The sequence below is a fragment of the Salmo trutta genome, chromosome 14 (genome assembly GCF_901001165.1).
Source record: "Salmo trutta chromosome 14, fSalTru1.1, whole genome shotgun sequence".
Taxonomy (NCBI): domain Eukaryota; kingdom Metazoa; phylum Chordata; class Actinopteri; order Salmoniformes; family Salmonidae; genus Salmo; species Salmo trutta.
The window spans coordinates 14536857-14665710 of record NC_042970.1 but is presented as its reverse complement, the minus strand read 5'-3'; the positions used below and the strand labels follow the sequence as shown (position 1 = coordinate 14665710).

The 128854-nt window shown below is 42.9% G+C and overlaps 2 protein-coding genes across 10 annotated transcripts; both read right to left on the bottom strand.

Moving 5' to 3' along the window:
• Window positions 1–55952: 55952 nt before the first annotated feature.
• Window positions 55953–69387, bottom strand: LOC115207459 (RNA-binding protein 5). 4 transcript variants are annotated; one of them, XM_029774536.1, is made up of 21 exons: window positions 69299–69387; window positions 68494–68562; window positions 66613–68326; window positions 66351–66440; window positions 66104–66173; window positions 64962–65035; window positions 62345–62419; window positions 61796–62111; window positions 61231–61388; window positions 60987–61087; window positions 60824–60893; window positions 60668–60734; window positions 60383–60462; window positions 60121–60250; window positions 59865–59962; window positions 59370–59750; window positions 59129–59284; window positions 58965–59027; window positions 58492–58794; window positions 58182–58316; window positions 55953–56998 (listed from the first exon to the last, which is right to left on the bottom strand). In XM_029774536.1, the coding sequence occupies exons 2-21, from the start codon at window positions 68541–68543 to the stop codon at window positions 56906–56908; spliced, it is 4224 nt and encodes a 1407-aa protein (XP_029630396.1). In that variant the 5' UTR covers window positions 68544–68562; window positions 69299–69387; the 3' UTR covers window positions 55953–56905. The 4 variants fall into 4 exon arrangements, with proteins under 4 accessions (XP_029630396.1, XP_029630397.1, XP_029630398.1 ...); XM_029774537.1 differs by having other exon boundaries at window positions 58492–58791; XM_029774538.1 differs by having other exon boundaries at window positions 60824–60887.
• Window positions 69388–74136: 4749 nt separating this feature from the next.
• LOC115207458 (caM kinase-like vesicle-associated protein) lies at window positions 74137–115024 on the bottom strand. Of its 6 annotated transcripts, none has more exons than XM_029774531.1 (11): window positions 114672–115024; window positions 78511–78646; window positions 78231–78362; window positions 76927–77001; window positions 76480–76618; window positions 76106–76226; window positions 75865–75940; window positions 75613–75749; window positions 75159–75237; window positions 74964–75051; window positions 74137–74786 (listed from the first exon to the last, which is right to left on the bottom strand). In XM_029774531.1, exons 2-11 carry the CDS (start codon window positions 78603–78605, stop codon window positions 74475–74477), a joined length of 1254 nt encoding a protein of 417 aa, XP_029630391.1. In that variant the 5' UTR covers window positions 78606–78646; window positions 114672–115024; the 3' UTR covers window positions 74137–74474. The 6 variants fall into 6 exon arrangements, with proteins under 6 accessions (XP_029630391.1, XP_029630390.1, XP_029630392.1 ...); XM_029774530.1 differs by lacking the exon at window positions 114672–115024 and adding an exon at window positions 103510–103751; XM_029774532.1 differs by lacking the exon at window positions 114672–115024 and adding an exon at window positions 101859–101897.
• Between the last annotated feature and the right edge of the window lie 13830 nt (window positions 115025–128854).

Here is a 128854-nt window from a genome sequence, read left to right as displayed (position 1 = left end):
TTTGGCCAAACATAGATATAAGTCAGCTAGAACGTTTTGACTACGCAGCTATCAAGGCAATTTTCATTTCATTTAGGAAAGATGTGCCAAGATTGCAAGTGATTAACATTGCACAAAGTCACACAAATTTAGAATTATGATATAGAACATTGACGAATGGTTTCCCAGAATCAGATCAAACCTATCCCTGGACTAAAAGGCACTTTCAATGAAGAATCTCCATTGAGCATACTTTTTTGGTCCAGGAGTATACTGGGTCTGAGAAACTGTCCCCCAGAGAATCGACATATGGTGTATATTCTGGCTACTACTCATGCGAAACAATGACTAGAGAGCAGATAGATTATGAAAATAGACCAGCATCTCTATGTGAACCGGAAGACTATGTAAAAAATCCTATGATGAATCATCACATGTTAGGGATGGACCGAAATGTACAGAATGGTTACCTGGAGGAAAATGGGGGAGTGTCATGCTTTTTCAATTTGTCACGTCCTGACCAGCAGATGGAGCTGTGGTAGTAGTTTGGGGGTCAGGACGTGGCAGTCTTGTGTGTGTCTTGTGACTCCTAATCAGGAACAGCTGTGAATCGTTGTTCCTGATTGGGAGTCATATATGTAGGAGTTGTTTGTCACTGGGGTTTGTGGGTGGTTGTTTTGCACTGCGTTTTCAAGCCTGCAAACTGTTGTTGTTGTTGTTGTTGTTGTTGTTGTTGTTGTTGTTGTTGTTGTTGTTGTTGTTGTTGTTGTTGTTGTTGATGATGTTGTTGTTGTTGTTGTTGTTGTTGTTGCTGCTGTCGTGTTTTTTTGGTTTCCTGTGGATGCTTTACTCCTTTTGTTGGATAATTAAAGATGAGTATTCACATACCTGCTGCGCCTTGGTCCATTTATGAAGACAGCTGTGACAGAACCACCCACCTACACAGGACCAAGCAGCGGAAGAAGGCTGGCGAGGACTGGGAGACCGAGAGGCACCCCCAAAAAATTTTTAGGGGGGGGCACAAGAGCTGTGTGACGGGGCAGGAGCTGCCCGCCAGTCAACAGTCGCCAGAGCTGCCCACCAGTCAACAGTCGTCGGAGCTGCCCGCCAGTCAACAGTCGTCGGAGCTGTCCGCCAGTCAACAGTCGTCGGAGCTGCCCGCCAGTCAACTGTCGCCAGAGCTGCCCGCCAGTCAACAGTCGCCAGAGCTGCCCGCCAGTCAACAGTCGCCAGAGCTGCCCGCCAGTCAACAGTCACCAGAGCTGCCCGCCAGTCAACAGTCGCCGGAGCGGCCAGACTGCGCTGAACTGCCGGAGCGGCCAGACTGCGCTGAACTGCCCGGAGCGGCCAGACTGCGCTGAACTGCCCGGAGCGGCCAGACTGCGCTGAACTGCCCGGAGCGGCCAGACTGCCCTGAACTGCCCCGAGCTGCCAGACTGCCCAGACTGCCCCGAGCTGCCAGACTGCCCAGACTGCCCCGAGCTGCCCAGACTGCCCCGAGCTGCCAGACTGCCCCGAGCTGCCAGACTGCCCAGACTGCCCCGAGCTGCCAGACTGCCCTGAACTGCCCCGAGCTGCCAGACTGCCCTGAACTGCCCCGAGCTGCCAGACTGCCCTGAACTGCCCCGAGCTGCCAGACTGCCCTGAACTGCCCCGAGCTGCCAGACTGCCCTGAACTGCCCCGAGCTGCCAGACTGCCCTGAACTGCCCCGAGCTGCCAGACTGCCCTGAACTGCCCCGAGCTGCCAGACTGCCCTGAACTGCCCCGAGCTGCCAGACTGCCCCGAGCTGCCAGACTGCCCCGAGCTGCCAGACTGCCCCGAGCTGCCAGACTGCCCCACTGCCCCGAGCTGCCCCACTGCCCCGAGCTGCCCGACTGCCCCGAGCTGCCCCGACTGCCCCGAGCTGCCAGACTGCCCCGAGCTGCCAGACTGCCCAGACTGCCCCGAGCTGCCAGACTGCCCCGACAGCCAGGAACGGCCTGCACCTGAGCCACCTCCAGGATAGGTGAGTTGGGGAGGGAGGGTGTAGCACAGTGCCATCGGTGATGGCAGCCTCCCTCCCTTCCCTCCCTTATTGTTTAGGGTTAGTGTTTATGGGTTTTGTTGGGGATTTTTGTTTGGTGGTTTTTTTTGTGGTTAGGTGCATTCCGGGGTCTGCACCTTGAGGGGGGGGTACTGTCACGTCCTGACCAGCAGATGGAGCTGTGGTAGTAGTTTGGGGGTCAGGACGTGGCAGTCTTGTGTGTCTTGTGACTCCTAATCAGGAACAGCTGGGAATCGTTGTTCCTGATTGGGAGTCATATATGTAGGAGTTGTTTGTCACTGGGGTTTGTGGGTGGTTGTTTTGCACTGCGTTTTCAAGCCTGCAAACTGTTGCTGCTGCTGTCGTGTTTTTTTGTTTCCTGTGGATGCTTTACTCCTTTTGTTGGATAATTAAAGATGAGTATTCACATACCTGCTGCGCCTTGGTCCATTTATGAAGACAGCTGTGACACAATTTCAGTCAAGGGGAGGGTTTATTATATTTTTTGATCTAGTCCAGGGGAGGGTCATATAATTTGTAATTGATGAAATTGAAATATTTCTCAGGGTTTTAGAATGAGTTGATTGTAAGGCTATATATCAATGTGTGCCCGATGCCGCCCCTCATCTCTGATTCTCCGCTGGGCGTGCAATATCAAGTGCACCTATAGGCTATTTAGTGTGGTCTCAATCAAATGTTCTATAGGCTACGAAGTGCAAGTTATACAGTACTTCTAAGATATATATATATATATATGTATATATATGTGTGTGTGTTTTCTTTGTAGCTGCTGGGATGGTGTAAATAAAACTAGGCTGTATTACACACTGCAGTGGATATTCCAGCCCCTGCCTGCTTTGCTCTTGCTCAGCTACCACCTTACTAACACTTTACTTGACACCCAGTGTCATAACCTGTCATAATATGGTCATAACTCTGTCATGACCTATATATTTACACCTGTTGTGACATATATTGCTTTCTTTATGGCTGGGTATGACACCTACATAAGTGTCAACCCACATTTATTCAAATAATTTTTTTCCCTGCTAAGAAGTTTCCTTTTGTTTGAAAGTTTGTTTCTTAAATCCTTTGTAGTTGTTGTAATGAATTCTTTATATTATTTTTCATCATATTTTAAATAACTAGTAGAAAACACACTTTATGACACTGTCATGAAGCATTATGACTATCTTTTGTCACTTTACTTGGACTAAGAAAATACACTTTTGACACTGTCAAGAAGCATTAAGACCATCCTGTGTCACTTTACTTGGACTAAGAAAATACAGTTTTGACACTGTCAAGAAGCATTAAGACCATCCTGTGTCACTTTACTTGGACTAAGAAAATACACTTTCGACACTGTCAAGAAGCATTATGACCACCATAATCATGATAGGCCTATCACATGCACGCTCTTATATCAGTTATCAGTAAAAAAAGTGTCTGGTCCTGCTCCTGAAATGTGCTACTTCATTCATCCCAGTCATCAGCAACAGAGCATTGGAGTAGGTGCATGTCTGACATCAATTTGTGCACAATTACAATGATAATTTAATATGGTCAATAAAAAAAAAACATACTGTTGACATGTAGGCTATGGTGTAATGGAATGTTTTACCTTGTGTAGGCTTTGTGGGTTTTGACACGCTTATGTAGGTGTCATAACCAGCCATAAAATAATGCAATATATGTCACAACAGGTCTAAATATATGTCATGACAGTGTTATGACAGGTTATAACAGGTTACGATACGTTGGCAGCTGTTATGACATATTATGACATGATTATGACCGTGTCATAACGTGTTATGAAGCTGGGTGTCAAGTAATGTGTTACCAAATGTTTTTGTTGTGCTGTGTAGAGCTACAATGGCAGCTCAGGAGGAGAGTCAACGGTTTCTTCAGAATTTTTTTTTTGGGGGGGGATTAGGCCTAGTCCAAAAAAATGCACTATCTTGCACGTGGACTAGCCTATGTTCTGTTCAGTCTGAGAAGGAGAGTGTGAAGATTGAAAGGGGGACCGGAGGTCAACTTTGATAGCTTGCTACTACTATAATTGATTTTATGAAAAACAATATGTTACATGATGTATTTATCAGCGTTATTACCTCACAATAAGCCAGATTCAAATAACTTACATTGTGGTAGTGAAACTTGAAGCAGCAGCTGCAACACAATCAATTGGAAATGGACAGCTCATGGTGCTGAAAGTAGGCAAGTTCAAGTAGGCATAATTCGTTTCAACCATCTTCATTTTAATTATACTTTACTAACAACAAGAGGGCTTAGTGTTGGAGCTTATTTCTAACTATTTAAAGGGGAATTTCACCGTGGGTGAATCTGGGCATGTTTTCATCATGTCTGACGCATTTCTAGGACAGTGAGATGTATTTCACACATATTTGCCCAGGAGGAAGGCAGGTCAGGGCTTCGCGCGCTAAATGATACACCCTCTGACGGCTTCCGGTGTATTTATGGGGGGGGGCAAAATCAGTCACAAGCAGACACATTTCTAGTCTCTAAAAGACTACAACTTGCTCTAGCCCCCGTCCCTCCCTCCAGGCAGGCTTTTTTGAAAAGGAGTTTGGACACTAACAACAATCCTTTGGGCAAAACTGAAAGAACTGACCAAACGCAATGGATTCAAGTGATTCCTGTCATCAACACGAATTTCACGATGGAGCATCTATTAGCTACATGGTGACATTCAACCATACGTTTCAACAGGAATATAGCGAAGAGGATTCTAAACAAAAAGTTGGATTTAGCTAATGTTAGAAGCTCAGCTACAGCCAATGCCTACACCAAGAGGGCAGACAACACATACGGTGGTGCCTAGCTAAGTAAGTTATTTTTCCTGAAAGCCACCTAGCTAACTTTAGTTTTATACTGAAACCCATATGGTATATTGTTGGCTAACATACTACTGTGTTACAGTGGGGGAAAATCCCCCAAAAATCTGTTTGCTAATTTATCAAATTAAGTAATCATTAAAATAATTGGCAACATCAAATGGTTTTGTGATTAATAATTTTGTCAATTTATCAAGTGCAGCGTCTAGAGGCTCCATACTAATCACATCAGACCAACAAATATTTGTAACATTATCCACATAAGAGTCACAGCTAAATCTTTTGTACTGTCTCTTACACGCTATTTTAGGCCCACTATATTGTGCTCACTGCATACGATGGATACAGATATTTAGAACAGTTATACAGTATTAGTAAAAATGTGATCAGTACATGTGGATGATCTTGTTCCTGTAGTGTTTGTAAACACGCTGGTAGGTTGATTAATAACCTGAACCAGATTACAGCCACTGGTTACAGTGAGAAGCTTCCTCTTGAGCGGACAGCTTGATGAACACTAGTCAATATTCAGGTCCCCAAGAATGGACCTCTCTTTTTACATCACATACACTATCAAGTATTTCACACATATTATTTAGATACTGACTGTTAGCACTTGGTGGCCTATAGCAACACCTCAAAAGAAAAGGCGAACGTCCAGGTGAACCTGCAACCACAACACTTCAACAACACTTGACATAAGATCTTCTCTAAGCATTACAGGGACATGGCTCTGAATATATACAGCAACACCTCCCCAACACAGTGGGGGGAAAAAGTATTTGATCCCTTGCTGATTTTGTACGTTTGCCCACTTACAAAGAAATGATCAGTCTATAATTTTAATGGTAGGTGTCACGCCCTGACCAGCAGAGGGAGTAGTTTAGTATTGTAGTCAGGACGTGGCAGAAGTACTGGGTATGTGTTTGTCTAGTATTTCTGTTTCTATGTTGGTCTGTGTGGCTCCCGATCAGGGACAGCTGGTTATCGTTGTTCCTGATTGGGAGTCATATATTAGGAGTGTGTTTGTCACCTGGTTTTTGTGGGTTGTTGTATATTTCACACTGCTAGTGAATGTATAGCCTGTGAGACTGTCACTAGTCATTCTTGTTTATTGTTTTCCCATGTATGCTTTATTCAAAATAAATATAAAGATGAGTATTCACATCCCGGCTGCGTTTTGGTCAATTCAACACAGCTACACCTGTGACAGTAGGTTTATTTGAACAGTGAGAGACAGAATAACAACAAAAAAATCCAGAAAAACGCATGTCAAAAATGTTGTAAAATGATTTGTATTTTAACCTGTCTGGGCAACGTGGAACGTTTGCGTCCCACCCTAGTCAACAGCCAGTGGAATCGCGTCGCGCGAAATACAAATACCTCATAAATGCTATAACTTCCATTTCTCAAACATATTGTAACGGATTGGCAGTCGTGGTGAAGGAATGAGGCACAGGAAGCAGCGAGCACAGGGTAGTGGCGTATTTAATGTAGACTCACTACTGAAACAAAATATTCCCAAACACAGGGGAGAAAGCACACACGGCGTAGACTAGCGCCGACACGAACATGAAACGTTAACATGAAATAATCCCGCACAACACGGAAGCGGACCAGCTCACATAAATAGCCCCGCTAATTAACCACACTCAAACCAGGTGCACAAAACCAAAAAAAGGGAAAACCAAAAAAGGGGAATCAGTGGCAGCTAATAGGCCGGTGACGACGACCGCCGAGCGCCACCCGAGCAGGAGGGGGCGCCACCGTCGGTGGGAATCGTGACAGTACCCCCCTCCTGACGCGCGGCTCCCGCAGCGCGCCGACACCGGCCTCGAGGACGACCCGGAGGGCGAGGCGCAGGGCAATCCGGACGGAGGCGATGGAAATCCTTCAACATGGATGGGTCCAAGACGTCCTCCGCCGGCACCCAGCACCTCTCCTCCGGGCCGTACCCCTCCCAGTCCACGAGGTACTGCAGGCCCTTCGCCCGGCGTCTCGAGTCCAGAATGGCCCGTACGCTGTACGCCGGGGACCCCCCGATGTCCAGAGGGGGTGGAGGGACCTCCAGCACCTCACCTTCCTGCAGGGGACCAGCTACCACCGGCCTGAGGAGAGACACATGAAACGAGGGGTTAATACGGTAATAGGAAGGGAGTTGTAACCGATAACACACCTCGTTTATCCTCCTCAGGACTTTAAATGGCCCCACACACTGCGGCCCCAGCTTCCGGCAGGGCACGCGGAGGGGCAGGTTCCGGGTCGAGAGCCAGACCCTGTCTCCCGGTACGAACACGGGTGCCTCACTGCGGTGGCGGTCAGCACTCCTCTTCTGCCGTCCACTGGCCTCCTTTAGGGAGTCCTGGACGGCTCTCCAGGTCTCCTTGGAGTGCTGTACCCAGTCCTCCACCGCAGGAGCCTCGGTCTGACTCCGGTGCCATGGTGCCAGGACCGGCTGGTAACCCAAAACACACTGAAAGGGTGACATGTTAGTAGAGGAGTGGCGAAGTGAGTTCTGGGCTAACTCCGCCCAGGGAATGTACCTCGCCCACTCCCCTGGCCGGTCCTGGCAATACGACCTCAGAAACCTGCCCACCTCCTGGTTCACCCTCTCCGCCTGCCCATTGCTCTCGGGGTGAAAACCGGAGGTCAAACTGACCGAGACCCCCAGCCGCTCCATAAACGCCCTCCAGACCCTGGATGTGAACTGGGAACCTCGATCAGAGACAATGTCCTCCGGCACCCCGTAGTGCCGGAAGACGTGGGTAAATAGGGCCTCCGCAGTCTGCAGGGCCGTAGGGAGACCGGGCAATGGGAGGAGACGGCAGGACTTAGAGAACCGATCCACAACCACCAGAATCGCAGTGTTCCCCTGAGAGGGGGGAAGATCTGTCAAGAAATCTATAGACAGGTGCGACCATGGCCGTTGTGGAACGGGGAGGGGCTGTAACTTCCCTCTCGGTAGATGCCTAGGAGCCTTACTCTGAGCGCACACCGAACAGGAAGAGACATAGGACCTCACGTCCTTAGCCAAGGTGGGCCACCAGTACTTCCCCCTGAGACTCCGCACTGTCCTCGCCACACCAGGATGACCCGCCGTAGGTAGCGTGTGCGCCCATCGAATCAAACGATCACGAACACCGAGCGGCACATACATGCAACCCACGGGAACCTGCGCAGGCGCAGGTTCCAACACTAATGCCCGCTCGATGTCCGCGTCCACCTCCCATACCACCGGTGCCACCAGCCTAGACGCTGGAATGATGGGAGTTGGATCGATGGACCGGTCCTCCGTGTCATAGAGACGGGACAGCGCGTCGGCTCTAGTGTTAAGGGAACCCGGTCTATAGGAGATAGTGAACCTAAACCGGGCGAAGAACATGGCCCACCTTGCCTGACGCGGATTCAGTCTCCTCGCTGCCCGGATGTACTCCAGGTTTCGGTGGTCGGTCCAGATGAGAAAGGGGTGTTTAGCCCCCTCAAGCCAGTGCCGCCACACCCTCAAAGCTTTTACCACCGCTAGCAACTCCCTGTCCCCCACATCATAGTTACGCTCCGCCGAACTGAGCTTCCTCGAAAAGAAAGCGCAGGGGCGGAGTTTCGATGGCGTACCCGAGCGCTGTGATAGCACGGCACCCACCCCAGCCTCGGATGCGTCCACCTCCACTATGAATGCTAGAGACGGGTCCGGGTGCGCCAACACGGGTGCGTCGGTGAACAGGGTCTTCAACTTCTTGAAGGCTCCCTCCGCCTCCGTCGACCATCGCAAACGCACCGGCCCCCCCTTCAGCAGTGAGGTAATGGGAGCCGCTACCTGGCCAAAACCCCGGATAAACCTCCGGTAGTAATTGGCAAAGCCTAAGAACCGCTGCACCTCCTTCACCGTGGTTGGAGTCGGCCAATTACGCACGGCCTTAACGCGGTCACACTCCATCACCACCCCCGTGGTGGAAATGCGATAACCCAGAAAGGAAACGGCTCGTTTGGAAAACACACACTTCTCAGCCTTAACGTATAGGTCATGCTCCAGCAGTCTACCAAGCACCTTGCGCACCAGGGACACATGCGCGGAGCGGGTGGCGGAATATATCAGAATGTCATCGATATAGACTATCACGCCCTGCCCGTGCAGGTCCCTGAGAATCTCGTCAACAAAGGATTGAAAGACGGCTGGAGCATTTTTCAACCCATACGGCATGACGAGGTACTCATAATGGCCCGATGTGGTACTAAAGGCTGTTTTCCACTCGTCTCCCTTCTTGATACGCACCAGGTTATACGCGCTCCTAAGATCCAGTTTTGTGAAGAACTTTGCTCCGTGAAATGATTCCACCGCCGTAGCGATGAGAGGTAGTGGGTAACTAAACCCCACCGTGATAGCGTTTAGACCTCTGTAATCAATGCACGGACGCAGACCTCCCTCCTTTTTCTTCACAAAAAAGAAACTCGAGGAGGCGGGTGAGATGGAGGGCCGAATGTACCCCTGTCCCAGGGATTCAGTGACATATGTCTCCATAGCCGCTGTCTCCTCCTGTGACAAGGGGTACACGTGACTCCTGGGAAGTGCAGCGTTAACCTGGAGGTCTATCGCGCAATCCCCCTGTCGATGGGGTGGTAATTTAGTCGCCCTCTTTTTACAGAAGGCGATCGCCAAATCGGCGTACTCAGGGGGAATGCGCACGGGGGACACCTGGTCTGGACTCTCCACCGACGTGGCACCTATGGAAACTCCTAGACACCTCCCTGAACACTCCTCTGACCACCCCTGGAGAACCCCCTGTTTCCACGAAATACGGGGATTGTGACCAGCCAGCCAGGGGACCCCCAGCACCACCGGAAACGCAGGCGAATCAATAAGGAAAAAACTAATGCGTTCCTTATGATTCCCCTGCGTTACCATGTCCAGTGGCACCGTAGACTCCCTGACTAGCCCTGACCCTAATGGTCGGCTATCTAGGGAGTGCACGGGGAAGGGGGAATCTAACGGCACCCGCGGAATGCCCAGCTTAATGGCAAGTCCACGATCCATAAAGTTCCCAGCTGCGCCTGAATCGACTAGCGCCCTATGCTGGGAAGAGGGAAAAAAATTAGGAAACAAAACAGGTAAGAACACGTGACCAACAGGGGGTTCTGGGTGAATCTGGTGCCGACTCACCTGGGGTGACCGAGAAGTGTTCTGCCTGCCCTCTCGACTCCCAGACTGGCTCCTCCAGCACCGGTCGGCCGTGTGTCCTCTCCGACCACAGCTGGGGCAGGAGGAGCCAGCTCCTCCGGTGTCCCTTGGCACGGCCCCCCCCACCTCCATAGGGGTAGGGGCGGGGGTGCACGAAGGTGGAACGGGCAGGACCCTCTCCGAACGCCCGCGGGCAGCCAGCAGATTGTCCAAACGAATGGACATGTCGATGAGCTCGTCCAGGGATAGAGCTGCATCTCGACAGGCCAGCTCCCTACGGACGTCCGCCCGGAGACTGCATCTATAGTGGTCTATGAGGGCCCTGTCGTTCCACCCCGCCCCAGCAGCCAAGGTCCTGAACTCCAACGCGAAGTCCTGAGCGCTCCTCGTCTCCTGCCTGAGGTGGAACAGCCGTTCACCCGCCGCTCTTCCCTCCGGAGGGTGATCGAACACGGCCCGAAAGCGGCGGGTGAACTCTGGATAATGGTCCCTCGCCGAGTCTGGGCCATTCCAGACCGCATTAGCCCACTCCAGAGCTCGGCCCGTCAGGCAGAAAACGAGGGCACTCACGCTCTCCTCTCCCGAGGGAGCAGGTCTGACGGTGGCCAGGTACAGCTCGAGCTGGAGCAGAAATCCCTGGCACCCAGCCGCCGCCCCATCGTACTCCCTCGGGAGCGCCAGACGAAGCGCGCCTGAGCCAGACGTAGTGGGAGGAGGAGGTGGCTGCATCGGAGGAGCCGGAGGTGGAGAGAGGAGACCACTTCTCTCCCATCTGTCCATCCTCTCCATCATCTGGTCCATCGCGGATCCTATGCGGTGGAGGACCGTCGTGTGGTGGAGGACGCGTTCCTCCATCGAGGGGACAGGGGTGGCCGCTGCTCCTGCTGATTCCATGCCTTTTTAGGTGGTGCGGGATTCTGTAACGGATTGGCAGTCGTGGTGAAGGAATGAGGCACAGGAAGCAGCGAGCACAGGGTAGTGGCGTATTTAATGTAGACTCACTACTGAAACAAAATATTCCCAAACACAGGGGAGAAAGCACACACGGCGTAGACTAGCGCCGACACGAACATGAAACGTTAACATGAAATAATCCCGCACAACACGGAAGCGGACCAGCTCACATAAATAGCCCCGCTAATTAACCACACTCAAACCAGGTGCACAAAACCAAAAAAAGGGAAAACCAAAAAAGGGGAATCAGTGGCAGCTAATAGGCCGGTGACGACGACCGCCGAGCGCCACCCGAGCAGGAGGGGGCGCCACCGTCGGTGGGAATCGTGACACATATGACTATTTTACACCATTTTATAGATACACCTCTCCTGAATCGAACCACGTTGTCCGATTTGAAAAAGGCTTTACAGCAAAAGCAAAACATTAGATTATGTTAGGAGAGTACCCTGCCAAAAATAATCACACTGCCATTTTCAAAGCAACTATCATGCATCACAAATACCCAAAACACAGCTAAATGCAGCACTAACCTTTGACAATCTTCATCAGATGACACTCCTAGGACATCATGTTACACAATACATGCATTTTTTGTTTGATAAAGTTCATATTTATATATAAAAACAGCATTTTACATCGGCGCGTGACGTTCAGAAAATATTTTCCCTCAAATGCTTCCGGTGAATCAGCGCTACAATTTACAAAATTACTATTCGAAAACATTGGTAAATTATAATATTGTCATTCAAAGAATTATAGATTAACAACTCGTGAATGCAACCGCATTGCCAGATTTAAAAATAACTTTACTGGGAAATCACACTTTGCAATAAATGAGGTGGTATGCTCAGAAAAATAGGCTAGGCGATACAGGTTAGCGCCATCTTGGAACCATCTAAAATCAAATATACTATTGTAAATATTCCCTTACCTTTGATTATCTTCTTCAGAAGGCACTTCCAGGTATCCCAGGTCCACAACAAATGTAGTTTTGTTCGAAAAAGTTAATAATTTATGTCCCAGTAGCTCCTTCTTGTTAGCGCGTTCCGAAGGCTACTCATAATGTACGAGGCGCGTGGGACTTGTCGTCACGAATGTGCAAAAAATATATATTTCCGTTCGTTCAAACATGTCAAACGTTGTATAACATAAATCTTTAGGGCCTTTTTCAATCAGAGCTTCAATAATATTCAAGGCGGACGATTGCATTGTCTTACTAAACGTTTCGGAACGAAAGGGTACCCACGGGCGCCCGCGTCATAGTAGTAATGGCCCTCCCTCTATGACCAACTTTCCAGGCCTCTCGTTCGGTCAGTTTTTACCAGAGAAGACTCAAACCACTTTGTAAAGACTGTTGACATCTAGTGGAAGCCTTAGGAAGTGCTAAATTAATCCTAACTCACGGTGTGTTTCATAGGCAAAGTGTTGAAGGTGATTCCACAAATCAGATTTCCACTTCCTGCATGGAATCTTCTCAGGTTTTGGCCTGCCATATGAGTTCTGTTATACTCACAGACACCATTCAAACAGTTTTAGAAACTTTAGAGTGTTTTCTATCCAAATCTACTAATTATATGCATATTCTAGTTACTGGGCAGGAGTAGTAACCAGATTAAATCGGGTACGTTTTTTATCCGGCCGTGCAAATACTGCCCCCTAGCCCCAACAGGTTTTAATGAGGGAAATAAGTATTTGACCCCTTGTAACGACCGTCGTCGCAATGAGACCAAGGTGCAGCGGAGGATGTGTTCATCATAAAGGATTTTAATAAATGAATGAACACTACAAACAAAACACGAAAAGAAACGACAGCCAAACAGTCCTGTCAGGATTAACACAAACCTAGACAGAAAATAATCACCCACAAACCCCAAAGGAAAAACAGGCTGCCTATGTATGACTCAATCAGCAACAACGATCTACAGCTGTTCCTGATTGAGAGCCACACACGGCCAAACCACAGAAACAAACCAACATAGAAAAATAAACATAGAACGCCCACCCATGTAACACCCTGGCCTAACCAAACTAGAGAACAAAAAAAATGGCCAGGGCGTTACACCCCTCTGCAAAACATGACTTAGTACTTGGTGGCAAAACCCTTGTTGGCAATCAGAGGTCAGACATTTCTTGTAGTTGGCCACCAGGTTTGCACACATCTCAGGAAGGATTTTGTCCCACTCCTCTTTGCAGATATTCTCCAAGTCATTAAGGTTTCGAGGCTGATGTTTGGCAACTCGAACCTTCAGCTCTCTCCACAGATTTTCTATGGGATTAAGATCTGGAGACTGGCTAGGCCACTCCAGGACCTTAATGTGCTTCTTCTTGAGCCACTCCTTTGTTGCCTTGGCCGTGTGTTTTGGGTTATTGTCATGCTGGAATACCCATCCACGACCCATTTTCAATGCCCTGGCTGAGGGAAGGATGTTCTCACCCAAGATTTGACGGTACCTGGCCCCGACCATCATCCCTTTGATGCGGTGAAGTTGTCCTGTCCCCTTATCAGAAAAACACCCCCAAAGCATAATGTTTCCACCTCCATGTTTGACGGTGGAGATGGTGTTCTTGGGGTCATAGGCAGCATTCCTCCTCCTCCAAACACGGCAAGTTGAGTTGATGCCAAAGAGCTCCATTTTGGTCTCATCTGACCACAACACTTTCACCCAGTTGTCCTCTGAATCATTCAGATGTTCATTGGAAACCTTCAGACAGGCATGTATATGTGCTTTCTTGAGCAGGGGGACCTTGCGGGCGCTGCAGAATTTCAGTCCTTCACGGCGTAGAGTGTTACCAATTGTTTTCTTGGTGACTATGGTCCCAGCTGGCTTGAGACCATTGACAAGATCCTCCCGTGTAGTTCTGGGCTGATTCCTCAGAGAGCTCTTTGGTCTTGGCCATGGTGGAGAGTTTGGAATCTGATTGATTGATTGCTTCTGTGGACAGGTGTCTTTTTTACAGGTAACAAGCTGCGGTTAGGAGCACTCCCTTTAAGAGTGTGCTCCTAATCTCAGCTCGTTACCTGTATAAAAGACACATGGGAGCCAGAAATCTTTCTGATTGAGAGGGGTCAAATACTTATTTCCCTCATTTAAAATGCAAATCAATTTATAACATTTTTGACATGCGTTTTTCTGGATTTTTGTTGTTATTCTGTCTCTCAATGTTCAAATAAACCTACCATTAAAATTATAGACTGATCATTTCTTTGTCAGTGGGCAAACGTACAAAATCAGCAGGGGATCAAATACTTTTTCCCTCACTGTACTTTAATTATTTTTTAATTGGCAAGATTAGCACATTTAGGCATGACATGCCAGTAACAAACGCTGACACTACACATCCAAGTATATCTGAGCAAATGATGAAAGACAAGCATTGTAATTTGGAATTCCGTAAAGTGAGTGTGGAAGAGGTGAAACAATTATTGTTATCTATCAACAATGACAAGCCACCGGGGTCTGACAACTTGGATAGAAAATTACTGAGGATAATAGCGGACAATAATGCCTTCTCCTATTTGCCATATTTTCAATTTAAGCCCAGGCTAGAAGGGAAGCAAAAGTCATTCTGCTACCTAAGAATAGTAAAGCCCCCTTCACTGGCTCAAATAGCCGACCAATCACCCTGTTACCAACCCTTAGTAACTTTTGGAAAAAATGGAGTTTGACCAGATACAATGCTATTTTACAGTAAACAAATTGACAACAAACTTTCAGCATGCTTATAGGGAATGACATTCAACAAGCACAGCACTTACACAGATAACTGATGATTGGCTGAGAGAAATTGATGATAAAAAGATTGTGGGGCTGTTTTGTTAGACTTCGGTGTGGCTTTTGACATTATCTATCATAGTCTGCTGCTGGAAAAATGTATATGTTATGGCTTTACACCCCCTGCTATATTGTGGATAAAGAGTTACCTGTCTAACAGAAGACAGAAGGTGTTCTTTAACGGAGGCTTTTCCAACATAATCCAGGTAGAATCAGTAATTCTCCAGGACAGCTGTCTAGGCCTATTGCTTTTGCAATCTTTACTGATGACATGCCACTGGCTTTGAATAAATGTGTATGCAGATGACTCAACACTATACATGTCAGCTACTACAGCGACTGAAATGACTGCAACACTTAACAAATAGTTGCAGTTAGTTTCAGAGTGGGTGGCAAGGAATAAGTTAGTCCAAAATATTTCAAAAACTTAAAGCATTGTATTTGGGACAAATCATTCACTGAACCCTAAACCTCAAATCTTATACTAAATAATGTGGAACTTGAGCAAGTTGAGGTGACTAAACTGCTTGGAGTAACCCTGGATTGTAAACTCTCATGGTCAATACATAATGATGCCGTAGTAGCTAAGATGGGGAGAAGTCTGTCTATAATAAAGCGATGCTCTGCCTTCTTAATAACAATATCAACAAGGCAGGTCCTACAGGCCCTAGTTTTGTCACACTTTGACTACTGTTCAGTTGTGTGGTCAGGTGCCACAAAAAGGGACTTAGGAAAATTGCAATTAGCTCAGAACAGGGCAGCACGGCTGGTCCTTGGATGTACACATGGAGCTAATAATAATAATATAAACTGCCTTAATTTTGATGGACCCTGCAGCTAATGGGGATCCATAATAAATACAATTACAATAACCAGGATGACACTGGGCCAATTGTGCACCACCCTATGGGACTCCCGGTCAAATCCCAGGCTGTAGTGATGCCCCAACACTGCGATGCAGTGCCTTAGACTGCTGCACCACTCGGGAGACCCCTGGCCTCCATCATTCTTAAATGGAAGAAGTTTGGAACCACCAAGACTCTTCCTAGAGCTGCCCACCCGGGGCTTTGGTAAGGGAGGTGAACAAGAACCCGATGGTCACTCTGACAGAGCTCCAGAGTTCCTCTGTGGTGATGGGAGAATCTTCCAGAAGGACAACCATCTCTGCAGCACTCCACCAATCAGGCCTTTATGGTAGAGTGGCCAGAAGGAAGCCACTCCTCAGTAAAAGGCTTGGAGTTTGCCAAAAGGCACCTAAAGGACTCTGACCATGTGAAACAAGATTCTCTTGTCTGATGAAATCAAGATTGAACTCTTCGGCCTGAATCCCAAGCGTCACGTCTGGAGGAAATCTGGCACCATCCCTGTGGCGAAGCATGGTGGTGGCAGCATCATGCTGTGGGGATGTTTTTCAGTGGCAGGGACTTGGAGACGAGGGTTGAGGGAAAGGGTTGAGGGAAAGATTAACGGAACAAAGTACAGAGAGATCCTTGATGAAAACCTGCTCCAGAGAGAGACCTGAAAATAGCTGTGGAGCGACGCTCCCCATTCAACCTGACAGAACTTGAGAGGATCTGCAGAGAAAAATGGGAGAAACTCCCCAAATACAAGTGTGCCAAGCTTGTAGAGTCATACCCAAGAAGATTCGAGGCTGTAATCGCTGCCAAAGGTCCTTCAACAAAGTACTGAGTAAAGAGTCCAAATACTTAAAAATGTGATATTTTAGTTTTTGTATTTATACAATTTTTGGGGGAAAAAACCCATTTTTGGGTCATTATGGGGTATTGTGTGTACATTTATGAGGGGAAAAGCTATTTAATCCATTTTAGAATAATTCTGTAATGTAACAAAATGGTGAAAAATTCAAGGGGTCTGAATACTTTCCGAATGCACTGTAAATAACGTTCACTCCCTTAGCCACAAAACATGTTTTAAGCATGATGGTAGAGGCTGTCAGTAAACAGAGACAGTGATACATTACACTATGGTCCAGTCCAGCACATCATCTGTTGCGCAGGATCCAAGTGTCCGTCCAGTCTCTGAGCTGCTTGCCCTTGTCCTGACTATGGGGTGACACACAGCCCTCCTCAGCCCAGCAGGTGGTTTACTGTTGGACCAGCGTTCTGCGTCTTAGCCCGTCTGTCAGCAAGAGAACTGATGAACAGCCCAGTCACCCCCCACTCCTGACCGCCCTCACACTTGGGACTAATGACTCTGTAAACGAGAAAGCAATCACAGCGCTGAGAGAGCCATCCATTCCACTGTGCCCTGTGCCCGGGCATCGCTGCCAGTCCAGTCTGTCTGTTCACAGCCCAAAATTGCATTCTGTTTTTTGGCCAGCTAGGTAAAAGGAATTAATCTGAAGTGTGCCGTGCTCTGTCACAGGCTTCTGCTATCTGATTGGTATTGGTAGAAAGTTTCCATGCTCCCAAAGCACAGACCTTTCGTCTTACCAAGCCTTACTGTACTGTATCTGCAATGGTTTTCCTAAAGTATTAGCCCTCCATTGATGTTTGGCTCTTAACATCTATGTTATGGTAACATGAATCAGCTTTCTAAACTGCTATTGCTCCAGGCGTGGGCCAGGCGTGGGCCAGACAGACAGACTGACGGATGATGGAGAGACAGACAGACTGCAAGGAGAGGAGCTAGACTGGAGGGGTGTGGATGGGGGAAGGGTGGGGTGCAGAAGCTGAGTGATTTGCTCAGACAAAGAGGCCTATACAGAACTGAACAGATAAAAAAAATGGTATCATTATCTCAATTAATGGAGAATTAATGTAGGAGTCTCCATGGGGATGTTTTCTTTGGAGAGCTCTACTGGGAATACGTCTGTCATTCCTGTGCCATCATCAACTGACTGCTTCAGGCATTGGCTTGTTCCATCACATTTTAGTTTCCATCTGCTGTCTGTCTGGTGTATCTCGCTGTAAAGAAAAAAAGGGGCCAGGAAACTGCTTTTCCCATGAACACCCAGGGGAAGCAACCAGGTATTGTAGAGATTGAGATACACTGCAGTAAGGGGCATCATGCACCAATTATTTTAGAGGTGGCACAAAGTATGTAAGGATGGAGGGGGGTGTTCCGGAGGGTGGCTAGTTTCAGCGGAATGTCATCTGTGGGCAGCAAGAGCGCGCAACTCTCAACTAGTTGTTGCATGGAGCAGCTCACAGAAGAACAACATCGGTAGGTAGGTAGGAGTTGCAACTCAAATCTATCAGTAAATGCTAACTAAGGCAACAATGGGTATGCAAACAAGGTATTGAAAAAGATTGGTTTGAAGTCTTGGTTGAATCTTGCGATGCGCAATCCAGTCATCATGGGCTGCTTAAATTAACATTTCTAAAGGCTTTCCCAAAAACCTTCCCAATTAAATGTTAACTGCGAAGTAAGACTACCTGGTAGAATGATATCATTATGTTTTGTATCAGTTGAGGCGGGGGGAGCATTTGTTTGGCAAACTCTGCCATCACATGTAGGACATTATACAGTACAGAAACACAGCTAGCCAAAAGGTCTCTTGCTAGGTGTGCAACTTCCGCTACACCCTCCAAGACATTTTTTGGGGCAGGGGATATTTTGTTAAATTTCAGTGTACCGACTTCTCCAGGCACCACTACACCACTGGGCATGTTGATGAGTTAGTTAAGGAATACAAAAATTATAGCAACAGGACCTGTCTTCGTTAAATAGCAAAAAACGAATAATTCAGTCAACATTCATTCTGGTTATTGACTATGCCACTGTATAGAAGCCATTGGACACAGTTTATCATACCACATTGTGCTTTATAATGGGCGATAGGTTTAGTAGGCATCACTGCATTTTGTATCAGAAAGTAGGCTGGCCCTCCTTGAAGTCTCATAGATCGTTGCATTGCACTCTTTGTTTATAAAGCCCTCTTGCATAAACTTCCGCTATACCTTACCTCATTGTTAACGTTCAGACTTATCCAACTCATTTTCCAATGCTTTTAAAACATGGAAGCCAAACGTGGAAACTATGGATAGCCTAAAACTTCCTCTGCGGTTGTGCATTATCATAATGCATATGCGCGCCACTAGAAATCCCTGCATTAGCATGTTTGTGTTAGCCAAAACATCCTGACAAAATACAAAATATTACTGACCTTATGGCCTGGACCTTGTAGACTAAACTGCAGAGAAAAAACCCACAACTAATCCAAATGGTTGCCCAATCAGGCAGGCTAGATACAGTTATTTCGAAATGAATACTGGGATGCATTCCAAACGCAAGGTTAGTCAAATTACATAGGCTATTCACTGCAGTTTACAGCCTAGACTAGAGTTTTGTACTCACTTGATAACAATAATAACATTATTCATTACATTGTGTTGTGGTAGCCTATGTCAAATCAAATCAAAGTTTATTTATTTGTCATGTGCGCCGAATACAACAGGTGTAGACCTTACAGTGAAATGCTTACTTACAGGCTCAAACCAACAGTGCAATTTTTAAGCAAAAAAAAGGTATTAGGTGAACAATAGATAAGTAAAGAAATAAAAACAACAGTAAAAAATACAGTGAAAAATAACAGTAGCGAGGCTATAACAGTAGCGAGGGTATACACAGGCACCGGTTAGTCGGGCTGATTTGAGGTAGTATGTACATGTAGGTGTGGTTAAAATGACTATGCATATATGATAAACAGAGAGTAGTAGTAGCGTAAAAGAGGGGTTGGCGGGTGGCGGGACACAATGCAGATAGTCCGGGTAGCCAATGTGTGGGGGCACTGGATAGTTGGGCTAATTGAGGTAGTATGTACATGGATGTATAGTTAAAGTGACTATGTATATATGATAAACAGAGAGTAGTAGTAGTAGTAGCTTTAAAGAAGGGTTGGTGGGTGGCGGGACAGTCTGGGTAGCCAATGTGTGGGGGCATCGGTTAGTTGGGCTAATTGAGGTAGTATGTACATGGATGTATAGTTAAAGTGACTATGCATATATGATAAACAGAGTAGCAGCAGCATAAAAGAGGGGTTGGGGGGGCACACAATGCAAATAGTCCGGGTAGCCATTTGATTACCTGTTCAGGAGTCTTATGGCTTGGGGGTAAAAACTGTTGAGAAGCCTTTTGGTCCTAGACTTGGCGCTCCAGTACCACTTGCCATGCGGTAGTAGAGAGAATAGTCTATGACTGGGGTACTGAGGTCTTTGACAATTTTTAGGTCCTTCCTCTGACACCGCCTGGTGTAGAGATCCTGGATGGCAGGCAGCTTAGCCCCAGTGGTGTACCGGGCCGTACGCACTACCCTCTGTAGTGCCTTGAGGCCGGAGACCGAGCAGTTGCCGTACCAGGCAGTGATGCAATCACTCAGGATGCTCTCGATGTTGCAGCTGTAGAACCTTTTGAGGTTCTGAGGACGCATGCCAAATATTTTTAGTTTCCTGAGGGGGAATAGACTTTGTCATGCCCTCTTCCCGACTGTCTTGTTGTGTTTGGACCATTCCAGTTTGTTGGTGATGTGGACACCAAGGAACTTGAAGCTCTCAACCTGCTCCACTACAGCCCCGTCGATGAGAATGGGGGCATGCTCGGTCCTCCTTTTCCTGTAGTCCACAATCATCTCTTTTATTCTTGGTTATGTTGAGGGATAGGTTGTTATTCTGGCACCACTCCGCCAGGTCTCTGACCTCCTCCCTATAGGCTTTCTCGTTGTTGTCGGTGATCAGGCCTACCACTGTTGTGTCGTCTGCAAACCTAATGATGGTGTTGGAGTCGTGCATGGCCACGCAGTCATGGGTGAACAGGGAGTACAGGAGGGGACTGAGCACTCACCCCTGAGGGGCTCCAGTGTTGACGATCAGCATGGGAGATGTGTTGCTACCTACCCTCACCACCTTGGGGCGGCCCATAAGGAAGTCCAGGATCCAGTTGCAGAGGGAGGTGTTTTGTCTCAGGATCCTTAGCTTAGTGATGAGCTTTGAGGGAACTATGGGTTTGAACGCTGAGCTGTAGTCAATGGCATTCTCACGTAGGTGTTCCTGTTGTCCAGGTGGAAAAGGGCAGTGTGGAGTGCAATAGAGATTGCATCAGCTGTGGATTTGTTTGGGTGGTATGCAAATTGGAGAGGGTCTAGGGTTTCTGGGATAATGGTGTTGATGTGAGCCATTTCCAGCCTTCAAAGCACTTCATGGCTACGGATGTGAGTGCTACGGGTCTGTAGTCATTTAAGCAGGTTGCCTTAGTGTTCTTGGGCACAGGGACTATGGTGGTCTGCTTGAAACATGTTGGTATTACAGACTCAATCAGGGACATGTTGAAAATGTCAGTGAAGACACTTGCCAGTTGGTCAGCACATGCCCAGAGCACATGTCCTGGTAATCCATCTGGCCCCGTGGCCTTGTGAATGTTGACCTTTTCAAAGGTCTTACTCACGTCGGCTATGGAGAGCGTGATCACACAGTCATCCGGAACAGCTGATGCTCTCATGCGTGCCTCAGTGTTGCTTGCCTCGAAGTGAGCATAGAAGTGATTTAGCTCGTCTGGTAGTCTCATGTCACTGGGCAGCTCGCGGCTGTGCTTCCCTTTGTAGTCTGTAATAGTTTGCAAGCCCTTTCACATAAGACGAGCGTCGGAGCCGGTGTAGTATGATTCAATCTTATCCCTGTACTGACGCTTTGCCTGTTTGATGGTTCATCTGAGGGCATAGCAGGATTTCTTATAAGCTTACGGGTTAGCGTCCCGCACCTTGAAAGCGGCAGCTCTACCCTTTAGCTCAGTGAGAATGTTGCCTGTAATCCATAGCTTCTGGTTGGGGTATGTACGTACAGTCACTGGTGAGACGACATCCTCGATGCACTTATTGATAAAGCCAGTGACTGATGTGGTGTATTCCTCAATGCCATTGGAACAATCCCAGAACATGCTCCAGTCTGTGATACCAAAACAGTCCTGTAGTTTAGCATCTGCTTCATCTGACCACTTTTTTATAGACAGAGTCACTGGTGCTTCCTGCATTAATTTTTGCTTGTAAGCAGAAATCAGGAGGATAGAATTGTAGTCAGATTTACCAAATGGAGGACGAAGGAGAGCTTTGTACGTATCTGTGTGTGAAGTACAGGTGATCTAGATTTTTTTTTCCCCCTCTGGTTGCACATGTTGATAGAAATTAGGTAGAACTGATTTAAGTTTCCCTGCATTAAAGTCTCTGGCCATTAGGAGCGCCGCCTCTGGGTGAGCAATTTCCTGTATGCTTATTTCCTTATACAGCTGACTGAGTGTGGTCTTAGTGCCAGCATCCGTCTGTGATGGTAAATAAACAGCCACAAAAAGTATAGATGAAAACTCTTTTGGCAAATAGTGTGGTCCGCAGTTTATCATAAGATACTCTACTTCAGGCGAGCAAAATCTAGACTTCCTTAGATTTCGTGCACCAGCTGTTGTTTACAAATATGCACAGAGCGCCCCCCCCTCGTGTGCTTTTCTATCTAGCCGGTGAAGCGTATATCCCTCTTGTTGAATATCCATGTCATCATTCAGCCACGATTCCGTGAAAAATAAGATGTTACAGTTTTTGATGTCCCGCTGGTAGGATATTCGTGATCGTAACTCGTCTAATTTATTGTCCAATGATTGCATGTTGGCGAGTAATATTGACGTAATGGCAGCTTTCCCACTCGCCTTCTGCGGATCTTACGAGGCACCCCGCTCCGTGTCCTCTGTACCTGTGTCTCTTCCTCTTGACAATAACTGGGATGTTGGCCTTGTCAGGTGTTCGGAGAATGTCCTGTGTGTCCTGCTTGTTGAAGAACAAATCTTTGTCTAATCCGAGGTGAGTGATCGCTGTCCTGATATCCAGAAGCTATTTTTTTCCGTAAGATACGGTGGCAGAAACATGTACAAAATAAGTTACAAATAACGTGAAAAACCCCCACATAATAGCACAATTGGTTTGGCGCCCGTAAAACTGCTGCCAATTTAATATGTAGGATACATTTGTTGTCCCTAAAAAACTGAAACATGTGGTAGCTTTTCCAGCTGCATACCCGGGGACTGGGAGAGAGTGCACTCAGCACATCCTCAGGAGCACACATAGTGTAGCTACCTATGATTTAGTTATCAAATAAACTTGTTTTCTTTCTCTGTGAAAATTGATTGGATATATTCACTGCAGTATTAAGCCTAACATCGAGCTTATGAATGATGGTATAACATGCATACGCTTCTGCTTACGCTATAGGCTACATCTAGAGCCTGTCTGGCTTGCTTTTACTAGTTGCTAAATGGCAAACAGTCCTAAAAAATACATTTTGGGGAAAGTTGAGGAGAGAAAGTGAATTGGTGTGATCACTTTTGGTGGTTATGATAACATTGTTGCACTGATGCATTGAAAATAGTTGTACAGGACATACCTTAGATGAGCACAGTAAAAAATATGACCCAAAGAAATTGACAACCATTAGAAAAATGGAAATCACTTGCAAACCACTTGAGTAACAAGGCAATGACATGCTGTGAAAGAGGCACACGCTAAATGGAGTTTGTTTTTGAATGGCTACAATTAAATACATGTTACTATATCATGTTTCATTAGGCATATACTGTATGTATATTGTCAATATGACAATGAACACAGCCTGAAAGCACTGAATGGATTGAACCAGTATTTGTTTGTGTTAGAGATCTCATGAATGGGCTTGTGTTACCACCTTATTAATAGGCAGCGTGCAGTAGGATACGTTTATCAGTTGACTTCGACAGGTGCAGCAGGACAGTAGAACCAAAACTATAGTAAATATTACAATATTTAATTTGCATTTACCCTCCCCATTCCCAGTCAGCCCAAAAACACAGTGAATACTGCAGTAAAGTCTGCAAAAACACAACAGTGAATACTATAGTATTCCTACCATAGTATGCACTAGAGTATTTTTTTAATGTGGGAGTTGCCAGACCCGGTCTCAGGGATGGATAATCTGCTTTTATTTTTTTTTGCGCCTGTCATGTGGAATGATCTCCAATGCCCCCTCTGCAAAATACTGCTGACAGATCTTTTTATAAATGATTATGATAAAACATGGGCTTAAAAATTAAGTTTAGTAATTAATTTAACATTTGAAAAAAATGTAAACAGCACAAATCTGAGTGGGCCCGTTGTGCCTTTGTGCCCGGTATGGGCATGACACCACTGACTGTAGTCGTAAAGAACGGCCAACCAACAGACAAATGATCGTTCATTTTTTTACCAGAGATTGTGTAAATATGTGTTCACGTGGTTTTAGTTTGCAGTAGTGTATATGTGATGTGACATGTTAAAAAGCTCCACTTAGTCATTGGTGCATGTGTGAGTATGGACTGTGCATGCCTCCTATATCCACAGCCCATGTCAAACCTGGTTGTAATTGTATGGGGTTGGGCCAATGTGGTGTCTCTTGTTTGGCTCAACTATGTTGTGGTTGGCATCGACTCCACGGCTCGACTGAAACATAATCATGAGTTGTTCTTTTATTTGGCTTGAGGAACAGAAAATTACCTATTTCCTTCAGGGCGAAACTCCTTGGGAACAGGTATACACCATTGTATTAACAGCTTGTGGGAGATCCATTTGAGGCAGTAATTCATTCAACAACGGCCACAACTACATCCATATGCCTTGTTAATGCCACCTCAAAGAGGGTCAAATGTATCCACCTCTTTCACAAATTTTCAATGAGCCTCTTTCAATTCACATACCAGTGTAAACAGTACATTAACCAGTCTACACTGACATGTCTGCCGGTATCTATATCAAGGACAAAGTCTTTATTCATGACAACGTTTGTTCAAAAAACAACCTCAGAGAATGTCCAGACAGGAGTTCTAAAACAGGAGGACGGGAAAAAAGAGGCAATTCATGATAATGATAATTAATACCTGTCACGGGACACAGGGCGGCAGCAGGACAATGATAGTTGACACATAAATTGCTGTGAAGTGCATAAGGTGGAATTTCAGACACTTGGCGGCAGCCTCATATGCAGGAGCAGGTCCCCTCTTGTAGAGCCTGACAGATGAGATTCAGATAGGAGCTGGGGCCAGGGGGATTAGACTTCCATTGTTGAATCCATCTTTATGTGCCAAGGACAGAGAGATTGACCAGACTTGGAGCCTATTGGTTGATTCTCCTGAGAGCCTGTCACCTCACGTGACTGTCTCCTCTCCCAGTGCAGAAGATGGATGGATGTGTTATTCAGTGACATGATCTCAACAGAAAGCTGTGAACTACAGAATAAAACTTTCATCAGGTGGCTAAATGATTGTACTCTAGAGAGTTGACTGATTGTCTTATCTCAGACAGAAGCTCGACATTGTCCCACAGAAATACTTTTGGACAAGTCAAACAATAGCCATTCATGTTTTGACCTGAAGAGTGAAGATAATGTTCTTCCCCAAACCCAGATAACATAAGATTGATAAGTGAATACACACTATATATACAAAAGTATGTGGACACCCCTTCAAATTTGGCTATTTCGGCCACACAGGTGTATAAAATCGAGCACACCGCCATGCAATCTCCATAGACAAACATGACAGAAGAATGGCCTTACTGAAGAGCTCAGTGACTTCTGCCCAACTGTAAGTACTGTTATTGTGAAGTGGAAATGTCTAGGAGCAACAACTGCTCAGCCGCAAAGTGCTAGGCCATACAAGCTCATAGAACGGGACCTCCGAGTGCTGAATTGCGTAGCGTGTAAAAATCGTCTGTCATCGGTTGCAACACTCACTACCGATTTCCAAACCGCCTCTGGAAGCAACGTCAGCACAAGCCTAAGATTGTCGGGAGCTTCATGAAATGGGTTTCCATGGCCGAGCAGCTGCACACAAGCCTAAGATCACCATGCACAATGCCAAGCGTCAGCTGTGGTGTAAAGATTGCCGCCATTGGACTCTGGAGCAGTGGAAATACGTTCTCTGGAGTGATGAATCATGCTCCATCATCTGGCAGTTTGTAGGACGAACCTGGGTTTGGCGGATACCAGGAGTACGCTACCTGCCCCAATGCATAGTGCCAACTATAAAGTTTTTTTAATGGTTCCAGTGAAGGGAAATCTTAATGCAACAGCATACAATGACATTCTAGACGAGTCTGTCCTTCCAACATTGTGGAACAGTTTGGGGAAGGCCCTTCCCTGTTTCAGCATGACAATGGCCCTGTGCACAAAACGAAGTCCATAAAGAAATGGTTTGTCGAGATCGGTGTGGAAGAACTTGACTGGCTTGCACAGAGCCCTGACCTCAACCCCATCAAACACTTGGGGTGAATTGGAATGCCGACTGCGAGCAAGGCCTAATCACCCAACATCAGTGCCCGACCTCAATAATGCTCTTGTTGCTGAATGGAAGCAAGTCCCTGCAGCAATGTTCCAACATCTAGTGGAAGCCTTCCCAGAAGAGTGGAGGCTGTTATAGCAGCAAAGGGGTGACCAACTCCACATTAATGCCCATGTTCTTGGAATGAGATGTTTGTCAATCAGGTGTCCACATACTTTTGGTCACGTAGTGTATGTGTAACAAAATGTTTGTGTCAGACAAAGATTCCAAATTCATTACTGAGGGCATTCATGGGCACCATGTTCACTGTGCCCTTGAGTAGGCCTGATCGAGTTTCTGAGTGTGATTTACATTGGAGCAGCTGCAGCGATGGTGTGCACCAGGCCGGGCCACACACAAATGGGAACGCATGCAGCACAAAGGTGGGCAAGCTGATCTCTAACCGCCCTCCTGCACAATCCCATGTATGATCCATGGAGGTGCTCAAGCTCACATCAAGAGGAAGAAATGCTGGGTCCTCACTGGAGATGGACCAAACCCAATGATCCGGTCTACCTGACTTATTTGTTCACATTGTTGGTCAACAGCACAGCATGACTAATAGCATCTACAGGTAACTGCCAAAATAAAGGAAACACCAACATAAAGCATCTTAATAGGGCGTTGGGCCACCACAAGCCAGAACAACTTCAATGAACCTTGGCATTGATTCTACATGTGTCTGGAACTCTAATGGAGGGATGTGACACCATTCTTCCATGAGAAATTACATAATTTGGTGTTTTGTTGATGGTGGTGGAAAACACTCTCAGGCACCGCTCCAGAATCTCCAGTGTTCAATTGGGTTGAGATCTGGTGACTGAGACAGCCATGGCATATGGTTTACATCATTTTCATGCTCATCGAACCATTCAGTGACCACAGTGCCCTGTGGATGGGGGCATACCATAGCCAAGTTAGTCAAAATAATGGCTTGCCCAGCATTTTTATGCATGACCCTAAGCATGATTGGATGTTAATTGCTTAATTAACTCAGGAACCACACCTGTGTGGAAGCACCTGCTTTCAATACACTTTGTATCCCTCATTTACTCAAGTGTTTAGATTATTTTGGCAGTTACCTGTACAATAATAGCCAGATGGAAGTTTCATGTCCTCTCCATTTCCTGTAATCCATAAACACAATATCAAGCGATGTCAAATCGGAAGCTTACATAAAAACTCTTAGTCAGATATCCAGTGCAGTGCAATACTAATCCCTAAATATTGTAATGTGACTGGTATGTTCTCATGTGCTCGGACACATAGTAATCACATATCTTAATCCAATCATGTAGCGTAATTCTTGAAGCCCACATTCATTCTGTCTTATCACGTATAAAACAATGTGAAATGTGATGTAAGTATATAAAGGGGTGGTAGATTATCTGAAGAGTGGGAAATATTTAGGTCAAAGCCACATGTATGGTCACACAACACAAGGTCTGAATTTGACCTCCAAAGCCAGAGTTAAGACCATGACATGCCTGGTGCAAAGGTCACCATCCATCCATCTATTCGCCCCCTGTCCAGGTCTCCCTAGCCCCAAACACAGGGTAGCTTTCCTGCGCCTGGAAAACAAACAAGTGCCAGACAACCAGAGACTCATGACCACCAACCCCAAGGGCCCACTTACTCTCACTGTTATCCCACAAAACCCAGGTCTGCTTACACCTCCCTGGGAGACCTCGGCCATGGCCAGGAAAAGTGGTGCCATTACTGTCCTCATTACCCGTCCTGACCCTGCCTGCCTCCCTGCACCCTGCCTCCATCACTCAGGCCCTGCTGACAGCTCCCAATCACCAAACAGGACCAGAGAGCAGGGATAGCAACCCTGCCTGCCCAGGCCAGGTGGACAGGAGAGGGTGGGTGTCGGCCCTGAGAGCCCCCCCAATTGTTACCTCCCTCAGCTCTGTGTGATTTACTGTTGGCTCTGTTGTGGGGACACGGACAAATGGCCTCTGTTGTTTGGCTCGGAGAGGTACTGTAGACAAGGCTGAGTGGATCACCCACAACATTGTGTGTTCCAGCTAACTGCATTGATATATCAAAACAATTATGTCTTTCTCTGTTTGTGTTCTTTCACAGTAAAAATATTTCCCTTTTTTGACAGGAAGAAAAACAGATAAAGAAGATACGCACAATGATGAGAGGAAGACTTACTGTGTTGACACTAATTAACTGGAGAAAGCTGGAGCTGAAAAAGACAGGACTGAAACAGTCTGGCATTTCAAAGGTTAACTTCTGATTACAGTTACAAAGAGAAAAAGACAACTGGGGGAAAAACTCCCACAGAGAGAGAGAGAAAGCTCACACTTCTGCCTTTAGAAATGGCGAGGAACGGTATTCATTGATGGACAGAAAGCGTCCACTTCAGTGACAGCACCCCTGAGAGCTTCTTAGTTCAGCAGATTCCTCTTTGGTCCATCTTTTCTGCTTTTAACCTGAAGAACTGATGGATCTCTTAACATTATAATTTAAAGAGGGGGAAGCAGGGAGGGAAGGGAAAGGGGATACCTGGTCAGTTGCACAACTGAATGCATTCAAACGAAATGTGTTAAGCACACATAGCGCTAAGCAGAGCCTTTCAGTAACCAGAGAAAAACCACAATAAGGAACGATTTATTTGAACCAATATATAGTATGGCAAGGATACACAAAGATATACAGTATAACTATCACATTGAAGAGTTAATCAATCCAGTGAGTAACTTAGAAACCCAGAATCCAACTTGAGAGGTAAACATCAACACTCTCTAATTATATAGCATTCATTAAGGTTCTAATTATATAACTTGACCTTAAAACTGACACAAACAGTTATTACATGTATTTATTAGAAAGGAAATGGTTCCTGTTTACAAATTTGGAGGCTTAATTGCACATTTCCTGTAATACTACATGACCAAAGTATGTGGACACCTGATCATCAAATATCTCATTCCAAAATCATGGGCGTTAATATGGAGTTGGTCCCCCCTTTGCTGCTATAACAGCCTCCACTCTTCTGGGAAGGCTTTCCCACTAGATGTTGGAACATTGCTCCGAGGACTTGCATCCATTCAGCCAAAGAGCATTAGTGAGGTCGGGGACTAACGTTGGGCGATTAGGCCTGGCTCGCAGTCGGTGTTTCAATAGATCCCTAAGGTGTTTGATGGGGTTGAGGTCAGGGCTCTGTGCAAGCCATTTAAGTTCTTCCACATCGATCTCGACAAACCATTTCTATGTGGACCTCGCTTTGTTCACGGGGGCATTGTCATGCTGAAACAGTAAAAGTCCTTTCCCAAACTCTTGCCACAAAGTTTGAAGCACAGAATCATCTAGAATGTCATTGTATGCTGTAGCGTTAAGATTTCCCTTCACTGGAACTAAGCAGCCTAGCCCGAACCACAAACTGACTTGTTGGAAAGGTGGCATGCTATGAAGGTGCCACGTTGAAAGTTACTGAGCTCTTCACAGACAGACAACTGCCAATGTTTAGCTATGGAGATTGCATGGCTGTGTGCTCAATTTTATACACCTGTCAGCAATGGGTGTGGCTGAAATAGCCGAATCAACTAATTTGAAGGGGTGTCCACATACATTTGTATACGTAGTGTACAGTATATTCATCATATTTACAGCTGTCATTTTAACTCTATCTTAAATCCTTTTCCCCATGTAGCCTACTTTCTCTATGGAGTTGATGCTTTTGTACAGGGGTCGGCCATATTGGGCAGCTACTGCAAGCCTATGTAGTCCATCACCCCCATGTTTATAGGACACATCTCTCCACACAAGATAAGGCTCTCCCTGTCAGCACCATGGAGAAGGCACCAGTTTTCCACTTCACACATCAGTCTTAGTGATGGCCCCAATGCTTTCCCCTGGCCTCCCCATACGCAACTTACAGTTCAACTAAGTCATGTAATTTTTTATAATCCTTTCTCTGATTTCTATCGTCCTCATGAGGTTATATTGGTGTGTAGGTCCTGACAGACAGACCACAGTGATCAGTGCTGCTCTGCTAAAAGTGAGCTGGGAAACCAGCAGTCTAGAATTCAGGGACAGGTGTCTGAGCCAAGCCTTCAGCAGTTGGGGGACGATAACACATTTACAGCTCCCAGTGCTGCTCGCCTGTAGTCAATTACTGTCAGTAAGACCAGTGGAAACAGGACCGGATGTACAGACAGGCGCTGTGGATGGGCAGACAGGAGAATACATAAGGAATGGTATGTGAGGGTCATGTGAGGCAAACCTTACTATACAGAGTAACAGTAATATTAATATGTAAATGAATACACTTCTGTCACAGGGGTCGTGAAATGGAGACCAAGATGCAGCGTGGATAGTGCTAATTCTTAATCTTTAATGAAAACACTTCAAACAGCAAAACAAGAAAACGACCAACAACAGTCCCGTCAGGTACTACGACTAAAACAGAAAACAACTACCCACAAACCCCAAAGGAAAACAGGTTGCCTAAGTATGGCTTCCAATCAGACAACGAAAGACACCTGCCTCTGATTTGAAACCATACCCAGCCAAAACATGGAAAACAAAACATAGAAATAGAATACTAGAAAACCCCCACATATAAACAGAAAACCCAAAACCACCCAACACAACCACCTGTCACGCCCTGACCACTCTACTATGGCAAATGACCTCTTACAAGGGTCAGGATGTGACAACTTCAATATTCCTCAATGACATCACTCAATTCAATTAGCCAAATGTTTATGAAACTTATAGAAATGTTTTATTAGATTATTGTTTTTACTTTTTACCCCTTTTTTACTCCCCAATTGGTAGTTCCTGTAAGGTCCTGACGCCGGAGATAAGCAGCAAATACGGGGAGTCAAACATTTATTCAGGAACAGACATAGAACATGGCAGGAACAGGGTGAGTACACGGGTAAACAAGGACATATGACAAACAATCACGAAGCAGGAAACAGACAGCTAAAGGGAAGGAAATTACACAAGTAATTGAGTCCACGTGAGTCCAATGAGCGCTGATGTGTGTGACGGGGAAAGGCATGTGTCTGTACTGAAGGTGGCTTGAGTGCATAATGTTGAGGGAGGAAGAGCGGGAGCAGGCGTGACAGTTACAGTCTTGTCCCATCGCTGCAACTCCCATATGGACTCGGGAGAGGTGAAGGTCGAGAGCCATGTGTCCTCTGAAAAATGAGACAAGGACATGCCGCCAGGCCAAACCCTCCCCTAACCCGGACAACGCTGGGCCAATTGTGCGCCGCCTCATGGGCCTCTCGGTCGCAGCCGGCTGCAGCAGAGCCTGGTATCTAACCCGGGTCTGTAGTGACGCCTCAAGCACTACGATGCAGTGCCTTAGACCGCTGCACCACTCGGGAGGGCCTTAGAAATGTTTTTATTTTAAATGTTTTATTTAACATTTATTTTATCAGGGAGTCATACTGAGACTAAGGTCTATTTTACAGATGAGCCCAGAATTACATAAATTAAATACAAAATGCAAGCAGAAAGAAAAACACAGTCATAAAAAACAAACACATTCATCAGTAATAAGGTTCTCAATCAGCTTTCTGAATTGCTTTAGAGGTATAAAAACATCAAATGTAAGAATATTTAGAAGATTGTTCCACAAATAAGGTGCAAGAATACTAAAAGCTGATTTACCTAACTCAGTAGAGACCAAAGGAATTTCCAGAGTTAGCTATCCCTGAGACCGGGGGTGGTAACTTATATGTGACTCATTTCAGGAAACTAGACGTATGTCGCGCTTCACTACTTAACAGGAGCTCCATCTGAACGTAAACTTAGTTTTTTTTATCAAAATGCGTTTTTTGGCAGAAATGCCTTCAAGAACATGTGAATTTTCATGTGCCTTAATAACAAATTTGTATGCCATCTGTAAATACGAATACAATTGTTAAATTACGAGCCTAGTTGGTTTAACCACGGAAACCTTCCCGCTAGCCATGATTGGCTGAGATAATGAGTGGGCTGGACATGCCTAGAGATGAGTTCGGATTGGTCTGTCATGTAGCATGCTTCTGTCTATAACATGAGCTGGTCAGTATGTGTAGGTAATCCTTTCTAAACCAGGTTTTTTTGAAGGATATCACGTAGTAGAACTGCATAAGTGTTGCTGTCCACTTTCTGGAGGACCGAGTTTTGAAATCAGTAGAATAAGAGTATGATAGCTAAGGAGATGAAGACATTTCTGTTGTTTGATTGCAAATATGCAGACAGAGTTGAAAAGAGAACACAGAAGGTAGCTGTGTAAAACACGTCTTCGGATTTCATCTTTAAACTAAGGGCAATCATGGCATCCGTGACAGAGAGGGAGAAGCGTCCATCCATGTATACGAGTAAGATAGTCTAGCTAGCTACATTTTCAGATATTGCACATTCTCATTTTGTCAAAAAGTCATTTAATTTCAAGTCAAAGTGTACTGTTAGGTAGCTAGCTAATGTTAGCTGGCTGGCTAGCTAGCTAACGTTGCATGTAGGATCTGTGTAGTAATATTATTCATATCTCAGACCCATTTGCATTGCTAGTTATAACCTAATATTAGCTAGCTAACATTGAACCTGGTTGGTTAGCTACCTGCAGATTCATGCATTGTAGTAACATTATGAGTTGGGATTATGGTTAATTGTTTCATTAGCTAGCTAACTACATGTCTAAACAAAATACTCATATGAAAGCAACTATTTCAATAGAATATTTATGATGTCGCTGGTAAATTCGCTCTGGCTCTCTACTCCGATTTCAGAGCACTCTCGTTTGAGTGTGCCAGAGCGCAGAACAACTGACAAATTTATGAACGCTCAACACCCGTTGAATATGGCCAGTGTCAGTAAACTTTGGCAAAAAAGCATAATTCAATTGTTGCCAGCAGCACAGTTCCAGTCACCAATGCTCTGGATAACATAGAAACAGCCTAACCAGCTCTGCTAGGGCAAGTAAAATGGTCAGAGTGAGCTGTTTTCTCTTTTGTGTCTGGCAGTAACTAGCAAGCTAGCCAACTTTAGCCAGTTAGCTTGGGTGCTTGAATGCTGTTTGGTCAGAATGCTCGGATCAACCCTACTTCTCGGCCAGAGCATCCATTGTGCACTCTGAAAGCTCTGAGAGCGAAACGATCTGATTTTACAAACGGACAATCTGACAACGCTCTGAGTTTACGAAAGCCCAGAGCACACTCTGGCACTCCAGATTAAATTTATGAACACACCCATAGTATAAACCAGCCTTTAGTCTTGAAATCTTTGGTTGTTTAGTACATAGCCTCACATGTGAATCCTTAAAGAGATGGGTGGGGCTACAGCTTAAGAGGGTGTGAATGATTACATTTACATTTACATTTACGTCATTCAGCAGACGCTCTTATCCAGAGCGACTTACAAATTGGTGCATTCACCTTATGATATCCAGTGGAACAACCACTTTACAATAGTACATCTATATCCTTTTTTGGGGGGGTTAGAAGGATTACTATATCCTATCCCAGGTATTCCTTAAAGAGGTGGGGTTCCAGGTGTCTACGGAAGGTGGTGATTGACTCCGCTGTCCTGGCGTCGTGAGGGTGCTTGTTCCACCATTGGGGTGCCAGGGCAGCGAACAGTTTTGACTGGGCTGAGCGGGAACTGTGCTTCCGCAGAGGTAGGGGGGCCAGCAAGCCAGAGGTGGATGAACGCAGTGCCCTTGTTTGGGTGTAGGGCCTGATCAGAGCCTGAAGGTACGGAGGTGCCGTTCCCCTCACAGCTCCGTAGGCAAGCACCATGGTCTTGTAGCAGATGCGAGCTTCAACTGGAAGCCAGTGGAGTGTGCGGAGGAGCGGGGTGACCTGAGAGGACTTGGGAAGGTTGAACACCAGACGGGCTGCGGCGTTCTGGATGAGTTGTAGAGGTTTAATGGCACAGGCAGGGAGCCCCGCCAACAGGGAGTTGCAGTAATCCAGACGGGAGATGAAGCGTCCAATGATGTTGAATGGGTGTAGACAAAGAAGAGCTCTCCAGTAGGTAACAAAATATTCAATGGCCATTTTCTCAAAAGTGAGTTTACAAGTTTATCAACTTTCAAAGCAGAATTACTTTCCCATTGTTGCTCAACTGTAGTGTATGATGTGCCATTTTCTAGCTCTGAGTCTCTACTTTTATCCAATGTAAAAAACACAATTTCAAATTTTGCTACATAAGACCAAATGGAGCCGGTCGGTCACATATGTCTAAAGTTTAGTAATGATGTTACAATTGGGATCTTAAGAGTATTAGAACATAGAGCATAGACTGCCAATGCAGGATCATATAAATGATTACTTCAGCATTTCTTTTCAGTGTGTTGAATCTTCTCCAACTGTGATCTCCAATCAAATCAAACGGAATGAAGTGAGATTATAGACATGTCTGGTTTACCCAAATGAAAACTAGGATAAGCCACACAGGAATGCTTTCACAGTTTGAAGTTCTTCATGTGTAAGCTGCTTTGATTCAAAAGTGCCTACATTCTTGTCATCACAGTCTTGCTTGAAAACCAGTCAGAAATGTCAAACGTCATCTTATTATAAGACTCACCCTTATGAGTGTTTGAACAACAAAACAACCATTCACAGCTGTCTAATAACTGTGGATATCTATAGCGTGATTGTTTTCTTTTTTACTTCAGAATCTGGGATTTAGATGAACATTTATTCTGATGTGTTACAGTGTTGGCGTGTATTACAAAAGAATCCCAGTAATAATCTCAGCACAAAAGCTCTCTTTGATGAGGCTTCATTTTATGGCTCTTTAATACACGGGGACTCATTTAGGTAGAGAATAGGCTGATTGATTGACCTTACGTCATGTGTTTTGTTTCAGCCCAGTTGATTTCACAAAGATGCTGCCAAGTGTCTTTTCACTTGCTGCATTACTTCATTTCGGTTGGATCACAGACTTGAAGGCCTAACATTTGCCCAGAATTCTCAATGTATTTAGTGCCCTATCAAAACTGCAGTTGTGAGACATTGTTCAGTTTGTGGTTTAAGGAGTCATCTGCTAACTCACTTAAATGAAACCTTGACCCATTGACCAACAGGTCAGGTTGGGCGTGGCATGGTTTAGGAAGTGGTCAGTGTGAGGATCTGGGCTATTTTTATGACTGACAGCCATAATGCAGGTCACATGTGTATCAGTCCTCCTCCACCTCCTAGTTAGAGACAGAAGTCATATTGGCCCTGAGAGAGCACAGGTTAGGGCAGCCAAGTTTCAAAGTAATCATCCACTCTGATGAGCAGAGCAGACAGAGGTGGTGAGAGCATGATGTCATCAGGTTCATCTGAGTTAATACTGATACTGCTTTGAAAGGCATGACAGCAAGTTGCCAGTGTTATAATGTAGTACAAATGTACTGTGTGTTTAAAAAAGTAATTTGAAAAAATATTGGCAAAAGTACCAAGATATAAAAACAGAGGTACCGATGGACATGTTCAAGCATTAGAATAGATAACAGCCTAGGGCTCCCAAACAGTGTCATTCCTTTGTTGAAAGAGAAGCTGAATATTTTAAGAGATACGATAGTTAATCTTGTCCTGGGGTGAAAGTGGACCTAAAACACTTCTCAACTAGGTAATGGAAACCCATAATGATGTCAGATACACTGTTTTCTCTGTGTATGAAAGATGGAGAGATGACAGAATAATGCATGTACACACTCACACACACACACATTGCACATACAGACACACATCTCACACACAGGCTCAAGAACTTAGGAGTTAGGAGTTGACACCATTTCCAGCTCTGTGCTGCTTAAACTCCTTTGATTGCGGTCTTTCTGCTGGTTTCCTCTCTGTGTTTAGGTCTCAGAGAAGACAAACCATTTGGAGTCATTTATGACCTGCACGTGTCACCCATGGGGCCTCCAGCCCTTCGACTGAAGACAAATGACACTAACTAGACACTGTCTTGGTCCCAACGTACAGCTCTGAGCTCTGGCTGGGGAAAACAAGGTGGTTTTAAAGCAGGGCGCTCCTATCTGAGACGCCAATTGTGCCATTTTGCAGCTGGCAAGTTAAATTGCAAGCAATGGTTTCTCTTTACTAATGGACAAGCAGAGAGTAAAACTGAATATATGAAAATGTTCTCCTTCCACACAAAAATACATTAAATCTGCCCTGGTTTTCCAACCCCATTACATAGATTATCATGAGTAGAAGAAGAAGAAAAAAACACGATGCAATCTCTCATGACAGTCATTGACAATCAAGGAGAGTGGAGGGGAATTGTCGAGTGTACAAGACAATAAGATGGCAACATTTGCATGTTTCATGCGATTCGGCCTCCAATTTAATCTGTTTAAAACAATCTACATAAAACATTGCTATAATACTTCAGTGCATAAGACAATAGAAAGGTGAAAGGAAAGTCTACATCAGATGATGGGGTGCATTGGAAACAGATATGCCATTATCCAATTGTGAATGTTTATCATTCAAGAAGAAAGAACCTAGTTAATATCTCCATAACAATTGTGTTTTTTGCTGAACTGAGAAAGATTTGCTCAGTGTTTCTCAATTAGACCTAAAACAATTTCCACTGTTGAAGACACAGTCCCTTCAGACTCTGATTATCCAACCGTCTGTTGTCACCACTAACTAAACAGTTGTTTATAGCCTTTAGGCCTTTGTTTTCAAGACTGTAAACCTTTGACCCTATATCTGCGATGGAAACAAGCCTTGCAGTGCTACAAGGCAGAGAGAATTGAAATTTTTTAACCAAGCAAGGTGACCAACAGATATGTTTTTTTTTCCGTTCTCTAACATTCGTGGAATATCTGGCACTCTTTGCACATCAACCACTTGTTCTGTTCTATTGAATCAGATTGACAGATTTGCACACTCAGCAAAGGCTATTTATTACACTGTATTAATGGTAAAGATAACATGTAATTTAAATATCAGTAATTGTAAAAGCTATATAATATATAATGCTATGTTTGTTTTTTGAGTACCCACTATATTTACATTTACATTTTAGTCATTTAGCAGACACTCTTATCCAGAGTGACTTACAGTAGTGAATGCATACATTTCATACAATTTCATATTATTTTTTTTTTTCTGTGCTGGCCCCCCGTGGGAATCGAACCCACAACTCTGGTGTTGCAAACACCATGCTCTACCAACTGAGCTACAGGGAATATTGAACTTGGCAATAGAAAATATATGGGGCGGCAGGTAGCCTAATGGTTAGAGCATTGTACTAGTAACTGAAAGGTTGCAAGATCAAATCCCTGAGCTGACAAGGTAAAAATCTGTCGTTCCGCCCCTGAACGAGGCAGTTAACCCACTGTTCCTAGGCTGTCATTGAAAAAATAATACGTTCTTAACTGACTTGCCTAGTTAAATAAAGGTAAAAAAATTCTATAGCCTACAAGGGCCATAGGAAATGAATAAAATAACCAAGGCAAGAATTACACTACTTTCCAATAATTTACAGAAGCAAATTCAGTGGATAGACCAACTAGCTAAATGTACAACTGTAGGATTATTAATCCTTTGAAAGGAGCATATTGTCTTGGAGTTGTGATGTGCTCTGCAATAGGGGGGCAACGCACAATATTATACAGAGCCATGATCGCATGGAACTCCCATCTCCAGTTACTAAAGCAAACAGCAAAATTACCTTTAAAAAACGGATTATGGAACAGAATTGTCTGTGAGTGGACACACGCACACACAGACTAAAGCATAATTGTTTGGTGTTGTGTAGTTTGTATATCTTCTATGGGCTACATGGGACGCTAGCGTCCCACCTGCGGGACACAGCCAGTGAAATAGCAGGGCGGCAAATTCAAAACAACAAAATCTCATAATTCAAACATACAACTATTTTACACCATTTTAAAGATACACTTGTCCTTAATCCAACCACATTGTCCGATTTCAAAAAGGCTTTATGGCGAAAGCATAAAGTTAGATTATGTTAGGACAGAGCGTCAACAAGAAAAAACACAAAGCATTTTCCAAGCAGGAGAGGTGTCACAAAAACCAGAAATACAGCTAAAATTAAGCACTAACCTTTGACGATCTTCATCAGATGACACTCCTAGGACTCAATGTTACACAATACATGTATGTTTTGTTCGATAAAGTTCATATTTATATCCAAAAACCCCATTTTACATTGGCGCATGATGTTCAGAAAATATTTGCCTCCAAAACTTCCGGTGAATGAGCACAACAATTTACAAAAATACTCATAATAAATGTTGATAAAATATTAAACTGTTATTCAAAGAATTATAGATAAACATCTCCTTAATGCAACCACTGTGACAGATTAAAAAAAAAGCTTAACGGGGAAAGCACACTTTGCAATAATCTGAGTACAGCGCTCAGAAAACCAAACCAGCAATACAGATACCTGCCATTTTGGAGTCATCTAAAATCATAAATAGCATTATAAATATTCACGTACCTTTGATGATCTTCATCAGAATGCACTCTCAGGGATCCCAGGTCCACAATAAATGTTGTTTTGTTCGATAAAGTCCATAATTTATGTCCAAGTACCTTCTTGTTGTTTGCGCGTTCAGTAAGCTACTCCAAATGTAGGAAGCGCGCCAAAAATTTCACGACGAAAAGTTAAAAAAAGTTATATTTACGTTCATAGAAACATGTCAAATGTTGTATAGCATCAATCTTTAGGGCCTTTTTAACATAAAACTTCAATAATATTCCAACCGAATGATTCCAATGTCTTGAAAAATGTTATGGAACACAGCTACCTCATCACGTAAACGCGCGTCACTGAAGTCATGTCATTTTCTGAGTCACCAACTTCCCGGCCTTCTTGTTCGCTCTCTGTTCACTGCAAAAGCCTGAAACAAGGTTTTAAAGACTGTTGACATCTAGTGGAAGCCTTAGGAAGTGCAAAATGAACCCTAAGTCACTGTGTGTTAGATAGGCAATGACTTGAAAAGATTACAGGCATCAGATTTCCCACTACCTGGATGAATTTTTCTCAAGTTTTTGCCTGCCATATGAGTTCTGTTATACTCACAGACATCATTCAAACAGTTTTAGAAACTTCAGAGTGTTTTCTATCCAAATCTACTAATAATATGCAAATATTTAACTGTCCTTGTCTATCAGTGTTTTGTTACTTGTCATGTTTTGTGTTTTTTTTGTGGACCCCAGGAAGGGTAGCTGCTGCTTCTGCAAAAGCTAATGGGGAGCCAAATAAACAAATGCAACACGTTTCAGGAAAGTAGGCGTATGTCGCGCATCACTACTTCACAGGAGAGGCATTTGAACATAAACTTTTTATTTTGATCTGTGAATATGAATAACATGATTCAATTACGAGCCTAGTTGGTTTAGCCACGGAAAAAGTCAGAAACATTCCCGCTGGCCATGATTGGCTGAAATAATGGATGGGTTGGACATGCCGAGAGATGAGTTCGGATTGGTCTGCCATGTAGCACACTTCTGTCTATAACATGAGTTGTGTTCAGTATGTGTAGGTAATCCTTTCTAATGCAGCATTTTGTAAAGATATCACAAAGAACTGCTAAGCCTTTCCACTTTCTGGAGGACAGAGTTTTGAAATCAGTGGAATTCCCGGTGGAAGCAGAGTATAATTGCTAAGGAGATGGAGAAAATTCAGGCCTTTGATTGCAAATGCAGAGGGAGTTGAAAAGAGAACACAGAAGTCTGTTGTATAAAACACCTGTCTCCAGATTACATCTTCAAACTATGAGAAACCATGGCATTCGTGACAGAAAGGGAGATGCGTTCATCCATGTATACATGTAGCTACATTTTCAGATATTATACATTTCTAATTGGCCAGAAAGTCATTTTCATTGCAAGTTACAGCGTACTGTTAGCTAGCTAAGGTTAGCTGGCTCTCTAGCTAATGTTATATGTCTGATCTGTGTAGTACTATTATTCTTATCTCAGAGCCATTTGCATTGCTAGTTATAGCCTAATGTTAGCTAGCTAGCTAACATTGAACCTAGTTGGAATAGCATTTAGCTACCTGCAGATTCATTCAGGGTAATAACTTTATGAGTTGGGATTATGGTTCATTGTTTAGCTGGTTACATATCTAAACAAAATACTCCACTATGCAAGTAACCCTTTCACTGTACCGTTTACACCTTCTGTATCCTGTGCATGTGACAAATAAACTTTGATTTTATTTAATATAGTGTATGTTTGTAATTAGCTTGCCATTGACTTGTAAATAATGATCTTGTTGTGAACTTACTTTCCTGTAATAATGAATACAAATTAGCTAACGTTAATACATTGTCAGTTATATGATATGGTCATTATTTGATCTGTCTAGTCAGCTAACTTAACATTAGCTAGCTAACAAGCTAGAAACAAACCAAAACAATGTTTAGAAAGTTGCTTTTAGTTGCCTGGTTTGCTAGATTGACATACACTAAATTCATTTTTAAACGGAGGGGGTTATTGGTATTAAAATACATCAGTTATGCTATTTTGGACCACCAGGCTACTGATGTCATGCAACCAGTCGTTTTTGTGCTTATACTTTTTCATAACGACAACAACAAGTTAGATGTCGGACGACAATAGAATGTTTATGATGTCACTGTGACAACTTTATACAGACATGTCGAAAGATGTAGTATTAACCAGACTTTTGTCTTGAAATCTTTGGTTGTTCAGTACACTACCGTACTCACTGCTAAAAAACACAATTTCAAATTTAGCTACATAAGATCGAATCGAGCCAGTCGGTCACAAATAATCAAATTCAGGTTCGTACTATAACACTATCCCCTTTGAACAAGCATTTCACAAAGCATGAGTTAGGGGACTGACATTGTCCCGATAAGTCACCTAACAGATAATCAGTTCTCTGTAATGGAAAGAGAGTAGGAGAGGGAAGGTACAGTAAAAAGCAACAACATCATACCACCTGTTTCACAATGCCCTGTGTGATGATAGGTTTATCTGCTGAGGAAAACATGTACTGAAAACGGCTGATGATGAAGCCAACCATGTGTTCTGTCTATGGCATGAAAGACACAGAAGAGAGGCCTGAGCGGAGATCAGAGCAGTACTGGGAGAAAGAGCTGGTGTTGTAAGAACCTTTCATTACCCCCCGATTCAGAGCACATTAAAGGGCCACTACACAGGTACTGCCCTATGAGCAGCATGAGACGAACCAAAGGCACAGCCATTACTCTGTCATCACAGGTCTATAATGGGGAGCTGTTTACCAGCTGTTTCTGTAATGTAGAAAACTCTTTCTCCATCAATATATATCCTCCCGTGTTTGACCTCTCAAACTTTTTAACACACCAGACACAACATGGATTCCACTAAACACCAATGGCTATAAGTGTTCCCCAGGCAATGAGAAGATGAGGTGGGATAGATGTGAGTAAGGATCCCAAGACCACAGATATGTCAAATAAAGAGTATGAGTGCAATGACAGAGAGAGAGAGAGAGAGAGAGAGAGAGAGAGAGACACAGACAGACAGACAGACAGACAGACAGACAGACAGACAGACAGACAGACAGACAGACAGACAGACAGACAGACAGACAGACAGACAGAAAAGTATAACATTCTTTCAGCATTGCCCTCTGTGCCATTTTATCTTATCCTCTCCCAAGGTGCAGATGATCCCACCCAGAAACCTGGCAGCTGGACAAAACCAGGAAATACCAGATACCACAGAGAGGGATCTGCCTTCAACTCTCTGGGCCTGCCAGGCATAGACCATCCTTCCGTGAACATAGACTCATCCTCCACCCCATCTCTCCCTCTGTGTCTGCCTTCTGCCCCAGGGGTCAAGAGAGTGCTAACATAATTCTCCTGTGGTGGGAGATTACAGCATATTAGGAGTCAAGTCAGGATAACCACAGTATCGGTGTGTGGGTAAAATCCCTTTGGAAGCCAAGCCAGGAAAAGAAAAAGCCATATTACAACCTATGTGTTGTGATAATTAAGTTGTTTGCTCTATAACCTGTTAGTTCATATACAGTTGAAGTCGGAAGTTTACATACACCTTAGCCAAATACATTTAAACTCCGTTTTTCACAATTCCTGACATTTATTCCAAGTAAAAATTCCCTGTCTTAGGTCATTTAGGATCACCACTTCATTTTAAGAATGTGAAAAGTCAGAATAATAGCAGAGAGAATGATTTATTTCAGCTTTTATTTCTTTCATCACATTCCCAGTGGGTCAGAAGTTTGCATACACTCAATTAGTATTTGTTAACATTGCCTTTTAAATTGTTTAACTTGGGTCAAACGTTTCGGGTGGCCTTCCACAAGCTTTCCACAATACGTTGAGGGAATTTTGGCCCATCCCTCCTGACAGAGTTGGTGTAACTGAGTCAGGTTTGTAGGCCTCCTTGCTCGCACACGCTTTTTCAGTTCTGCCCACAAATGTTCTATAGGATTGAGGTCAGGGCTTTGTGATGGTCACTCCAATACCTTGACTTTGCTGTCCTTAAGCCATTTTGCCACAACTTTGGAGTATGCTTGGGGTCATTGTCCATTTGGAAGACCCATTTGGGACCAAGCTTTAACTTCCTGACTGATGTCTTGAGATGTTGCTTCAATATATCCACATCATTTTATTTTCTATTGATGCCATCTATTTTGTGAAGTACACCAGTCCCTCCTGCAGCAAAGCACCCCCACAAAATGATGCTGCCACCCCCGTGCTTCACGGTTGGGATGGTGTTCTTCGGCTTGCAAGCCTCACCCTTTTTCTTACAAACAAAACGATGGTCATTGCGGCCAAACAGTTCTATTTTTGTTTCATCAGACCAGAGGACATTTCTCCAAAAAGTATGATCTTTGTCCCCATGTGCAGTTACAAACCATAGTCTGGCTTTTTTATGGCTGTTTTGGAGTAGTGGCTTCTTCCTTGCTGAGCGGCCATTCAGGTTATGTCGATGTAGGACTCGTTTTACTGTGGATATAGATACTTTTGTACCTGTTTCCTCCAGCATCTTTACAAGGTCCTTTGCTGTTGTTCTGGGATTGATTTGCACTTTTCGCACCAAAGTACGTTCATCTCTAGGAGACAGAACGCGTCTCCTTCCTGAGCGGTATGACAGCTGCGTGGTCCCATGGTGTTTATACTTACGTACTATTGGTTGTTACAGATGAACGTGTTACCTTCGGGCATTTGGAAATTGCTTCCAAGGATGAACCAGACTTGTGGAGGTCTACAATTTTTTTTCTGAGGTCTTGGCTGATTTCTTTTGATATTCCCATGATGTCAAGCAAAGAGGCACTGAGTTTGAAGGTAGGCCTTAAAATACATCCACAGGTACACCTCCAATTGACTCAAGTGATGTCAATTAGGCTATCAGAAGCTTCTAAAGCCATGACATCATTTTCTGGAATATTCCAAGTGTAACCGATGTGAAATGGCTAGTTAGTTAGCGGTGGTGCACGCTAATAGCGTTTCAATCAGGTGACGTCACTCGCTCTGCGACCTTAAGTAGTTGTTCCCCTTGCTCTGCAAGGGCCACAGCTTTTGTGGCGCGATGAGTAACGATGCTTCATGGGTGTCAGTTGTTGATGTGTGCAGAGGGTCCCTGGTTCAAGCCCAGGTTGGGGTGAGGAGAGGGACGGAAGCTGTTTAAAGGCACAGTCAACTTAGTGTATGTAAACTTTTGACCCACTGGAATTGTGATACCTGAAATAATCTGTCTGTAAACAATTGTTGGAAAAATTACTTGTGTCATGCACAAAGTGGATGTCCTAACCGACTTGCCAAAACTATAGTTTATTAACAATAGATTTGTGGAGTGGTTAAAAAAAGAGTTTTAATGACTCCAACCTAGGTGTATGTAAACTTCTGACTTCAACTTTACCTTGCCACAGTGATATATAGGCCTAAGACCGAGACAATGAGAAGACCAGTGGCAGAATAAATTAAACCACACATTTATTTCATCACAAAACCGGAGAGTCTCATCTATCCGGTGAAGTCTACAAAGCATCACAGTTTTATAACCTACAGCATGGTCAAGCATGTTAATGTTTCCAACATTTTCGGACTACTAAACAACCATTAATTTAGAACCTCGGAGAGTTACTGCAATTCGACAAGAAAACAGGAGCTGCCTCAACTATTCCAACACCCTTTCAACTTCAACATCATCAAATCAGCTATGCTTAGTCTAATACAGTGACAACGAAAAGATACCAAAAACAAGTTAGTCCAATCAACATAAGCTAAATATGTGGCTGTCCATGGTAGTGATTTGTGGGTGTATGTGTGCGTGGAAGCAAAAAAAACGTGTTGACTCACCCTACTTGTGGAGAAACAGTGATAACATCCTTCTCTCTTTCATGTTGCCCAAGCGGTCTATGACTCTGTCATACAGTACACACTTTTAGTTTTTGTTGCCCTAAGCTACCTGGCTAAAATGCTTGCTAGCTAGCCTAACTTCATTTCATGGGCAAAAATGCGCCAGGCCAGCTACTTAAATAATACTTATTTCCCTCAATAAAATGCAAATCAATTTATAACATTTCTGACATGCGTTTTTCTGGATGTTTTTGTCGTTATTCTGTCTCTCACTGTTCAAATAAACCTACCATTAAAATGTCTTTGTCAGTGGTACAAAATCAGAAGGGGATCAAATACTTTTTTCCCTCACTGTATATATGTGTATATATAGGGTGTGGTTGAATACCAATCTGTGATCATCACCAGGCCGGTTCAATGTGTCAGGTATAGGATCTACCCTGGGAGATAAAGTTGCATGTCTCAGCAGCATCTACATCCTCCTGAGGTTCAGGCCTCTGGTTAACCAGTGGCGTGTATTCAAACCCAGATTTGTCCATTGGACTGCCAGATCGTGAAGGGTGATTCATCACTCCAGAGAACACATTTTCATTGCTCCAGAGTACAATGGTGGCGAGCTTTACACCACTCCAGCCGACGCTTGGCATTGCACATGGTGATCTTAGGCCTGTGTGCTACTGCTCGGCTAATGGAAATCCATTTTATTAAGCTCCCAATGAACAGTTCTTGTGCTGACAATGCTTCCAGAGGCAGTTTGGAACTCGGTAGTGAGCGTTGCAACCGAGGACAGACAATTCTTATGTGCTACGCGCTTCAGCACTCGGTGGTCCTGTTCTGTGAGCTTATGTGACCTACCACTTCGCAGCTGAGCTGTTCTTGCTCCTAGACGTTTCCACTTCACAATAACAGCCCTTACCATTGACCGGGGCAGCTTTAGCAGGGCAGAAATTGACTTGTTGGAAAGGTGGCATCCTATGACGGTGCCACGTTGAAGGTCAGTGAGCTCTTCAGGAAGGCCATATTTTTGGTCTTTAAACAAGAATACAATACAATGCACAGACAATGAAAACAGCTGCTCCCATCAGTGGATGCGCTCGACCCCACACGCCCCGAGACGCCGGCAAGACAAAGCCCCATCTCCGGCCCAAAGGGATTTTCCAAGGGCGGGAAAAACCAAGCCCCGCTCAAATGCCTATATACTGAGCATTCTTTTTGTAGCGAGAATTTTATATAATAGCTTAAATTGAAAATAACGAATTGATGCATCAATTGTTATTTTGTATATCAGTTCAAAAACCTGATGCCATGGTATTGGGACATCGAAAATGTGCATTATTGTCAACCCTCTTGTCCGTAAGTGAATCTGATACATTTTACGATTTATATTTGTCATTTTAAGCCATTTATGATTTTTAATTGGTGTCAGAAAAATGAATTAATTCCTTTCTCTTTTAAGCAATTGCCTTGTCCATTTTTGTGGCAGAGCTGCGATGAGTTGGTTATCATTTTGTACTGAGCATACATCTCCATACACCTAGATTAATTGGTTGTATGACATAATTCTACCGTCGTTGTTTATAATTGAATTCATAAACATGATACCTCCATCCATGGTTAATTTAAGAAAGGGACGATTTTAGCTTGCTAGCTAGCCACCGGAGGACAACAACACAACGAGATGCAACTATTCAAGTTTCTTTTTGTAAATTACTTTTGGTTTTTGATGTGATTGGTTTGGAGCCAAATCCAAACGCCCTTCCCTTGACACTTTTTTGTGTGTGCCAGGACCATTCACAGTTGAGCTCAACGCTGATTGGCTATTATTTTATATTTTTTTATCAAGGGACGCCAAATACTCACTGGCTTACTTTGCATTCAATGCTGCGGACAGCAACAATATCATACTCTTTTTGACCAGACAGCATAGATGGGCTACACATACTGAGAAAGAGGGGTGCTCGCTAGAATGCTTTCACCGGTGAGATACGTTCAGCCTCTTGCGAATTGAAGCAAAATTATGAAACACAGAGACAAAAAGTATTATTTTATATGTTGTTCTTTTCATCATTTTTTATTGGTACAGTTTTCGGGGAAGCCTGGCTTCCATTGGCAACCATTAATACTCGCCACTGGTTAAACAGAGGCCTGAACCTCCGGAGGATGTAGATGCTGCTGAGATACTGAGTCTTCTCTGTCTCTATGGACACATGCAGCTTTATCTCCCAGGGTAGATCCTACATTTGACACATTGAACCGGCCTGGTGATAATTACAGATTGACATTCAATTCACACCCTTTTTAACCTTCTACCGATTCTAACACGTCATCAGGTAAATTAGGAAAATATTATTTGACTGCTATAAACGTCCATCAAAAAATAATGACATGGAAAATACAGAACCTAAGTTCTACACCCAATAAATCAAGAGCTAGGAATGCAAGGCAAGTTAAGGATCAACAGGTTCCAACGGGAGTCGAGCACCACCTTACAGACAGGGGATAGATAGAGTGCTCCCGGTAGTAGTAGAGTACATTTTACATTTTAGTCATTTAGCAGACGCTCTTATCCAGAGCGACTTACAGTAGTGAATGCATACATTCATACATTTCTTTTAATTTCATACATTTTTTTTTCTGTGCTGGCCCCCCGTGGGAGTACTTCCTGATCTAATGGGGAGTCTCTGCTCAATAGCGGCACACCATCACAGAGAATTACAACACTCATGTGGAATTTGCCCATAAGAGGAGAAAGGGGTGCAACAAAATCAGTGATAAGTGAGAGAGAGAAGTGAGGGTTGGGGGGTGATCAAGCGTGTAAATATGGGAGGGAGTAAGGCTGTATAGAGATATAGAGAACAAAGGAGAAGCTAGGATGGATAGAATAAGAGAGAGGTGGAAAAGGGAGAGAGGTTGAATAGGGAGAGAGAGGTGGAACAGAGAGAGGTGGAACAGAGAGAGGTAGACTAGAGAGAGGTAGACTAGAGAGAGGTGGAATAGGGAGAGAGGTGGAATAGGAAGAGAGGTGGAATAGGATGAGAGGTGGAATAGAGAGAGAGGTGGAATAGGGAGAGATGTGGGAAAGAGAGAAAGGTGGAATAGAGAGAGAGAGAGGTGGAATAGAGAGAGAGAGCTTGAATAGGGAGATATGTGGAATAGAGAGAAAGGTGGAATAGAGAGGTGGAATAGAGAGAGAGAGAGAGAGGTGGAATAGGGAGAGAGAGGTGGAAAAGAGAAAGAAAGGTGGAATAGGGAGAGATGTGAGACCAGGCCAGGACAGGCAGGTCTTCCCTCACTGTTTACGCTCCATGACTGAGGTGGAATCTATTCACTCACACGACTCGGTTGTAACTCAGTATCAGTCAAGGCCAAATGCAATTGGAGGGAGAGTGAGAGAGTGGAAAATCAAACATACCTGAGTCATTATCCTATTACCACAAGCTAACAGGTATGCTAATATAACAACATAGTCACTCAAACACACAACAACCCAGGCGCATCAATCTCATCCAACCATAATTGCTGTCTCTCCTCACAGTTGCTATAAAGGTACTTAAGCGGTGGCTGTGGCTATCCCTGGACAGACGTTGTTCCTGGCCTTTGTGAAACTTCCTCTCGGATCCTGTAATGGAAGCATGGCTAATATGACATTGTCTGGAAGACAATAATGATTTACGGAGTGTTGAAAAGCCAGGCTTCATGACAGCTAAGATTAAAATGATTAACTTTCTGGCGACTAGAACTAGATGCAGCATATGATAAGATCTGTAATGAAGCAAGCCAATGGTTCAAGGTACGCTTCATAAATCACTGATAAGTAGCTCCAGGAGCCGTTTTGTATAGTATGTTTACAAATGCATTGTGAAATTAGTAATTAGTGTGAATGTGGTCAGTGAGCCATCACTCACAACCTCCTGGCGGCAGACACCCTCCTCCCAATGGCAGACACCCTCCTCCCAGTGGCAGACACCCTCCTCCCAGAGGCAGACACCCTCCTCCCGGTAGCAGACACCCTCCTCCCGGTAGCAGACACCCTCCTCCCAGTGGCAGACACCCTCCTCCCAGTGGCAGACACCCTCCTCCCAGTGGCAGACACCCTCCTCCCAGTGTCAGACACCCTCCTCCTAGTGTCAGGCACACCGCTGTTATGCCCAGAAGGGGTCAGGGCCAGATGAGCTCAGGCCAGAAGGGGTCAGGGCCAGAAGGGGTCAGGCCAGAAGGGGTCAGGGCCAGAAGGGGTCAGGGTCAGATGAGGTCAGGCCAGAAGGGGTCAGGGTCAGATGAGCTCAGGCCAGAAGGGGTCAGGGCCAGAAGCGGTCAGGATCAGAAGGGGTCAGGGCCAGAAGGGGTCAGGGCCAGAAGAGGTCAGGATCAGAAGTGGTCAGGGTCAGATGGGGTCAGGGTCAGAAGGGGTCAGGGTCAGAAGGGGTCAGAGCCAGAAGAGGTCAGGGCCAGAAGAGGTCAGGATCAGAAGTGGTCAGAGTCAGAAGGGGTCAGGGACAGAAGGGGTCACGGTCAACGCTTCAAAGAAACACACTTCACCATTCCCTGAGCTACAACCTAAACATACAGAGAACAGATTGGTGGCTAGACAGCAAAATTATGACCCACGCTGCTTGCTTCAAACTGGCTGTCAGAATAAGAAAATATAATTTATTTTGTCTCTCCTTTCTTTCTTGAAAGTATTCTCTTTATCCACTATTTAAGTGTGTGCGCCAGAGAGCTCAATCAGCAAAGGAAATGGTTCTAACCTCCTGTTTTCTGTATTTGTTCAAGGCTGTTACCTGTGTCTTTTCTCCTGTCTGAGCTGAGGCAGAGAGCAATGACATCACCAGTTCTAAGTGTTCCCAATGTCTTATAATGTTCTCAGTGACGGGCCAGACAACGGAACCACAGAACAACGGAATCAAAGAATCAAAGCTACCCCCTGAAGCCCGTTCAACCAGGACATTTTTAAGATGATGTCATATGGATAAGCTCAATGGCAGACTCCATTTTTCAACTTACACTTGAAAGGAAAAGCACCATGGAGATTATGTAGAGAGGAGCATGATCAGGCTTTTTTATTTGTCCAGTTCCACAAAACCCACATGCTACTCTTTAAGGAGAATAATTTTACATGAGGCGTACATGTGACCATCTGTCATAAAACAAAGTAAATCCAGCATGTATAAATTGATTTTCACTTGCATCAATTTTACAGTGAAGAAATCTGAAACTCTAAGAGTTGTCATAAAAAGTAGAATTTACTGTAGGCTGGGTTTGAGGCAAACTAACCTATACACTGTAGTATTCCAATAATGATTTGTGAGTACTGGAGTGGCAAGGAGTAAATGGCTAAATGAAGGCCACATTTACAGTGACTTCAGGCCTAATACAAAACATCATACAGTAATTACACCCATCTCTATCCACAAGGAGCCACATAGCCGTTTGTCACATGAATGAAAAGATAGAGTGCTCACATTTTAATTTGTTTTGCACATAATGTGCTGCATGTTTGTCCGTCTAGAACTGCTGCTGTTTCAAAACCTGCATTCATGATGATCAAAAGTCTCTTCCCACCTCTCTCTGCTGTGCAGATTGACAGCACATCTATCTGAGGTGCCTGCTGACAGAGAGCTCTTCTAAAGCTCCATCCCCTGACTGCTGGTCCCTCGTCTGCTGTCCGACTGGGATAATTGGGCTTGCTGTGCTCCATCCCTGACACCCCTAGTGCCTGAAAGCTCCAGCAATACGTGAACGGATTACAAAATGGTGACTCGCCAACGTTGTGCCCTACTACCTCGTTTGGTCCTCATCCTCATGAAGTCCCTCTCACATTCATTTAATATTCAATCAACTGTGACACTACGGCATTGGCTGTCGGTCAGTAATGATGACATCTGTGACAGAGGGGGGTTTGTGACAGAGCGGATATAAAGATCAATGGCAATCAGACCATTAAATACAAAGGAAACCCTGAGAAGTCTCTTTTCAAAGATGCCGATAGTACAGAAAATCCATGGATTCTGACTGGGTTTAACAGAGCGATATCTGCATAATACACATTTTTTTAGGCAAACAACAGGCCGTTTAAACATCTATGTGTAATGTTGTCAAATTGCAAACATTAACAACCTCTAATTGCACGGCTCCAGTTATCTATTTCCTTGGTATTATAATTTAAATCTGTAAATAAAACAAGAGCTGGCCTTTACTCCATGCATAAACTAAGGGGCCACATAATCTAAAGCCCCCTTGGAAGAGTCATACATGCAATGCTATTAGAATTTTTTCTCGGTATAAGATATCCCAAGATGCACATTCAACAGCAATGTCCTTTTAATAGACACAGTAGTCTATATCTATTAGTATGCACACCTTGTCGTCTTATAGCCAGACAACATTTGTGCTTTAGCTTACAGTGTGGAAGCTTGCTGTATTCCCACTGTCCAGCTATAACACCATTAATACACAGATCTTCCAGACGGTAACACTTCCCTTCTAGGTGTTTCTTTAATTAACCTTAAGTTCAGAGTCCAAGTCATACAGCATACCTAATTCAAGGAAATGTATGAATTCTACTTACAATAGATATCTTCCAGATACATTCTCCATCTATATGCAAATAAAGATAATGTATTAGAAGAGTACATGTGCAGCATTGACAATATTCATCAGTGCCACTGGCTATATAACAAATTACTCTGAAGGGAAATATGTACAGATTGCTTAATGGGGGAATCTGCAGGGATGAACAACCTGGGTGAATCAAAGAACCTGACTTTGAGAAGAACACAAACCTCCCTTAATAGAGAAATAACACCAGGACACCTCAGTATAATCCTTGTAATGTCCATGATGTATGTGCTATCAGTGGCACTTTGGTGAGCGGATGAGCATGAACATTACAGTTCAGTTAAACTAAGGATACATGCAGAGACATGCTCCACGGTGGTGTGTATCCATCATTTGATGGAGGAGAACACTAATAAAGTACTGCACTCTTAGAAAATAAGGTGCTATCTAGAACCTAAAAGGGTTCTTCGGCCATCCCCATATGAAGACCTTTTGAAGAACCCTTTTGTGTTCCCTTTCCCCAGAGGGTCTGACCTGGAACTAAAAAGGGTTATTCTATGGGGACAGCTGAATAACCCTTTTGGAACCCTTTTTTCTTATGTTGTTTACTGAATACAGTACTCTGACAGCCCATGGACTCAAAATCACAACATATTCGTTTTTTTTTAATGTAGGCCTACAGATGTTACACTGATGGTGTCGATACCCGAGGGGAAACGGAACTGTTTCATGTATGTCTCCCTCTGTACTGCTGCAAAGAGCTATACTTGACACAGCACAGATCTCACTATTACAACCAGAGAAAAACCAGACCGATAAGAACAATGCTGTAACACCGTCTCACATCTAATTAAAATAGAAGTGTCAGCTCCCCAAAACAATATTTATAGACTAGTTTGTTGTGTAAGGAAAAGTTGAGTGCTTTGATTCAACAGACTGTGAATGTTGAACAGCACTCGATACATGCGAGACAGTGAGTGAGACCATGCTTGGAATAGCAGAGGTCAGACAAGCAGACAAAGTAAAATGTTGGGCCCAACCGACCGACACTCAAGCATGAGCAGAAAACAAACAGTCATGTAGCCTTCCCCTTTTCACAAAGCAGAGCATGGAGAGGGGGGTTCTCTGGTACAGAGGCGATGAGAGAGCCATGGCAGGCCAGAGGACAGTGATTTATGACCAGCCTATGGTGGGGCAATGCTGGGATCACTCTGCAGCTCTCAGACTCCTGACAATGCCTACCATGGTGGGTTACCAATGATGGAATATCTGTTGACCCAGCATGGCATCAGAGCTGCAATTGGAAGTATGAAATTAATTACTGAACCATAGCACATTTATGACACCAAAAACAAAAGTTGGATAGCAAGTAATGTGATTTCAAGCTGGGTTTTTCTCCAAAAGACACTCTACATGCTCTTTAACCTGCCATGGTTGGTGGCGTTTGGTTTGTTTGTGGTAATGCTATGCACTCGCCTTATTTCCCTGCCAAGACAGGCTTTCTACTGAGTTGTGCTGCTTCCCTGCCATGTGTCTGTCTCCAGACTTAAAGACTCCCCTCACTGAGAATGCCTCTGTTTAGAAACTACATTAACCACTCCTCGTTGAAGGCTTGAAAATAAAGGAGCAGGTTGGATGGGAGACAGCAAAGTTTGAGTCACAGGTAACCTGCTGATGGGAACTAAAATCACAAAACACAAATCAATGGGTCCGTTTTCCCTTGAGTGGAGTCTTGTAAATGTACAGAGTAAGACACAGCAACGTAAGGCTGTTCTGTTCTACATTGACTGAAGGCCGGGGTAAAGAATCCATGGACACAGCAACTTCAGATATGACTCAAGGGTTAATTACAGCAAGCTACACAATTTCAGGGGACAAATAAAATAAAAAGGAGACATATGAGCAGAGAGGTGGCACCTGGCTTGGAACCATTGACATTAACATCTGTTATTTAGTCCCAGAGCAATAGCATCCGGTATCACAAGGTAATCCAATTACAGTATCCAATCCGGGTATCCTGGAAGGATATTGACCTCATCCCGTCAGTAGAGGTTACCTGGTTATTTTTTTAAATGCCTTCCTCACCATCTTAAATAAGCATGCCCCTTTCAAGAAATTTAGAACCAGGAACAGATATAGCCCTTGGTTCTCTTCAGACCTGACTGCCCTTAACCAACACAAAAACATCCTGTGGCGTTCTGCATTAGCATCGAACAGCCCCCGTGATATGCAACTTTTCAGGGAAGTTAGAAACCAATATACACAGGCAGTTAGAAAAGCCAAGGCTAGCTTTTTCAAGCAGAAATTTGCTTCCTGCAAAACAAACTCAAAAAAGTTCTGGGACACTGTAAAGTCCATGGAGAATAAGAACACCTCCTCCCAGCTGCCCACTGCACTGAGGATAGGAAACTCTGTCACCTCCGATAAATCCACTATAATTGAGAATTTCAATAAGCATTTTTCTACGGCTGGCCATGCTTTCCACCTGGCTACTCCTACCGCGGTCAAGAGCACTGTACCCCCCACAGCAACTCGCCCAAGCCTTCCCCATTTCTCCTTCTCCCAAATCCAGTCAGCTGATGTTCTGAAAGAGCTGCAAAATCTGGACCCCTACAAATCAGCCGGGCTAGACAATCTGGACCCTTTCTTTCTAAAATGATCTGCCGAAATTGTTGCAACCCCTATTACTAGCCTGTTCAACCTCTCTTTCGTGTCGTCTGAGATTCCAAAAGATTGGAAAGCAGCTGCTGTCATCCTCCTCTTCAAAGGAGGGGACACTCTTGACCCAAACTGCTACAGACCTATATCTATCCTACCCTGCCTTTCTAAGGTCTTCGAAAGCCAAGTCAACAAATTACCGACCATTTTGAATCCCACCGCACCTTCTCCGTTATGCAATCTGGTTTCAGAGCTGCTCATGGGTGCACCTCAGCTATGCTCAAGGTCCTAAACGATATCGTAACCGCCATCGATAAGAAATAATACTGTGCTGCCATATTCATTAACCTGGCCAAGGTTTTTGACTCTGTCAATCACCACATCCTCATCGGCAGACTCAATAGCCTTGGTTTCTCAAATGATTGCCTCGCCTGGTTCACCAACTACTTCTCTGATAGAGTTCAATGTGTCAAATCAGAAGGCCTGTTGTCCAGGCCTCTGGTAGTCTCTATGCGGGTGCCACAGGGTTCAATTCTTGGGACAACTCTTTTCTCTGTTTACATCAATGATGTCGCTCTTGCTGCTGGTGAGTCTCTGATCCACCTCTACGCAGACGACACCATTCTGTATACTTCTGGCCCTTCTTTGGACACTGTTAACAACCCTCCAGACAAGCTTCAATGCCTACAACTCTCCTTCCGTAGCCTCCAACTGCTCTTATATACAAGTAAAACTAAATGCATGCTCGTCAACCGATCGCTGCCCACACCTGCCCGCCCGTCCAGCATCACTACTCTGGACGGTTCTTACTTAGAATATGTGGACAACTACAAATACCTAGGTGTCTGGTTAGACTGTAAGCTCTCCTTCGAGACTCACATCAAACATCTCCAATCTAAAGTTAAATCTAGAATTGGCTTCCTATATCGCAACAAAGCATCCTTCACTCATGCTGCCAAACATACCCTCGTAAAACTGACCATCCTACCGATCCTCGACTTCGGCGATGTCATTTACAAAATAGCCTCCAATACCCTACTCAATAAACTGGATGCAGTCTATCACAGTGCCATCCGTTTTGTCACCAAAGCCCCATATAGTACCCACCACTGCGACCTGTATGCTCTCGTTGGCTGGCCCTCGCTTCATACTCGTCGTCAAACCCACTGGCTCCAGGTCATCTACAAGACCCTGCTAGGTAAAGTCCCCCCTTATCTCAGCTCACTGGTCAACATAGCAGCACCCACCTGTAGCACGCGCTCCAGCAGGTATATCTCTCTGGTCACCCCCAAAGCCAATTCCTCCTTTGGCCGTCTCCCCTTCCAGTTCTCCGCTGCCAATGACTGGAACGAACTACAAAAATCTCTGAAAGTGGAAACACTTATCTCCCTCACTAGCTTTAAGCACCAGCTCTCAGAGCAGCTCACAGATCACTGCACCTGTACATAGACCATCTATAATTTAGCCCAAAGAACTACCACTTCCCCTATTGTATTTATTTATTTTGCTCCTTTGCACACCATTATTTCTATTTCTACTTTGCACTTTCTTCCACTACAAATCTACCATTCCAGTGTTTTACTTGCTATATTTTATTTACTTTGCCACCATGGCCTTTTTTGCCTTTACCTCCCTTATCTCACCTCATTTGCTCACATTGTATATAAACCTATTTTTCTACTGTATTATTGACTGTATGTTTGTTTTACTCCATGTGTAACTCTGTGTTGTTTTATGTGTCGAACTGCTTTGCTTTATCTTGGCCAGGTCGCAATTGTAAATGAGAACTTGTTCTCCAACTTACCTACCTGGTTAAATAAAGGTGAAATAAAAATAAATAAAAAACAGTCTCACAGCCGCTTTACCCACTGTGTTCTGGCCCAACCCATCTATTTATGGACCAATCAGATGGCCCCGAATGTGTTGGCATTCAGTGTAGAGTCGGGGGGGTACTCAGATCTAGACTTACTGCTGAGAAGAAACTAAGGTCTGTGTGCGTGGCGTAGCAAGGAGTCTGGGTAGCCATGGCAATGCCAATGGACAGACAAGTCAGTTTTATAACATCCTATTTCTCATCACTGTCAACAATACCCAAGACCAATGAGCAAAGACCATTGTGCAAATTCCATAAAAAAATAGATTTTTAAATAAATGAAAAAAATCATAAGCGTATTCCAGTTCATTGCATTATCTGAATGGGTAACGATGTAACATGGGAAGACAAATAAGTTCAGGTTCAGTGACTGTACATATCTCAAAAGAACACTGCTGCCACCCAATGGAGAGTTGCCGAACATTTGTCTGACAGATACAGTCCATTATTGCACACATTTCTAAACTAATATCACACATTTCACAGAAATAAACCACAGACTCAATTTCAAGTAGATTTCATATTTTACTTAAAAAAGGTGTGCACACAATACAGAGTATAAATCAAACAAGGAAAGGAATAAGTCCATGTAAAAAGGCTGTGTTAAAATAAATGACCGTGTGCAGCTGAAACCACCCGGTGGCATACAACAAGTATTCTACAACGCCAGATCTGGCTGCAATAACACTACACATCAGCCACACACACACATGGCAAAACAAAAAGCTACATCCCTTAAAAGGATTGATTAGGAGGTCAAAGACAGCTTGCTATTTGGGTTGAGTCTGTAGAGCAACTTAGCACCAACTCCACTGCTTCTTCTCCCTCTCTCCTGCCATCTTGCTCACATTAATTCAGTCTCTCAGATCATCTGGCTCTGTCAGCACGGGGGGGGGGGGGGGGGGGGTGAATGGCCCTCGAACAAGCATAGAGAACACTGCAGAAATGTGGAGGCCCTAACGGTCTCCCTACAGCTCCATTGTCTCAACAGCTACAGCTACAGACAGATTGCATTGCTGGTAGTACAGTGAGGTGGGCCCACAGATACAGTAAGAGGTGGGCTCAGTCCAAAAGATCCGCTAGGGTTTGGCAGGCACATTAATTCGACCAATGTTCCCCATACATACAAACACAGGGACACAGTCGGGATTGGGTGATGTGGGGTGTGTTCAGCAGAACAGAACGATGTGCAGCGTTTGATTCAAAAGAAACGGTGCTGTTATGAAGAGTGTTGAGTAATGTGTTACGGAGGGCAAATGTGTATGGTGCACTGCATTAGTTTAGTAATTTGAAAAGGTCACGCCAATATTGATCATGTCACACCCACCAACAGCAAACATAGCTCAAAGGCAGTTGAAGAACGGTATGCACCATTTGGGTAAATGTGTCATTCCGTACAAGCCTTCAGTGACTCACTCAATTTAGCGAAATGTTTAATAAACTGAAAAGGAGGAAAGGTCAGTCCAGTTCTTTGAAGCGTGCGAACATGGCCTTGCGCACCGCTTGTTTGTAGGTGGCATGATTCCAGACAACAGACTCCTTTTTCTTCCTCTGTGGAAGATAAGATAGGAAGCACAACGGGTTAAAATCACCACCAAGCTTTAAATAAAAAAAACGGGTTAAAATCACCAACTAGCTTTAATAGAACCTCGTTATGGTCGGACCTATTTTTTTCTTCCAATTTTCGCCTAAAATGTCATACCCAAATCTAACTGCCTGTAGCTCAGGACCTGAAGCAAGGATATGCATATTCTTGATACCATTTGAATGAAAACACTGAAGTTGGTGGAAATGTAAAATTAATGAAAGAGAATAACATTAGATCTGGTAAAAGATAATACAAAAGAAAAAACATGCATCCCCCATCAACTTTGAAATGCTAGAGAAAGGCCATTATATCACTTAGGAGTCTAGGCGCAATTTAGCAGTGTATGTGCAAAGTTTCAGACTGATCCAATGAACCATTGTATTACAGTTCAAAATGTTGTATCAAGTTTGCCCAAATGGTCAACTGATACATTTTCAAGTTCATAACTATAGAGAATATACAAAAATGATATGGTAATAAAAATGTTTAGTTTACACAATCCGAGGAATGTCATAAATGATGGATAATTAGCTTCCCTACAGAAAAGACACTAACCTTCACACATCTAGATGGGGGACACAGCAGGGGTTCAAACTGTAGAACCCAGCTCCTACATTTGAATATAAAAATGGATTTTATCAAACAAAACTACGCTACATTTTATCTCTGGGACCCTCAGGATGACAAATCAGAGCAAGATTACTGAATGTAAGTACATTATTTACCTTTAGAGGTATCAAACCAGTTGCCGTGATAAAAGTTTTGTTGTGCACTCTCCTCAAACAATAGCAATGGTATTTTTTCACTGTAATAGTTTAAATTGGACAGTGCAGTTAGATTAACAAGAATTTAAGCTTTCTGCCCATATAAGATATGTCTTTGTCCTGGGAAATTTTCCAGTTACTTACAACATCATGCTAATCACATTAGCGCACGTTAGCGCAACCATCCCGCGGGGTGGACACCGATCCCGTAGAGGTTAAATAAAAAAACGACTGGGGTTAAAATCACCACCAAGCTTTGAATGAAAAAAACTGGGGTTAAAATCACCACCAAGCTTTAAATTAAAAAAAAAAAACAACTGGGGTTAAAATCCCCAAGAAACCCAACTTGACAACAGACTGAAAAAGAAAGATGTTATAGTACCTCAACAGGCTCAGAACCTAACCCCGGCCTCTCGCTTCCTTTATGCATGTCCCTGGAGCCACCGACCCAGCTATTCTGGTGTTGATGTTTCCTTCTCTTCTGTTCAGGGGAGCCGTTGGACTCCCTGGCACTCAGCTGTGGAACAGATTACAGACATCAATACATCGCTCATATAACATTTCAACAACACTTCCTGAACATAGCTGAATCGGAGGTTAGAGAGAGATTAAGGCAACTAAAACTAAGCTTTTAAGACTATTGAACTGCTTTACAACTACTTATCAAATGTGTAAATCTAGCCGCCTCTGACCTCTTTCTCCTGGTTCTCCAAAGCCTCCAGCTCTTTCTTTGACCTCTTGATCTTCATGTGGATCTCCATGTTTTGCTTGTGGAGGTCTGAGAGCTGCTGGTGGCGCACCAGGCCGTCCTTATTGGGGAATTGTCTCCTACACAGCAGGCACGCCATCTTCTTCCAGTCTGTCAGCTTGTCTTCCTTCTCCTGAGACTGACTCCTAGAGGCCTGAGGATCCTCATGCTGCACCACCTCCTCCTCCTCATCACTGCCTGTTGCTGCGTAGTCTGACGCCAGCAGGCCCAGAGAGCCAATGGACTGCTGGGAAGGGTGGGGAGCAGGAAGTTCAGAAACAACGTCACCGGGGAGGGAGGAAGACATCCCACAGACATAATGAATTGGAATCAAATTCATCCCTTCTTTCCTCCTGCTAATACACAACAGAACATTGTAGGCTTTTGGCAGTGACCTCACCAATCAATCAATCTCACCTTTGAGCCCTTCCCCTCTTTCTTGGGAGGAGCCATAGGCTTCTTGAAGAGGTCGTCTCCACCCTGTTTGGGGAAACAGAGAAGAGGGACAGTGAAATAAACAGATTTAATTGCACACCATTGCATTAAAGTACATGCATGTCACAGAGGCTCCCGGTACACACCTTCCTCTCGAAGATGGTGAAGGCGGCGTCAGCTGCCTTGGAGGACTTCCTGTCGTCTAGCCCGCCACCGGAGGTCTTGAGTACAGGGGATGGAACACGGACGCTGTCCTTCTGACGGTTCTGGATCTTAGCCCAGCGCTCCATATCCTTCATGATCTGAGACAGACATGCGTGTTAACCATCTATAAGGTGGTGTATTGTTCCTATAGCTTCATTATACACTACTATATTGTGGGTTAACCTTGAAAGCGGCTAGGCTCCTGGGTTTCTCCTCCTTCTCTCCTGGTTTGTCTTTGTTGTCTTTCTTGTCCATGCGAGGTGCAGTGTCCTCCTCCTCTCTCCTCTCGGGGGAAGGGTTGGGGTTAGGGTTGGGGTTAGGGGCAGGAGTGGGGTTCAGGAGCTGGGGAGGGTCGAAGTGAGGGGTTGGCTCTGGTCTCTTCATGTCCAGCGGAGCGTCTGCTGCTGGATTAGCCAGAATGGCCTGTACGTCTGGCGCCAAGGCAACACCAGACTGGGCAATGGGGAGCTGGGTATCTGTAGAGTGTCCTCCGGGAACGGGGATGTATGTCTTGGACACACTGTCCCAGTACAGGTACTCCTGGGTCTGGGCATTGTAGAAATACTGCACACACATGCACACACACACGTTGGACATGAAGGACGTAGAGTAGCACAGACACACCAAGGTAATTTGAAGATAATGTATCACATATGAGCTACTGTGTAGAACTCTTACCCTAGAGGCAGGGTCATAGTACAGGGTAGTCTGGGGATCATAGTAGAACCCAGACGTGGCATCATACAGGTAGTTCGTCATGTCTGGAGTTTCAGTAGCTGGACAAATAAAAAAAACAGTTGTTACAAGAGTATGACAAGATGACAATGATCCATTTCCTGTCTATTCACATTCTTTCCACAGATTCACAAGAGCTTCTGAAGCTGCATATTCCCTAATGTCTGAGAGGGGCACTTGGCCTACTGTTTGGCCTTACCATAGCTGTAGCCATCAGTGCCATGATCTCCTGTTGCTGCCATCCCCCCTGCTGCTGCAGCAGAGGAGACCTGGGGGTCCAGAGTCTGGTGGTAGGGATCAACTGGTGGAGGTTCAGCATAGCCACCTCCCTAGGATGTGGAAGAGGGAAGCATTGGTTAGAAGGGCATTTCACACTCACTCAAGCATTTCCTCTGCTTAAACTGTCAATGTTTCTTTACTTTTGGATAAAGTGGTTTTATAATAGTCTGATGGTGTCGTACCGAAGTCATGCTGGAGTTCAAGTGCGAGACAGATGAATTGGAGAGAGGGTCTGAGCCCATCGGTCCACCCATATGATCGCCTAGGTAAAAATAATACAAATCATTTTCTTCCTGCTCATTTTCTACTCAACATGACCTGATGATTGAAGCATGTTGAGCTGAAAGACAGACAACCACAGCCCAACGCAATATTTGTTGTCTCTTCATGTACAGATCCTGGAGGGCATACATTGTCAGGTAGAATAGTGTTTGAATGGGGATACTGACTAATGAGAGAGGTCTCACCTTGCATGTTAGGTGGGGGGCCTACTGGTGGCTGGTTGTGAGGTTGGGATGAATAGTACTGCTGCTGCTGTGATTAGGGTACAAAACAACACATTCATTTTCTAACCAACACACTATCTCAACAAAACCAAAAATGATACCAAACACCTAACGTACCTCCGTCATACTGGCCTCAGGTGGGTACCCCAGGAGAGAAGTGTTGGATTTATCAAACTCTTTTCTGTAGCTAGCAGGAAAATAGAAACCATCAATGGTAAAAAAAATAACATCACCGTTCTTACACTGAAGAGCTTAGTTACATGATATAAGTGTCACTCACTTTTGGTTCTTCAGTGGCTTAGCAACCTCAGCGTAAACCCTGACCCCATCGATAGAGAGAGGCCTGGGCTTGGTGAGGAGCTCTACCAGACGGGTCACTTGCTAGGATAGAAGAAAGGCCACGTCATGACATCCACAGATGTAACATCCATTAAGCAGGGTACAACTCTGACATTCATACACATGGGAGTTCAATAAACCATGACAAAGTGGCCAACTGACATGTAATGGCAGCTATGTGATACCTCATGGGAGTCCATGTCTACGAAGCAGAAGCATTTGGCTCCCGGGGGTTTTCCTCTGACCAGACGAACGTTCCTCTCATCAAGGTAGGCGAAGGGGTCCAGGGATTTCAGAATGGTCTCCACTGTAGTGGTGGGCTTCACATTCTTTATGATCATGGCTGTGAGGAAACAGAGGAACAAGCACACTGATCTTGAGCTTTCCTTAGAAACAAACAAATGTTTTAAATAAACAATCACACCATCAACTCCTTACTAGGGTTCCCTACTCCCCAAAGATTCCATTTCTAAATTCCCCAACAATTCCCATTCTAAATTCCCTACTCCCCAACGATTCCCTTCTAAATTCCCTACTCCCCAACGATTCCCATTCTAAATTCCCTACTCCCCAACGATTCCCATTCTAAATTCCCTACTCCCCAACGATTCCCATTCTAAATTCCCTACTCCCCAACGATTCCCATTCTAAATTCCCTACTCCCCAACGACTCCCATTCTAAATTCCCTACTCCCCAACTATTCAAATTCTAAATTCCCAACTATTGCAATATTGCCCCAGCTCACTCACTCTTGCTCTCCTTAAAGATGGGGTCCATCTGATGTGGGCCAGGGCCTTGGCGAGGGGGGTTGCGGCTGGCCCAGGACTCTGCCTGCTGCTCAGCCTCCTGCTGTCTAAGTTGCTGGTCCACCTGCTGCTGCCAGGCCTCTGGGGTAAGGTCCGAGCTGCGCTGCCATGAGCCCTGTTGGGACAGGGGGTCAACTGGGGCCTTGGCTTGGGAGACATCCTGGCTGTGGTGCTCATTCTTGGCCTTGTTGACCAGGAGCTGGCCTGGGCTTGGCAGTAGGGGTTCCTGGGTCGGAGGGCCTGCCTTGTGCCCTGGTTCCTAAAGCAGCAAGAGAAGGCACATCAGTCATTTAGTGGTGGTTGTCTCAACAACCTATGGCTTAACATAAGGAGCACAGGCAAATCAAATCCAGCATGCATACAACTCTTAGGGTGAACATTACCAATAACAAAAATAACTATGCTACTAGCATGCTTAAAACAAGATCAAAGGTAAAGGGAATAAATCACTTCCATCTACAAAAGGCCCTAACTGTGATATCCAATACTTACTAGAGCTTCCTTGCCACTTCTGTCCGGCTGGACGTATCGCATTAGAGCTGTTTTAGTGCCAACCTTCAGGGATCCCTGAAAAACAGGAAGAGAGTGAGCTAGATTCAAACTGTGGAATCTGCTTCCTTGCCAACCAAGTGACTCACAATTCTAAATGTTCCAAGAGAATAACAGACTCCCATCATGCACTGTGGCAGGTTTAGTCCTCCTCAGTGGTGAGGGTAAAGGGGACGACCATTATGGTTCTGACAGAAATATGGAACTTAGATCGACCAATACCGTCCAAGGTATTTCCTCCATGCTATAGCATTACTGTTTGCCAGGAGGTGGAAATTCTAGCTTCTCATGTACAGTACTTTGGGGAGGAGATTATGAATTTCATATTAGTGGTCTTACTAGATGAAGCTAGAAAGCTATATTCTTTGACAGTATAGGGCTCAAATATGTACTTAAAATGTGTACTTAATCCAACATGAAATTCAATATACCATTGTGTCGGCAGTGCTCTGTAAATGTATATGACACTAATCTGCATAAAGGCATGACTGCATGATTTGACATGCAAGCTGTAGGTTGGTAGACTCAAAATCTCCAGTTTAACTAAAATGGTGAGTGGCAGTTATATCTACAATAACCCATACTGGCTGAGTTCGGTATCGTTAACAGGGTTAGGATTGTAAGACCCAGGAACCAAGACGAGTGTATTTTAAACTTTTTATGCAGTCGTTGATGGGTAAAGATACAGCTGACTACATGAAACAATTGCGAGGTAGCGCATGTTTCTAGAATCAATATCTTAGGTAACTAAATCATAACCATTGTATGGTAGACCCAAAACCATTGTAGCAACCAGCTACCCGATGGGGTAAATTAACATAGAAGACACATCAAAGGAATGTGTAACACCTGTCACTGGTTCTGCTTCTTTCCAGCCTTGAGCAGAGCCAGATATGGCTCTGGCCTTGATGATGGTCTGTTGCTTAAGATTGTAGTGCATCACGATTCCTTCAATATGGGAACCAGAATAGGCCAATATGGTTGGGAAAATATCAGTTATCTATACCCTAAATCTATACCCATGGCGTGCACCACTGACATTCACCTGTGCTATACCATGGCTAAAAACCAACCATTGAGAGCTGCTGATACTTTACATGGCTCTATACCAATGGGACCAATAGAAAGGTCTCACAACAAAGGAGAAAGTGAGCCAAGAAGTGTGGTCAAGAGAAAAGATTCCTCTGCTGTCAAGTGAATGGGCATCAAGAAGATGTATACTTGTATTTAGCAGGCAAGAGTGGATCTGATGTGGAGGATGCATTTAGAGATGGAGTCTATCCATTCAGCAATGCAAAGGAATAACGTTACTATGGTTGATGCACAGCTCTCTCTGTGTAGAGAAAGATGAATGAAATCGAGCATTGTCCACTTGTTGAGATCAAGGAATGAGTAAAACCCTCAAGACACAAACAGTCACAGAGTATTCTAGAATGTATGTGGTAAGTACCCCCAAGACACTGAGGTAAAGTTGGCCTTGTGGATAGCCAAAGGTGATGGCAAGATATTGCCAAGAAGGAATAAGTCAAAGGGTCACAGCAAACTGTAAACAGATCAACTTTCCAATATTGCCACCAAAGGACAGTTGAAAGGATAATGGCCACCTCCAAAATTATAAGAAACTTTGTGTACGTTTAAAGTCTGTGTAAAGTTGAAAGGGAAAAAAACAAACCTAGTATGGACTTGAACGCTAGCTCAGAAATGGCTGCCTTACTCGTGTAAGCACAACCCATCCCAAAGCAGCAGTCATTTTTTTTTTTGAATCTATTGAGGTTCAAGTTCCATAATTAACTTTATATTGGAATATGTAAATGATTCAAAGATAATATAATATCTAAACTGAGTAGTCTGTGATCTGGAAAAGACCTTAGGATCCTTAGTATATTATTCTGCAGGTAATACCCATAACACCAATAGCTACTATTCCCAGCCTGATAAAAACAATGTTAAAATGACGCAAAAAAACGAAAACATGAAGGATCTGACATTGTTATCTAAAAATGAACAGATATCACTGTAAAGAAAACTATCCAACTAAGACTTGGATGGACAGAGGACCAAGAATCCAGGAACAAGACCCATTATGATAATATGCCTATGGGCTTAGACATACAACGTACCTTATTTCTTATTCCATCAATCCAAACATTTACCTCATTTATTGTTTTGAGACTACGTGATTTTTTTTCTCAGAGATGGTTTTCTTTGTTTTCATTTCTAAATTCATTCCGATTTAAGAGGATTACATTACGGCAAACAAATCTGGAGAATGTTGTTCGAAGTGGTTTCTCTTTTTCTTTCCTTTTCAATGCCAAGTGCATCACCAGAAGCACGCCTCCTCTTTGACCTCATTATTAAGCTATTGTTGTGCGAAGTCCCCTTGAACCTACGCCAACGATGTCAATTCACACACCCACAGGTAGGGAGTAACTCCCATAAATTATCCCAAACAATAACCAACCCTGCTCCCACCTCTCCCCCTTCTAAAATGCCCGCCCCCAGCCCAAGCCTTCTTCCTGCCCGAAGGCACAGCCGATGTAGAGAGATGAGGATGGGCCACCTGGTTGGATTCCATGAAGTGGACTGCATCCTCGAGGTTTAAAAACTCCACATAGGCCGTATCGTAGCTGTAACCTGGGGACAGCATTTGAAATACAGATGGATTTGCGTTAGTCAATGCCAGTAAGGACAGCAGTTCACGAAAGGAGATCACATTCAGCATTTGTGGTGATGGTGTAGCATTTCGATGAATACATTGGGGGAAATCGAACATTGTCCTAATTCTTCATTTTTTGACATGTATGCCAATCTCTCCATACCTTTGCAGCACAATATGGATTCTAGTCATTTATCTTTAATATTTGAGTTGGCAATGTTGTCCTTAATTAAAAGCCACTACCAACATCTTTTCCAGATCCAACTATGGATTGAATGTCGTCTGTTAACATACTCCCAAGTACACCAACTACAGCTTACTTAAAATGTCCCTCTTAAAGTAAATTCCTGCAAGCATAGCATAACCTAAGTGCTACTAAGGCATATGTGTACTGTGTATGATTTAAGTGCTACTAAGGCATAGGCCTACTTTGTATGAAAGAAAGTATGGATTGTCTTGCTACATTTTAAACCTGCCATAATACTTTGTCACTCAGAAACTTGGTATTGTAGCTTCTCAGGGATCCAAAACGTAACGTAGATGGCTGATACAGTCCTACAATCAAATCATTGAGAAAACTTTCGTCTAAGCTGAATGACGAGAAAAGCAACACCAAGAACCTGAAGTACTTGCATAGTCTGTAATATAAATTTGCTGCCTATATTATATCGTAATCAATTTGTTTTTTGTTTCAATAAAATAGAAAATGGTGTATAAGGAAACAAATAAGGTGTGAACAACATAAGAGATTGCGTGTCATAAGAACTTTAGTGACTGATAGTCACTGTCAAAGACTGCTGCAATAAGGATGTTTGGACAGTGTTCCTACATTGTCAGGAATGAAAAACACTAATGGCTAAATACTTAGAAAACGTGGCTGTTGAACTGATGAGCGATTGCATCAAGACCGAGAACATCGGAGGCAACAAAGACACTTTGAAAAGAATATGAGCGTATGATTCGAATAGCGAAATAGCGAAACAATTCGTAGGAGATTCGAGATATCGTTCGAGTTGAGCATGTCCACACGGGGACTTCTGTCTCACCTGGCACAACATTCTTGATTTTCATGCCCTGCATTGGGACACCATCACGAACTGCAAAGGCACCAAGGATCTAAAAGAGAATTAAATATTGTTAGGCTCTAACCTTAACAAACACACACACACACACACACACACACACACACACACCTATACGTATATAACTAAACTTCTATCACCGAACTGCATGATTTTGTGCAAGCAGAAAAGTATCAAGTCAAAAGCTAAATGTCTGTGTTTTGATTCCTACCTGCTCCATTGTGGCTGTCTTAGGAATCCCAGTGATGCAAATTGTATGAGTAACCTTGTCCTTCACAGATGCACTCCGGTAATCCTGATCCTTTAGTTGACAGTTCAAATTTAAATAACAGGTTAAAGCAATTGAAATTCACATAAATGACAAAATGGACAACCAACAGATGCACAAGAACATTTGTATAGAATTTGTATTTAGATGCATAAAAAACAATTACATTTTCTATGGGTTTAGTCTAAATATTTGCTTTACTAACCTGGGAACCAGAGTCACTGAATTTTGGAGGCGGGACTGCTTTAGATTCTTTTAGAACTTTGTCAGGTCCTGGCAGCTCCTCGTGTTTGTAGTCAAAGACTATCCCTGGACCTGTTCTGTAATCAATGTCCCTGTAGTCCTGGTCTTTGCCTTGGAAGTCTGGCCCTGGAACCAGCTTAACCCTCTCTGGGCCTTGTTCAAGCAATGCATCCTTCGGCCCTTTGAAACGACTTTTATCTTTTGGCCCATGGCCCAGTGGAGTTGGTGGAGCCTTCTCTGGGATGTATGGGGGTCTGTCCTTCTCCAAGAGGTATGGGGGCCTGTCAACTCGATTTGGTGCATTTTGATTCTGCTTGGGATCCCCATGTTCGGGCCAGCGCTTGCCGTCATTCTCTCTGTTCGGCATGTTTGGCAGGAGCCCAGGACCCATGGGTGGAAAGGGAGGGTCCTGAAGACTTCTACGGCCAAAAGGTGGCAGATCCATCCCAGGGATATCTGTGGGTGGCTTTTTATCCCAGTTCTGGGAACCTGGAGCTTCTCTGTTGGGGCGAGGGAAGCCAAAAGGAGGCCCATCTTTTTTCCCAGGGAATTCTGTAGATGACATGTTTCTTTCTTTAAAGTTTTCCGGCTCTCCAAGAAGACTGCCTTCTCTGGACACTGGAGGGAATCGCTGTCCCTGCATCTCTTTGGAGAAAGGAGGAAGACCTCTGGTCATGGGAGATGGAAGAGAGTCCTTCTCCTTCTTACGGTTCTTCCACTCCTCTGCAAGCGACACCTCTTCCATTTCTGGGAATTCTCTGTCTCTAAGGGTGCCTTCTGGATCTGTACCCATAAACTTGGGTCTGTTTGGGCCACCAAGATCTGGAGGGCCGCCAGGCCTTCCCCTGACATCCATTGGAGCACCATCATTGTCGGCAAATCTTACGGGAGATCTATCCCTATCTCTGAATTCAGCTGGAGGTCCAACGCGGTTTCTGAAGTCCGTATCAGACTCAAATCTTTTCCTTGGATTCAATGGGGGAGCACCCCTCCTGTCAAAGTCCATCATTCCCCGGTCTCGATCTCGTGGAGGCATGTCCATATTAAACCCATCAATGTCATCCATGCCCATCGGGGGCCTGTCTATGGGTGGCCTGTCCCTATCACGCATGTCTCTGAACACCTCATTTCTACCCATAGGCTCCATGGGAAATCCTCCTCGCCTTCCATCCATGTCTGGATTGTTGAAGCCTGGCATATCCTTGCGGAACATATCCCTGTCTCTCATGTCCATAAATCTGTCATTTGGCTCTCGTAGATCTCGTGGAGGCATGCCTCTCACTCCCATGCCTCTCCCCCTCACATCTCTCCCTCCCATTCCTCTCCCTCCCATGCCTGGCCCAGGCCCCATGAAACCACCACCAGCAGCTGCATTAAGCAGCTTGTCCCTGATTGACATTTCATACTGCCTTCTGAGACTGAAGTCTGGTTCTTCTCCAGGTCTCCCCAGAAAATCCCTAGGTGGTTCTCCTCTCCCTCGTATGTCATGTGGTTCCATGTCACGGTCCCTCATATCAGACTGGCCCCTCATATCAGGTGGACAGTCCATCCTCCTCATGTCCATAGGAGGCCCCCGATCCTGTGGTCCCCTGGGACCCATGTTCATTCCGTCTCTACCCCTGAAATCAGGCATAGGGCCATCTCGGCCCCCAAACATTTCTCCACGATTGTCCCCACTGGAACAAAAAAGTGAGAATTCATACTTTGGGCTCTAAACATTTACAAACATTTTAAAATTAAGTAGCTCTCAAATCAAGTAACCACCATAAGAATGTAAAAACATTAACTTTCTCTTGCAAGATAGTTTTCTATTTGCATACTGCCATTGCCACCATCTGCTTACCGAAAGGGTGGGCCCCCTTGTGGTCCTCTCCTGGGTCCGTCCCACATCATTTTCAAATAACCAACTTATCTGACAGAGCAAAAATGTAACGTTAAATTCTAGACAGTAGTTTAACTCTAATGCATTTTTTCCTTCACAGTATAAATACCCCTTCTATAGGGAGATTGATAAGCATCTGGGAAAATTAAAGTAAACAAAAACAGTGTAGCTACTACAAAGGGAGATGGTATTGATACCATAGTCTGCATCAACCACCATCTTTATTTAGCCTCGTATGTTGTGCCAATGAATGGAGTCGTTAGCAGGCTAGATATGTGACATGGGTATTAAGCTAGGGCTAATATTTGTGTTACTAACGTTAGCTAGCTAAATTGAGTAAGATAGTAGCTAGCTCCATTCAGTCAATATTTACTACACCATTTGTTGATCAGTTGAAACTAGCTAGCTTACTGTCTGGCTAGCTAGCTATCAAGTATGTTGATGGCTAGCTAGCTATCAAGTATGTTGATGAAAAACAAGCAAAGTAGACGATGGCGTGCATTGCCAGTTAATGACGACGTTCCATCTAGCTAACTAACGTTATCCGTGCTGGCAACCATGTCTAGCTAGCTACAGTAACGCCAACGTTTAACTGCCTCCATCGGCTTTGTATTCCAAGCCACGAGCAAGCAAATATACTGGCAGGTACCCATCTGTTTTCAAAGATTACACGATATAATGTTTTTATTTTACGCCAGATGTTGATATGTGCGTTACATAATCATATTTCATCCATTTCTACGTATTTTTCATAGGGGAGACTCACCTTGATTTTTCTTCTGAGAAACAATCGGGGAATAAATGGAGACCGGAAATTTTAAGGAACCAATATTTCCGGGGAGGGTAACTTTTAAGTGGGAATTGTAGTCCTCTGACAGTGTGGGAACTACAGTATCCACTAACTTCTGGTATTAGCTAGCCACTTGTTGTTAGCCTTCTGAGATTGAACTTCAGTTCATGGAAATAAATAGCTAGCCAGCCACTAAACCCTGTTTCCCAAAGCTAACGTCATAAACAGCCAGCTAGCTTCCTGAGGCTCGACTGGACCGGGTTAAGTGTTATGAAGCTAGCCATAATAACGATTAGGCACAATATTGGATTTTACTGTTTGCCTTCAAAATAAAAGTACGTATTTGAAAGTGATGCAGAAGGTTACAGTTTTTGCCTGCCATATGAGTTCTGTTATACTCACAGACATCATTCAAACAGTTTTAGAAACTTCAGAGTGTTTTCTAATGCAAATCAATTTATAACATTTTTGACATGCATTTTTCTGGATATTTTTCTTGTTATTCTGTCTCTCACTGTTCAAATAAACCTACCATTCAAATTATAGACTGATCCTTTCTTTGTCAGTGGGCAAACGTACAAAATCAGCAGGGGATCAAATACTTTCCCCCCCACTGTATATATTTATTCCTGTATTTCTTTATCCCATATGGAAATGAGGGGGTGTCAAACGTCCATGGCTGGTATCTAACACACCATTGGTTGATCAATATCATGCCTTGACTGCATGACACCAAAGCAATTCTGAAGTCTAATACATCCACAGCGCGATTTCAGCTAATTTGTATTCATTGGTAAATTAAATCATCATTGACTTCTGTTGATTGACTACAAATTGTCGAATCATGCCATATTTGGACTAGATAATGCTTAACAAGTTTGGAATGTTGTTATATAAATTGAACAAAACACAATTATTTAATTTTACCAAAAAATAACAATCCATTGAAATCGCACTGTGAATGTATTGAATGCATTGTACGGCCTCGGCTATGGCCCATGAAATGTTCACAACTGTGAAGAGTTTACACAAATATTGGCATCATAGCTCGAATTGCAGGACTTTAACTGTGTGGAAATCAACTCATTATTCAGCCTATTGTGTACAATTACCATTCATATCCCAATGCACAGCCTTACCTATGGATCTTGGGTCCATGAAATGGGGTATCAATGCAGAACCCAACTGTGAAGAGTTTAGAGAAATATTAGCATCATAGCTCATATCGCAGGACTTTCACACCACTGTGAAATGAGTAACATTTTCTAACCTTTATTTAACTAGGAAAGTCAGTTAAGAACAAATTCTTATTTACAATGACACCCTACCCCGGGCAAACACTAACAACACTGGGCCAATTGTGCACTGCCCTATGGGACTCCCAATCACAGCCAGTTGTGATATAGCCTGGAATCAAACAAGGGTCTGTAGTGACACCTCTAGCACTGAGATGCAGTGCCTTAGACCGCTGCGCCACTCGTTCACATTGCAATGTACATCCCTACATATGGATCTTGGGTCCATGAAATTGGGTATCAGCCTACTCAGTGACACCAGAGAACACAACTGTGAAGCAGTTGTAGCACATATTGTAGGACCTTGGCTGTGGGAAATCCCCTCACCAGTCTGTCTATTGTGTGTATTAGACATTCATATTGCAATGTGCAATGCCTTACCCCGTTTAATGGACCCAAGATCCATAGATATCAGCCTACTCAGTGACACCCACAGAATACAACTGTGAAGAGCTTACACAAATATTAAGGTCATAACTCTTATTGCAGGACTTTGACACCACTGTGAAATGACACTACTGTGAAATTAGCAACATTTGCTCACCAGTCAATGGGCTGAATATTGAGGTGATTTCCCACAGTCAAAGTCCTACAATAAGAGCTACGACGCTAATATGTGTGTAAACTCTTCAAAGGTGTGTTCTGTGGGTGTCACTGAATAGGCTGATATACCATTTCATTGAGCCACAGTCCATAGGTAAGGCTGTACGGTGAAATATATGTATGCCCCCAATGCAGTTATAGAGTCAAATACATCCACAGTGCGATTTCAACTGATTTGTCCTTTGTCAAATTAACTTATTATTGTCTTTTGTTGAATTTATATAACAACATTCCTAACCCTTTTCCTACCCTTAACCTAAGTCTCCTAACCTGCCACAATAATTAACCTAACCTGCAGCATAAATTCTCCTAACCTGCTATGAAAATGTCAGTTCCGGTTGTAGCTGTACTCCCTCTATTCAGAACCAAGAAGCAGTCCTCCATTTGTAGTGTGACAGTAACATTTGAACTTTCTAAAAATGTTTTTAGATATTTTTTATACTTAAATTAGTATTTTTAGTTCACATAATATAATGTAAAAGTATGTATTAATGTGTCTGCAATAGAATAAATGAGGCAAAAACATTAATAAATTATTTTCTACAGCTTCCAAAATATTTTTTTACAATGGAATACCAACATGGATGTGCTGTGTTTCTTCATAGAGAATGATAGATGCCTCTAGTGGCCAAAGGGCCATTTCAACATGGGCAGAGCCATTGATGGTTTCCACCATTTTAATGTACTCAACTGGGTGGAACTTCCTACTTCATTGGCCGAACCCTCCTGGTGACCCTGCTGTCCAACCGGGGTCTCAGGAGGGATCAGCTAATCGTGAAGAAGAACATTTATTTTTTCAAAATGGAGATAGCATGGACAGCGACATTGAGGCTGTTACAGACGCTATAATGGCACCATCTATCTCTATGGTTGGCTTCAAAACAGCGCCCCCATCATCATCTAGTGTATATATAAATTATTGGTCAAAACCATAAATATAAATGCTAGAATTGATAAATATATAAATGCGCTGGAAAACGGCTTAAATTAACTTTACTCAAAAAACGATGTGCTAGATAAACTCAAGAAATGTTAATTTTTCTTGGATAAACTCGCTCGGCAAAGGTGTTCGAACGACACAAGCTCTCGAGCGAGAGTAGCACAGGTAAGGAGGTTATTTGGCGCCATTTGACATTAGTTGCTGTTCCTTTCATACTTATCGGATGCTTGCAAGCAAGGATGGAATTTAAGGGTTTTGGGCACTTGCCAGTTGGGCTTTTGGAGACAGCAATTTCTACGAGGCCGGTAACATTCGGGTTGAAAATCTGTGCCATGTGATGTTTGAAAAGATACAATTTCACTGGCATGGCAGGCTGGTTTTGCACTTTTTTTTCTAATAGCCCAGTCAGAATAGTAGCCTTAGGCTAGCAGGCTATCTTCATTTCCATCCCTGCTCGCAAGTTTCTGAAACAATCTAGATAGCTAGCCAACCGAAACTATTTTACCCGGTGGAGAAAGGGGCACTTGGATGAAGTGGAGCAGGAGGCCAGAAAAAAATCTAATTCTACGAGTAAATGGAAACAGAAAAAAACTCATCGTTGTTACCAGCAACTTGACAATTTACAGCCAGGCTAACCCACCAGCCTTAGCATATCATGTTTTGTGACACACCTCAACCTGTAACCTTAGATAGCTAATGTGACAACCAAACACCATAGATGAATATGATTATATTAACATATGGAAAACGGCTTAAATTGGTTAGGGGCTCGTAAGCATTTCACTGTAAGGTCTACACCAGTTGTATTCGTCGCATGTGACTAATACAATTTGATATAACTTATGGTATATATGAACTTAGTTATAAATCTCAAAATTAAGTATATCAAACGTTAGTCAACTTTCTCAGTGCATCCAGTAAAGACAATCACATAACTCGCTTGCTAGCTAGCTACAAATCCAATAAAATTCACTTTTTTTGTGTGTAATTTCAGCATCCCCGATGCAGGATTTGATGACAGGATTACTTTTCTGGAATGAAATGAGGATGATACGTTGGTATACATTGTGCATCAAAAATATAACTTGTGAATCACCATTCATTTTATTATAGATTTCAGTCAAGGAATACAGAGACTGAGGGACGTTACTCAAAATACAAGAAAATGTAGTCGCTAAATAAATACATAATAATAGCATACTTATAGCATACATTAACCTTGTAGCATACTTTTAAATGTGAGTCTTGATAACATCATTGCTTTGTTTTGTCACATATTTGTGTGGTGGCTCCCATGATATGAATAAGTGAATTGAGAATATCTTTTTCAGCTTTACAGGTATTCATGGGAAAAGAGGATCAAGTGTATGATCTGTAAGTTACAAATATTTTCTACTGTCCCAAACCTCCATAGGAACCAATTTTTAAAACAATGACGAATGTCATTATGAAAAGCAGTCAGGTTAAATTAGCTGGTCATGGCATATGGGGGAAAAAACTCATACTGATCAGTCACAATTAAAGTAATTCTAAAAAAGTGTCAGTTTTATACAGCAATACCAATATTGCTCAATTCATAGATTTACATAATACTTTGGCAACCCTTCAGCTCAGCTAAAAGATGCTTAAAACATAGATACCACACCGTGTAACAGGCTTGACACTACCTTAAACTAGTTACATACAACATGAGCTACTATTTGCAAAATCTTAATAAAGGCCTGTACATTATTTTATTGGGACCATGAACCAACCAGACAGACTTTCTCACAGGTTTCTTTTGTCTTTTCATAAACGGGAGTATAAAGACAAAATATGCAGTTATTAGTTGCTTTGAGGATCATTTCTCACTAACATATCGACTAGGGTACAGTAGCAAACAGATTTCGAAATTGCCTCTCTAAGAGATGGAACCAAGGAGGCAGGACATTACAAACATGTACTGTAGGTGTCTAAGAACTGCACTGAAGGCGTGATTCAGATTCAAACAGATACATTTATTGAATTGAGATTTCCATTAAATTAAAAGTAATTAATTGAAGAGAAAGTTTGAGACCGAGACATTTCCTAGACCTGCTCAAAACAATTAGTATTCCTCACACGCTTTGAACCATTTTCAAAAGGATGAGTATCCTTAAAACTGGAGGGGAAAATAGTGAGAGAAAACAATGCTTAAGATAGACAGACCATCTCAAACAATCACAGATATAACAGACTGAGTGAGATGTTGCTGTACTAATGCTGCAAGAGGGAGGGTGGGGTGGAGTGTTATTAACAGGGTGTGTGTGGTGGGGTTGTAGTGCTGCTGCTCTGTCTAGCCATTCTGATCGTCCTGTGTTTGTGGGGGTGTTTGGAGGGGCACTGCGGCATCCCCGTTACACCGTTGCAGGGGATCTGGCTCATCAGGAGTGACGATGGCGGGTGGATTCTGTGAGTCAGGGACCTGGAGGGTGACCGAGGCCTCTGTGCTGACAGGGGTGCCCTCAGGAGCATCAGCTGAGGGTACTGGAGTGTTGCTGGAGGTGACAGGGCATGTAGAGCCCCCTGGAACTGGGCTGGAGGCCCCTGAGTCCCTCTGTTCTGGAGCTCGAAGCCTCTTCATCATTGTCGTGACCCGTACAGCTTTCTGTGGAAGAGCAAGACCATAGAAAGATATTTTTAGAACGCTATCATCTAAGTGAAGAATCTGTGCAGTGAATGACTAGAACTTCATATGCACAACATTCATACATTATGCAGCCAAGTTAAACAATGATTGTAAAAAGTACCAAAAAAAGGTTTGTTTGACAGAAAGGAAGAATACCTTCCACTTGGCTTTGGCAAAGTTCTTTTCAATTTGCCCACACACTCCATCCCTGATGTTCTTATCGGACGCTGCATTCCCAGAAATCCTGAAACAAGGGACAGGTAAACAGAAAACCAATCAAAACACATACACACACTGCACACTTAAGACGACAAAAATTGTTATGTATTTTAATCTTGGATCGATCCATACCATTCATGGTTGATGGCCTCCTGTGCAGCCAGTCTTTGATCCTGCTCCACTTCCATCAGACTTGCCACCAGGCTTTTCGCTATACAACAAATAAAAAAATGGAATAAAATGTTATTTGTCACATGCGCTGAATACAGCAGGTGTAGACCTTACTGTAATATGCTTACTTACAAGATCTTAACTAACAATGGAGTTAAGAAAAATATTAACTAAATAAACTAAAGTAAAAAAATAAAAGAGTAACAATAACAAGGCTATATACAGGGGGTACCGGAACTGAGTCACTGTGTAGGGGTACAGGTTAGTCGAGGTAATTGTACACATCTTCTCTTTCTCTCTTCTGGTGCAACAGAAGTAGACACGCCTAAAAACCTTCCTCTTCCCATCTACTGGTTCCTAAATGTGCTACGTAGTACTGCATTTTGATTCGATCTCGAATTATAGTGTTTTATACCCGAGTCAGAGATATCATCCCAGTACGGTGAGTCAAACTCATAGTCTCCTGACAGAATCTTGCGGAAAAGATTCTTGTCGTGATTATCATAGTCGTCATCTTCCATTTCGTCATAGAAAGGAGGGTTTCCAGACAGGCTGGAGAAAGAGAAAACAAGACAGAGTTGAGTCACCTGAGATGAATGATAACATGAGTACTGTATCGGCAAGACACTGTTAACTCTAGTGAACTGAGGTGATAGAGAACACTCACAGAATATACACAATGACCCCGATGGCCCAGCAATCCACTGGCCTCCCATACCTCTGTCGTCCCACCACCTCAGGAGCTGCAGTAAGACACACACAATCCAATATTCATGAATCGAAAATTGGAATGCTCAGGTGGTAGCAACATAGTATGTAGCTCTAAACTTGTCCAAACACCGTTACTGTCATGCCAAACCCATTTGCCCCCATACGTCTATGATCTGCCCCCTTCCCTACCAACTCACCAAGGTACTCTGGGGTTCCACAGGGGTCTTTGATGAGTCTGTTCTCCAGCTTGGCCAGGTGGAAGTCACTGATCACTATTTTGGAGTGCTTCAGGCGATTGAAGTACACCAAGTTCTCCAGCTGTGTGAGACAAAACAAAGTGTACGTCTGAACAGATCTCCTTTTTGGTATGTAGATGGAATAACAAAAATATACATAATTGGCAGGTTGGACAATTACTCAGGGTGCAATATAATTCATGTTCTTTTAATGCAGAGGGCAAATAGCTACATTTCTTATTTCTAATGCTGTCACCCGAGTGAGTGGCCTATGGTGTAATAACCTCTATGAAACACCAGATGGGAGCAGTGTGCTGTGTGTGTACGCAGTATACCTTGAGGTTCCTGTGGACGATTCTCTGGGAGTGCAGATAGGCCACGGCTTCCAACACCTGTCTGACAACGTTGCTGGTGTCCCTCTCCGAGTAGTAGCCTTGGTCTAAGATCCAGTCAAAGACCTCTCTGCCTGTAGCTCTGCAGAGAAGAACATCCAGAGAAAACCATTATCATGTGTCGTACCCCTAAATTGTACTGTAGGCCTCTTGCAACATTCAAGAAGTAAAAATCAACTCAGATGAGTTTACTAAAATGAGATTCTCCAGGAGAATATGGAAAATAGACATTTCACACAGGGGTTGAGAAAGGGAAGTATGCATTGGCAAGTCTGCAGACGTAGGTACACTCCCTAATGGTGTAATCATTGGAACGGAACCATGATGACTTCAAGAGAACAAATAAAAAGCCCTAACCAATGTCACTCAATAACCTCCAATAACACTCACAGCTCCAGGAAGAGGAAGTACTCCTTCCTAGTTTCAAAGACATCAACCAGCTGGAGGATGTTATGATGTTTAACCCTGCGAAAGATGGAGGGAGACACAGATGGAAACAAAGAAAAACAAAGTCATGTATTGAGCTATTTTAAACCAAGATTAACTAGGAATCATTAAGACATAACATTTGATCATTTGTATTAGTAGTTTAATGGTTTAATAACCATTAGAGAATTGGACCTTTTCCCATTCAAGTTAAATTCAGATTATGAAATGCCTACTCATGCACTGAATAAAATCGGTATAGGCAAAAATGGACATTACTTGTGATATTGTATGAGTGACTTGATGATATTTTGATCTGTATGGAAAGTGGACCATTTCCAATTCCCGTGAAATTTGGATTAATTAATTCAACCTAGAGATCGGTCTCATTACAGCAGTAAACTAACGTGTGCTAATAAAACATTTCATTTGGTCTTTCAAGGAATTTTGGTAGTAGAGAGAACAGTCTATGACTGGGGTGGCTGGGTTCTTTGACAATTTTTAGGGCCTTCCTCTGACATCGCCTGGTGTAGAGGTCCTGGATGGAAGGAAGCTTGGCCCCAGTGATGTAGTGGGCCGTACACACTACCCTCTGTAGTGCCTTGCGGTCAGGGGCCGAGCAGTTGCCATACCAGGCAATGATGCAATCAGTCAGGATGCTCTCGACGATGCAGCTGTAGAACCTTTTGAGGACCTGAGGACCCATGCCAAATCTTTTCAGTCTCCTGAGGGGGAATAGGCTTTGTCGTGCCCTCTTCACTACTGTCTTGGTGTGTTTGGACCATTCTAGTTTGTTGTTGATGTGGACACCAAGGAACTTGAAGCTCTCAACCTGCTCCACTACAGCCCCGCCGATGAGAATGGGGGTGTGCTCGGTCCTCCTTTTCCTGTAGTCCACAATCATCTCCTTAGTCTTGGTTACGTTGATGGATAGGTTGTTATTCTGGCACCACCCAGCCAGGTCTCTGACCTCCTCCCTATAGGCTGTCTCATCATTGTCGGTGATCAGGCCTACCACTGTTGTGTCGTCTATTGTTATTTTACTGCTGCTCTTTAATCACTTGTTACTTTTGTTTCTTACTCATATTTGTTTTTTAACTGCTTTGTTGGTTAGGGGCTCGTAAGTAAGCATTTCACTGTAAGGTCTACACCTGTTGTATTCGGCGCATGTGACTAATAACATTTGATTTGATTTGATTCCTGTGGCATTTCAGATGCCAAGGGTAAAGCTCTGAAATAATGCATAAGCTAAACTGAATGTAACTTACATCTTCAAGATCAGGATCTCATTCTTGGCAGCTTTTCTCACTTTCCTCCCATCCTTTTTCAGAAACTTTTTACAGGTGAACATTTTGAGTGTGTTCTTGTCCTTTGCTCTGAAGATCTCACAGAACTCCTCCCTAAACAAGGACCACACACAAGAGCAAACAAAATAAACATTTCACTAAAAGCTATACTGAATGGAAGAAGCATTATTTTACTATTTAGTTAAAGTCCCAGACTACAGAATGTAAGAGTCGTTGTGAAGCATTGTGAAGGAATACTCACGATTTGACAATTTGTCCGAGGTCATATTTATCAGTCACCTCTGAGGGATTGTTGTAATCCTTCTTCTCCCCGAGTGTCAAACAGCCAAATGGCATGGCAGCTCCTCAGCTACACAGGGAGATCACACCAACACCACCTGTTACCAAGACATAGCATATTGTTGCTACAATAGTACACATTGTACAACAGTAGATACCAAGTTCCACCTCACTACTAAACAACTTAAGAGCACCATGACCTAAGCCTATTGTATATTACCTTGCTGTTCTTATACAGTATACAGCATGTATACAGCATATGCAATGCTATGACAAAGAATGTAGCATATCATTACTAACAATTGCAGATTTTTGTTGTTTTTAAATCAATGCTTTCAATTCATGCACGAAATAGGCAGAGGAACATCATGCACTTATCGTTTTCAAAATGTGTTTATCGAATATGCCCGTCACTTTGGACTCAACATTATTCACAATAACTCTCCTGCAAAAAGATTGAACTCTCCAGTAATCTGGAAGGCTGCTTTCTTTTCACTCAATAGTGAGTCAAACAGCCCTTTAACACCTTGGTCTGCTCTCTGTATCTCAGAGAGACTACTCTAAAAGGATGTAGCAGTGGGGAAAGCAACGGGGGAAAGATGCATGGAATAAAAGACAAGCTGGCAAATGTCTCAATGTAATAGAGATTTTTATGAATTTCAGATAGCTTCCTTTTTTCTGTTCCAAGGAACTCATTTAGCTATTAGGCAGAATGGCAATTTACAACCTTTTAAAAATTACTTTTGGAACTGAATTGGTGTCCATAAATGTCCCTGGTCCAATGGAACAGCAGCAGCAGCAGATTTTGTTCTTTCTGAACAGAGCATACAGTTCCCTGAATACATAAATATGATCCTCTCTGGATGGGTGTCTGGTTGCTGAACAACCCTGTTGATTTGGCAGCAGAAAGCAGAGTGAAATAAAGTGGGAGGATGAGGAGGAGAGTGCATTTGACTGAGGTGCCATCTCAGTGGAGTGTCATCAGTCATGTCCCTATTAAGAGAAGAAAAATTATGGCTCATCTCTGGTGGAAAATCAATGTCAGTTTACTCCGTGGTAGAGGAAAATAACACGTCCTTATGGAAGGATCACGAATACATGAGGAAACAATGGGGAAATTAATGATAAACAGGAAAGGCATTTGGCCTTTGTAAATGAGCCATTATACCAAAGCTGTAGTAATAGCTACTGTAAAGGCACATGATTTCAAATCAGTTCTAATCTTGTTGTAGTATTAGGAGCAAAACAATTGTTAGGTACAAGCAGTGGTGTAAAGTATTTAAGTAAAAATACTTTAAAGTACTACTTAAGTTTTTTGGAGTATCTGTACTTTACTATTTATATTTTTGTCAACTTTTACTTCACTACATTCCTAATGAAAATAATATACATTTTCCCTGACACCCAAAAGTACATTTTCACAGGAAAATTCACACACTTATCAAGAGAACATCCCTGACCAACCCTACTGCCTCTGATCTGAAGGACTCACTAAACACAGTGTGCCCCTGGCTATCCGTCAATAAAAAAAAATGTAAAAAATTGTGCTGTCTGGTTTGCTTAATAAAATATATTTTTTACTTTTGATACTTAAGTACATTTTAGGAATTCCATTTACTTTTGATTCTTAAGTATATTTAAAACCAAATACTTTTAGACTTTTACTCAAGTAGTATTTTACTGGGTGACTTTCACTTTTACTTGAGTCATTTCCTATTAAGTTATCTTTACTTTTACTCAAGTATGACAATTTAGTACTTTTTCCACCACTGGGTATAAGTACAGTGTACGCAATAAAAACGTAGTCTGTTATTTCAGCAATTTCAACATTTATCATCCAAAAAGCCCAAAAACATGTAGCCATTGTATAGGAAGCAACTGAAATGCAAAGATCTAGGTGAGTAATTGAATTGAGAAAAGATCTCATTCGGTAAACACAGTACACTAATTTTCTTCTGACAACACTCAGACCGATCATTCATGATGTATGATGCATCTGCTATGCTTAGTGTGAACCTTCCTTCACTCACGGCTGGGAAGCAGGTAAATGTCTAAACTGGCAAGACAGGCAGAGGAGTCTATTGATTACAGTTCAAATCAGAAATGTGAGGACATCTCCTGTGTTTGTGACCTATTGTTAGCAGTAAAAAATATATTTTGGAACACGCTGCAGATATTTAATAGCCTGGGTGCCAGTCTGTTTCTGTTCTCTTGCCAACTCCTTATGGAATTGTCATGGCTTGACAATGACAATGGAATAGGCAAAAGCACAAAAAATCTGGGACCAGGCTAGAGATTTAATGGGCATTAGGTAAATGTTAAACTGGGTCTAAAGCTCTGAACCATGGGACGCGAAGGAATAACTCTCTCTAAATGGAAGACCCCTAAGCCATTTGAGATAAACAAGCAACTTAAGAAAGTGCTTTATTAGAACACGGCTGAGCAAAAGCCTGCTTTTCCACTGACTAGGGCTGCGAGTGATTCTTTTGGGCCCCCCCCCCCAAAGTTTTTTGCAAGAAAGACTAAAATCGCTAGGAATTAAGCTTAAAATTATTTTAATTTGGGATATCTGTTCCCAAGTATTCCCACAAATAAAAAGAGACATGCGATCGTATCTCAATCAGGGCTGTAGTGGAGGGTAAACACACGTATACGCCATTTACGCAACTTTCTATTTGTGAAATAGCGTTTACTCACCTTTTTATTTAGTTAGTTGTCATTTACTCACTTATTATTGCGTTCCCAATGTTGATTAAACCTCAGAACGCTAATATTCTTGATCCGAGTTCTAATCGCGCCTGCCTATCTGAACGAGTGGAATCATGATTCAGGTATTTTCCTTATGTTTTCCTGCTCCCCCCGGATTTGCCTTGTTAGCAGAGCATTCACTACTCTGTCCAATGGCAAACTTCGCCCACGGCACAGGCCAAGACGTGAAACATACTACCTCAGTCCACATCAACGCTGGCAAGTACAGACGCCGCAAACAGTGGGTTTGTTAGATGCTTGACATAAATCAATTTTTTAAACGTCCCTCGGCTCCTGTTGTGTCAACAGACCCCCCCCCCCCCAAAGAAACTGACTCTTTGTGAACAACTGGTAAATAGTCACTGATAGTTCAGTCAGGTGGCCAGCTAACTCGTTAGTTCAAGCCAAGGGCTCTCGCTACATATAGCTAAATTAGAAATTAACGTTAAACAAAGCCTGACCTCAGCAGGAGCAGTTTACTGAAATTAAGTTAGCTATAATCTTAACAAAAGATAGGCTACTATAAGTTCTCATAACAATAACTTTGCTTTACAGAGTACTGAGACAGACAGTGGTGAGGCAGGTTGCAATGCAGGAGGCAAAGGAGACGCAGAGAGGAAGTAAGCAGAAAGATGTTAGCAGTACAGTGGTTCCCAAACTTCAGGTCAGGGATCAATGTGGGTTCCCCTGAGAGAATCTGAAATCTTATCAAACGCATTTATAACTTGTTTCTCTTCAAATGGGTATGGAATACAACATTTTAGAGTAAACAAAGGGCCTTTTACACTGTTAGAATTTACTTTTTTATAATTGTGTTGGGACAGCCTGTGGTACCTACAATGTAGTGAAATATAAAGACAATTTAAATATAAAAACAATTTAATATTATTCTCATGTATATAAAAATCTATTTTTAAAATAGCTTTACAGAGTGTAGTGATGAGCCAGACAGTGGTGAGGCTGAGGCAGGCTGCAATGCAGGAGGAGACAGAGAGAGAAAGAGAGAGAGAGAGAGAGAGAGGAAGCAAGCAGACAGAGAGGCTGTCCAAGCATTTGGACAGTTGAGTAAAGCAACACCTTCACTAAAAAAGATAATCTGTGCAATCATACAATACAGGTTTAAAAGTGTAATATGTGTTGGTTTATATCGGTGGTTGTTCGTCTTACCCCAATCACCCACTGGAGTTGATAGTTTACCCACTTTTTTTTACCACTACATCACTGGTCTCAATGTAATCAAGATATGTTTTGGCTCAACTGTGGTCATTTGCAAATTATTATACTTACAGTATGATCCAGCCCCCCGACGATCCACTCTGACAAAAATCATCCCGCGTCTGAATCTACACTGAACAAAAAAATGTACGCAACGTGTAAAGTTTTGGTCCCATGTTTCATGAGTTGAAATAAAAGATAACAGAAATGTTCCATACGCACAAAAAGCGTATTTCTCTCAAATTTGTTTGCATCGTTGTTTTGTGAGCAAGTCTCCTTTGCCAATATAGTCCATATACCTGAAAGGTGTGGCTTATCAAGAAGCTGATTAAACAACATGAACATTACACAGGTGCCCCTTGTGCTGGTCACTAGAGAATACTAGAGATATCAAGTTGAGGGAGCATGCAATTGGCATGCTGATTACAGGAATGTCCATCAGAGCTTTTGCTGGATAATTGAATGTTCATTTCTCTACCATAAGCCACCTCCAACGTCGTTTTAGAGAATTTGGCAGTATGCCCAACCGGCCTCACAACCTCAACCCACGTGTATGTTGTCGTGTGGGAGAGCGGTTTGCTGATGTCAACGTTGTGAACAGAGTACCCCTTAGTGGAGGTGGGGTGATGGTATGGGCAGGCATAAGCTAGGATCTGTACACAATTCCTGGAAGCTGAAAATGTTCCAGTTCTTCCATGTCCTGCATACTCACCAGCATGTCACTCATTGAGTATGTTTGGGATGCTCTGGATCAACAGCGTGTTCCAGTTCCTGCCAATATCCAGCCACTTCGCACAGCCATTGAAGAGTGGGACAACACTCCGCATGCCACAATCAACAGCCTAATCAACTCGATGCGAAGGAGATGTGTCACGCTGCATGAGGCAAATGGTGGTCACACCAGATACTGACTGGTTTTCTGATCCACGCCCCTACCTTTTTTTTAAGGTATCTGTAACCAACAGATGCATATCTGTATTCCCAGTCATGTGAAATCCATAGCTTAGTGTCTAATGAATTTATTTCAATTGACTGATTTCCTTTTAAGAACTGTAAGTTGTTGCATATTGCGTTTATATTTTTGTTCAGTGTAGTTGCCTACCCCTGGACTAGACCACGTAAAGAACACACTCCATTGTCTAGAGGAGCCCATCTCCCAGAATAGCACTCTGGGCCAGGAGAGAAGACTGAAGTATCATTTCAGAGCCAGAATGATTGCATCCAGAATTGTTTTTCTTTCTAATAAACTCACAAAAAGCCAGAGCCATTAGCTATCTGCACAGTCTGCACTCTGGCAGAGAAGTCTGTTTTTTTCCTGTTCATTACAAGAGCTTTCAAAGCAGTAATTAAATTCCCTGTACCCATGGTGCTTCAACTCTAGCAGTAGCCCTGTCTGCGTTGGTTTGGAGCGGAGCAGGCAATATCTCCATCTGACTGGTAGACTGATAGTAATCAGCCAGGAGAGGGAAATAACGAACCCTGTGCAGCGAGAGAGAAGAGCGCATAGTTCTGTTTCAGGTCGTGAATCAATCATCTGCACGGGAAGGAGAGAATGAGTTCACAGAGAGACACAGAGGAAAGGAGAAGAGGAGGATGAGTGTAGTGTGGGCCACAGTGGGACTCATTACTATATAACTACAGGATCAGGGTTCCAGAGATACATACTGCCTGACTCGTTGGCTGAACAGCACAGTGAAGCTGATAAACTGTAAATCAGCCTCACCTCATTCAACTCTACTACTGCAACTGGTAAAAATACATGGGCCATTTGTTCTGTGTTGTCATATCTCCTGCAACTATACTAATATAATTTCTGTTTGATACTGTATATCTATTGTCCATTCATAAAGAGAGTGGTACTAGTCCATTGTGTATGCTGATCCAGACCCACTCCACAAGAGAGACAAACCCATTCCACGACAGAAGACATCTACACTGATTCTACAATACCTCCAGTAAATGTCGTCTACTGTAAATGTATCCTACTGTAAAATCGACAACAAAAGAGTTTAGAATTAGAAAACAACGGGGATGATGACATATGATGATTGTCATGTCCATCTAGATTTTAGCTGTACATTTGATAATCAGCTCTGTAATGGACAACACTATAGATCTTTAAGTGGGTCAAGTCTGTCGAAACCTTACTCCATAGGTTTGGGATTACCTTATATTCGACATCACTCCCCAAATGTTTGTCTTAAAAGCATTAGCTTCATGAACTTCTTATTTTGTGGCTATCCTTTGGCAGCAACACCTGCAGCAGTATGTTTGTGCCTGTAATCCTCTGTCAGCTTGCAGCACATTGCATTTATATTCCATAGTCTAGGTGGTTGTATAACAGAGATAATATAAGAGCGGTGCCAGCAGGTTTGCCAGCACATTTTCATAAGCTGCTTGTGTGTGAATACATACATTTTTGTTTTTACCCTTTACCCCTTCCATACATACACTAAAATAAGTCTCTGCAAATGTGTTTCTGGTTGCTCTATAGTTTGCTTCGTCCCGCAACGAGCCTAGTTAAATAAAGGTTAAATAAAAATGTTAAAACATTTGTTTAGATGGCTCATTGCAGAAGCCTCTGTAGCCCAGCGTCCTTGATCAACCAACCCAAAACTATTCAGTTTCACCAAAATAAAGTTTCCCGTCCACAGAGACATATTCAATATCTCTAGGAACAATCCCATTTTCCGCCCATGGGCTGCCATTGTAGTCCATTCTAGACCACGTAGTCACTTGAGAGTCATTTCTCACGTGATCTCCCACTTCTACAGGTGGAAAATGAGACCCTGTGTAAAAATGTATTTTAAACGCTTATTTGATAGTGAAGGACAGATTAAATCCGACAAATTGTAAGCTGTTGTTCCTAGAGATATTGTATATTAATGAGAAATGCTATTCTCGTGAAACCGAATAGTTTAGGTTAGGTTGATCAAGGATGCCAAGCTAAGGAAGCTTCCGCAACGAGCGATCTGTAAACAATGGCAGTATGGTGAGGCCAGTACGACACCTGCTGTTCTTCCATAATGAGTTTTGAACTCCTGGCTAATTACCACTAAACCCCACTTTCACATCATCAGCACCTCCTCGTCACAGGGAATAATGCATGGCCAGGAAACAGGTAAACCAGGAGGGCTGGGCTGTTTGTTGGGAGGGCCTAGATTACTGCGAACATTAGGGAGTTGGAGCTGATAGGGCAGGCCACAGGTATCCTTTACACTTGTCCCTTTCTCCTAAACCGGATTTTCATTATTTTAAATCGCACCCTTCCCAGTGGGCGAGTATCTGTGTATTATCTAATGAATATTTCAGTACTGCGTCCTCAACACTATATCGGACACAATAGGAACAATTTTACATAGGGAAAGGGAGATATTTCATGTTCACAATACATTATCTGGAGCCCCTCCTGCAGTCTCATTTAAATCCAGGTAAAATAAGGCAGGTGTAAGAGTATAGCCAAATACATACATGCTCACATAATGTGTAATAATTTACAATACTTGTGTTATTCATAATGTTTAGTCTGTGCATGTGTGTGTATATATACTAACTACAGTATGCACCTCCTTTATCTTGCACCTGAAAGCTGCAGAGCTCAGCATCACTAACTGGTGATTTGTGAGTGGTTTGAAGTCCAAAGTACAGTCTGCCACTCTTCTCCTTCTGAGCCCCCTTCCCTACAACTGCTGCCTGCCTGGCTGTCTCTGTATTACAGCATCTACTATTTTCTCACACACACACACCAAATGAGCTTATATAACTGCTTCATAATGACATGCCGCCTTATGACACTTAGTTCTAAAATCCCATTATGGTTTCGCTATGCGGCTCTTGTTCTAATAGTGAAGTGTTGGCTCAGGGGTCACTTTTGAAATTTGTTTTATGTCTGGTTTATCCCCTTGTTCGCTTTTTATTATATTATTTTGTTTTCTAAGCAAAGCAACAATTAAATTCCGTTTCAGCAAACAAAATGATTGCGAGACACAGCATCAATCAGTGGGTATGATATAGCTACCAGAGATAATGCTTAGCATAATGCAAAAACATTCATAATACTTTGCTGTATTGCCTGAGCCTCTGTGCTAACTCAATCATGAATATGCAAAAAGTATTGTCACAACACCACTGAGACAAACAAGTTAGACATTGTTCTTTGTCAAAGACTCTGCCTTACAGGAATATCAACAGTCTGGAACAAAGTCTATTTAGGACTATAATTCAGGATGCAACAATCACAAAACTGCAGCATAAACAAATGCTAAATATACACTGAGTATACAAAAAGTATTCAAAACTTTAAGCTTTTTCCATGATATAAACTGATCAGCTAATCCAGGTGAAAGCTATGATCCCTTATTGATGTCACTTGTTAACAGGTTAAAGAAGGATTTTTGAGAAAATTGAGACATGGATTGTGTATATGTGCCATTAAGAGGGTGAATGGGTAAGACAAAAGATTAGTAGGTGCCAGGCGCACCAGTTTGGGTCAAGAACTGCAGCGCTGCTGGGTTTTTCATGCTCAACAGTTTCCAGTGTGCATCAAGAATGGTCCACCACCCAAAGGACATCCCCAGCCAAGTTGACACAGTTGTGGGAAGTATTGGACACAACGGGTGTGAAATAGGACACATAAGCACCCAGCACATTATTATTATCATTGTTAAAAGATCGATGGATGACCAGAAAGAGGAAACAAATCATTAGCACTGGAATAAATGCTCACCAAAAATTAAACAACGTCAATTTCTATGTTTCTTCTTGTTTGTATTTTAGTCATTGGAAGGGAATGAAACGTCATTCATTACATACTGTAGCTTAATGCCACAAGGCCAATGCTCCCAACATCCAAAACCATTTCCTATCTCTCCCCATTTAGTGTATTACCATCCTGTTTGTATGGTCATTGTCTGGAATTAATTCACTTTAGAAATTGTAGTCCATTCAGGTCTTTCATTGCTTGAATGGGTCACGTAAACAAAAAAACTATATGTTAGGAGACAAAGCATTCAAATGAATTGAAAATGGATGGACATTGGCAGAATAGTAAAGATTAGGTCTAGGATGATAAGATTGTCAGTCTTGTCACCAAAGTGACAAGGAAAACTGTCAGTGCATATTCTGTTTAAAGGAGACACACACTGTCCCTTTTATGAAAGTTATGGAAGCAAAAGTAGACCGTGTCCTCACCTAACTTGCTGAAGATAATAAAAAGCCACTTATTACCCCTCAGTAGAAAACATCCAGCTTTTTTAAAAGAATCAATCATTTCAATATGATAAAAGATTCCTCTCCTTTTCAAGACGGAGAAGCCCTTCACTGTTGCTGATTCAGAAGGCTGGTCTTCTTTTGCTATTGAAAGAATTTAAAATTGAGCGAAGGTAGATTTTTTTCTTCCACTAATGGAAGTAAACTGCTTTTAGAAAAATACAGTCCATCTGAAAGTAATGGCTTGGGAGCTACAGAGACTTCAACTATTACACTGCAGATATCTAGTGATGGAGTAATATGGCTTCATGAATGGTACAATTGGGTGATGTACTGTCAGTGTTCACCTTTAACTGGTTGTTTCTAGGGAGGCACCGATATTACATTTTTGGCCGATACCAATATTTTCCTTGCCAAAAAAACGATACCGATATTACATTTTTTTGGCGGCCTTTTAAGCATTCTAGTACAGTTAAATAGTTCTCACTCACACACACACAGGTCTAAGGCACTGCACCTCAGTGCAAGAGGCGTCACTACAGTCCCTGGTTCGAATCCAGGCTGTATCACATCCGGTTGTAATTGGGAGTCCCATAGGGCGGCGCACAATTTGCCCAACGTCGTTTGGGTTTGGCCGTCATTGTAAATATATATTTTTTTTTTACCCCTCCACCACCCCCCCTCATTCGAGGACAAATATCTTTGTTTTTCTTACAGCTTTTTTGCTACATATACAGTGGGGAGAACAAGTATTTGATACACTGCCGATTTTGCAGGTTTTCCTACTTACAAAGCATGTAGAGGTCTGTAATTTTTTTCATAGGTACACTTCAACTGTGAGAGACAGAATCTAAAACAAAAATCCAGAAAATCACATTGTATGATTTTTAAGTAATTAATTTGCATTTTATTGCATGACATAAGTATTTGATACATCAGAAAAGCAGAACTTAATATTTGGTACAGAAACCTTTGTTTGCAATTACAGAGATCATACGTTTCCTGTAGTTCTTGGCCAGGTTTGCACACACTGCAGCAGGGATTTTGGCCCACTCCTCCATACAGACCTTCTCCAGATCCTTCAGGTTTCGGGGCTGTCGCTGGGCAATACGGACTTTCAGCTCCCTCCAAAGATTTTCTATTGGGTTCAGGTCTGGAGACTGGCTAGGCCACTCCAGGACCTTGAGATGCTTCTTACGGAGCCACTCCTTAGTTGTCCTGGCTGTGTGTTTCAGGCCGTTGTCATGCTGGAAGACCCAGCCATGGGTCATCTTCAATGCTCTTACTGAGGGAAGGAGGTTGTTGGCCAAGATCTCGCAATACATGGCCCCATCCATCCTCCCCTCAATACGGTGCAGTCGTCCTGTCCCCTTTGCAGAAAAGCATCCCCAAAGAATGATGTTTCCACCTCCATGCTTCATGGTTGGGATGGTGTTCTTGGGGTTGTACTCATCCTTCTTCTTCCTCCAAACACGGTGAGTGGAGTTTAGACCAAAAAGCTCTATTTTTGTCTCATCAGACCACATGACCTTCTCCCATTCCTCCTCTGGATCATCCAGATGGTCATTGGCAAACTTCAGACGGGCCTGGACATGCGCTGGCTTGAGCAGGGGGACCTTGCGCGCGCTGCAGGATTTTAATCCATGACGTAGTGTGTTACTAATGGCTTTCTTTGAGACTGTGGTCCCAGCTCTCTTCAGGTCATTGACCAGGTCCTGCCGTGTAGTTCTGGGCTGATCCCTCACCTTCCTCATGATCATTGATGCCCCACGAGGTGAGATCTTGCATGGAGCCCCAGACCGAGGGTGATTGACCGTCATCTTGAACTTCTTCCATTTTCTAATAATTGAGCCAACAGTTGTTGTCTTCTCATCAAGCTGCTTGCCTATTGTCCTGTAGGCCATCCCAGACTTGTGCAGGTCTACAATTTTATCCCTGATGTCCTTACACAGCTCTCTGGTCTTGGCCATTGTGGAGAGGTTGGAGTCTGTTTGATTGAGTGTGTGGACAGGTGTCTTTTATACAGGTAAGGAGTTCAAACAGGTGCAGTTAATACAGGTAATGAGTGGAGAACAGGGGGGCTTCTTAAAGAAAAACTAACAGGTCTGTGAGAGCCGGAATTCTTACTGGTTGGTAGGTGATCAAATACTTATGTCATGCAATAAAATGCAAATTAATTACTTAAAAATCATACAATGTGATTTTCTTGATTTTTGTTTTCGATTCCGTCTCTCACAGTTGAAGTGTACCTATGATAAAAATTACAGACCTCTACATGCTTTGTAAGTAGGAAAACCTGAAAAATCGGCAGCGTGTCACGTCCTGACCAGTAGAGGGTGTAGTTAGGTCAGGACGTGGCAGAAGAGTCTGTGTGTTTTTTATTGTTTCATTAATTTTGGCCGTGTGACTTCCAATCAGGCACAGCTGTAGAGGGTTGTGGCTGATTGGGAGTCACACATAAGTTGCCTACTTTGCCTTGTGGGTTTGTGGGTAATTGTTCATGTCATTGTGCTTGTACCTGACAGGACTGTGTTGGCTGTCAGTTTTTTTTTGTTGTTTTGTAAATTGCATAGTGTTCGTTTAATTAAATATGACGAACCCTAACTCCGCCGCATTTTGGTCCACTTTTTCATCAGACAGCCGTGACAGAATTACCCACCTTCACAGGACCAAGCAGCGGAAGAAGGCTGGCAAGGACTGGGAGACCGAGAGGCACCCCCAAGAGTTTTTTTAGGAGGGGGCACAAGGGCTGTGTGACGGGGCAGGAGCTGCCCGCCAGTCAACAGTCGCCAGAGCTGCCCGCCAGTCAACAGTCGTCAGAGCTGCCCGCCAGTCAACAGTCGTCAGAGCTGCCCGCCAGTCAACAGTCGTCAGAGCTGCCCGCCAGTCAACAGTCGTCAGAGCTGCCCGCCAGTCAACAGTCGTCAGAGCTGCCCGCCAGTCAACAGTCGCCAGAGAGGTCAGACTGCGCTGAACTGCCGGAGTGGCCAGACTGCGCTGAACTGCCGGAGTGGCCAGACTGCCCTGAACTGCCGGAGTGGCCAGACTGCCCTGAACTGCCGGAGTGGCCAGACTGCCCTGAACTGCCGGAGTGGCCAGACTGCCCTGAACTGCCGGAGTGGCCAGACTGCCCTGAACTGCCGGAGTGGCCAGACTGCCCTGAACTGCCGGAGTGGCCAGACTGCCCTGAACTGCCCCGAGCTGCCAGACTGCCCAGACTGTCCCGAGCTGCCAGACTGCCCAGACTGTCCCGAGCTGCCAGACTGCCCAGACTGTCCCGAGCTGCCAGACTGCCCAGACTGTCCCGAGCTGCCAGACTGCCCCGAACTGCCAGACTGCCCAGACTGCCTCGCACTGCCAGAGTGGCCCGACTGCCCGGAACGGCCAGAACCGGAGCCACCTCCTGATATAGGTGGGTTGGGGAGGGGGGGTGTAGCACAGTGCCGTCGGTGACGGCAGCCACCCTCCCTTCCCTCCCTTATTGTTTAGGTGTTTATTTTTGTTGGGGATTTTCTGTGTTTTGTGTAGGTGCATTTCGGGGTATGCACCTTTGAGGGGGGGGTACTGTCACGTCCTGACCAGTAGAGGGTGTAGTTGGGTCAGGACGTGGCAGAAGAGTCTGTGTTTTTTATTGTTTCATTAATTTTGGCCGTGTGACTTCCAATCTGGCACAGCTGTAGAGGGTTGTGGCTGATTGGGAGTCACACATAAGTTGCCTACTTTGCCTTGTGGGTTTGTGGGTAATTGTTCATGTCATTGTGCTTGTACCTGACAGGACTGTGTTGGCTGTCAGTTTTTTGTTGTTTTGTAAATTGCATAGTGTTCGTTTAATTAAATATGACGAACCCTAACTCCGCCGCATTTTGGTCCACTTTTTCATCAGACAGCCGTGACACAGCGTATCAAATACTTGTTCTCTCCACTGTACATACATTTTACATACAGCAGTCACATAACAATAATACATTACCGAACATTAACTCTTTAAACTCACACCTCAGCCACTCTCAGCCCATCCCACCTATCACCATAGACCACCCTCTCAGCTCATCCCACCTATCACCATAGACCACCCTCGTTTGGTTTCCATGTGCCATATATTTTTCAATTGTGCCGTGATGTTTTACAAAATGTATTAACCTTTCTAATCGTATATTATCCACACATTGTGAACTAAAGATGAAAACCTTTCCTACGAGTATTATTATATTATTTATTGACTGACTATGGCTTTCCAAATCGCCCAACACTGCCATTTGTAAGGTTAATTTTAAGTGTATGTTGTGATTTTTTTTTAAACATTCCTGTGACCAGAAACAAGCTACATCGATAATTTATTCTGGTATTGCACCTATTGATTCTGTCTCTTTGCAACAAAATCTACAGAGCTGAGAATGTTGTATGCTCCATATATATAGCATTCTGTTGGTGACAATAATTGATATAATAATTTAAATTGAAAAACTCTTAAGTGTTGAATCAAGTGTAGTTTTTTGTACCAGTTCATAAACCATGTGCAATGGAATTGGTACATCGAAAATCTCCTCCCATTTATTTTGGAACCTGTATGGTGCAGCTGTCCACATTTTTGTCCTCAGATGCAACTGGCATATTTTTCTATTTATGTCAGTTCCTTTCAGCCAATTTGTATCTTTAATATATGGCAGGCAAACAAGTTCCCTACGTTCTCCCTTTTCCACTTGGATTTCTGTGGTAGAGCTGCAATCAGTTGGTTGTAAATTTGGATTGAGCAGATATTCCCATATATTTTCTGTAACTGCATATGTGACTTAACTCCTCCATTTCTATTCATAATATCATTAATAAATATACAATTTTTAAACATTCTTTCCATAAAGAATGTTTTTTTATTAAATCAGTATATTTGAGTTTAACCATAACATTTGTTCTATCTTTTCTGGGGGATAAAACTGAAATTGTAACCAGCTTTGTATGGCTTATTTAAGAAAGGGCGATCCTTTAAACAAAATGTCATGTTCAATTAGTCAGAAATGAAAAGTTGTTATCTGTATGAAGTCAAAAAGGCAATTTTTGAACAAAGGATGAGCCTTAATAATCTATTGGAGAAAATGTTTGGGTTTAAGTATAAATGATGTATGAGTGAAGCTTTTAGTGAGAAGTTTAAAGCTTTAATATTTAATAATTTCAGCCCCCCAAACTCATATTCATTATATAAATAGGCATGTTTAATTTTGTCTGCCTTAGCATTCCAAAATGAAATATTTTTTACTTATGAGATTTTAAAAAACGAGTCATCTGGAGTAGGCAGTGCCATTAGTAAGTAAACTGTTATAGGACAAAAGAGTTAATCATGTGATTTTCCATAAATAGACAAGCGTTTATCTCTTCATGGTTGCAGAATCTTATCTATTTTTGCAAACTTTCTATTGAAATTGATTGTGGTAAGTTCATTTATATTTTTTGAGATGTGAATACCAAGTGTGTCTACTTCACCATCCGCCCATTTTATTGGTAAACTACAATGTAGTGTAAACACAATTTTTTAACAATCCAATACCTAATATGGTACACTTGTCATAATTAGGTTTTAATGAGACTGTGCAGGGATCCAGATTGCGGACTTAAGAAAAAACTAGAGTCATCGGCATAGATTGACACTTTTGTTTTTATCCCCTGGATTTCTAACCCCTTGATGTTCTTGTTGGATCTACATTTTCTAAATTTTCAATGGCCATAAATAGATTTGGAGACAACAGACAGCCTTGATTTACTCCTCTTAAAAGCTCAATACTTTCTGAGAAGTAACCATTATTTACATCTGGGGTTGCTGTACATAACTTTAACCCATTGTATAAGATTCACCAAAATTGAAGTAATCCAGGCATTTATATATAAATTCTAGTCATACTTTATCAGAATCTGCTATGAAGACCAGACCTGGTATATTTGATGTTTCATAATGTTCAATTATTTCAAGTAATTGTCGTATATTATCTCCAATATATCCTCCATGTAAAAAACCTGTCTGATCAGGATGAACAATATCTGGAAAAACCTTATTTATTCTATGTGCTATGCATTTCGCCAGGATTTTCACATCACAACATTGAAGTATTAGAGGCCTCCAGTTTTTTTTAAATGGACAGGATCTTTAACTTACCACCTGGGTCCTGTTTTAGTAGTAATGAAATCAAACCTTCTTGTTGAGTACCTGAAAGTCTACCATTTGTATGAGAGTAATTAAAACATGCTAATAATGGATTTTGAGTACATCAAAAAAGGTCTGATATACCTCTACTGGTATAACGTCAAGCACTGGTGTTTTTCCAGACTGAAAATATTTTATTGCCTCAAAAAGTTACTCTTCTGTAAGTTGGCCTTTACACAGGTCTTTCTGTGAATGTGTAAATAATAATTTTACATTATTATTATAATTATTATTATGAAAGAAATCCTTACAGTAAACATCATTCAGTGGACATGGAGGAGACTGAAAATAAAACATGATTAAAATATTTTGCGTCCTCTTTCAAAATATCATTTGGTGAATCATGGATAACGCCATTTATAACACGTTTCTATAAATTATGTTTGCCCAAATTTCTATGTTGAAGATTCAAGAAAGATTTGGTGCATTTTTCAGAATTTTCCATCCAATTCGCTTTATTTTTCTAATACATTACACTTGATCGTTCTTGAATAAGTAACTCCATTTCTTTTTGTTTTTCCTCTAACCTATTTTGTGCCTCTGTAGTACAGTTTCCATTACCATCTGCACTGTTACTTCCTCCATTTCCTTTATTAGTCTAATCTCTTAAGACCTAAACTGCTTTTGTTTTAATGAGTATTGTATTGAATGGCTCTAAAAGTACTTCTGAAAGTGTCCCATACAATAAGGGGATTTGCTGTACCTATGTTGTACAAAAAAAACTAATTTATGAATTATTTTGTCTTCGTTAAGAATAAATTGTCATCCAATAGGCTTTGATTAGATTTCCAATATCCCCGTCCACTTGGAAATTCTGTAAGAGTTATATGGAGGCCAATTAGATGGTGGTCCGATCGCATTCGGTCTCCTATTAATACTTTTTTTTACTTTTGATGCCAGCAAGAACAAGACAAGGAAGTAATCAAGACGGCTAGCTTGATTAAGCCTCCTCCATGTATATCTCAGTAGGTCAGGGTTTTTCAACCTCCACATATCAACTAGTTCTAATGTATCCATGATCTTTGTGATCTCCTTAAGTGCTTGAGGGTGATAGTTTGTAGAATGATTTCCTTTACGATCCATTGAGGTACTTAAAACCGTATTATAATCTCCCACCATAATAATAGATTATGTCGTTGCTTGTGAGCTCAATAGATTATATATATTTTTGAAAAAGTGTGGATCATCATTATTTGGCCCATATATACTGCTCAAAAAAATAAAGGGAACACTTAAACAACACATCCTAGATCTGAATGAAATAAATAATCTTATTAAATACTTTTTTCTTTACATAGTTGAATGTGCTGACAACAAAATCACACAAAAAGAATCAATGGAAATCCAATTTATCAACCCATGGAGGTCTGGATTTGGAGTCACACTCAAAATTAAAGTGGAAAACCACACTACAGGCTGATCCAACTTTGATGTAATGTCCTTCAAACAAGTCAAAATGAGGCTCAGTAGTGTGTGTGGCCTCCACGTGCCTGTATGACCTCCCTACAACGCCTGGGCATGCTCCTGATGAGGTGGCGGATGGTCTCCTGAGGGATCTCCTCCCAGACCTGGACTAAAGCATCCGCGAACTCCTGGACAGTCTGTGGTGCAATGTGGCGTTGGTGGATGGAGCGAGACATGATGTCCCAGATGTGCTCAATTGGATTCAGGTCTGGGGAACGGGCGGGCCAGTCCATAGCATCAATGCCTTCCTCTTGCAGGAACTGCTGACACACTCCAGCCACATGAGGTCTAGCATTGTCTTGCATTAGGAGGAACCCAGGGCCAACCGCACCAGCATATGGTCTCACAAGGGGTCTGAGGATCTCATCTCGGTACCTAATGGCAGTCAGGCTACCTCTGGCGAGCACATGGAGGGCTGTGCGGCCCCCCAAAGAAATGCCACCCCACACCATGACTGACCCACCGCCAAACCGGTCATGCTGGAGGATGTTGCAGGCAGCAGAACGTTCTCCACGGCGTCTCCAGACTCTGTCACGTCTGTCACGTGCTCAGTGTGAACCTGCTTTCATCTGTGAAGAGCACAGGGCGCCAGTGGCGAATTTGCCGATCTTGGTGTTCTCTGACAAATGCCAAATGTCCTGCACGGAGTTGGGCTGTAAGCACAACCCCCACCTGTGGATGTCGGGCCCTCATATCACCCTCATGGAGTCTGTTTCTGACCGTTTGAGCAGACACATGCACATTTGTGGCCTGCTGGAGGTCATTTTGCAGGGCTCTGGCAGTGCTTCTCCTGCTCCTCCTTGCACAAAGGCGGAGGTAGCGGTCCTGCTGCTGGGTTGTTGCCCTCCTACGGCCTCCTCCACATCTCCTGATGTACTGGCCTGTCTCCTGGTAGCGCCTCCATGCTCTGGACACTACGCTGACAGACACAGCAAACCTTCTTGCCACAGCTCGCATTGATGTGCCATCCTGGATGAGCTGCACTACCTGAGCCACTTGTGTGGGTTGTAGACTCCGTCTCATGCTACCACTAGAGTGAAAGCACCGCCAGCATTCAAAAGTGACCAAAACATCAGCCAGGAAGCATAGGAACTGAGAAGTGGTCTGTGGTCCCCACCTGCAGAACCACTCCTTTATTGGGGGTGTCTTGCTAATTGCCTATAATTTCCACCTGTTGTCTATTCCATTTGCACAACAGCATGTGAAATTTATTGTCAATCAGTGTTGCTTCCTAAGTGGACAGTTTGATTTCACAGAAGTGTGATTGACTTGGAGTTACATTGTGTTGTTTAAGTGTTCCCTTTATTTTTTTGAGCAGTGTAGATTAATTAGCCAGATCCGTTTTTGGTCCAATAGCATATTTAAAATAATCCATCTTCCTTGTGGATCTGTTTGCACAATCGGATCAAAATTTGTATTAATTAGTATAATCACCCCTTTTGAGTTTCTTTGCCCATGACAAAAATATATTTCTCCCTCCCAGTCCTTTTTCCACCCAACCTCTTTTAGCCATGAATTTGTTTTTTAATGATCTGCTAAGCCATTACAATTATAACTTGCTATACTTATTTTCCCACTTACAATAACGACCAATCAGCCTGTTACCAACGCTTAGTAAACTTCTGGAAAAAATGGTGTTTGACCAGATACAACGCTATTTCACAGTAAACAAATTGACAACAGAATTTCAGCAACCTTATAGGGAAGGACACTCAACAAGCACAGCACTTACACAAATGACTGGCTGAGAGAAATTGATGATAAAATGATTGTGGGGGATGTCTTGTTAGACTTCAGTGCAGCTTTTGACATTTTTGATCAGTCTGCTGCTGGAAAAACTTGTGTTACGGCTTTACATGGCCCCTGCTATAATGTGGATAAAGAGTTACTTGTCTAACAGAACACAGAGGGTGTTCTTTAATGGAAGCCTCTAAAATATAATCCAGTTTGAATCAGGAATTCCCCAGGGTAGTCGTTTAGGCCCTTTGCTTTTTACATTTTTTACTAACAACATGCCACTGACTGAGTAAAGCCAGAGTGTCTATGTATGCGGATGACTCAACACTACACGTCAGCTAGTACAGCGACTGAAATGACTGCAACACTCAACAATGAGCTGCATTTAGTTTCAGAGTGGGTGGCAAGGAATAAGTTAGCCCTAAATATTTCTAAAACTAAAAGCAGTGTATTTGGAACAAAAGACTCACTAAACCCTAAACCTCAACTAAATCTTATAATAAATAATGTGGAAATTGAGCAAGTTGAGATGACTAAACTGCTTGGAGTGACCCTAGATTGTAAACTGTCATGGTTAAAACATAAATGATGCAGTAGTAGCTAAGATGGGGAGAAGTTTGTCTATAATAAAGCGATGCTCTGCCTTCTTAACAACACTATCAACAAGGCAGGTCCTACAGGCCCTAGTTTTGTCACACCTTGACTACTGTTCAGTCGTGTGGTCAGGTGCCGTGCTGCCCTGGCTCAGAACAGGGCAGCACAGCTGGCCCTTGGATGTATACAGAGAGCTAATATTAATAATATGCATATCAAGCTCTCCTGGTTGAAAGTGGAGGAGAGTTTGACTTCATCACTACTTTTATTTATGAGAGGTAGTGACATGCTGAATGCACCAAGCTGTCTGTCTAAACTACTGGCACACAGCTCGGACACCCATGCATACCCCACAAGACATGCCACAAGAGTTCTCTTCACAGTCCCCATGTCCAGAACAGACTATGGGACGCACACAGTACTACATAGAGCCATGACTACATGGAACTCTATTCCACATCAAGTAACTGACGCAAGCAGTAAAATTTGATTTAAAAAAACAGATAAAAAAACACCTTATGGAACAGCGGGAACTGTGAAACAACAAACAGTGGCACGGACACATGTATACACACATGATAACATACGCACTACACATACACATGGATTTAGTACTGTAGATATGTGGTAGTGGTGGAGTAGGGGCCTGAGGGCATACAGTGTGTTGTGAAATCTGTGAATGTATTGTAATGTTTTTAAAATGGTATTAACTCCCTTAATTTTGCTGGACCCCAGGAACAGAAGCCGCTGCTTTGGCAGGAACTAACGGGGATCCATAATAAATACAAAAATACAAAATACCAAAGTTTAAATTACACTTACCACAACCAATGTTTGTAAACTTACCCTTAAAAAGCACCATGATGATTAAGTGTCCATATAGCTGTACCATAATAATTTGCAATGTTAAGCATGCTGTAGCTGCAACTTTGTAAACCTCCAATTGTCCTAATATTCCACCCACTAAAACCTCCCCCCATATCTAGGTCTGTTGTCATTAAGACCATCAGACCATCTGCCTGACTCATGACACACCTTTGCGTCCTAAGGCAAACTCTTGGCCGCCAATTGGCGTTGGCCAGAGGGAAATATGGGCAGTCCCATGATAACATAAATACCTATGAGGATGCTTAAGAAAAGTAACATGGAAAACAGTCAGATTTTTTTTTATAGTAACAATAATAGATAATATTAATAGAAATAATAAAAACAGCACAATCTTATAAATGCATGCTCATATTTGAAAGTTCTAGCAAGGCTATAAGCATGTCAGCCCAGCCTGCTCAGTTCATTGGATTCAACTGTTCGAAAAAAATGGCAATTTTTTTTTGAAAACAACCTAAATATATCGCAAGACAAGTCCTTTATTCTAATGTCCATTACATGCAAGACATATTTCATGTAGTCCTCATATCCTGTTGTAATCCAACAAAAAAAGGAAGAAAAAAGGAACATAGATTCAAATGCCCGCTAATGACTGCAAGTAAAAATTTGTCTTAGGCATTACATTCTATCCTGCTGTATTCCTGTTGTATCGTGACACGGAATTTGTTCTTAACTGACTTGCCTAGTTAATACAGGTTACACACAAACACACACTGACCAAAAAGTTATTTTGTTGGCATTTACGTATGTCCCCATTACCAGTAAAACATAATCAAAACCTCTCTCTTTCACTTACTTGCTGTTTCATTGTTCATTTGTTCAGTCTCAACTAGGATTTCATCATACATGTCAAGCAATGAAGTTTCAGCTGTCTGTTTGTGGCCTCTCTTCCTCGGTGCGAACTGTCACTGTGTCCATTTCCATCGCTTGTGTTCACAGCCTCAAGTACTTTTGTAAGTGTTAACCCCACCGTCTGTGTCGGCAGTTTTGTTGAGCAGGCGTTTCAATGCCATGACAGAGGGTATCACACCTGCTGCAGATGCAGTTGATTAGCTTATTTCTCAAGTCAGTTGTTCAAGTGGCGCTAGGAGTGTGTTCATGTTTCCAAGTTTCAAATAGGTTGTCAAATGCCATTGAAATGGCAGCAGCGGAATGAGAACCAGCACATTCTTGAGCATGCAATATGGCTTTCCTCAGTACAAAATCCTCGTCGACCCACTGTGCTGTCAGACTCAGCATGCTCATGGGGCTGACATCGCTGGTCCAAATGTCAGTTGTGAAGCTAATAGCAGTGACGCCCATAGCAACTAGCTCATAGATGTGCATTTCAACAATACTGTGTACAACATCTGAAAAATAGCGCCTACTTGGTAGTGTGTACCTGGGCTCGAGGTGCTCGATGAGTCAGCGAAAGCCAACTTCATCCACGACAGAGAACGGTTGATTGTCAAGGGCAATGAATTCCATTATCTTGGCATTTATGGATTTCGCCTTTGAGTTGTCTCGCTGAAAATATCTTACTCTTTCAAATGAGTGCTCGACTTGAACTTGTTTGGCTGTTGGAAGAGTGAGCTTAGTATTTTTCTGGTTTTGTTCTGTTTTAGTGTGTATTTTTCGTGGCGTCATTACGTCATCTACTTACGTTATATAGGTATGCACGTCAGCTTTGACATCGGTTTCGCACATCGGCGTTAAACTAGACATCAGGCCAATGCCAATGTTGCCATTTTTAGCTAATACGGTCCGATTCTGATATGCTCACCGATATATCGTGCATCCCTAGTTGTTTCCATAGCTCATTTCATACACTGAGCAAAAATATAAAAACACAACATGTAAAGTGTTTGTCCTATGTTTCATAAGCTAAAATAAAAGATAACAGAAATGTTCCATATGCACAAAAAGCGTATTACATTTTTTTTTTTAAATTGCACACATTTGTTTACATCCCTGTTATAGTGAGCATTTATTTATCTTTTGCCAAGTTAATCCATCGACCTGACAGGTGTGGCATATCAAGAAGCTGATTAAACAGCATGATCATTACACAGGTTCACCTTGTGCTGGGGACAATAAAAGGCCACTCTAAAATGTGCAGTTGTGTTGCACAACACAATGCCACAGATGTCTCAGGTTGAAGGAGCGTGCAACTGGCACACTGAATACAGGAATGTCCACCAGAGCTGTTGCCAGATAATTGAATTTTACTCTACCATAAGCACATTCTTGAGCATGCAATATGGCTTTCCTCAGTACAAAATCCTCGTCGACCCACTGTGCTGTCAGACTCAGCATGCTCATGGGGCTGACATCGCTGGTCCAAATGTCAGTTGTGAAGCTAATAGCAGTGACGCCCATAGCAACTAGCTCATAGATGTGCATTTCAACAATACTGTGTACAACATCTGAAAAATAGCGCCTACTTGGTAGTGTGTACCTGGGCTCGAGGTGCTCGATGAGTCAGCGAAAGCCAACTTCATCCACGACAGAGAACGGTTGATTGTCAAGGGCAATGAATTCCATTATCTTGGCATTTATGGATTTCGCCTTTGAGTTGTCTCGCTGAAAATATCTTACTCTTTCAAATGAGTGCTCGACTTGAACTTGTTTGGCTGTTGGAAGAGTGAGCTTAGTATTTTTCTGGTTTTGTTCTGTTTTAGTGTGTATTTTTCGTGGCGTCATTACGTCATCTACTTACGTTATATAGGTATGCACGTCAGCTTTGACATCGGTTTCGCACATCGGCGTTAAACTAGACATCAGGCCAATGCCAATGTTGCCATTTTTAGCTAATACGGTCCGATTCTGATATGCTCACCGATATATCGTGCATCCCTAGTTGTTTCCATAGCTCATTTCATACACTGAGCAAAAATATAAAGACACAACATGTAAAGTGTTTGTCCTATGTTTCATAAGCTAAAATAAAAGATAACAGAAATGTTCCATATGCACAAAAAGCGTATTACATTTTTTTTTTTAAATTGCACACATTTGTTTACATCCCTGTTATAGTGAGCATTTATTTATCTTTTGCCAAGTTAATCCATCGACCTGACAGGTGTGGCATATCAAGAAGCTGATTAAACAGCATGATCATTACACAGGTTCACCTTGTGCTGGGGACAATAAAAGGCCACTCTAAAATGTGCAGTTGTGTTGCACAACACAATGCCACAGATGTCTCAGGTTGAAGGAGCGTGCAACTGGCACACTGAATACAGGAATGTCCACCAGAGCTGTTGCCAGATAATTGAATTTTACTCTACCATAAGCCGCCTCCAACATCATTTTAGATAATATGGCAGTACATCCAACTGCCCTCCCGTGTAACCACGCCAGGACCACCACATCCGGGTTCTTCACCTGCGGGATCGTTTGAGACCAGCCAACCGGACAGCTGATGAACCTGTGGGTTTGCACAATTGAAGAATTTCTGCACAAACAGTCAAACTCTCAGGGAAGCTCATCTGCGTGCTCTTTGTCCTCACCAGGGTCTAGACCTGAATGCATTTTGGCATCATAACAGACTTCAGCGAGCAAATACTCACCTTCAATGGCCACTGGCATGCTGGAAAAGTGCGCTCTTCACGAATGAATCCTGGTTTCAACTGTCCCGGGCAGATGGCAGACAGAGTGTATGGCGTTGTGTGGGAGAGCGGTTTGTGGACGTCAACATTGTGAAGAGAGTGCCCCATGGTGGCGGTGGGGTTATGGTATGGGCAGTGATACCGTGACGTCAATGCACAGAGATACTGTGACGAGATTCTGAGGCCGATTGTCGTGCTATTCATCCACAGCCATCACCTCATGTTTCAGCATGATAATGCATGGCCCCATGTCGCAAGGATCTGTACACAATTCCTGGAAGCTGTAAATGTCCCAGTTCTTCCATGGCCTGCATACTCACCAGACATGTCACCTATTGAGTATGTTTGGGATCAATGTATATGACAGCGTGTCCAGTTCCCGCCAATATCCAGCAACTTTGTACAGCCATTGAAGAGGAGTGGGACAACATTCCACAATCAACAGCCTGATCAATTCTATGCGAAGGAGATGTGTTGCACTGCATGAGGAAAATGGTGGTCACACCGGATACTGACTGTTTTTCTGATCCACGCACCTACCTTTTTTTTAAGGTCTCTGTGACCAGATACATATCTGTATCTGTATTCCCAGTCATGTAAAATCCATAGATTAGGGCCTAATGAATTTATTTCAATTGACTGATTTCCTTATACATTTTTTAAATTGTTGCGTTTATATTTTTTTCCCAGTGTAATATACAGCCTCATAATGCTACTGTAAGTACCATACAATAACCAGGTAGCTTAGCGGTTAAGAGCACTGGGCCAGTAACTGAAAGGTCACTGGTTTGAATCCCAGAGCCAACTAGGTGAAAAATGTGTCGATGTGCCTCTGAGCAAGGCACTTAGCCCAAATTACTCATATAAGTCGCTCTGCATAAGAGCGTATGCTAAATGACTAAAATGTAAATTCTTCTCCCAGGTCTGATGCAGGTTGGTGCCTTGCCACCAGCCACAGACATGCCCCTGATCCCTGGCATGAGCTTGGAACTTTCAAAGGTTAATTCTTGTGAAGCACTGGTGACAGGGAACAGATGGTCATGCACAACACCAAGCTAGGAAACAGACGTTGCCTTTCAGAACACTATGACCATCGCCGTGTATTTCCCCCCCACTTGGTGGACTTTGATTAAATCAACCTCAATGCACACTAGATTTAGTATAAAACAAAAACATAGATTGGTACCATCAGCAACTAGGACAACAGCAAACCAAACACGTTTGATCGTTACACAACAGCAAGGAAATACTAAAACGGCATGAAATCACTGGTGAGAAGAGAACAGCGAGAGATCTCTGCATCAAGCAGGTGTGTGAAGCTCCTCTTTACCTGTTTGATCTGCTGTTGACAGGATGGAAGCTTCTGACTTATTGTTTTAAGTCGGAGATCTTTATTCCCTCTTCTTCACGCTTTACCGCCTGATCTGACCATTCTGTTCTGATGTTGTTTGTTGCCGTGGTTACCAAGTCCTACATAAGCGTCAGGGGTACAGTGTGGTGCCTTTAGAACGCAACCAGCAGCATCACACATGAGGAGGGGGGATAGACGCATTGCCCATCCACACTGTGTTGTACAGGAACAGAGCTAAATTTAGTGGTTGGCTAGTCTCGTCATGCATGCCTCACTGGGTTTTTGGATGCAATACAAAAAATGTTTTGGTCTTGAATCAAAAGATCAAAATAGGTCCTTCATGGAATGATTTTAGTACCTTCAAATAGATTGAATAGTGAGTACTCATCAGCTACAACCCAATTTAAAATGCATTTTTATCTACAAGCACATGAAGCATGACGTGAACAATTTTTTCTTGTTCACTGTTATTTCTATGAATGTAAACATTTAACTGTAAAACCAGGACACTAATTAGCTATTGTGGTTTAACCTTACCGGACCAGGTTCCATGGAAGGTAAACTGATAGTTGTTGGTAGTCTTTCACAGCTCTCTGTAGTTATCCAATGGCAATCAATGACTAGTTGAAGATTTACATACTGTGCATTCGTAAAGTATTCAGACCTCTTCCCTTTTTCAAAACATTTTTAAGTTACAGCTTTATTCTAAAATGTATTACATTATTTTTTCCCCCTCATCAACCTAGTGAAAACAGGTTATCAGAATTCTTTGCAAATGTATAAAAAAAAAGTTTTTACATAAGTATTCAGACCCTTTGCTATGAGACTGGAGACTCGAAATGGAGCTCAGGTGCACCCTGCTTCCATTGATCGTCCTTCAGATGTTTCTACAACTTGAAACATCTGAAGGTTGACCTGTGGTAAATTCAACCTGTCTATATAAAGGTCCAACAGTTGACAGTGCACGTCTGACCAAAAACCAAGCCATGTCGAAGGAATTATCCGTAAACCTCCGAGACAGGATTGTGTCGAGGCACAGATCTGTAGCAAAAAATGTCTGATGGTCACGCTGACAGAGCTCCAGAATTCCTCTGTGCAGATGGGAGAATCTTCCAGAGGGACAACGATCTCTGCAGCACTCCACCAATCAGGCCTTTATGGTAGTGGCCAGACGGAAGCCACTCCTCAGTAATAGGCAAATGACAGCCGCTTGGAGTTTTCCTAAAGGCACCTAAAGACTCTCAGACCATGAGAAACAAGATTCTCTGGTCTGATGAAACCAAGATTGAACTCTTTGCCTGAATGCCAAACGTCACGTCTGGAGGAAACCTGGCACCATTCCTAAGGTGGAGGATGGTGGTGGCACCATCATGCTGTGGGGATGTTTTTCAGTGGCAGGGACTCGGAGACTAGTCAAGATCAAGGGTAAGATGAACGGAGCAAAGTACAAAGAGATCCTTGATGAAAACCTGCTCCAGAGTGCTCAGGACCTCAGACTGGGGCGAAAGTTCACCTTCCAACAGGACAACGACCCTAAGCACACAGCCAAGACAACGAAGCAGTGGCTTCGGGACAAGTCTCAATGTCCTTGAGTGGCCCAGCCAGAGCCCAGACTTGAATCCAGTCTAACTTCTCTGGAGAGACCTGAAAATAGCTGTGCAGCGACGCTCTGTAGAAAAGAATGTGAGAAACTACCTAAATACAGATGCCAAGCTTCTAGCGTCATACACAAGAAGCTGTAATCGCTACCAAAGGCACTTCAACAAAGTACTGAGTAAAGGGTCTGAATACTTATGCAAAATGTGATATTTCAATTTAATATTTTTAATAAATGTGCTTTGTCATTATGGGGTATTGTGTGTAGATTGAGGGGAAAATCAATTTAATCAATTTTAGAATAAGGCTGTAACGTAACCAAATGTGGAAATTGTCAAGGGATCTGAATACTTTCCGAATACACTGTATCTAGCTAAATACAGCATGTTTAAGCTGGAATGAAATATAAATTGCCATCATTTGAAGTTCCCCTTAAACTTGAGCTTTTTGTACACTGAACAAAAATAAACGGCACATGCAATTTCAAAGATTTTACTGAGTTACAGTTCATATAAGGAAATCAGTCAATTGAAATAAATAAATTAGGCCCTAATCTATCGATTTCACATGACTGGTAATACAGATATGCATCTGTTGGTCACAGATACCTTAAAAAAAAGTAGGGGCATACGATCAGAAAAGCAGTCAGTATCTGGTGTGACAATCATTTGCCTCATGCAGCGCGACACATCTCCTTTGCATAGAATTGTGGCTTGTGGAATGTTGTCCCACTCCTCTTCAATGGCTGTGCGAAGTTGCTGGATATTGGCGGGAACTGGGACACGCTGTCGTACAGGTCAATCCAGAGCCTCCCAAACATGCTCAACGGCTGACATGTCTGGTGGGTATGCAGGCCATGGAAGAACTGGGCCATTTTTAGCTTCCAGGAATTGTGTACAGATCCTTGCGACATGGGGCCGTGCATTATCATGCTGAAACATGAGGTGATAGCAGCGGATGAATGGCACGACAATGGGCCTCAGGATCTCATCGCGGTCTCTCTGTGCATTCAAATTGCCATCGATAAAATGTAATTGTGTTCGTTGTTCGTGGCTTATGCCTGACCATACCATAAATTACTGGTAAAAAGGGCTTTACGTTTGTGTTCTTTGATTGGCTAAGGACCTCTTTCCTCAAAATTGTATTGCAGTGCTCTCCGGTCTCTCCCCTGTGTGAATAGAACTTCTATAAGATATTATTTCCACTCCAATTACCTTACGCTGATCCCTTGTTTTCCGGATTTTCCCTCAAGTAAAGTACAGACATTTGAATATGTTACCCTAATTATATTTTATAAGTAAATATCACACACACACACACACACACACACACACACACACACACACACACACACACACAACACTAATTACCCAGAATACGCTTCCCAGAAGAAGCTGTTATTACAGACATTACAGTATGGTGACAGTAAGTGACTTTTGGCAAATGCGCACTTATGTTGATGGGACATGACTTAATCCAATGTAACAAATCTCATTTAACTCAATATTAAAATGCGAATAGCTGTTGCCATGTTGCGCAGCCAAGGGCCTTCAGCCCTCATACATAACCAGGCTGGTGTTTGGCTACACATGCTTTAATAATAGGCTACATTATGATTTCCACGTCATTAATTGTCACCCATGGGAATATTGATCAAACTGACCTTGGCAGTGGTGTCATTGGGGAGATGTGATTTTCCCTTACAGCCATTTAGCAAAGGGAATAAGTGATTGCTTCTCTCCATATTCTCTGATTGGGTCTGTACAGAGGCACTGCCAGTAATACCGTATACCCTGGTTTGGTAAAAGGAACGGTATGAAGGTATGAAAATCTGAATACCGCCCAACCTTAGTTGATAATATAGCCGACATATGTGAAGAGAGCGAGAACAGCTGATGCAGGAGTCGATCCGTGGACCGTGCGAAGTCTAGTGCCTAACAACCTGTGCCAAAAAAGCTAAATACATATACACTGCTTTTAATAGGATAGTTGTGGGGGTGGGGTTTCAAAATCATTACATAGGTGTGAATTACCATTCTATGTTTGCTAGAGACTACTACTTGAGATTTTGGTAGTTCCGAAATATAGCCTTTACATTCAATGTTTATTAGGAAAAAACAACAGCCTCTCTCCCCTCTCGTGTCTGATACATTAAGCTTGAATGTTACATAATGTCGGCTGGACACATTAAAACACAACAAGACCACTACGCAGGCGTCATGGAAACCAACACAAAGCATGCTACATGTACAGAGGGGACAGAACAGAAGGCAGTGTCCGCCTCTTTATTGAAGTGTTTTTCAAACATTATTTTCATCACAAAACACTTAGATGTGCCATCTTAATTGGACCAGTTTCTCACAGCAGGGAAATAATCCTGCAGCAACAGGAAATGTGGATTATAATTAATGGTACATTTTTCGTTATGACAAATCTGAAGTCTGAAGTTAAGTGGAAATTAGAAAAACTTCAGACGCCTTTTTATACCTCAAATAAACAACAGTGGTGTGTCCTTTAAAAGTTGCAGCGTACTGCGGCACAGCTTGCATGGTACCATTAATCCTAGTTAGTGCTAGTTTGACCACCAGAGGGCATCTTTGAGAAGCATTTGACAGCCTTCAACAGTAGCTGTATTAGAGAATTTAAAACCTTTTTTGTAAGAACATAGTATATGGGACTGATTTGAAAAATGTTTGTTTCATTAATTTGATTAATATTGTGTTAATATTCCAAGAAAAACAAAAAACCCTCTGGGTTTCCGTTAGGATGGAACGGACAATATGGCGCTGTACAACGTGAGGGTCGGGAGTAGGCTACAGTACTTAGCTATTTAGCTAAAGAATCCCTGTGTCATGCGGGCACGCGGGAGACCGGGGTTCAATTCCCTGACGGGGGGGGGAGAAGTAGGTGGTCCTTGTAAATAAGAATTTGATCTTAACCTGTTTAGGATAGGGGGCAGTATTTTCACGGCCGGATAAAAAACGTACCTGATTTAATCTGGTTATTACTCCTGCCCAGAAACTAGAATATGCATATAATTATTTTATTTGGATAGAAAACACCCTAAAGTTTCTAAAACTGTTTGAATGGTGTCTGTGAGTATAACAGAACTCATATGGCAGGCCAAAACCTGAGAAGATTCCATACAGGAAGTGCCCTGTCTGACAATTTGTTCTCCTTCTGTGGCATCTCTATCAAAAATACAGCATCTCTGCTGTAATGTGACATTTTCTAAGGCTTCCATTGGCTCTCAGAAGGTGCCAGAAAATGGAATGACGTCTCTGCAGTCTCTGGGCGAAAAACAGCAGGAGTTTTTGTGAGTGGTCAGGCAGGGAACAATGACACTGGAGTGCGCGTGCACGAGAGGACTGTTTTTCTTTCAATCTTTGAACGAATACAATGTCGCCCGGTTGGAATATTATCGCTATTTTACGAGAAAAATCGCATAAAAATTGATTTTAAACAGCGTTTGACATGCTTCGAAGTACGGTAATGGAATATTTCGATTTTTTTTGTCACGAAATGCGCTCACGCGTCACCCTTTCGGATAGTTACCTGAACGCACGAACAAAACGGAGGTATTTGGATATAACTATGGATTATTTCGAACCAAAACAACATTTGTTGTAGAAGTCCTGGGAGTGCATTCTGACGAAGAACAGCAAAGGTAATCCAATTTTTCTTATAGTAAATCTGAGTTTGGTGAGGGCCAAACTTGGTGGGTGTCAAATTAGCTAGCCGTGATATCTACTCAGAATATTGCAAAATGTGCTTTCGCCGAAAAGCTATTTTAAAATCTGACACCGCGATTGCATAAAGGAGTTCTGTATCTATAATTTTTTAAATAATTGTTATGTATTTTGTAAACATTAATCGTGAGTAATTAAGTAAATTCACCAGTGGTGGGTATGCTAGTTCTGAACATCACATGCTAATGTAAAAGCTGGTTTTTGATATAAATATGAACTTGATTGAACAAAACATGCATGTATTGTATAACATAATGTCCTTGGAGTGTCATCTGATGAAGATCATCAAAGGTTAGTGCTGCATTTAGCTGTGGTTTTGGTTTTTGTGACATATATGCATGCTTTAAAAATGGCTGTGTGATTATTTTTGGCAGGGTACTCTCCTGACATAATCTAATGTTTTGCTTTCGCTGTAAAGCCTTTTTGAAATCGGACAATGTGGTTAGATTAACAAGAGTCTTGTCTTTAAAATTGTGTAAAATAGTCATATGTTTGAGAAATTGAAGTTATAGCATTTATGAGGTATTTGTATTTTGCGCCACGCGATTCCACTGGCTGTTGACTAGGTGGGATGCTTGCCCAGGGAGGGTTAATGATAAGCAATGGCTCCATCCAAGCCACTGACCCACCACTGTCATAAAGTTCCTGCTCTGTGACTGCATATACAGTGCATTCGGAAAGTATACAGACCCCTTGACTTTTTCAACATTTTATTATGTTACAGCCTTATTCTAAAATGTATTAAATTTTTAAAAATCCTCATCAATCTACACACAGAAACCCATAATGACAATGCGAAAACAGGTTCAGAAATGTTTGCAATTTTATAAAAATACCTTATTTACATAAGTATTCAGACCCTTTGCTAGGAGACTCGAAATTGACTCACGTGCATCCTGTTTACATTGATCATCCTTGAGATCTTTCTACAAACTTGGAGACCTCCTGTGGTAAATTACATTGATTGGACATGATTTGGAAAGGCAAACACCTGTCTATATAAGGTCCAACAGTTGATAGTGCATGTCATGAGAAACAAGATTCTCTGGTCTGATGAAACCAAGATTGAACTATTTGACCTGAATGCTAAGCGTCACTTCTGGAGGAAACCTGGAACCATCCCTATGGTGAAGTATGGTGGTGGCAGCATCATGCTGTAGGGATGTTTTCCAGCAGCAGGGACTGGGAGACTAGTCAGGATCGAGGAAAAGATGAACGGAGTAAAGCACAGAGATATCCTTGATGAAGGATATCTCTGCTCCAGAGCGCTCAGGACCTCAGACTGGGGCGAAGTCTGAGGACAACGGGACAACAACCCTAAGCAAAGACAATGCAGGAGTGGCTTTGAGACAAGTCTCTGAATGTCCTTGAGTGGCCCAGCCAGAGCCCGGACTTGAACCCGATCGAACATCTCTAGAGAGACCTGAAAATAGCTGTGCAGCGACGCTCTCCATCCAACCTGACAGATCTTGAGAGGATCTGCAGAGAAGAATAAGAGAAACTCTCCAACTACAGGGGTGCCAAGCTTGTAGCGTCATACCCAAGAAGATTTGAAGCTGTAATTGCTGCAAAAGGTGCTTCAACTAATTACTGAGTAACAGGCCACACGTGCAAGTTCTTGTGGCACAGTCGATGGCACACTGGGCTATGGGACAGAAGGTTGTGGGTTCAAATACCACTGTGGTAAGCTCACTATCCTTGCCGGTTTCATTACACTGGTGTCGGAAGTGATCAGACCTGGACACAGACTTCAGTTCAAAATCTAGTTTTGATTTACATTTGGATGAGTTGTTAATAACCTCTTATAGCTCCTTAAGGATAGGGGGCGCTACAGCGAATTTTGAAAAAAATACGTGCCCATTTTAAACGGCCTCCTACTCAAACTCAGAAGCTAGGATATGCATATTATTAGTAGATTTGGATAGAAAACACTCTAAAGTTTCTAAAACTGTTTGAATGGTGTCTGTGAGTATAACAAAACTCATATGGCAGTCAAAACCCCGAGACAGATCCTAACAGGAAGTGGAAATCTGATTTGTGGATCACCTTCAGCACTTTGCCTATGAAACACCGTGAGTTAGGATTCATTGAGCACTTCCTAAGGCTTCCACTAGATGTCAACAGTCTTTACAAAGTGGTTTGAGTCTTCCATGGTAGAAACTGACCGAAAGAGAGGCTTGGAAAGTTGGTCATAGAGGGAGGGCCATTACTACTATGACGCAGGCGCCCATGGGTAGCCTCGTCTTCCGAAACGTTTAGTAAGACAATGCAATCGTCCCCCTTGAATATTATTGAAGCTCTGGTTGAAAAAGGCCCTAAAGATTTATGTTATACAATGTTTGACACGTTTGAACGAACGTAAATATATTTTTTTTGCACATTCGTGACGACAAGTCTCGCGGGCTTCAGTACATTTTGAGTAGCCTTCGGAACGCGCTAACAAGAAGGAGCTATTGGGACATAAATTATTAACTTTTTCGAACAAAACTACATTTGTTGTGGACCTGGGATTCCTGGAAGTGCCTTCTGATGAAGATAATCAAAGGTAAGGGAATATTTACAATAGTATATTTGATTTTAGATGGTTCCAAGATGGTGCTAACCTGTATCGCCTAGCCTATTTTTCTTAGCATAGCACCTCGTTTATTGCAAAGTGTGATTTCCCAGTAAAGTTATTTTTAAATCTGGCAATGCGGTTGCATTCACGAGTTGTTAATCTATAATTCTTTGAATGACAATATTACATTTTTAAAATGTTTTCGAATAGTAATTTAGTAAATTGTAGCGCTAGTTCACCAGATGCATTTGAGGGTAAATATTTTCTGAACATCACGCGCCGATGTAAAATGCTGTTTTTATATTTAACCTCTCTGGGCTAGGTGGCACCAAATCGTCCCACCTACGTAACAGCCAGTTGAATCCTGTGGCGCGATTTTAAAAAAGTTTGAAATGCTATTACTTCAATTTCTCAAACATATGACTATTTTACAGCTATTTAAAGACAAGACTCTCGTTAATCTAACCACACTGTCCGATTTCAAAAAGGCTTTACAACGAAAGCAAAACATTAGATTATGTCAGCAGAGTACCCAGCCAGAAATAATCAGACACCCATTTTTCAAGCTAGCATATAATGTCACAAAAACCCAAATCACAGCTAAATGCAGCACTAACCTTTGATGATCTTCATCAGATGACACACCTAGGACATTATGTTATACAATACATGCATGTCTGTTCAATCAAGTTCATATTTATATCAAAAAACAGCTTTTTACATTAGCATGTGACGTTCAGAAAAAGCATACCCCGGGGAATTTACTAACAATTTACTAAATTGCTCACGATAAACGTTCACAAAAAGCATAACAATTATAGATACAGAACTCCTCTATGCACTCGATATGTCCGATTTTAAAATAGCTTTTCGGATGAAGCACATTTTGCAATATTCTAAGTACATAGCCCAGCCATCACGGGCTAGCTATTTAGACACCCGGCAAGTTTAGCCTTCACCAAAATCATATTTCCTATAAGAAAAATGGTCTTACCTTTCCTGTTCTTCGTCAGAATGCACTCCCAGGACTTCTACTTCAATAACAAATGTAGGTTTGGTCCCAAATAATCCATCGTTATGTTCCATCAGCGACGTTTTGTTCGTGCGTTCTAGACACTATCAGAATGGTAAATCACGGTCGTGCGCATGGCGCATAACGTGACAAAACATTTCTAAATATTCCATTACTTCGAAGCATGTCAACCGCTGTTTAAAATCAATTTTTATGCAATTTATCTCGTAGAAAAGCGATAATATTCCGACCGGGAATCTGCCTGTCTGTAAATAGAGGGAAAAACAGAAAGACGGGGGCGGACAGTGCACGAGCATGAAGTCCTTTGTCCTCTGATAGACCACTTAGCAAAAGCGCTCCTGTGTTTCAGCCAGGGCTTTGAATTACGTCATTCAGGTTTTTCCCGGGCTCTGAGAGCCCATTGGAGACGTGGGAAGTGTCACGTAACAGCAGAGATCCTGAGTTTTTGGAAGAGATGTCAAAGAAAGCAAATAAATGGTCAAACAGGCCACTTCCTGTAAAGGAATCTCTCAGGTTTTTGCCTGCCAAATGAGTTCTGTTATACTCACAGACACCATTCAAACAGTTTTAGAAACTTTAGGGTGTTTTCTATCCATATAATAAGTATATGCATATTCTAGTTACTGGGTAGGATTAGTAACCAGATTAAATCGGGTACGTTTTTTATCCAGCCGTGTAAATACTGCCCCCTAGCCCCAACAGGATAAATATGAAATTTATCGAACAAAAGAATGCATGTATTGTGTAACATGATGTCCTAGGAGTGTCATCTGATGAAGATTGTCAAAGGTTAGTGCTTCATTTAGCGGTGTTTTGGTTATTTGTGATGCATGTGGTTGGTCGGAAAATGGCGGTGTGGCTATTTTGCCGATGTACTCTCCTAACATAATGTAATGTTTTGCTTTCACTGTAAAGCCTTTTTGAAATCGGACGTGGTTCGATTCAGGAGAAGTGTATCTATAAAACGATGTAAAATAGTCCTATGTTTGAGAAACAGAAATGATTAGATTTGGTTATGAATATGGCGCTCCAATTTTTCGCTGGATGTTGATCCCGGTTACGGGATCAGCGCTAAAAGAAGTTTTAAATAACGTGAATTCAATGTGAATTTAACAAAAATGTAAACAATATCATTGGATTTAGATTAAAAGTTGGGTTACAAAAATACAAAATGCCCTTATGTTGATGACTTTTTGCAAATCCAATTAGCTTTCCAAATTGATTTAACGTCATCACAGATTTTTTTGTTGTTGAAATGACGTGAAAACAATGTTTATTCAACCAGTTTTTCCACAGTGGGTTATACCCACAAGCGTGCATATGTTTGGCATCCACGAGCATGCGAGGACACGCTCTTTGGGTCAGAGGGTGCTGTCTGATACCCAACAGTGAGGTAAAAATGTATCGCTATATCAGAAGTAATCTGACTCCTTTTAGACAGTAAAATCACTTAAGAGGGTAACAATGACATTATCTGAACAACGAGTGGAGGGGTGCAACCTGATTAGCAGCAAGTCTACATGTGGAATCATGAATGAGGAGGAATCACTCTGATGATAAGTGAGACGGGTGTTATATGATATGTTAATCTGCTGGATAAAGTGACAGGGACACAGTGAGACTGTTATAACCTGCAGAGCTGAGGGAGATGCTGCAGCATTAGATGCTGTGCCTTAAACTTTGACTGGGGAAAGGAAAAGTGCACATGGTCATAATATGATGTGACCAGTGTAATTTCCAATAGTCATGCATTATTAATGGGTTTTGACTTAAATGTCGTTATTAATTAGTTGTTTGATACGCAATCAAATCTAACGATATTCTAATGAAAATACATCTATTTTCAACTGATTCCTGTATTTTTTTTCAAATTCTATAATCCTTTCAAACGTCTTAGACAATTATAAAAACAGTTCACTTTCATGTGTTTACATTAAATGGAATTGATACACTGCTTTTTGAAATTCATCATTCTTGTATTGTAACTCAAGTTAACCTTCGAGTGGGAATACAGCGGGCACAAAGTTTGCCTTTGTAACCTGCAACATGCAGTGAAGAAAGTCCATCAAGAAAGCCATTCAATTTGTAGTGAAACCCAACAAAATGACACCAAAAAAATGTCTAGGTTTTTCATTCAGAAAATGCTTGAGATATTGTAGTTACGTTTGACATTTTAACATGTCCAATGTGCGCGCTGCTCACTCACCTGATATTACTCTGTCAAAATTGTGTCCACTTTTTCTGTTATTTTCTTTCTTTACGCGTGCTTTGTGGTAGAAAGAACTTGATGAGCGCTAGGTTTTCGTGCGTTAGTTAGCAGTGTATACTTTTATTCCCTGTTAAATAAAAAAGGTAGATCCCGGCTCATCTGCTTCCATCAACTGCTTCTTTACTAGAGCAACACGGCGAGAACATGAACATCGATGGTAGGCAGCCTACTCTACTAACCAACGTGCAGGCAAGGAAGGCGTGATGTGCGTGTGCATATGCGTGCGAATGGGGGGACGGGCAAAATTAAATCAACCACTCTTTCCATTGATGTAAACTACATTTATAAAAAAAATATTTGTATGAGCATATTGAGATAATCGGGGAGTCATTTATCATATTTTCTCCCATCAACAGCAAAATCCATCTATTTGTTGGTGCAAATAGATGAGTTTAGCTATCCAGATTTAAATGTAAAAACGTAAAATGAAATAGAAGACTGCTGCTTTCCACATGCAGTGTATGAACTGTTCAACATGACTGGTAATAGGGTGACCACATGTCCCGGATTGTGCTAGACAGTCCTGCATTTTGGCCCTTTGACCGGCAACCAAACAATCATGTCCTGCATTTTATCAACAAATTGAAACACCACTAATTTATATATAAAAAAATGTAGATTTGTCAACATCCTGTATTTCAGTCAGACATTCCAACCTATCTCTTGCACTCACTTAACGTTTATGAAAATATAGGGCTGCATATCATAAGGATTAAGGATGTGGTAGCCAACGCATACTGTTGATGTTAAAGATCTGAATTCAATCATATTTCGCCAATCCTTTCGGGGAACATTTCAGCTAAATTTGGGAAGGACAGTTAGGCCTAACTACTTACAAAAAGTGTGCTTCTGATGAAGAGCTATAAAAGTAAGTAAATGGCCATATTAGACTGAAAAATCTAAAGTAATCTCTCATGCTCATTAGTTGCTCATTCAACATATTTGCTGCTACTTCACTCAATCCCGTTTTAAGTCTCACTTCCTAAATGTTTTACATTCCCTGAGACCAGCCAGAAATGTTTCCTTGGCCAGATATTCCCAGATTTAAATTATACAGCCACACATGTGGTCTCGTTTCTGCATCACCAAATTTTGCACAAGGCAAAAGAGTAGACTTCAATTGCTCATTCTGTGCAGCGGACTGCAGGGGTGTAGTGCTGCCAGAGCTCATTGGAGAGTCCCTCTGCCACTTCTCACAATGGTGCTCCTTGAGTAAAGTTAGTTCAATGCTGAATCAATGTCTTGGAAGATCACATAATGATTAATTAGTATTTTCTACATAACAGAAACCAGGGGTGAAACTTTCACTGGGAACGGGGGACATGTCCCCCCACATTCTGAAATTGCATTTTTGCCCCCCATAGTTTTAACCATTGGAATGTGATACAAAACGAGGCATGGTGTGCTTTAGGACCATGCAGATGCCTCCGAGCGGTCGTGTAGGCTGTTTGGAATGTTTATCACTTCTAAAACCAAAGTTGCGCCCCAGACAGAAACAAATATAATAGCATGGTATATATAACATTACTGTTACATCAAAAACACCACCTCATTTCCTATGAGATTTTAGGATTGTTAGCTGAATAGTAAAAACAAAATCCCATGTGGCCAAAACTCAAGTGTGCACCACTAGACAGAATGTGCTTTGAATTTTTCCCCACAAAAGGGCTTCATGACAGGCAGAAATACTCTTCAGTTTCATCATCTGTCCGGTTGGCTGGTCTCAGATGAGCCCTCCTGTGAAGTAGGATGTGGAGGTCTTGGGCTGGCGTGGTTATACGTGGTCTGCGGTTGTGAGGCCGGTTGGATGTACTGCCAAATTCTCTAAAACGACGTTGGAGTTGGCTGAAATGAACATTAAATTATCTGGCAAAAGCTCTGGTGGACATTCCTTCAGTCAGCATGCCAATTGCATGCTCCCTCAAAACTTGAGACATCTGTGGCATTGTGTTGTGTGACAAAACTGCACATTTTAGAGTGGCCTTTTATTGCCCCCAGCACAAGGTGCACCTGTGTAATGATCATGCTGTTTAATCAGCTTCTTGATATGCCACACCTGTCAGGTGGATGGATTATTTTGGCAAAGCAGAAATGCTCACTAATAGGGATGTAAACAAATTCGTTCACAACATTTGAGAGAAATAAGCTTTTTTTGTGTATGGACATTTTTTATTTCAGCTCATGTTGCGTTTGTATTTTTGTTCAGTATATTTTGTTAACACCATCTGCTCTAATTTGCTCACAAAACAGTAATTCAAGAAGATCTAAATGCATATTTCCATGAAACTGATTGAGCTCAAACGATTGGCATGCGGACAGAGTTTGGACATTTCACTGGTAAAATGTGAAGAATTATCATTCACGATTGACAGTGATGATGCCATGGCCTATATTGAAATGAGGTATGCCTAATTTAGTGTTTGAGGGTATTAAAAATAGAACATTTTCTTGAGACAATATACAGTGAGGGAAAAAAGTATTTGATCCCCTGCTGATTTTGTACATTTGCCCACTGACAAAGAAATGATCAGTCTATAATTTTAATGGTAGGTTTATTTGAACAGTGAGAGACAGAATAACAACAACAAAAATCCAGAAAAACGCATGTCAAAAATTGATTTGAATAGCATGCATTTAGTTTTACTTGCGTTCAAGAGCAGTTGGAGGCCCGGAAGGAGAGTTGTATGGCATTGAAGCTCGTCTGGAGGTTAGTTAACACAGTGTCCAAAGAGGGGCCAGAAGTATACAGAATGGTGTCGTCTGCGTAGAGGTTGATCAGAGAATCACCAGCAGCAATCGCAACATCATTGATGTATACAGAGAAGAGAGTCGGCCCGAGGATTGAACCCTGTAGCACACCCATAGAGACTGCCAGAGGTCCGGGCAACAGGCCCTCCGATTTGACACACTGAACTCTATCAGAGAAGTAGTTGGTTAACCAGGCGAGGCAATCATTTGAGAAACCAAGGCTGTCAAGTCTGCCAATAAGAATGTGGTAATTGACAGAGTCGAAAGCCTTGGCCAGGTCGATGAATACGGCTGCACAGTAATGTCTCTTATCGATGGCGGTTATAATGTCGTTTAGGACCTTGAGCGTGGCTGAGGTGCACCCGTGACCAGCTCTGAAACCAGATTGTATTCCGGAGAAGGTACTGTGGGATTTGAAATGGTCGGTAATCTGTTTGTTAACTTGGCTTTCGAAGACCTTAGAAAGACAGAGTAGGATAGATATAGGTCTGTAGCAGTTTGGGTATGGAAGGTATGGAAGTACCAAGAAGGTTAGAAGAGAAAATAACAAGATAGTAAAAAAAGGTACAGTGAAAGACAGATTCAATGCATATTATAACATTACCTGGCCTACTGACATCAAATTGACAATTAAACCTGCATGTAGATATGATAGATGTTACATACAGTACAATGCATCACGGCTTGTTCTTGTTCTTATGGCATCTCTTTGTTGTTGCCTACCTTATGGAGCACCCACGCCTCCTCTGCAACATAAGAGCGCCCTGGTAGGGACAGGCAAGCATCTGATTCAGACAGACACATTAGCCCAAGGGTCCTCTCACACAGCAGACTGTATCATCCTGATGCTGCACAACACTGAAGATGAATCCGCAGTGGGTTCGAAGATCACATAAACCACACGGGATGATCATTACCAGTTCGTGTGACCACATTTAAAATAATCAGCAGGTTGATTTTGTGGGACAGTCACCTCCAACACACACACAAATCCCCCTTATGGTGTTGTGCTAATTTTTTAGGCGCCAGAGAGCAATAAAAAAATGTCAATGATGTTAATGACATAATTCCTCAGTGTTTGTACCGACAGATGTAGCCTATTGAATATAATTATAGAATTTGCTTAAAATGCATCCTCCAATTACAAAGTCTGCCTATGCCCACATACAGTGAAGGAAAAAAGTATTTGATCCCCTTCTGATTTTGTGCGTTTGCCCACTGACAAAGAAATTATCAGTCTATAATTTTAATGGTAGGTTTATTTGAACAGTGAGAGACAGAATAACAACAAAAAAATCCAGAAAAACGCATCTCAAAAATGTTATAAATGGATTTGCATTTTAATGAGGGAAATAAGTATTTGACCCCCTCTCATTCAGAAAGATTTCTGGCTCCCAGGTGTCTTTTATACAGGTAACGAGCTGAGATTAGGAGCATACTCTTAAAGGGAGTGCTCCTAACCGCAGCTTGTTTCCTGTAAAAAAGACACCTGTCCACAGAAGCAATCAATAAATCAGATTCCAAACTCTCCACCATGGCCAAGACCAAAGAGCTCTCCAAGGATGTCAGGGACAAGATTGTAGACCTACACAAGGCTGGAATGGGCTACAAGACCATCGCCAAGCAGCTTGGTGAGAAGGTGACAACATTTGGTGCAATTATTCGCAAATGGAAGAAACACAAAAGAACTGTCAATATCCCTCGGCCTGGGGGCTCCATGCAAGATTTCACCTTGTGGGGTTGCATTGATCATGAGAACGGTGAGGAATCAGCCCAGAACTACACGGGAGGATCTTGTCAATGATCTCAAGGTAGCTGGGACCATAGTCACCAAGAAAACAATTGGTAACACACTACGCCATGAAGGACTGAAATCCTGCAGCGCCCGCAAGGTCCCCCTGCTCAAGAATACATATCCATGCCCATCTAAAGTTTGCCAATGAACATCTGAATGATTCAGAGGACAACTGGTGAAAGTGTTGTGGTCAGATGAGACCAAAATGGAGCTCTTTGGCATCAACTCAACTCGCCGTGTTTGGAGGAGGAGGAATGCTGCCTATGACCCCAAGAACACCATCTCCACCGTCAAACATGGAGGTGGAAACATTATGCTTTGGGGGTGTTTTTCTGCTAAGGGGACAGGACAACTTCACTTGGGTGAGAACCTCCTTCCCTCAGCCAGGGTATGAAAATGGGTCGTGGATGGGTATTCCAGCATGACAATGACCCAAAACACACAGCCAAGGCAACAAAGGAGTGGCTCAAGAAGAAGCACATTAAGGTCCTGGAGTGGCCTAGCCAGTCTCCAGACCTTAATGCCATAGAAAATCTGTGGAGGGAGCTGAAGGTTCGAGTTGCCAAACGTCAGCCTCGAAACCTTAATGACTTGGAGAAGATCTGCAAAGAGGAGTGGGACAAAATCCCTCCTGAGATGTGTGCAAACCTGGTGGCCAACTACAAGAAACAACTGACCTCTGTGATTGCCAACAAGGGTTTTGCCACCAAGTACTAAGTCATGTTTTGTAGAGGGGTCAAATAGTTATTTCCCTCATTAAAATGCAAATAATTTTATAAAATTTTTGACATGCGTTTTTCTGGATTTTTTTGTTGTTATTCTGTCTCTCACTGTTCAAATAAACCTACCATTAAAATTATAGACTGATCATTTCTTTGTAAGTGAGCAAATGTACAAATCAACAGGGGATCAAATACTTTTTTCCCACACTGTATGTTTTGTTTATTCCTTGTTGTATGTGTCGAATTGCTACGCTTTATCTTGGCCAGGTCGCAGTTGCAAATGAGAACTTGTTCTCAACTAGTCTACCCGGTTAAATAAAGGTGAAATAAAAAATTAATTTAAAAAGCCTGGCATGTGCACAGACAGAGGTCTAGGGGTGCCTGAGCACCTGGCCTTCTGTTCTCCTATGAGAAAAGTGCCCTTTTAGATCGGTGGCGTTTTTTAATTATGACATTTTTATTCGACTTTAGTCTATTTTCTGCTGCCTTATTTAAATGAATTGTCCATCAAGTAAATATCTATATTTTTATTCATGGAAATTACCCCTCCCCTGCTCCTCTGCCCCCACCTGAGCACGCACTGCATTCCTCCTGCAGCACTACCTTCCTCCTGCAAGCAGAAGCCACCGGCACCGAATGGTAGTGTAGAAGTGGCTCCCTTTTGAGTTGCATGTGTCATCTCATGGTCAGGAACAGGGAAGGCTTCAATTACACTTTTTGTTAGTAGGAATAAGAGGCACATGTCAGCAGCAGAACAAACTCCAATCACAGGTAAAGACTAGTTAGATTGTTTCAACAGCATAGCTAGCTAGCTGACAAGCTGATTTGCATAATCTACAGTTGAAGTCGGAAGTTTACATTTAAACTCAGTTTTTCACAATTCCTGACATTAAATCCTAGTAAATATTCCCTGTCTTAGGTCAGCTAGGATGACCACTTTATCTTAAGAATGTGAAATGTCAGAATAATAGTAGAGAGAATGATTTATTTCAGCTTTTATTTCTTTTATCACATTCCCAGAGGGTCAGTAGTTTACATACACTCAATTAGTATTTGGGAGCATTGCCTTTTAAATTGTTTAACTTGGGTCAAACGTTTCGGGTAGCCTTCCACAAGCTTCCCACAATAATTTGGATGAATTTTGGCCCATTCCTCCTGACAGAGCTGGTGTAACTGAGTCAGATTTGTAGGCCTCCTTGCTCGCACACGCTTCTTCAGTTCTGCCCACAAATTTTCTATAGGATTGAGGACAGGGCTTTGTGATGGCCACTCCAATACCTTGACTTTGTTGTCCTTAAGCCATTTTGCCACAACTTTGGAAGTATGCTTGGGGTCATTGTCCATTTGAAAGACCCATTTGCGACCAAGATTTCACTTCCTAAATGTTGTCTTGAGATGTTGCTTCAATATATCCACATAATTTTCTTTCCTCATGATGCCATCCATTTTGTGAAGTGCACCAGTCCCTCCTGCAGCAAAGCACCCCCACAACATGATGCTGCCACCCCCGTGCTTCATGGTTGAGATGGTGTTCTTCGGCTTGCAAGCCTCCCCCTTTTTCCTCCAAACATAACGATGGTCATTATGGCCAAACAGTTCTATTTTTGTTTCATCAGACCAGAGGACATTTCTCCAAAAAGTATGATCTTTGTCCCCATGTGCAGTTGCAAACCGTAGGCTGGCTTTTTTATGGTGGTTTTGGAGCAGTGGCTTCTTCCTTGCTGAGCGGCCTTTCAGGTTATGTCGCTATAGGACTCGTTTTACTGTGGATATTGATACTTTTGCATATGTTTCCTCCAGCATCTTCACAAGGTCCTTTGTTGTTGTTCTGGGATTGATTTGCACTTTTCTCACGAAAGTACATCTATCTCTCACGAAAGTACATCTAGGAGACAGAACGCGTCTCCTTCCTGAGCGGTATGACAGCTGCATGGTCCCATGGTGTTTATACTTGCGTACTATTGTTTGTACAGATGAACGTGGTACCTTCAGGCGTTTGGAAATTGCTTCCAAGGATGAACCAGACTTGTGGAGGTCTACAATTTTTTTTCTGAGGTCTTGGCTGATGTCTTTTGATTTTCCCATGATGTCAAGCAAATAGGCACTGAGTTTGAAGGTAGGCCTTGAAATACATCCACAGGTACACCTCCAATTGACTCAAATGATGTCAATTAGCGTATCAGAAGCTTCTAAAGCCATGCCTGTTTGGCCCTGTCCAGGGGTATCGTTGGATGGGGCCACAGTGTCTCCCAACCCCTCCTGTCTCAGCCTCTAGTATTTATGCTGCAGTAGTGTATGTGTCGGGGGGCTAGGGTCAGTCTGTTATATCTGGTGTATTTCTCCTGTCTTATCTGGTGTCCTGTGTGAATTTTAAGTATGCTCTCTCTAATTCTCTCTCTTTCTCTCTTTCTCTCTCGGAGGACCTGAGCCCTAGGACCATGCCCCAGGACTACCTGGCCTGATGACTCCTTGCTGTCCCCAGTCCACCTGGCTGTGCTGCTGCTCCAGTTTCAACTGTTCTGCCTGTGGCTATGGAACCCTGACCTGTTAACCGGACGTGCTACCTGTCCCAGACCTGCTGTTTTCAACTCTCTAGAGACAGCAGGAGCGGTAGAGATACTCTGAATGATCGGCTATGAAAAGCCAACTGACATTTACTCCTGAGCTGCTGGCCTGTTGCACCCTTGACATCCACTGTGATTATTATTATTTGACCCTGCTGATCATCTATAAACATTTGAACATCTTGGCCATGTTCTGTTATAATCTCCACGCGGCACAGCCAGAAAAGGACTGGCCACCCCTCATAGTCTGGTTCCGCTCTAGGTTTCTTCCTATGTTCTGGCTTTTCTAGGGAGTTTTTCCTAGCCACCGTACTTCTACACCTGCATTGCTTGCTGTTTAGGGTTTTAGGCTGGGTTTCTGTACAGCACATTGAGATATCAGCTGATGTAAGAAGGGCTTTATAAATAAATTTGATGACATAATTTTCTGGAATTTTCCAAGCTGTTTAAAGGCACAGTCAACTTAGTGTATGTAAACTTCTGACCCACTCGAATTGTGATACAGTGAATTATAAGTGAAATAATCTGTCTGTAAACAATTGTTGGAAAAATGACTTGTGTCATGCACAATGTAGATGTCCTAACCGAATTGCCAAAACAGTTTGTTAATAAGAAATTTGTGGAGTGGTTGAAAAACGAGATTTAATGACTCCAACCTAGGTGTATGTAAACTTCCGACTTCAACTGTATGTGCAGTGCATTTGTAAATTATTCAGACCCCTTTACTTTTTCCACATTTTGTTACGTTACGACCTTATTCTAAAATGGATTAAATAAATATTTTTCCTCCTTAATTTAAACACAATACCCCATAATAACAAAGTGAAAACAGGTAAATTTATAAAAAACAGAAATACCTTATTTACGTAAGTATTCAGACCCTTTGCAATGAGACTCGAAATTGAGCTCAGGTAAATCCTGTTTCCATTGATCATCCTTTCTACAACTTGATTGGAGTCCACCTGTGGTAAATTCAATTGATTGGACATGATTTGGAAAGTCACACCCCTGTCTATATAAGGTCCCACAGTTGACAGTGCATGTCAGAGCAAAAACCAAGCCATGATGTCGAAGGAATTGTCCGGAGACCTCCGAGACAGGATTGTGTTCGAGGCACATATCTGGGGAAGAACACCAAAAGATTTCTGCAGCATTGAAGGTCCCCAGGAACTCAGTGACCTCCTCCATTCTTAAATGGAAGGACTTTGGAACCACCAAGACTCTTCCTAGAGCTGGCCGCCCGACCAAACTAAGCAATCGGGGGAGAAGTGCCTTGGTCAGGGAGGTGACCAAGAACCCGATGGTCACTCTGAAGGAGCTCCAGAGTTCCTTTATGGAGATGGGAGAATCTTCCAGAAGAACAACCATCTCTGCAGCACTCCACCAAATCAGGCTTTTATGGTAGAGTGGCCAGACAGAAGCCACTCCTCAGTAAAGGCACATGACAGCCTGCTTGGAGTATGCCAGAATGCACTTAAAGACTCTCAGATGATGAGAAACAACATTCTCTGGTCTGATGAAACCAAGATTGAAAGCTTTGGCCTGAATGCCAAGCGTCACGTCTGGAGGAAACCTTGCACCATCCCTACGGTGAAGCATGGTGGTGGCAGCATCATGCTGTGGGGATGTTTTTCAGCGGCAGCGACTGGGAGAGTAGTCAGACTAGTCAAGTTCTTTGTTTCTGGCCATTTTGAGCCTGTAATCGAACCCACAAATGCGGACCCTCCAGATACTCAACTTGCCTAAAGAAGGCTAGTTTTATTGCTTCTTTAATCAGCACAACAGTTTTCAGCTGGGCTAACATAATTGCAAAAGGGTTTTCTAATGATCAATTAGCCTTTTTAAATGATAAACTTGGATTAGCTAACACAACGTGCCGTTGGAACACACAACTGATGGTTGCTGATAATGGGCCTCTGTACGCCTATGTAGATATTCCATGAACAATCTGCTGTTTCCAGCTACAATAGTCATTTACAACATTAACAATGTATGCACTGTATTTCTAATCAATTTGATGTTATTTTAATGGCCCAAAAATATGCTTTTCTTTCAAAAAGAAGGACATTTCTAAGTGACCCCAAACTGTTGAATGTATGTGTGTACAGTCATTCACTCCTTACTTCCAAAAACTGAACAGAAGTTAGAAGTCCTTTGCCATGGAAAACATTGGGCAGTAATAATACTACTGATACTACTATACACTTTGCAACACAACACAACATACTGTTTTACGAAATGACTGAGCCACAGTATCAAAATAGCATAATAACTAAGTTGATTAAATATATGGTCTAACAAAAAGCTGTTGCGTAATTTCATTCTGGAATCCGGTGGACCTATTTCGAGGTCCATTTTCACTGAGACCCCTCTGTATGTAAGTGGTTGATTCGTCAGTGGGGGTCAAAGCAGGCCCCAAGTGTGACAGGAAAATGGATGCGACCATTCACAGCACCCTGCAATTATGTGGAGGTAGATAGAGAGAGAGGGCCAGGGGGGCTTTCAGGCTGACAGACAGACAGACAGACAGACAGACAGACAGACAGACAGACAGACAGACAGACAGACTATCTGGAGCATTAGCTTATATAACAATGAGTGTCTCTCTCCCAAAATGAGTCATCCTGCTGAAGCACTGTTGAGATGACAGGAGAGAGTGGCGGAGCACCCTCGACCTGCTCCCCGCCCATCACCAGGTGCCTCCTACTCTCTCCGTCTTCTGACTCCCAGCCTCGCCTAACCCCCTCTGACTGTTGTGATTACCACAGAAACGACCGGGAGTGGCATTGTTTTGTTGCACAGGTGATTTCCCCCCCCATTCTTTCACCATCCTTGTTTACGCCCCCCTCCTTGTCCCACCACAACATTGCCCACTCAATAAGTTCTGGGACAAGATGAGTGGACTTGCTACAAGTGTCCCTATTTGTGGTAGTTACTGTAAATTATGAAGCATAGCAATATTTAGAATTCGCTGAATGTTCCTCTGCAGATACAACAACAACAACCCACCTCTCCTTCCTAAAGTCCAACACCTACAAGAGACTGTTTCATTTTACTTCAATGTATGACAGTACTAACACCAATTCCCTTATGTCAGCTATGGGCCATAGATAGGCACAGGTCTGTAGACTTTCTCTTCTCCCATTGTGGAGTCTGTTTTAATTTTAAGTGAGTCACCTCTCTGTTGTTATGCAATTGTAAATAACTCCAGTTAGGATCTGTTTTTCACCTTATAATAAGTAACTGTCCTAAATCTCTTTAATGTAACCAACAAAAAGCAGTGGCCCTCAAAATGCAATCCCGAAGATGGTTATCAATGACAGTTCATACTCAACATGCAATTATAGAGATCAACATGCAATTATAGAGATCACCATCCCCTTAGCTATTCAAACAGATGTACCACTATAATTACAACATTATCTTCTGAAGGAGAAGCATTCAATGCATGACAGGTGAATTTATCAGAGTTTCAATAAACCCAGCTCCCTTTGATAAAGTACATGCTGTGTCATCTTTTGTTCAGAGTTCACACAGGCAGGCAGGATATCATTAGCATACTCGATATCTTCTCAATAGAGTTAATTCTAGTTGTTCTATCACGTATAGCATAACTATGGCAACCCTGACCATCTGGGTCAAATTGAATGTAAGAATAAGACCTCAAGTCAAAGCAGAGGACTCTCTTGATGGTTTCTCTTAGAAAAAATATACTATCTAGAACCTGAAAGGGTTATTCAGCTGTCCCTGTAAGAGAACCCTTTGAAGAACCCTTTTTGCTTCCAAGTAGAACCATTTTGAGTTCCATGTAGAATATTTTACATAAGAGGGTTGGTTCTACATGGAACCCAAAAGAGTCATACCTGGAACCAAAAAGGGTTATCCTATGGGGAAAAACGAAGAACCCTTTTTTCTAAGAGTGTAGGTGGCCCACCTCCCACTCCCCACTCTAACAACCGTGGTCAGAAAATCCTGCATACCATAACAACTACATCAATAGTAAACATGTCATTGTTCAAAGACCTTTACATTTTGTATCAGGGCACTTACAGTGCATTCGGAAAGTATTCAGACCCCTTGACTTTTTCCGCATTTTGTTGTTACAGCATTATTCTAAGATGGATTCAATTGTCTTTTTTCCTCATCAATCTGCACACAATACCTGTCGTGGACGAATCAGAATTAGTTGGGTAACATAGATAATTAAGATGTTTTATTAGTATAATATGCTTATTTGAGGTACTTGTCATTAGAAAGTGTCCATTGGACTCTGGTGTCTTTTCAGTTACACGTCTCCCTTAGCTGGGGCTCAGACACTTGGGGCCCAGAGAGGGGAGAGGTCAGACTTGTCGTCATGGGAATGTGTCTTTACCTATTTCTTAAACCATGTGAAGGGATGGCGTGATTAATGGGGAACCAATAACTTGTCTCCACAATGTCTGTGAGCAAGTCACTCCCACCTTTTCTTTATTGTGGGGAGGATTATGGCAGTAAATGGACCCTTGTATGTCCTCTCTTAGATCTCACACTTATCCTGTGATAATATATGGCCTAGAGGCTCACTCCCCCCAGTGAGCCTGTCCAGGAGTAGGGTCAAGAGGGGGTTTGCTTGAGATGGGAGTATCTAGAGTTGACAATTGATATATGCCATTGGATGAAATAGTTTTGTTCAATACCGTACCAGGGAGGGACAGTTCTAAGGGGACCAGATACTGGGCTATATAATGAACCCTGTTGACATAGCAGTTACTGTCTGATGTGTTTTTATTGATATCTGTCATACAAAACTTAACCTTAGTGAACTGTTACTAAGTATATGTGGTTTGTCAATGTACGTTGAAGGGGGTGTATCGTTGCTATAAAAGATCCCTGTAGCCATTCTGAAATCACCTCATTAAATGATTCATTCGAGAGAATGCATTATTGGGGGTCAAGAACTTTTGCAAAAGTATCTTAATTAAGTATTAAAGATGTAGTTTAACTCGGACTGGTGTGTTTGTAACTTCTCATTTGGTAATGCGGAAATTAGCCACCACATACCCCATAATGACAAAGCAAAAAAATGTTTTTAGAAATAATAAATAAATTAAACAGAAATATCACATTTACATAAGTGTTTCAGACTCTTTGTTGAACTCAGTACTTTGTTTTAGCACCTTTGGCAGCGATTACAGTCTTGAGTCTTCTTGGGTATGACACTACAAGCTTGGCACACCTGTATTTGGGGCATTTTTCCCATTCTTCTCTGCAGATACTCTCAATCTCTGTCAGGTTGGATGGGGAGCGTCGCTGCACAGCTATTTTCAGGTCTCTCCAGAGATGTTCGATCGGGTTCAAGTCCGGGCTCTGGCTGGGTCACTCAAGGACATTCAGAGGCTTGTCCCGAAGCCACTCCTGCATTGTCTTGGCTGTGTGCTTAGGGTCGTTGTCCTGTTGGAAGATGAAACCTCGCCCCAGTCTGAGGTCCTGAGCGCTCTGGAGCAGGTTTTCATCAAGGATTGCTCTATAATTTGCTCCGTTCATCTTTCCCTCGATCCTGACTAGTCTCCGAGTCCCTGCCGCTGAAAAACATTCCCACAGCATGATGCTGCCACCACCATGCTTCACAGTAGGGATGGTGCCAGGTTTCCTCCAGAAGTGACGCTTGGCATTCAAGCCAAAGAGTTCAATCTTGGTTTCATCAGACCAGATAATCTTGTTTCTCGTGGTCTGAGAGTCTTTAGGTGCATTTTGTCAAACTCCAAGCGGGCTGTCATGTCCCTTTTACTGAGCAGTGGCTTCCGTCTGGCCACTCTACCATATAGGCCTGATTTGGTGGAGTGCTGCAGAGATGTTTGTCCTTCTGGAATGTTCTCCCATCTCCACACAGGAACTCTGGAGCTCTGTAAGTGTGACCATCAGGTTCTTGGTCACCTCCCTGACCAAGGCCCTTCTCCCCCTGATTGCTTAGTTTGGCCGGGCGGCCAGCTCTAGGAAGAGTCTTGGTTAAACTTCTTCCATTTAAGAATGATGGAGGCCACTGTGTTCTTGGGGACCTTCAAAGCTGCAGAAATGTTTGGTACCGTTCCCCAGATCTGTGCCTCAATACAATCCTGTCTCGGAGCTCTACGGACAATTCCTTCGACCTCATGGCTTAGTTTTTGCTCTGACATGCACTGTCAAATGTGGGACCTTATATAAACAGGTGTGTGCCTTTCCAAATAATGTCCAATCAATTGAATTTACCACAGGTGACTCCAATCAAGTTGTAGAAACAGCTTAAGAATGATCAATGTAAACAGGATGCATCTG

Excerpts from the sequence above, each read along its gene's own strand:
- LOC115207459 (XM_029774536.1), bottom strand. The coding sequence starts at position 68,543 with ATGATGTGGGACGGACCCAGGAGAGGACCACAAGGGGGCCCACCCTTT. Across the intron at positions 62,420-64,961 it reads ACTTCATGGAATCCAACCAG|GGATCCCTGAAGGTTGGCAC; the intron begins GTGGCCCATCCT and ends CCTGTTTTTCAG. Across the intron at positions 56,999-58,181 it reads TAGGTTCTGAGCCTGTTGAG|AGGAAGAAAAAGGAGTCTGT; the intron begins GTACTATAACAT and ends TATCTTCCACAG.
- LOC115207458 (XM_029774531.1), bottom strand. The coding sequence starts at position 78,605 with ATGCCATTTGGCTGTTTGACACTCGGGGAGAAGAAGGATTACAACAAT. Across the intron at positions 76,619-76,926 it reads TACTTCCTCTTCCTGGAGCT|AGCTACAGGCAGAGAGGTCT; the intron begins GTGAGTGTTATT and ends TCTTCTCTGCAG. Across the intron at positions 75,750-75,864 it reads GGGGTCATTGTGTATATTCT|CCTGTCTGGAAACCCTCCTT; the intron begins GTGAGTGTTCTC and ends CTCTTTCTCCAG.